General features: G+C 37.7%; 3 pseudogenes; 1 reads left to right on the top strand and 2 right to left on the bottom strand.

Annotated features, from left to right (window-relative positions):
- Window positions 1-73,491: 73,491 nt before the first annotated feature.
- Window positions 73,492-118,738, bottom strand: LOC149142867 (glycosyl hydrolase 5 family protein pseudogene; annotated as a pseudogene).
- LOC149142869 (uncharacterized) lies at window positions 84,002-91,267 on the bottom strand (annotated as a pseudogene).
- On the top strand, window positions 91,619-92,840 carry LOC149142868 (protein IQ-DOMAIN 2-like; annotated as a pseudogene).
- Window positions 118,739-144,179: the final 25,441 nt, after the last annotated feature.

The following is a 144,179-nucleotide window of genomic DNA, read 5'->3' as shown; positions in this document are numbered from 1 at the left end:
GCCCTACAACCTCGTATTTCATGCAGGCCAGAAATCCATAAATGCCACCATGCGGGGAATTCCCTACCCAAGGGAAGGGAAGGTCCATGGGCTAGAAAAACCTCAATGTAGTTATCACCCAATCTCAGGAGTGGTAACGTCGTGAGAAGATTTAGATTAACCTTGGTAGAGTGGTGAAACCCTTAAGAGTATGTGGAGGTCTACTTGGCCTTATAGACATGGCCATGATCGAGGATACCAGTTCGAGAAAGCCTGCATGGTGGTAGAACTTATCCTTGGGAAGATTGTAGAAATCCCCATCGAAGGAATTGTAGGGGGAGTAACCAAACGTCATTAACCAAGCCATGGAATAATAAGCAAGGAAGAATGATAGAAAAGCTCTATAATTGTTTCAAGAGCTCGAAGGACACCTGAACCAGAGTCTTGGTTGAAGAAGTTGGATCCAAACGAATAGTGAGAAGAAGGGATGTATCGAGAAGATTCAAGCACCTTAGAAGAAGGAAGAAGGGCACTCCTTACCTTATAAATATTGATTGCCCCAAACTTATCCAGAATGGGAGATAAACCATATATGCATTAACCCTATATTCACGGTTGGGATCACATGGGCCGATACACAAGATCTAAGGACCTTAGAAGAAGCACCTTAGAAGAAGGAAGAAGGGCACTCCTTACCTTATAAATATTGATTGCCCCAAACTTATCCAGAATGGGAGATGAACCCTATATGCATTAACCCTATATTCACGGTTGGGATCACATGGGCCGATACACAAGATCTAAGGACCATTTAAGCCTAGAATGTAACAGAGTTGGGTCATCATAAGGAAGTAAGAACTATGCTCGAGAATGGGAAACCCCAACTAGTTGGAGGTCAGGCGACATATTGACAGAAAGAGGAACGAACTAAGGAACGATGTACCAACCTGACTAGGTTGTAAGTTAGCGGTCGAGAAGGAGGTATGCCCTGTGCTCAAAATATGTCAACCCCAACTCAGTCAGAGGTCGGGGGTCATGACTTCGGTAGTGTTGGTGAGTGTAGGAGCGTACATGCCCCGACTTTTCCTCTTAACCGACTATTGGCAGGCCCATGGAAGACTACCTCATGGTAGTGGGGAATAGGTAGCCATTGGTTTTGCGAGATGAGGCAATTGTGATATAAATAATTATATAAAAAAAAGTAGGGAACAAGAAGGGGAGGAAAGAGCACAAGTGGTAAAATACTTGCTCTTGTCACCGAGTGATGTGTATTTTCTTTGCTAGTATCATGTGCATGTTTTTCAATAACATGTAACATAAAGGATCGTAGGTATGTAGAATGATAGTATTACACACGCACACACACAAGGCTGGAATTTGATAGGAAAATTTCCCATCACGGGTCATTTTCCCATCAAGTACACTTAAAAAATTTATAATACCATTTTTCGTGATGTGTATTGATCTTTACCAAACCATTTTTTTTGACAATTTATTTTCTTTCAAAACATCATTAATACCTCATACATAGCCATCGATTCATCAATATTTTCTGGAAAATACCTTGCTCATGCTGAGGCTTCGACCCTCCAACTTAGAAACACTCCATTGCTCCAACTTTCCCCACTCCTACACTCCAATTTAGTTAATGACATATGATGATCCCTGGTATTGCATCAAGTATTTTTCACTTTCAACGCTCTCAACATAAATTATCAACTCGAGGTTCATACAAACTTAGAGGTGATAGTGATATATGCACAACATGTTAAGTTCTACTCATGTCACCCTCAGCCATTAGATAAAATCAAGGTATTAAGAGATCACTCCTTCAACTAACTACAAAGAGAATTTCTCATGAAATCAGATCATGATTATAAGGAAATGAACATGATTCTAACTACAAAAGTGAAAATTTCATTCATTAAATGTAAACTCTAATTATAATTGCATGAAAGGAATATACTAGTCTATTTGCAGAAGTAAACCATGCCACCCTACTTGCATGCTAATCAAATCAATAATCTACTTTCATGAGTCATTTATCTAATTGCAACTTTCTTGAAAAGGAGGAATTCAATCTTCAACACAACTGTGGAATTCAAAAATACCAAGTCTAATTCTACTTGTTCTCTTGTGTTTGTAGTGAGGAAAATATGGGGTTAGAGTGGTCTTGGAATCTTCCTTAATCATGAAATCAAATCATGGGGGGGAAATATTCAAATTCAAAATGAAAAATTCAAGGTTTAGAGAAAATTTGGTGGGTTTTAAGCAGTGTTACAATACTACTACAGGAAGTGCTACAGGAGGCCTTGTTTTACTACAGGAGTGGGTCCGAAGATTTTTTAGGGCAAGGATGGTGTCTTGAAGGTGGAGGAATGTGGATGAAGGTGAATGAAGGGTGTGGGAGCCCTTTTTCCAAGCCTAGTACCCCTAAGAGACCTATCTTGCACACAAGTTCATGCCCACGGTGTCCTTCATTATTGTCCATTTAAGGGTGATCTCGGTGGTAAACTTTGAGAGAAGTATGATGTGTCCAAGAGGAAGGTGGAATTTCCTAAGTTGATGGGGATGAGTGTTCCAACCCCTACAATTCAACAACAATCCCTGAAGACTAATCAAGTACATGCATTAATTGATCAATATTGTAGCAAAATGAATCAAAGTGGAAATAATGAGTTGAATTTTATTTCTTTAAGATCTACTCTAACATATACCTACTCTAATTTCCAAATCAATGCTACTAACTTCTAAGTTTTAGACACCAAGCATATAGAAGAGTTTCAATCCAAAGCTTAAAAACTTTCCAAAAAATCATAAACACATGTTATTGGCTTATTGTTGTATATCTTCTAGCCACACTTCCCACAAGAGAGGTAGTGGTCAAACCTGCAACTACAGTTTTTGTAATATAATTCCTACTTAAACAAGGAAACAAATGCAATGAATTGAACAATAACAAGGAAGGATATAGGAGAGGGACTAAAGCCTCTAGGTTGGGCCCAAACCAAAGGGTTTTATGCCTCCAAAGTTAACTCAGATGTCGACCAACAGTAAACTTTTCATTGACACTACATCATATGAAAAATGAAAATAACAGTATCAAGCACTAGGCTCTCAATAGATACTCCTATCTCCAACACAAGTTTGAATCCTAATGATCCTTTACGCTCTTTCATTTATGGAAAAAATAGTTGAGGGTTGCTCCTTTAAAAGGAGATCGCTTCCCCCCCAAAATCTCGAAATTGGTGGATTTGTGTTAGGTCCCTATAATACTAGTGATCCCCCCATTACTATTGTCATTGTAGCCCCTTATTGTTATTGTTGTGCCCCAGTTGTCTCCACATTGTTATTATTGTGCCCCATATAAGCCCATTGTTGTTATTGTTGTGCCCTTATATTATTATTATTGTTATGTCATCTTGGATTATATTGTGACCCCTTAGAATCCTATATATAGAAAGAAGGTTCTTCGTTTGAATTATCCAAGAATTGTTAATTTGTGTAATGGAAAGGATTTTTCCCCCTCGAATAGGCTTATTTTGAAGTTGTTTATCTATCTGTTTCTTCTATTTTGTGAGCTGGTTGCATAACATTTGGTATAAGAGCTTTGGATTCTAGGGTTTCACTGCTCCAAATAGGTCATCATGGAATTTTACCTCTAAATTATTTTATACGATGTTTCAGAATCTGAAAAAACACCCATTTGAGCCGAAATATTGATGACCCTTGGGCATAAATGTTAGAGCTCGTATCGCTATATTTTCGGAGATATGATCCAAGGAAGTTAGAGCTTTTACCAGATCCCAAATTAGATCCCGAACAGGTGACCTTGGGAAAATATTCATAACTTTATTGCTGAGTATCAGATTGAAATTTCATTAGACGTTGTAGAAAGAGGATGGCCTGTAGTTTTTTGTGCTTCATTTTTAGGTTCAAAGGTCAAAAAAGTTACACGTGGCACTTCATACAAGTTCTCTCTACTGAAAAAGTGTATAATCCGGTCATCTTGAGAGATTGGGCATAACTATTTCTTAGAGAATCCAATTTCGATTAGAGAATCCAATTTCGATGATTCTAGTGGTGTTGGAAAGAGGACTTAGAGGGCTACCACAGTTCACAATTTTAGACCTTGGAGATCCGAAATTTCAGAGATACATCAGATTCAATATCAAGTTCCTACCAAAAAAAAAGTGTGTAGTAATTTTAAAAATTTACATAAGTTTTGTTTGAAAACTTAGTTTGAAGTGATTAAAAGGGAATAGTGAAGAAAATTATCATTAGTTGATGCCCCGTATAAATAAAATTGCAACACCTAGTAAGAAACCTGAAAGCTCTACTATGACACATGAAGAGGAGGAAGAAATGCAGCATGATGTAGCAAAATTACAAGACCAAGTGCAACAAATTTCTCTCTCACGAAAAGTAACAAAAGCTAATATGGATGGTTTGAAAGACAACATTGAAGATTGGAAGAAAGACATGGAAGGTTGGAAGGAAGGTTTGACAAAGTTGCTACAAGAAAGGCTTCCTAATGGCAAAAAGGTAGTAGAGAAAACTCATAATGAGAACAAAAGAAATGTTAATCATGATTCGAAGAAGGACAACATTGAAGATTTGAAGAAAGACGTGGAAGGTTTGACAAAGTTGCTACAAGAAAGGCTTCCTAATGGTGAAAAGGTAGTAGAGGAAACTCATGATGAGAACAAAAGAAATTTTAATCATGATTTCATAGACTCTAATTTTGGAATAAAGATCCACCACTTTCCAAAGATCGATATGAGGAAATTTGATGGAAAGGATCTCGTAACATGGATACTATAGATGGAACAATATTTCGATATCCATAATGCGCAAGACACACAAAAGGTATGCATTTCAACTTTTTATTTGAAACCCAATCAGTTTGTATGGTATCGATGGCTTTGCTCTCATAAACAAATTGTCACTTGGTCAATTTTTACCGACTAAATGATAACACATTATAGGATACAAAGAGAAACAACTTCTTTAGCCAATTGATAAATCTCAAACAAAAGGGTTCAATGGTGGATCACATTGACGACTTCTAAAAATTGAATATGAGGGTACATGATATTCCATACGAGCATAGGATTGATGTGTTCCTAGGGAATTTAAAGTAAAAAATCCAACATGAGTTTCGCCTTTGGGAACTTTATTCATTAGAGAAGGCATTCAGGTTGGCAAGAAAAATTGAAAGCAAAATTATGGCAACAAGGAAGCCTACCACTCACAACTATAAAGATGGAAGTGTTGCTACCCCTAGCCTTCCACAACCTACAAGGTTGACACCACAACAATTGGAAGAAAAGAGAGCAAAGGGGCTTTGTTACAGTTGTGATAGAAAATACACTAAAGGTCATAAGTGTGCTGAGAAGAAATTATTTTACATAGATTGTGAAGAGGAGGAAGAAAAGGAACAAGAAATGTCAAAAGAAGAGGATATACATCAGGAATCAACCCTAGAGAAAGAAGAAATGAATCCAACCATATATTTTAATGCATTGGCAGGAATTACTACTCTTAAAACTCTCAATATAGAAGGACATATCAAGAAGAAAAAGGTAATAGTGTTGATTGATTTAGGTAGCACCCATAATTTTATTCATTGTAAGATAGCCAAGGAATCGAATTGCTTCCTATATCCAACACCAGAGTGATGGTTGCAAATGGAGGAACCATAAATTTATCTAGAAAGTGCATAATAGCAAGTTATACATGGGAGAATATGTATTGAATAGTCCTATGATTTCTATTCCAATGGGTGGTGTTGATGTTGTACTAGGAGTCCAATGGCTACAATCTTTGGGTACAATAGCTTTTAATTTTCAAGAACTTTTCATGAAATTTTGTTGGGAAGGAAAGGAATTTGAATGAAGGGGTATCGCATGGAAACTGAGAAAGATAATCATCTCTAACGGCATGACAAAGCTTCTAAAGAAAGAAAAATGGGGCGTAATTGCACAATTATGTTCACTAGAAGTTCCCTCATTGAAATAATCTATTTCTCCAGATCTTAAAAAATTCTTGGAAGATCATTCCAAAGCGTTTAAGACTCCCAAAGGAATCCCACCTATTTGTGATCATGATCATTCTATTCATTTGATTCCAGGAATTTTCCAAAAAAAAATCAGGCATTACAGATATCCCTATGCCCAAAAGAATGAAATTGAACATATGGTTGCAGAAATGCTAGAGGCTAGTATAAGTCAACCTAGTCAAAGTTCTTTCTCTACTCTAGTAGTGTTGGTGCACAAGAAGGATGGATCATGGCTCATGTGTCTGAATTATAGGGTGCTCAACAAGCTCACTATTAAAGATAAAGTTTCCATTCTTGTCATTGACGAATTATTGGATGAATTACATGGACCAATTTACTTCACCAAGTTGGATCTTTATTTAGGATATCATGAAATCAGAATGAAGACTGAAGACATTCAGAAAACACCATTTAGAACTCATGAGGGTCATTATGAATTTTTGGTCATGCCTTTTGGCCTTACCAATGCACCTTCTACATTTCAAGGTTTGATGAATTCCATTTTCAAACCCTTCCTTAGAAAATTTGTGTTAGTATTTTTTGATGATATACTAATCTACAAGAAGTCTTGGAAGGATCATGTTCAACATGTTGACAGGGTGCTCAAACTATTGGAGGAGAAACAATTATATGCAAAAACCTCCAAATGTTTCTTTGGATTACAGGAGGTGGAATATCTGGGTCATATTGTATCTCAAGAAGGTGTTAAGGTAGACCCTAGAAAAAATAAATCCATTAAGGAATGGAAAATCCCCAAAAGCATCTACGAGGATTTCTCGGGTTGACAGGTTATTATCACAAGTTTGTTAATAATTATGGGAAAATAACAGCACCTATAACAACATTAATGAAGAAAGATCCATTTTCATGGACTCCAGAAGCAACAAAGGCCTTTGAATATCTTAAAGAGGAAATGTGCCAAGCATTGGTCTTAGCCATGCCAGACTTCGAAAAAACCTTTATTATGGAATGTGATGCCTCGGGAAATGGAATTGGCGATTTTTTAATGCAAGACGAACGATCCATTGCTTTCAAAAGTTGTCCAATCAAAGGAAAGTATCTACATAAAGCTATTTATGAGAAGGAAATGCTGGAAATACTACATGCACTTAAGAAATGGCAACCTTACCTAATGGGAAGACACTTCAAGGTACAAATAGATCATGATAGTCTTAAATACTTTTTAGAAAAAATATTATCCTCAAAAGAGAAGTAAAAATGGGTCACAATGATGTTGGGTTATGACTTTGAAATCATCTACAAAAAGGGAAGAAAAATGTTGTTGTAGATGCACTCTGAAGAAAGGATGAGGATGTTAAAGCATTTATTTGTGCCATCTCTATCATCCAACTAGTTTGGATAAACGAAGCAAGGGATGAATGGAAGAATGACGAATAAGTGTGGGTACCCATTCAAAAGTTGCAGCAAGATCCCAGCACATCTAATAAATTTAGCTGGAAATATGATTCGTTATGATACAAATATCGCTTATACCTCTGTAGGAATTCTCAACTCAAACAAAAGATTCTTCTAGAATTGCACACCTCTCCCTTAGGAGGGCACTCAAAGTTTTTAAAAACTTACCATAGGGTTAAGAAGGATTTTTTTGTGATGGCCTTAAATCTGATATTCAAATTTTTGTGGCGGAATGTTTGGTTTGCCAACAAAATAAAGTTGAGACAATTAAGATCTCGAGTCTGTTAAAACCTTTATCCATCCCAAGTCAATGTTGGGAGGAGGCTACAATGTCACAGGTTTACCCAAGTCTGAAAGAAAGAGTGTCATCATGGTGGTAGTTGATAAACTTACCACGTATGCACACTTTTATGCATTATCTCATCCATTTAAAGCCCATAGAGTTGCTACCACATTTATGGAAACAATTAAAAATCTACATGGAAACCCAAAGATTATTGTAAGCGATAGACATCCCATTTTCATTGGAAATGTTTGGACTGACTTATTTTCTTGTCTGGGTACTCAGTTAGCTCATATTTCATCTTATCATCCTCAATCTGATGGGAAAACCGAGATAGTGAACAAATGTTTGGAAGGACATCTTCGTTTCTTTATATCTCATAAACAAACACAATGGGTCAAGTGGTTGCCTCTGGATGAATGGTGGTATAACACTTCCTTCCATAATACAACAAAAATGACCCCATTTATGGCACTTTATGGATATCATCCACCATCCATCACAACATCTTTAAGAGAAAATTCTAAGGTTCAAGCAGTGGAACATCACATCGAACATCAACAACAAGTCCTCCAACTCTTAAAGGATAACCTCGTGTTGGCACAAAATAGAATGAAACAACAGGCAGATCAACATCGCAGCGAAAGAAGTTTTGATGTAGGTGATTGGGTATTTCTATGACTACACATACAAACAAATGTCCCTCAAAGAAGGATAATAAATTATCACCAAAGTATTATGGTCCGTACAAGGTGTTGCAAAAAAATGGTACTATGGAATACAAATTGGAGCTTCCTGCATCTTCTCAAGTGCACCTAGTTTTCCATGTTTCATGCTTAAATAAGGTTATAAGTGACGAGCTCCCAGTGCAAACAATAAATTATCACCAAAGTATTATGGTCTGTACAAGGTGTTGCAAAAAATTGGTACTATGGCATACAAATTGGAGCTTCCTGCATCTTCCTAAGTACACCCAATTTTCCATGTTTCATGTTTAAAGAAGGTTATATGTGACAAGCTCCCAGTGCAAACAATATTGCTAGAACTTGACAAGGAAGGAAAAATCATTTTGCAACCTGAAGCAGTCACAGAAACAAGAACTCAACAACCACGAAGTTGATCAATTTCAAAGTATCTCATCAAGTGGAAGAACTTACCCACTGAGGATTCCACATGGGAGGATGAGAATTTTATGAAAAAACATCCATAACTACTCAAGTGTTGAGAACAATAGTTTTTTTAAGGAGAGGGGCATGTTAGGTACCTATAATACTAGTGATTCCCCCATTACTATTGTCATTGTAGCTCCTTATTATTATTTTTGTGCCCCAGTTGTCTCCACATTGTTATTATTGTGCCCCATAGAAGCCCACTATTGTTATTGTTATGACCTTATATTATTATTGTTATGTTGGCTTGGATTATATTGTGACCCCTTAGACTCCTATATATAGAAAGGAGGTTTTGTCATTTGAATCATCCAAGAATTTTTCATTTGTGTAATGTAAAGGAGGTTTCCCCCTCAAAGAGGCTTATTTTGAAGTCGTTTATCTATCTTTTCTTCTATTTTGTGAGTTTGTTGCATAACAGTTTGGTTCCCTTGGATCTTCACATGCACTTAAGTTCCTTCGTTGTTAGTGAATTAGAGTTGTTGGTGATGAATATTTGATCTCAAGCCAAGTTGGAGAGTTAATGTAGTGGACAAGCCCCTCTATACCCTCTCTAGATGTCTCCAATAAGACCCTCCATAGTAAATATCTCCAAAAGTGCTTCTTTTACCTGCATTTTGATCACACTAGGCCATGAAATATGAAAAGCACCCTTTAGTCTTCCTACTAAGAATATTATGGTTAAAATGAAAACTAATGTGAGAAAGGGAGAGTTTTAAGGGCTGGAGGATAGCACAATGGACCTCAATATACACCTATTGGTGGGACCCATAAACATCCACCAATATTCATTCAATCCCACCACCTTATGGTCGAGGAGTTCAAATTCAACAATCATGTGCATAAATTTTTGGAAATGAAATGAAAATGGTGGAGTGCCTACTAATCACTATTTCGATTGAAACCAAAAAACACAAGGGGTCGTGAGTGTGATTCTAACACTAGCTACAACACCTTTCAATTATTTGGGAACTATATGTTCTTCAAGTGGTATGACATAAAATTTAAATCTACATTTCAATTGAATATATTGGTTATCTGTAGCCTTTATTTCATGGTCATTATGTCTTTTTTCAACAATGGTTCTCACATATGTTGATTTGGTAATATTTGTCAGCATTAGTGCCTACTTTTCTATATGAAATAATAATGAGAAAATTCATTGCAAATGTTCCGAGTCTAATTTTGAGAGCTCGACGAGAAGTGATTCAATGTAGATGATGCATATTCCCTTTCCATGCATTCTTCTACTACAAAGTCAAAGGTTCCACCTAGAAATTAGAGCATACCTGAAGCTAAATATGGGTGAATATGCATTTGAATATTCTAATGTCATCTTCAATTTACTAGAAAATTACCCAAAATAATATCCCTGACTAAAAGCCAATTCTGATAAGATCAGTTTAATGTAATCATTCAGGTTTTCAATAACATCTTTCTTTCCATGTTTTATGAATTTGTAGAGCGTATTTTGATTTAAGTTTTAATATCTCAAGGAGTGTCTTAACATTTACAAGGAGATCATGTCGTTCTGTTATTTTGAAACAAAATAATTCAGTCTGAAAATAAAGCTTCAAATTCGTGACCAATTTTAAAGAAAACAACAATATTACATGGTATAATTGCACCAAAGTTTTTCAATTCCAAGGTTACCTCATTAGGCTTTGAGGTAGAATTGAGTTATAATTAAAACTTGTAGAACTCCCATTCCTAGTTTCAAGTTTAATTATGTACAAACCTGTAATGTAGGATGGAAATTGAAAATGTAATTTAATCAATTTTGCCTCATACCAACATTTTTTGGGCTGATTTCACTAGACTAGTTTTTGCTACAAGTTAATGATGTACTAGTCATTTATATTTGTGGTTGAACATCAGGAATGCATGTTCTATGAAATATTTTATACCCATCACATATTATATAATAATATTTTATTCCTATCACCACTTTGTTTAGGTCAAATTTTCATAACATATCTATGTTAACAATTTCATCAATAACTATTTCAAGAGATGTGTAATGGGGTGAAATATTATTTTCAAAAGATGTTTCTTGCTTTAGCTAATTGGGGTCCTTACCTATTGTACACCATTGTGTTCAGCCCTCGACACAATTGGAATTTGAAAAATTTTAATCATATTTTGAAATATATTATAAATATATCTACAAGTGGTGAAAACTACATTAACTATTGTAGATCACTCTAGAAATTAGGTATTTATAATTACTAAAAATATAATGTAAACTCATTGTTTACATAACAAAATCCAATACAAATAGACTCAATTAATGGGTAAAGTAATTTGTCTTATGCATTCTCTTATCTTTTAGTCATATTTTAAAAGTTATTATAAATATATCTACTCCCAATGAAAGCATATCAACCATTGTAGACTTGTCAAGTAATTACCTCTTTAGAAAATTGATTATATGTACTGTTTTGAATGAATCCAATATAAGTAGTCTTAGTTAATGGACCGAGTTAACAATTATGGACCTTCAAATTTTTATGGATGGAAAAACCTTTTTGGAATTTGATAAAAAGTTTGAATTTGTCGATAATGGTAATTTTTATAATTATATCGAGAAGCATATTTATCTGGGAATAGGGCTTGCAAATTTTTTCTCTCAAGTAATAATGTTTTTTTCTTTTTTGCGCTTCATGTTAAAATTAATGGTAAAAATTTATTTTTTAGTGGATTAGTTGTTTTGAGTGAGGTTTAATTTTCAATATGTCTCAAGTTTGAACACAATTGGGAGGGGTAAGGATGGGTTGAGGATGAAAGGAAATTTTGGGGAAATTAAACTATCCCAAGGGGTATTCTAAGCTCCAATGGGATTTGTAAAATCCTTGTGATATCATCCCATAAGTGCATAATTTTCTCTTCCATCCAATAGACTAAGTGACCCCAACCTAGATTTAGCCTAATTACGAAAAAAAGGAAAAAAAATGTTTATGTTTTTATTTCTCTAAGCTACCTCCTCATATGCAAAAGTAATAATGATAATACAATTATGTGTTCCTCATATGCAAAAGTAATAATCAAAATACAATGATTTGTTTGCTCTTATGCCATGTTTAGGTAATCTATATCATATTATCCTATCTTTTGGTGAAGACAATATTTTCCATTTTTCTAAAGACATCAACAACATTTGATCTACAATAAATCATTATATAATGTAAAGATTATGTGCCTTTACTCTAGTTTATGGCATATTTTAGTCTAAAATCAACCAGTATCATTCTTTACCTAAGCCAACCCACAACAAATCATTCTATGATGTATAGTTGCTTTACTTCTCCTCTACTCTACCTCAAAGTAGTTTTTAATTTAAAATCAACTAGTCATTCTTCTGTTTTGTTTCAAGTTTAAAAGTATAACAATATTTCCCTGATAAGCCCCATTGCAAAGTCTTCTTGGAATATTGATTCATATAGAATTCTGCAACTGACAATGCTGTTGAATTTGACAGTTGGTTTTCCAGTAGGGAATATTACCATTTTAATTGCTTTCAAAGATTCAACTATCAATGCATCCTCATATGAGAAGGAAAAGTCACTATAAAGTTGAAATATAACTGTATCCCAACTAACCGTCTATCTCTTCATTCTTGATTTTAAATAGAAGGCTTGCAGAGATGTGCCTAATGTATGAATAAATCGATGCACCCATAATTCCATAGGAAATCTGGCTTTGTCCAAATAGTGCTGCAAAATTGGACATGCTTTTGAGGACTAGTATAACCTTCATATATAGGGATTACATCCAAGCTATTTTTAGGGACAGTGAACCAACATAACATAGTATACTTGACCGAGCCCCAGCTCTGGAATTAGTTGAGATGAGCTCCCCACCTCTCATAGGAGTTTCTTATAAAACAATATCCATCAAAGGAATTATTTTTCTTTCTTCAATATGCAAGTCAAATTCTTTAATAAAATAAACAATTGAACCAATATCATTAAAATTAGGGAAGTTCCTTAAACCTCTGTGCTAATCCATCTAGCATAGAGAATATTTTTGCAACATCTAGAATGCAACTCATGATATCCATATTGCTAGTAATCCAACGCAACATATGAACTAGCTTCTATATGTTGAAAACTCCTCTAGATGAGAGAAAATATGTTGTAGGATTGATATAATATTCCCTCTTCCCTACAGGTAACTAATACAACTGATCCATAATATTGGGCTCTTCTATGTCATCAACGGGGACCTTGATACGGATCCAATGGTTGGATAACTCTGACTTTGTCTACTTCAAAGGTCATGGTTTCACACTTAAGGTTGGTAATGGCATAATTTTCAAATGCCCGTCTACTCCCAACAAATCTGGATAAGGATCTTTGTCGCCTATAATATCAATTACCTCAAAATCTTCATATGTATTTACTCACAATATCAAATTTGACATCCTCCAACCAACCAATGGGGAGAATGCAATATTGGTTGGCCATATGACGTTGAATAGGAGAAAACACTAACTTAGGCTTTCTTAATTCTTCCCAAGTTTTTTGAGGTATGATGTTCACACCAGAACCGAGTTCCAACATAACGTCTTTGATATGGTATTCGACGATTTTGGAATCAATACAAAACTACCTTCCTATTCTTCACTTTTTGTTGCAGACACCTTTTGAATGTCACTCAGGAAGATAGTAGAAATGGGTCATTTTGAGAATTATTCATCCTTTAACACACTTCTCAATTTCTTGCGCAACTATCTTGATAGTTTCTTATTACTCATAATATTTAGAGATAGATTGAATCACTGCATAATTGGTTGATATGACTCTTGTCGAGGTCAATGACTCTTTATTTGTCCCTTTTATTGTTGTTCTACACGAGGACTAGAAGAAGAAATCAACTACTTGAATATCTCAACAACATCCTTATAATACTCCTTCTGTTGAATAGGGTCATACAACTTCTTTGGAGATGCACACTTTATTACAACAAGTTGTTTAGGCACGTCCCTGTCAACTCTAGTGCACTTACATCCTTTGGTAAAAATGTTAATATTGGGTTGCATAGATTATTTAGGCTCTCTTCGTTCTACATTATTCAGATTAGCACCCCTTTGTCTACTGCATTCTTCCCATGAGGCAATTAGTTCTGGACAATCCTTAGTAGCATAAGTGTTTACTCGAAAATGAGAACACCAAGGCCTCCTAGGAAATGGACAATCACGACTGACATGACCTTTCTGGTCACAATTGTAGCACTAAACTACACCTCTCCCTCTAATTCATTCTCCCCTTAATTCACCTCCTCCATGTCCCTAAGGAGCTTCTTTAACTCAGAATGTAGTGTAGTTTATACGATCAGTTAGAAAATCCAAAGCTTTGTACTGGTTGGTATGGTGAGTCACAGACCCACAGAACTCACAAAAAATATTATTTGGAACATTGAACTATTTCGGGAACAAAGGAAAAAGTCAATGGTCATGGCCATAAGTGTGACAAATTTCATAATATTCTTTAGTAGACATACCTTGCTGATTAGGAAAAGCATGATATTGGGTATCCCCTTGGTAAGGAACATCGATTGAAACTTGCACAACCACTCCATAAGCTCCTAACTGTGAAGGTGGTGGTCCCATTGGTACAATAGAAGGTCCTTCACCTCATGACCTTGGGCATTCCATAGCATGATGGCCTTTAACATGACATATGGTACACCAAACTTGTGGACAATATGGCTCTGTAGTGATCATGTCCTTCAATCTCTTAGTTATATTAGCAATATGATGTTGTAACCTAATGATAGCAGGGTCACTAGAGGAAGAGCCTATCTTGTAATCATAAGGGTATCCCACCATTGACTTAATATTCATAGTCTTCTCCAAAGCATCTTGTAGAGTGTCAATCTTCTATTATGTTAGGGGAATCTTGGTCAACAATAATAAAGCTTTGATGAACCAATATTTTTGATGATGTGAATAAATAGGATAAGTCAACTTACCAAATGCATCCTTCAACCACTGCATGCACTCCCATGCAGTTTCTTCCTCCTATTTTTTACTATCCCATAACTTGGCTAAACCTTGTTGGTCTGTTTGAGGAGCTTATGCTCCTTAATAAATTCATGCTTACCTAAATCTAAGGGTGGATTCTGATTTAGCGTTGACCACTTAATGAACCATCAAAATTCCCTATCCCACAAATTTGTTTGAAACTCAATAATCTTTGAGGCATATGGGGTTTGTTTAGCCCTCCATATGGCTTCACACCAATGCCAATGTTGTTTTGCATCTTCGTCTCCTCAGCCCACAAACACAGGGTACCGATTAAATAATTCCACTGCATTACTGACCATTAAGGGTTGACCAAGAAGAACTAATATGAAACCTCGTGGACCAACCTGCGAAAAAGATGTAGGATGCATCTGAAAACTAGCACCAGAACTACTAGAACTACCAGCTACATATACTTTATGAACCTTTTGAAATTTTAAGGTTTTGAGTAAGTTCAAAATAAAATAATAGGATTATAATAAAGTACTAAGGAGAGGCTAGGGAGAGAGATACCAATGTTTTTGCATTATGAATTGATACATGTGGGGAAGGAATCATCTTCATGAAATAACCTTTGCATGAAGAAATGCATCTCTTTATCATAGGAGTATTCTAATTGATCACTGTGACTAACTATTTTGGTGTTTATGGTGTCAAGATTCCTTCTAATTCCTAGTGGGCTCCATCATCTCCATTTTTTTCTCCTATCCCATCACCTCTAGCTCCTCCTATTTAGCTAGAATATAATGCCCCGACCTATTTCAATATTTCACAACTTCGAGCTTCTCATTCCTTCTATCTGAAACCTCGAACTACTCAACACTTCGCCTAATTGTTGTAGTTCTCTTCATCGCCTCTGAATCTCTCGCAAATTCATTTCCCACTACTCATCATCTATCTGTGCTCTCCAAAGTTCCCTAAAATCCTGTGCTGTTTTGGGAATATTTAGTGTTCTTGGACAAATGCCTAACCCTCTAGACTTAGTAGCAGGTCTAGAAACAACAGACAAAGTAATCTCTACCTTTTCTATAATCAATAGATAAAACAAGAGAGAAGAGAAACCTACTTGTAGTTTTCGCTAGCTCCTTGTCTCCCTTGACCGATCTTGCCACTCCTTTCCATACTTAAGCCGCTTGAAAAGTACCTGCACAAACATAGAGACAAAAACCCATCAAAGAAAATGATAATGATCTATTGCTTATAAATAACATGGAATCGAGAACATGATATACATATGAAAGCGTCAACATATAACACAAGCATAAGGAAAAAGTTTTGAAGACTTTATTGATAAGAGGAAGAATTACAACCCATATGTGCTCGATCTAGTGACACTCTTCCAATTCAATCCCTCTTCACCTCATGACAAGCAAGACACTTCAACACTATACAACACTTTGTAGTCAACTCTGGTCTCATTACAACATCTCCCTATAACTCAATATTTTCCAGCCCCTGATCTCTTATATGAGTGATCTTTTTATAGGTGAATGAAGGAGGTTATGCCATCAATGGTGATAATGAATGCCTTTATAAATTTAGAAATTAGTTCCATAGAAGAAGGGATAGGGGATTGATGTTCCTTAACTCCCTTCCTCATCCAAATGTGAACTCAAAGGAGTAGGTGGCATTGAGAAACTTCTAGAGGCTTCCAATGGATAAGAAATCTTCAAACCCTCATGGAAGTTCACTCAAATTCACCCAACACAGGCCAAAGAGGGACCAAGTGCACTGCATAACACCCTGTCAGTGTATGGTTTGCATTGCAGTGCACCCTAATGAAGGCCTACCTGCGCTAATTTTCTTAGAGGTAGTTTTTGGATATTTTCAGTGATGGAACTTCTTGGGAAGTGAGGCATTCTTATGACTAACTTTTTTAGGGCATGTAACAACTGCATTAGGGGTTGATGGGTCCTAATAGTATCAATCTGTAAGTTGGGGTTGATGTGCCCAAATGGATCTGTAACAATTTCCCCCTAAAGCATGAAGTCGTAAATATATATGTCGGGTGAAATGATTTATCACGAGGAGAGGAGGTTTCGAAACAGAAGGTGACCCGCATCAATTACAATACATATATCATGATAATTTGATTTTTCTCATGAAATAGCTGAGGGAAGGCATACCCATGCTCAGCTTATAAACTTTCATTACATGTACAAATATAGTCGTCTACAGATATAGACCCATGAATGGTTGACCATGAATGTAAGGCCATTATACATTTGATTTAGTACTCCTGAAAATATCGCAGCCTGGATGGATGAAACTAGATCCGGGGTCTTCAATCTCATTCAATCTTTTTCTCAAGTACAAGTCTAACCATGTGAATAGATGTTTTGAAGTTGAACATGGAAAGACATCATCTAATTACCAGCCAATGATGTAAGCTGTTAACAGACGCGAGAGGAATCACTGATAATGATAATGACCCTCAAGGTACTACAGTACATTTCACATGGTGTGAATAAATGATTTGATGTCGAACACCATACAAAGTCTTTCGGTCGAAGGCCATTGATGTCAACCTATCGCCGGAAGCGAGAAACCTGCCATTGATGTATGCAAGCTTCAAGGTACTAAAGGGGTGTTTCTAAGTCAACATCTACGACACGAAACAAGATAAATGATTTTGGAGATGAAAAATCGACTAACGACACAAAGTTCAGGAATGGCGGTCATGAAAATGAAGGTTAATAGTATTGCAAAGGATGAAGTTTGAACTGAATGACTTCTCTTGAGCATGTCGGCGACACTAAGATGAATTGGTAGCATTGACCCAAAATAAAGTAATGGATGGTATGATAGAAAAATGGTGTGATAACCATCAAGCTTAATGACCCAACTCACATAGTCACGATGATGAGGTGAAAGTGTCATGTTCAAGAGCGACTTGCTACCATAAAGTTTTCTCGGCTTTTTCCTTTTTCCCCAGTCATTGCTGACCAGTACCTCTTTATTTTTATCAAGCTTGAGGAGGATAACATATGCTTGTTGTATAATTTCACCCTTCGGGCGAATCCATCACTATTTGATGCTTTAACGAGTCTAGCGAAGGTGAAACTCGACCTTGTCTAGATGGACAAGCTTGTCGCTATTTGATGTTTTTAATGAGTTTAACGACAAAGACAACTCGGTCCTTTTCATGTTTAGAGAGTTTGAAAAGGGATGAAAAAGAAACTCCATAAGTTATTTTTCATAAAATAATCTCTCAAGTTCGAAAAAGCGTAAAATAATACAAGAGAGATATTGTTTCCAATCCTTTAACGAGCTGGAATAGACAAGCGCTCGACAATCTTTTCATATTTAGAGAGTCTGAATTTTTTTTAAAGAGGACTCTAAGGGGGTTTCTTTTCACTTTTAACAAAGCTCGAAAAAAGAAACAAAAGTTTGCTTTGTGGTCAAAGATGTTCATTTTACACTTGAGCATGTCAAATTCTGCTTTCCGCTGTTGAACTTGCTTAAAACTCCATCAAAGTGGATTAAAAATACATGTTCATGGAAAAAATGAATAAAAACTAATGTTTACTCAATTAATGTGCAAAAATAAACATAAAAACAAGTTTTATCATTCATTTTTACCCTTTGACTTTGGTGCTCTGGAGTAGTTTTTACCTTGAAGTTCACTAGTTGATTGCGGAGGATTCAATGGACCGTTTCTTGTGCCGTCCGGACCACGTAGGAGCTATCCTTGTTCCCTTTCATTTTATTCCATTTATTTTTAGTTTTAAGAAAAAAAATTTGGTTTTTGAGGCTCCTGGGGTTTCATTTTTCGCACTCCGGATCAACGCACCCTTTCAATATCGAAAGGTGCACTGCATTGCACACACCTAGAAAGATGTACGAATTGCAACGCACTATCTCTAATGGAGGGGCGCGATGGGTGCAAAAACCAAATTTTGACAGCTGTTTTCTCCCAAATTTTCAACTGTTTTTTGCAAAACATGGATCCTAATTTGTTTAATGGTTGCATTGTAGACATTCATCGGATCAAAATGGTGATTATATGGAGAGAACAAGAGCATGAAGAACAAGATATGATTTCCCTAAATAATCAGGGAACAGTTGATGCCCTAAGGAATTGTGGGTTACTCAAGTATTTTCGATTATCTAGCATGCGACAACAAATTGAGCTTTTACAGTACCTTGTTCATTCTTGGGATCCTACTGATCAAGTCTTTCACATTAGGGGCAAAGTGATCCCCTTTACCATCAATGATATTTACTTTCTGACTAGACTATCGAGGCGGGGTGCCCCCATCTCATTATCAGGATTTACCAGAGGAGGTGAATCAGTGAGAGATTATATACGACAGTTCTGCCAGGAAGGAGCTCAACCTAGCAGAGACAGAAAGATCAACATCAGGGATGTTAGTGATTTATCGTTGAGAACAATCCTTTTTACCCTTGCCAAACTGGCTAGCAGCACAACTTTACACTTGGCAAATAGGTCATATATGCAGTATGCTTTAGAGTGTTTGGAGCCAAAAGTGTTCAACTGGTGTGAGGCAGTTCTTTCATCCATGAAAGAACAACTGACCAAGGTAAAGAATGGAAAGACAATTTTTTTTGGCTATGGGTCTATCTTGATTTCTTTTTCCTTGGAGAGAATTCCACTCATGCAGCCACAACACATCTCATTGGGAGTACCTGGACCTAGAGACCCACGGATGCAGAGGTGGGTAGATCTTATGGCTAGGCATGCTGGCCAGTCATTGATCTCGTTTACCCCTACTTTCTTTGAGTGGATTGACCATCAGGACATGGCATTCACAGAATATCGATATTCGGGAATGGATTTCCGTGGTGATTCAGATCTGATGTTACTAATTGGAGCGCAGTGGAGTGCTATTGGTAAATTGTTTGACCAAAGTGTTTTCCTTTTTAAAGTTTTCTTCTTTTTTGTGTTTTTTATTATTATTGCCAAGACTAAACAAATATTTTATATATATATGTAGATGTTGGATCTGTTCGACCTGTGGGACACCAACGAGAGGCAGGTGCGCCAGTACAGAGAGCTATTGGGAGAGCAGTTCTTCGAGACTTGGATTTAGCAGAGACATTGGCCGAGCTATAGGATCACATAGAGGGTTTGACCCTAGGTATTTCGGATGTCCGGATCGAGGAGTTACCTATGTGATTGCAGCGCCATACCATTGGCGTGCCGAGTCGTTGGATGAGACTCCTACGCATGATAGCACAGGCTGTGACCTGTTATCATGAGCAGCACTAGTCTACTTGGATATTTTTTGCATACATTTTTGAGTTTTTTGGGTTAGATGACCAATTTTTGTCTTGGACACAAACTATTTGTAAAAACTTATATACAGCTATCTATTTGACTTTCAAAGTTTTATTATGGTTAAGTGATGCAATCCTATTCAAATGATGATGTGAATTGAAAATGTTTACTTTACATATGTCGCAAATGTCTATTTAACACATAATTCGCTAGAGAGCCAGTTAATGTGTTTAGATTTATGTTGATATTGAATAAACTCAAAATACCTTTCCAAAATACGAACTCTAAGGAACATGCAATGAATTGTTGTGTTACGGACGGTATAGACGCTAATAAGATGTAGTACAACAAGTTGTGAGTCTAGCCTAATGATGATTCGGTGTATGCCAAGTGAAATGGCATCAGAGAGGAGTTCAATCAATGCGCTATACTCAGTGATATTGTTTGTCGATCATCCAATACATATCCCTCTAAAACTCACTAACTCGCCGCTTGGAGTGAAAATGGCCCATGCTGTAGAAGATAAATTCTGCGTACTACGACTAGCTCCATTGGCATAACCAACAAATGGTTCCAAAAAGTTTGACATCTGCAACAAATGCGAAGTGGATTACCTAACCAAATAAAAAATCTAAAAGAAACACACACACAAATGCAATCAAAGCATATATATAGTGAGTTTTACTACACTCAACTAAGCATAGTAACGTTTAAGGTACAACTCGTTTCGGGGTTGCGACAATGGAATCCCATCATAGTCCACTAACTCGTAGGCACCTTTCATCAAAACACGTTCAAATTTTCGTAGGACTCATCCTTAGTGGTTCAAATTTTCCTGCTCCAAGTTTATCAAAATCATGATCGTAAAGCAAGACCAGGTCACCTTTTGAGAAGACACGAGGCTTAACATTTTTATCATATTGCGCCTTGATGCATTTTTTATGCACCTCGTTAGCCACTGTGACATCACAATGGATTTCATCCAAATGGATTAACACCAATAAACGCGCTTCTTCTTCAGAAGTGTCAAGTAGCAGGTCAATCGCGAGTTTGAGAGACGAGATTTCACATTGAATTGGTAAGACTGCTTCCAAACCATACACCAACTAAAAAGGCGTAAATCTGGTTGCATTCCTCACCGAGGTTCGATATGCCTGCAAAGCTGAGTACATGATTAAATGCCAATTCCTTTTATGAACTCCAATCATTTCTTGCAACATGCACTTAAAGACTTTGTTGATAGCCTCAACTTGTCCATTAGCTTGCGGATAATATGGAGTAGAACTATCATGTGAAAGTCCTAATTTGGCAGTTAGTTCGACCATCATGTGATTGCGAAAATGCGACCCATGATCTATAACTATAGCTTGTGGTACACCAAACCTGGCAACCACATGGTTAAAAAAAAAATAGAGCAGTTGTTTCGCCACTGTTGTTCAATGTTGGCATCGCCTCGGCCCATTTGGTAAAATAGTCAATGACGACTATAATATACCCATGTCCCTCGGTCGAGGTGGGGTTACATGTCATAAAGTCAATGCCCCATTTTGCGAATGGGCCAACAACAATGACTGGATGCATTGGTGTAGGTGGTAATCTTGTTTTATGATCAAATATCTAGCAAGCACGACAACTTCTGACAGCAAGAATGCAATCTTTGAATATGGTTGGCTAGAAGTAACCAGCACATAGAATTTTTTGTGCAGTTGCGTAACCAAATAAATGCCCCCCACAAGCACTCAAATGACACTCATTCAAAGATTTTTCGACCTCCTCATGCGTAAGGCACCTACGTAAGATCGTGTCGACACCACGACGATAAAGGGTATCACCAATTATTAGATAATTTTTGGCTTGGTATCGAGTACGTCACTCTTCAGAGCGAGAGGTATTAGGCTGAAAAGCTTGGGTCTGGAGATAGACTAGTATATCTCCATACCATGAATCACTTGACGAGATAAGAAACAAAGACTCATCCAAGATTGATGCTTCTGATGTTAAATCATTGGAGGATGAGGGAAGATTGCAAAGTAACTCAGCAAAGACGAGATTTCTTTGATATAGATTTGATGAATTCCAAATCATACTCCTACAAGATAACTATCCATTTAGAATAAATGCCCCCCAGCAATTGACGTGACAAAATGTATGTCATAGGGTTGCAATCTGATAGAATGGTAGTTTTGCAGACGAGGATGTAATGACGAAATCTCTGCACAGCTTGAACGGCTACCAAGGCTTACTTTTCAACATGTGAATACTTACTTTCTATATCGTTCAGGTTACGAATCAAATAATAAATAGGATGTCCAGTTCCACTTTCTTCTTGAACTAAAACCATATCGATGGTTGTATCTACAGCGGCGAGATACAGGTAAAAGTCTTTTTGATAGTTTGGGGCATACATTAATGATGCTCTAATCAGGGAATCTTTGGGAGCATCAAAAGAAGTTTGCACAACTTGGTCCCAATGGAAGGGTACCCCTTGCTTCAATAGAGGTGTATAACCTTTAGCTAATTCAGCATAGTTTGGAATGAACCTCCTTAGAAAGTTTGGCTTCCCTTGAAGTCTCTGTATCTGTAACAAGTTTGAAGGTGGAGGCAAGTCAAGGATTGCCCGAACCTTAATGGGATCAAGTTGAATTCCATCTTTTGAAACTACAAATCCAAGTAATCAACCAAAGCCAACACAAAACACACATTTATGTGGATTGAGTCTTATCTTGTAGTGTTGATATCGTAATAATATTGCTCTCAAATGTTGCGGGTGATCAGTCCATTTTCATGAATGAGCAGACAAATCATCATGATAAGGTTGAACAATGTGATTTATTTCATGGAAAGCATAATTCATCTCCCTCTGAAATGTAGCCCCTACATTCTTCAAATCAAAAGGTAACTTTCGATAAGCGAATGTGCCCCACGGACAAATAAAAGCAGTTTTCGATTGGTCCTATGGGCGGATATTGACTTGATTGTAGCTAGAGAATCCATCCATAAACGAAAAGATTTCACATCCGACACATTCGTCAATAATCTGGTCGATAAAAGGTGTAGGATAATTATCTTTTGGACATGCTTGGTTTACATCCCTATAATCGACACATACTCGAATTGTCCCTTGTTCTTTCATCACTGGAACAATATTAGATACCCAATCAGGAAGAGGTACAGGGAAAATGAAGCTAGCACGCAAAAGTTTTTCAACCTCTGCTTTAATGGCAGCGAATTTCTTAGGATGAACAGGTCGAAGCCGTTGTCGTACTGGTTTGACATCAGGGTACATTTTAATCTCATGCTCAACAATACTTGAGTCGATGCCCAACATCTCCTCATAATACCATGCAAAAACATCTCGAAATTCATGAAACAGAGCACAATAATTATCAAGTTCCAGTGGAGAACAAGATTTGCCAACATGAATGTTTTCTACAATGTTAGGCTTGGTCAAAATGTTTATAGAAATTGTTTCATCTATGTTGGACAAATTACGTTCAGAATCTATAGTATTTACAGAATTTGACAAGAAATCAACAATCGATGGGTGTTTTAGTTCATTTGAATAATCTTCAATGTCATCTAGAAGGTGGGAGCGATGATGAAAATCCTCCCATGGTGCCTCTCCTATCATCATTGATTTGACGATTCCTTCATCCGTAGAATGTATACGTGAAAAAGGATCTGAATAGGTACCATATTCTAACGATCTATCTACCCATACAATTGTTGAGTGTGGATTAGGGTTTGCCGCACAAGCCTGGAAAATTGATTGCTATGATGATTCAAAGGGGCTTAGTGACAACGCCTCACTATGACCACCAGTTTCAAAGTAGCTGGAAATCTTCGTAAAATTAGATGATGTAGAAGAAATCATGTTGCAAGTCTCTACTCTTGCCACTTCCTCCAAACCAGATGGTGATGGGAGGGTAAAAGTGCCCATCAAGGAAGGATCTTTGAGGAGACCCACTCCAACACTTTGAAGTGATAGTGGGTTTCCATGTAACAACGAAATTCTTCCCGTAGCTTGTGAACTATTAGAAAAGAAGGCTAGCTGATCAATGACTGTGATTCCACCCTTGAAAGGGAATGCAATTGTATGAAAGTATGTGGAAACAACAACAACCATAGCATATACCCAAGGCCTTCCTAGTAAAATTTTGTAATCGAGGAGTCTGTCAACTACCTCAACGTTAACAGTAACTGTCTTGCCCCCTAGTTCAATTTGCAGGTTACTCAAAATCCCATATGGAGTATATGTTCTTCCATCAAATGCTTTAACGTAGTTGGTGATCGTGACAATGGCGGTGAACCAAGTGTTTTCCAATAGCTCATGGACATAATGCAAGTAGATGCCCCCTCATCAATAATAGTTCGGTGAACATTCTTATTGAGAGCTTTTACTTGTATTAGGAAAGCTAATTGCGCCGGTAACTGTGGTGAATATCCTGCATGGTTAAAAACCACAAGATTTGAATCCATAGGATCTATTCCACCTATTGTTGACAATAAAGCTTGTTTCTGGGAGGGACAGTTTTGCAACATCTTGAGTGTCAACATAGTGAAAGGTGATTGAGCTAGATCTTCCACTATATTATAGTTTTGAGTTGCTTGAGCATGAGGATTGAAAGATGATTTGTGCACAACTCCCTTTGGTGGTTTTATCGTCAATTCAGGTACAACTATCAGAACAACTTATGATGAAGTGGACGTCGAAGTACTAGGTTGACTAGTGGCCTGGTTATTCGACGACAACAGATTTCCATAACCTTTGTTTTTTGTTGACACCAAAACATCGTTTTGTGGATTTGTGATGGATAACATGAGTACTTGGGATGTAGAAGCATGGTCAGTTGCAACCAAATGTGTCTCCGGGGTTGGAAATGGATCTGTCAACACTGCTGATGTGGTTGAAGTCTTTAAAAGTTTAGAGACCTTAGAGTGATGTGGACAATCTCTTGTATAATGCTCGTCATTACATATCAGACATGGATAATGAGGTTTCCTGGCCGCAGTAGGGGAATCAGATGATTTCTCTGGAGTGGAATTTTCTTGTTTCTTTTTGTTATTCTTCCCCTTTTTCTTACCTCCTGGTTGCTTTGGATTTTTGCCTTTGTCAGATGACACGACATTAATCTCTGAGGCATGAGTGTTTTCTGATGCATTTGTAGCTTGATTGGAAATAGCAAGAGTTTGACTAGATGGTCTTCCTATTGCCTGTGTGCTTGAAGAACTGATCACACCGTCGCCGGCATGAGAGTCCTTACTCAATTGTGGGGGTGGTGGAACAGTGTAAGCTGGTCTAGGTGCATTAGGGATTTTATCATAGAGTGTGCCGGATTGTGTGTAAATCAAATCCAAGTATTGGGCACGAGCGATAACTTGCTCTTTTGTGACAACTCCACCTTTTGCCACATCCTCGGTGATTGATGGCAACAAGGACTTTATGAACCACTCAGCTAAAAGCTGATCGGGAATGTATGTCTTAACCATTCAACAACGATGCTGCCACTCATGAATATGATCTGATATATGGGTGGCAGTAGTCTGTTTAAAGTTGGTCAAGAGTTCTGTTCCAGTCTCGTATCTGATAGGTAACTGGAAGTGGGTCAAAAAGGTAGTGGCTAAAGTGGTGAAGTTACCGAAAGAAGCTCTTGGTAATTCAATGTACCATTTAGCAGCTGGACCAGTAAGTGTTCTTTGGAAAAGATGAAGTCTGATCGAATCATCATTCAAAGTGTTGGATGAACACCATAAATGAAAGGTCATAACATGATTCGATGGGTCTTCTCCAGGATTTCCATTAAACTTCGGAATATCAGATGGTAACTTGTGCAGAATTACTGGCCACCAAGGTACATATGCGATTGGATCATTGGTGAGCCGGTTTAAATATGGTAATTCTAAAGTTGCTATGAATGGCAACTGTCGATTCAAGTCAGGTTGAGCATACCCAGGATATGATGGAATTGCTTGTGCAATAGGTCTTTGTAGACCATTGTAGGGCATCTTCATTTGGTAACCTTGGTATGGTTGTTGAACAAAACCAGTATAAGGTGGTTGTTGATAATGTGGTTGTCCATAACCTACAAAGCCTTGTTGCCTAGGACCTTGGTAAGCTTGATATTGACCAAAACCAGGTTGAGCTTGTGAACCAAGTCCAAATTGAGGTTGGAACTATTGGAACTGGGGTTTTTGGAATTGCGGTAGCCACGGTTGTTGAGCCAACTGTTGTTGCCTAGCAATGAAAGGTTGACTAGGCTATGAATCAACTATACCACTGTAAGTCTGGGTCAGTCCAAATAAAGGTATACTAACCTGAGGTTGTTGCTGAGCTCCAGAAACAAGTGGCTGTTATATAAAAACTTGATAAACTTGAACCTCTTGACTTGAAACTTGTGATTGCAAGGGAGAAGGATCAATTTGTACTGGTTGAGATACAACAGTTTGAGCTTGTGACTGTGGCACAATAGTAACAACAGGTGTAGTAGGAATAGTTGACACAGTTTGCATTGGTTGTGTTGGATACACAAGCCTTGGTTGAGTTGGCATTGCTGGTTGCCATTGACAAACTCTAATTCCAGGTTGACTTGAATATTGTGGGAAATTACCATATGGTTGTCCTCCGGAATAAGGAGGATACGATGAATAAGCATATTGCTCTCCATATGGTGGCAATCCAGTATTTAATGGATACATAGGTCTTTGTTGACCAAATTGCCCAGCATGATACTGATGTGCAAGATCAAACTGTTGAGTTCCCATTAGAGAAGAACCAAGTAGAATTCTGGTTGAGGAAATGGGTGATGACCATGGTGCAGAAGAAACCCCTGAGTGGGTTCTTGAATATGATTGGTAACCAATCAGGACGGACGATTCACCATACAGGTGTGACTTAGGTGTGGTAGAAAACATCAAAAGAGTTACAACAGAAGATTCTGCTACAGCTGCATCAAATGATACAGTCTGGGATGTTAACGTTGTTCAGCCATAGTTAACTGGCCCAAAAGTTGTCCTAAAGATTCGACGGGTACTTGAAAGGAAGCAGGATCAGATGAAGCAAAGTAATCAGGAGTAGTAGGGTAAAGATTAAGCCCAGTTCCAAAGTGAAACGGGGTTCCAGGTGTGGAATCTTCTACTAATTCCTCCTCTATGGCAATCAAATTTGGTGGAAGAACTTGACCGTTAGGTCCGTAAAAGATTTCTGGTGTTGATGAAAGTGTAGTTTCAATAGTAACTGATGTTTGAGGCGTAACAACTTCTGAATGTCGAAATTTGAAGTCCATATGTTCAAGCAAATGAACAAAAGTTTCAAAGGGAGGTTCCTGAACAATTTCAGGTTCAGATGTAACTTCTATTTGAACTAGGATAGATTCTAGACTAACTTCTGGTTGAACTGTTTCAAGTTTAGAAGCACTTTCTTGTTGAACAATTTCGAGTTGAGTATCAACTTGTTGTTGGACAAACTCGGTTACTGTTTCACTAGGATTAGTGCTAATGTCCTCAGGTAATTGTGAAACTTCTTCTTTAGGAATGAATGTACCAAAAATAGTCGGAGTAACTGGAGTCTCTGTAGCTACTAAAACAAATGTTTCATGTAATCCAGATGAAGAACTAGGAGTTCTTGATGTACTAGACTCAGTTAAATGAGACCGCTTTGTTTGAATTGGTGTCGCTTCGGGAGGAAAAGGCGGTTGGCTTGCTATTCTCCGCGAATGATGGGGTTTGGGTTGATGTTCCTCCATGATTGTTGATTAATTTTATTATCAAAAAGAAATATAAAAAAATGGATAGCTAGGCAAAAGGTTTACCAGGCAACTGTGAACTGCAGAATACCTCCTGGCAAACCAAGAAGTACGGGCATGAAATCTCCCCGAATGTTGTGTTTGGTGTATCACATTTGCAAGGCAGCCAACTCGGTTACTTAAGGATAGATAGAAACCTAGTGTTTTCCTCCCATATATACCCGAAGGTACATGGAGGCCTAGTTCATATAAGCGTTGTCTAATGCAAAACTGCACAGTGAGAGCATTCCCATATACTTTACGTACTGTAACACCACCCTATATACCCAAAGGTATGTGGATGAGCTACGATATACTCACATACATGGAATGAGGTATCATGCTCGGGATGTATTGCAAACAAGTTAGCGATAGCTGCTTGGTTTAACGATGCTAGAACACGTCTCTAGCCTAGAACCACTAAATGTTTTCGTTAATGACAATGCTCCATTAGGTAAATTGATGTTTATTTTAAGTTGATCTTGCTTAGGAATTTGTCTTTCAAGTTCTCTGCATAATGTGTTCTGAAATTCCTAGGAATGCAACTATCATGATAAGCACTCTTTCCATTCAGTTTTAACAATGAAAATCCTAGCTACTTAGGGATAGAGCAATCAGATTTCTTTTGATCAAAGAGCAAAGAGCACAATCTAAATGCAAATTCCCTACACTATTCCATTTAGCACACAAAAACTATTTTCAATGCAAGATGCATGTATTTCTTTTCAATTTCCCTTAATGTGAATGATTCAAAAAGGAAAACTAATGCACAAACAATCAACAAACTCTTTTCATAAAAATGACAATTTTGCGACAATTTCTTTTCAAGGAAAGGAAGACTCTACGACACTTTCGTTTTCAAAGAAATGAGGAATTACGACACTTTCAATGAAAAGACTAATCATATGCACATATCAACCAATTGATCTTTCATGAATGAAGATTTGACAACAATTCAACTTTCAAAGGAAAAAACGATTTTACGACACTTTCTTTTGCTAAAGATCAATCGATTAAAACTAACTTTCGACTATAGATTGAAAATGATAAAGTAAATACATAAGAAACATTTATCAATCCTAGTCTAAGTAGGGCCAAATTAAGGAGATGAAAAACTAATTTCAAAGACAAAACATCATTGACATTCAACAACTCATTCAAACAAGAGAAAATTGGCAAAAACTTTCAGTTCCTAGATGGGAAATTGACCCTCAAGGGATCAGTGCAGGCAGCAGTTAGAGACAGTGCGATGAATCGCACTGAATCTATGCAGGAAGTGAACTGCAGCGCACTGTGTCCTTCATTAGACTGCACTGATGACAATAAGAAATTCTGAAGGCAGTTTTGTCACAGTTGTGACTCAATTTTCAATGAAAGAGGACCGAAATCAATAAACGACCATAAGTACAGTATGTAGAAATGTCTTAAGAGGATGATAAGCTACTAAGATGGATAATCGATTCCCCAGCGGAGTCGCCAATTTGTTTCGGGAATATTTAGTGTTCTTGGACAAACACCTAACCCTCTAGACTTAGTAGCAGGTCTAGAAATAACTGACAAAGAAATCTCTAACTTTTCTATAATCAATAGATAAAACAAGAGAGAAGAGAAACCTACTTGTAGTTTTCGCTAGCTCCTTGTCTCCCTTGACCGATCTTGCCACTCCTTTCCATACTTAAGCCACTTGAAAAGTACCTGCACAAACATAGAGACAAAAACTCATCAAAGCAAACGATAATGATCTATTGCTTATAAATAACATGGAATCGAGAACATGATATACATATGAAAGCGTCAACATATAACACAAGCATAAGGAAAAAGTTTGAAGACTTTATTGATAAGAGGAAGAATTACAACCCATATGTGCTCGATCCAGTGATACTCTTCCAATTCAATACCTCTTCACCTCATGACAAGCAAGACACTTCAACACTATACAACACTTTGTAGTCAACTTTGGGCACATTACAACAACATCTCCCTATAACTCAATATTTTCCAGCCCCTGATCTCTTAGATGAGTGATATTTTTATAGGTGAATGAAGGAGGTTATGCCATCAATGGTGATAATGAATGCCTTTCTAAATTTAGAAATCAGTTCCATAGAAGAAGGGTTAGGGGATTGATGTTCCTTAACTCCCTTCCTCATCCAATTGTGAACTCAAAGGAGTAGGTGGCATTAAGAAACTTCTAGAGGCTTCCAATGGATAAGGAATCTTCAAACCCTCATGGAAGTTCACTCAAATTCACCCAGTGCAAGCCAAAGAGGGACCAAGTGCGCTACATAGCACCCTGTCAGTGTATGGTTTGCATTGTAGCATACCCTAATGAAGGCCTACCTGTGCTGATCTTCTTAGAGGTAGTTGTCTAGTCAATTTAGTGTCCTAAATTGCTCTACATAAATTATCAAACCGGGTATCGTAAGCTGATGAAGTGTGTTGCACCATATGTGCTTAGTTAACCTTTCTCTTACTTCGTTGTTTTATAGTTTATGTTGTTTTTGGGGGTTTTGTTTTTTATGCTTAAGGAAATTAATCTAAGAAAGAAAAGATATGCTTCTAGGTGAAAATCTCTAAATGTTAATGGTCAACTAAATCTAATGACTCTTAATGTTAAAATCTAATTTCTAAAGAAAGGAGAAAAGGAAATGAACATTAGATAAAAACAAATCAAAACTTTGAACAGTTAGACTAATCTAAGCCGACAAAATATCTATGAAATGAAAGCAAAAATGATAATGTTAGTTTAAAACATTACAAAAACAACTATGATCTACTGTAGGCTCAAATACCATTGGGAACATTCAATATAGGAAGATGTCGAAATCATCTTCTTGAAATGACTTAAGCAATTGAGTATACAATAGATGTGATCTTAAGAAAGCATGGGAAATGAATCTATCACTGTTGCGTGAACAAACACCCAAATTCAGTCCAATTTGGAAAATGGTAGAGCCACCTTCTTGAGATGATTTAGCGAGCATAGGAAACACAGTCAGTTATGCTAATTTGAAATGGAAAGAAAATACAAAACATGTAAAGGAAAACTAATCTACTGTGTGCTCTAATGCTCCAAGCACCAATTGGAAAATAGGAGGACTACTTTATTGGACTATTTTTCTAAGCATAGATTACACAGTTAGATGAATCTACAATCAACCGGTTGAACACACTTGCATGAATGGAAATTCTAAACTATTAAACTTGAAAACAATCAAATGACATATTTGAATGAAATCAAAGAAAAACTACAAAATAAAATCTACTTTACCTTACATTCTAATATGCTCCATGATATCTACTTCACATCTCTTTCTATGTTGAGAACATCAAAGCTTTATTCAATTTCTTCACAATTACAAAGTACAACAAAGCTCTCCAAAGCTTTCCAAAGCTACCAAGAAACTACTAAATGAAGAAGAGAGATCTCCTATGTATACAAAAATATGAGAAGTCATCTCATTAATGAGAGTCCATGAATCTCTCCCTATACCTCTAGAGTCCTAATCAAAATAAGAAATGATAAGACACATGTCTTCTGAGAGTTTCAATACAATTAGGTAATGTGACACATATCCTCATGATCCCATGATCCTCTCCACTCAAATTCGAATTTGGCCTTAGGATGCCACATAAAGGTCTTCTAGAAGCCTCATTTTGACCTACACATGTCAACAATCTCATCCCACTTGTTAGGTATAAGCATATGCACATTATTTTCTAATTTTTAACCACAAATTCACTAAAAACAGCTAAGAATTAATAAAGTTTGGAAAAACATAAATGTGACCCAATGATAATGAAAGTGAGATGAATGTAGTGACATGGTAGTGAAATGAAGGTGAAATGGAGGTGATATAATGGACATAATAGTGAAAGTGTAATGGAAATGAATGACAATTTCAAGACCCAACATACCCCCCAACTGAAGCTATTGCATGTCCTCATGCAATATATATTACATTAATTCTTTTGATCCTTGAGCTTTGGCTTAACTTTGCATGATATCATTTGATAACTTCATACTTCTGCAAAGTGTTTTACTTGAATTGCAACATGGTTGGTTCTTGTGTTACAACCATATTTTGTTGTTGCATTCTATTTTGATCTTTGAACTTTGCATAATGATATTTTTATTATTGTTGCAAAGTATATCTTTATTGGATTGCATGATGGTTGGTTCTTGTGTGACAACCATGATTGTGTTTGTATCCAATTATCCTTTAAGCACTATTGAAAAGCTATTGTGTGCTCATAATAATAATGTAATAGTTAATATATTTTGGAAGTATGTGGGCTTCTAAATATGATATGAACCTGGCAAGATATGAATATGAATGTATCCCCCCCCCACAACTGATGGTATTGGCAATTTTATGAAATGAGGAAGAGAAATGTTTTTCCAACAATTATCATTCTAGATTTTTATGGAATTCTATGGTCAAAAGTTAGAAAATGACGTACCTTAACTTACCCTTTGAAATGGATGAGTTGTATGTGTGGTGGCTACAAAATTCTGATCATATTATTCTTCAAGTGGCTAGACAAAAAGAGTCATGGATAAAAGAGTCAAGATGAATTTTTATTGCTTCTACTAGAACTTGTTGAATCTACTACTGAATAATGTTGATCTGTTTTATATCTGCTCCAAAAATGCTAAAAATAATAGTCTTCGTGTCTTCAAAACTCATTCGCACAGTTCCTACTATGTGAAGAGATGTTTTGATGTCGAACATAGCAGGAAAATGTTGACTTAGTGGCCATTAATGAATGCCACTAGTCAACACAAAAACTCTCACCATTGATGACAATGAGAGTCAAGATGCCCAAACACATCTTGCTAGGTACGAATGAATTTGCCGATGTCGAGTCACCAAGAAGATCCGATGAACAAGGGACATTAATGTATTCCCATTGTTCATCGACATGAGGACTTTCCATTAAGGCATGCAAGCCTCAAGGTGTTTTTGTAAGGAACTTAGACTCAAAGGACTATGGACTCAATAATTTTCATTGAAGCAGGGCTTATTTGCGAAATGAAAATGATAGGAAAGGGAATATGAAAAATGGAATATGGAAATGGAAAGTAAAAATGGCAATGGGCAATAAGCATGTGACTGAGCCTCTTGCTTTTATTTGTGGGTTAAGAGTGGACAAAAGTAATGGAAAGTGTATGTGAATGTAAAATGGAAAATATGAAGGGAAATGAGGTGAATGGTTTATTATGAAGTATGGATGTAATAGAGACAATAGTATTTGAAGTTTTTTCAAGTGTTTGGATTTGATTTTTCATTAGCATGTTTCTTCTTTGTTGCTGATCATCCTGTTATGAAACAAATTGATCTCTTAAGAGAGACACTATTCACTTGTAGTCATTTGTCCTTCCTCTTGGAACCTGCAAAAAAACTAATACTTCTTCTGCAATGGAATGTAATATTATCAAAGGAGAAAGGTGATCAATCTCTCTATTATGATATTTACACACAAAACTAAGAATTTGTATTAATGAAACAAGTTCACAAAGGAAAACCAAAAGAATTTATACCTGCTTCAGAATTAGTGCCTCAAGTTAACTGTTGTATCTTTTCAACAATTTATTTCATTATTTACTATTTCAAACACTAATGATGGATTTCTCATTGTGTAGATCTTGTCGAGATCTTTCCAACGACACTTGAATCATTAAAATCTGATTTCGTATGAGAAAGTTAGGCTGATTTGAACAGTGAGGTTTTTTCGCTGCGGAATTAGAACAACTGTGAAATTGGAAAACAGTTGTGGAATTTAACACAATTAAAAATCTTAAATAGAAAGTTAGCTATTCATGTTTCATCATCAGTCCAAAATTAATCAACGCCTTCAGAAAAGTGAGTAAATAACCTACTCATTTCATTGATTCAAATTTTTTTTTGTTTTTTTTTTCAAAACAAGGCTGGAAAATCATAAGCATTTTAAAAAGAGTTCTTTGCAAGTGTTTTGTTTTTTTGTTTTTTACAGAAATATGTATTGAATTACTGCAGCAATTGAGCTGGAAATTACCCAGTGAGATGAAAAATGTAACAATGAAAGCAACAAATAATCGTGGACATCAGACATGGGCACAAGAAAAGATAATAAATCAGTTCGTAATCATCATCAAATGGCAGAGGAACTTTCAGGCATCCTCCACTTTCGTCAACAAAGTCTGAATGCCAAATATAACAAAAAGAATTCCACCAGAAATTGCAACCATTCTTTGAGATATTCGAGCTGCCAAAGACTTCCCTCCAAACACAGCAACAGTCGTACAAAGAGTGTGCCCTATAATGCCCCTGAGAACTACACCAATTGGACTTTTGTCTGCCATCAGTCCTATTGTAGCAAGCTGGCTCTTATCACCCCACTCTCCAAAAATGTCAGTGAAAATTCCTCTAGGAGAATTGGTGAAAAATACTTCGTAAGGAAAGGTCTCTCTTGTTTGTTTGTTTGTTTGTTTTTTTTTTTTTTTTTTTTTTTTATCATCGTCCACCTTAGATTTTACAGTTGCCTTAGTTGAAATTCCATTTTCTTTATGATCAACAGACAACTTAGCTTCCACCTTAGCCAACTCTTCTGATTCTCCATCCTCTGCGATTCCTTCCCATAATGACCACAAACCAAATGCAAAGAACAACACTGTTGTAATAAGATGAGTCCATTTCCGAGATAAAATATCTGGTGCAGCCCAGCCGGAAAATACAGAGATCATAGTCATAATATATAGAGCTGCAAGAGATTCAACCAAATAGACCACGACATCAACCTTGGGATAACGAAGTACGAGTTAAAAACGGAAGACATTAAGTCGTGAGGCATGGTGGGAGTCGTGGTGGAGTGGCATAATGAAGTATTAAGTCGGGAGACGAGGTGGAGTAAGGTTAAATGCCAGCACATAATTGATTCCAAATCGGAATACCCCTCTCCAAGCAACCGAATTAAATCAATCAACCTATTCATTAATTCAAATTCCGTTTTTCTCTCTCGTGGCATGCAAAAATGGGCTTCAGAGAACTGAGAAATTCTCCCAAACCGCTATAAATTTCTTAAAACTAATTTTGGGTTATCTAATTGACCCCGTTCCCGAAAAAACTCATGTTTTATTTTTTCCTAATTCATCTTTGTTTTTCCAGACCGTGCAGTCTAAGTTTGACATTTTTTTATTGTTTTGCGTTTTCCTGAATTGCTGCATTCGGCTGTAAAATTTCGAATCAGAGGTAGGACAATACACCTTTGTTTGCTAGTGGTAGTGTGCACAATGTTGATCCTTATTGGAGATCCATGTGGGAGACAAGAAATTTCCAATCCCAACCACAGGAAAGGCACCATTACATCACTAATGAAGAGCGCACTATTTGAAGAGTCACGAAGCCATTGCATAAAGAAGAGTGGGGAATCGCTGAACAAAGCCACGACCGAGAGACTATGCATGGGGTTCGTAATGTTGAATTGAAATAGTTGGATTGGGAGCAGTTGATATGTTGAAGCCATGGTAATCATGTTGCAAGGTCATGTGGCCATTTGCAGCGATGCATTGGGTTGACTTATTGGCAGCATGAGGGATCCATACAAAGTGGACGTGAAACTGTTGTGGAGTGTATTACAGGGTAAATATATCATCAATAAAGACCACAGGATTCATGACATTGAGTTTCTTCTTTTTTTCTCTGAAATTGTAAAATTTATAAAAATGATTAATGGTTTTTAATTTCGGGCAACAAAGACTTCAAGGTAGATATGCGAAAAACAACACTTTGACTGATGTCTTAAGCTTGTTTTTTATCGACCTGGGCTGGGTGACTAGGATAAGATCCATGTCGGGACGATTCCGGAGATGCCCATGTGGTCGGTTTCTTCATTGGATGCCTATAACCTGCTAAACCTTGGAAATAGTTGTGGAATTCACAGTTAGCTATGGAATAGGGTTGCATTCTGTAGCTAATTTGAAAAATCTTATTTAAACATGATTCAGTGTTTTGAGGGTCACTACAAACCATAACCAGTCAATCTTGAACATCTGAACCTTTCAAAGCAGTTGGATTATTATTATTATTATTATTATTTGAATCAAATGAAATGATGAATTTTATTTTGTCCCTTTTTTCTTTCTCTTTTTTAAACATAAAAATTCTTTTTCTGATCCTCCAGATCACACAAAGTGCAGAAGGAGAGCATACTTGAGAAATTATTATTTTTTTAGATGTAAAAAATAAGGTATCCTAATTACACTTCCCCGGCAACGACGCCAAAATGTCTAGTCAATTTAGTGTCCTAAATTGCTCTACATAAATTATCAATCCGGGTATTGTAAACTGATGAAGTGTGGTGCACCATATGTGTTTAGTTAACCTTTCTCTTCGTTGTTTTATAGTTTATGTTGTTTTTGGGGGGTTTTGTTTCTTATGCTTAAAGAAATTAATCTAAGAAAGAAAAGCTATGCTTCTAGGTGAAAACCTCTAAATGTTAATGGTCAACTAAATCTAATGACTCTTAATGTTAAAATCTAATTTCTAAAGAAAGGAGAAAAGGAAATGAACATTAGATAAAAACAAATCAAAACTTTGAACAATTAGACTAATCTAAGCTGGCAAAATATCTATGAAATGAAAGAAAAAATGATAATGCTAGTTTAAAACAATACAAAAACAACTATGATCTACTGCAGGCTCAAATACCATTGGGAACATTCAATATAGGAAGATGTCGAAATCATCTTCTTGAAATGACTTAAGCAATTGAGTATACAATAGATGTGATCTTAAGAAAGCATGGGAAATGAATCTATCATTGTTGCGTGAACAAACACCCAAATTCAGTCCAATTTGGAAAATGGTAGAGCCACCTTCTTGAGACGATTTAGCGAGCATAGGAAACACAGTCAGTTATGCTAATTTGAAATGGAAAGCAAATACAAAACATGTAAAGGAAAACTAATCTACTGTGTGCTCTAATGCTCCAAGCACCAATTGGAAAATAGGAGGACTACTTTCTTGGACTATTTTGCTAAGCATAGATTACATAGTTAGATAAATCTACAATCAACCGGTTGAACACACTTGCATGAATGGAAAATCTAAACTATTAAACTTGAAAAAAATCAAATGACATACTTGAATGAAATCAAAGCAAAACTACAAAATAAAATCTATTTTACCTTACATTCTAATATGCTTCATGACATCTACTTCACATCTCCTTCCATGTTGAGAACATCAAAGCTTTATTCAAATTCTTCAAAATTACAAAGTACAACAAAGCTCTCCAAAGCTTTCCAAAGCTACCAAAAAACTACTAAATGAAGGAGAGAGATTTCCTATTTATACAAAAAGATGAGAAGTCATCTCATTAATGAGAGTCCATGAATCTCTCCCTATACCTCTAGAGTCCTAATCAAAATAGGAAATGATAAGACACATGTTTTCTGAGAGTTTCAATACAATTATGAAATGTGACACATATCCTCATGATCCCATGTTCCTCTCCATTCAAATTCGAATTTGGCCTTAGGATGCCACATTAAGGTCTTCTAGAAGCCTCCTTTTGACCTACACATGTCAACAATCTCATCCCACTTGTTAGGTATAAGCATATGCACATTATTTTCTAATTTTTAACCAAAAATTCACTAAAAAAGGCTAAGAATTAATAAAGTTTGGAAAAACATAAATGTAACCCAATGATAATTAAAGTGAGATGAATGTAGTGACATGGTAGTGAAATGAAGGTAAAATGGAGGTGATATAATGGACATTATAGTGAAAGTGTAATGGAAATGAATGACAATTTCAAGACCCAATAGTAGTTTTTGGATATTTTCAGTGATGGAACTTCTTGGGAAGTGAGGCATTCTAATGACTAACTTCTTTAGGGCATGTAACAACTACATTAGGGGTTGATGGGCGCTAATAGTATCGATCTGTAAGTTGGGGTTGATGTGCCCAAATGGATTTGTAACATGTGCCTTCCACAACTCTTCTGTATCCATCACAATTTCTCCTCATCTACTACAACTAACTAGCATCTCTCCCATAAATGCTACCCCTAGTACCAGGGGTTTATGATGCCATACTGGTTTCTTAGAATGATAGTAACCTCTCTTCCACCACAAGAACCTTAATCCATAAGGGAATTTCTGTTAGAAAACTACCTCACAACTTGTATTTAAATACTGCCTCAACTTTAGAGAATGATTGGTGATTCCCCACAACAAACTCGATAATGTAGCCTTTGAAAATGGCTTGCACCCATAAATCAACGACCCTAGTTATTTCGTTATCCAATCAATGTAAGGAAGCCAAATCAGTTGTGGTCTAGGTACTGAATATTTGGTAGAGTCTCCTCGTTCCTGATTTATGTTGCAATCTACTCAACCAATGATATAATTTGTCAAGTAATTTACACCAGAGAATTTCATATTGATCACATGCAAGTTCTGCAAATATGAAATTTTCCCTAACCCAATCTATGTTCTTTTGTCTCAACTAACTCTGTTGAAGAACAAATGAATCAAGTTTCTCTTCCCACCATTATCGAATGCTACCCTTGAGAATCATAGTCACCATTATCTCTAACTCCACTTAATATGTGAGGTCTCGACAATGGAACCATTTGTTGGTGTGGGAAAGTTTTAGTGTTGACCCAGGGTTCGACTGGAGGGTGCCACCAAAAGAGTTTTTCATAGTCTATCGCAATGTTGGCATTTTCATTCCTCCGCAATGGAGAAAAGTTTCAACCGAGGTGTGCTAATACTTTCAAGTGATATGTGGGTAATTATACAATGACATGATTCATTTCATTTAGTAAATTATACATCAATCCCATAATATTTCATGGATCCTCAACTAATCTTCACGTAAAAATAAATAGACACATAACAGAAAATTAATGGAGAACTTCAGAAAATTTTAGAAGGATATGTGACACATTATCAATCAATCATGAACACATACAGATAGAACCTCATAACACTCTTCTTTATATTATATCTCAGAGGACCAAGCCATTAAAATATAGATTTGTGGAAACTATGCAAGATCTATTCAGAACTCCTTCAGGTCTAATTAAACAAGATGAGACTACAAGAAAATATATAAAGAGACTTTGGTTTCCATTCCAGCAATTAGCCTATTTCTCCATCCCCTCTCTCTTTGTAGCATGATCTCTGCAAGTATATATATATTTTATCCTTTGATCTTGTCCACACTTGCTTGATTTGGTCCAACTTAACCCCTTTGAAAAAATCTAACTGCTTAGTCCACTTTTCACTTAATCCTTTCAAATTCAACTTCTCAATCCTTCTTTTATGACATTGGCGAGTCCTATTGTAATTTCCCTTTTTATCACTTTCCACTTTCTTCTTTCTATTTCCTCTTTCCAATTTATTTGACCATTTACTTTTATTCTTACGTTGCTTGTCCCTACAACTCTTTTCTAGCAAAATTGATAAAATCCTTCACAAAAATGAAGGACACAACAGTGCTACAAGGAATCATTAGGTAGAGGCATCATGTGTCAGCTTTAGAGGCATCGTGGACATACATGGATGTTGATTTTTCAAGGTCAATAGATACAAGCACAAATTTATCAAATATTAATAATTACTTTGAATGATATATATCCTATTTTAACAATTCAATATTATCATTAAGAAATTACACTTCAGAAATTCAACCATAAAACTATAAGGACTGTAGAGATCATAATGCACAAAGAGAACACAAGATTTACCCTGGAGAAACTCACTTGGGGGAAAAATCGAACAACCTTTTCCTTAGAGAAATTCTTTAGTTCAATAAGAAATACATCTAATGAAACTAGTCAACTATGAAATTCGATAAGCTATGGTCAAACCTAGTCAAGCAACGCTCTAGTTAAGTTAAGTCAAGTCAAACTTTTTTCCTTCAAACTTTGACCTATTGGGAATATGCTGCCCAGAAACTATTGAGAAACACATGTGTGATTTAGAGAGAGATAAGTGAGTTAGAAAGATGATCTTTGTCCTTCTTGTCCTTTGCTTGGATGCCCAAAATGTGTCTTTCTTATGTGAGGTCAAATGGTACCTTTGTGGAGGAGGTAAAATGCCTTTATACAATGTTTTGTCTTCACGAATGGGTGTGTCTCTTCACTCGATATGACTTTAATTGAGTGAGGGCCAACTTGACAAGTTTGGAGCCAAACTTTGAAAATTTCTCTTTTAAATCTAACATGAAGAACATGTCTTACAATAATTCTTTCAAGGACTAAATAATCAAAATGACCTGATGAACATGTCTTACAAATTCTTTATTCATTACAAGGGCTAAAAAATAAATTATGAAGACTGACCATAGCTACAAAATTCAATAGGGGATTCATAAGAATCTGTGATAAGTATAACACTGCATCTTTAGTTTGCAACACATATTATGACCCAAAGTTTTGATGAACTATTGCTTGGTGGTATTCCCTACGAGTAGAAGAACACCATAGGATTCAAGTTAGTTGAATTAGGTGTCACAACATAATTTCCAATTAATCACACAATAGATGGAACTAATGCCACATCCATGAATGGAGAGTCATCAATCCGTTGGGTTCTCTCAACACATAAAACAAGGATAAAATTGTTCACGAGGATACTCCCATTGCTATAGATGATGGTTCTCTCTATGATTCCTTGAGCCAAGATGATTCAGTGGTTTTATCCAACTAGGTGTGTGAATGTTTTAATGTTCAAGTCTCGGGTTGCGACAATCAGTAAAAGAAACACACACATTTTGCTTTTGTGATTTTCAAGGTTCTTTTAATTTTGTAGTTTAAGTTTGCTTCAATAAGTTTGCATGTCATATTTATTTTATGTATAAAATTATATGATAAATAACCAATTATTGAACAAAGTAACCGCTACTAAAGCCATCGGTTGCGGCTACTAAGTAGCCCATCGGTTGCGGCTACTAAAGCCACAATCCAAGCCTGGATGATCTTGACAATCAAACAAACAAAAAATCTTCTTCTTCTTCTTCTTTTTCGTTTTGTTTGCTAGGTAATGTGATTTCTGGAATGATTAACACACCTAACCTATGGCCCAGGCCACACTGGCCCTAGCATGGTTGGATTTCCCCCCATGGAGTTTTGAAATAGTGACCTTTTCACCATAGAGTTCCTTATCAGAACACCGTATCACTGTCTGCTCTACGCCCCATGGGCTATCAAAGTATATAATTTTTATTTGTTTTAGGTATGATAATTGGTTTTATGAGTTTATATCTATAAACTAGGTGTTGATTAGATTTAATTGGTTCAAGAGATATTTGCTTAACAAGATACTTCTTAAAGTGGCGTTTCATTGAAAAAATTGCTTTAAATAATTAATTGTGTGACCAACCTAATTTCTTTATCGTGAAATAATATGCATGTCTTCATGTATGTGACATGTATGCAAAATAATCTATTTTTACTCTCCCATCTTAACAACATTATATTTATTTTGTTGATATTGCATTCATATTAATTTAAAATTTGGATTTTAATGGGTTTTTTTTTGTCTTTATTTATCTTAATAAATTTTATTTTTTAAATTAAATTAAATTATTTTATGGATATATATCTTGAGTCAATTTTCCCAAAAAATAATAAGAATTTCTTATATTTATAAGTTTAAGTTCACTCTTAGTGTCCTAATGATTTTTGAAAATGTTGATTCTATTTATACATTAAAAAAAACACATTTTAAATAATAAAAAATCACAAGTTAAAATTATAATCATAAATTTCCACTCACTAAAAAAATATCAAATAATTAAAATACATCCATACTCATCTCCAAATTCTCACCCGCACCCACCTCCTTGAAAAAAATAAAACCATTAAATAATTAAACTACATCCTTACTTTTAATTATTCATACCCAGAAATTTCATTTAAAAAGTTAATTGTGAAAGTGATTTATGAAATATTTTTATTTTTGTTGACAAGACAAAGTGTTGGCTTATTGGGGCTTGAACCAAGTTTAGAAGTGTTTTAGCTAAGCAAATCCCGCACTACCGGCCTTTTCGGCAATAATCCGTGGAGCACGGACTGAAGTCTCAACTGAGGTAGTATGGGAGGGTGTTGGAACCAGCACCCTGGGGATGTCTTGATGAGGTCTAGATGGGTCGTGAACCGATCTGCGCACTCGTGTTGTTCTGCACAGCTGTTTGGCCTTCGCGTAGCTCTACGATAGGCACTTCCTAGATTACTTATTATTATTGCAATTATTATAGATCTGATCTAATTCTTGGGGTCTTAATCAAGCATTCAATAGTTATAACCAGTGCGCACAACCATAAATCTTAAAGCTATGCATAAAACCATAACATAAGAACAAACATACAGATTTGTGACCAGATGCACGATAATTCAGAAACTCTTATCTTATTTTAATCTTCTGTTTCCTTACAATCCAAATCGGCCACACAGCTACAGACTCTACTAGGCCTCTGCGCACACAACTGTAGAGCCTACTTTAACTACTACCACCCACGACTCAGACTTACAGACTCAGAGTGATCTTGTATTCATAAACCCATAACCCTCAAGATCAGAATCAAAAGATCCCTTCTACCCTTAGAGCCTCGCTCTATTTATACATTCCCATGGTCCGCAGACCATGGGTAGGTCGACTCGCTTTCTATTATATTACATTTTTTCAGGCGGACAACCCTTTGACTTGACCCATTACAATTTGTGCTCCGCGCACTTCGCGAAACTTTTACAATATCAATACCCAAAATTGTGGGTTTTAAGCCACAAAACCGTTACACAGGGGATCCGCTTCCCAACAGGCCCCCAACACAATCATCATGATTCATCTCGAGTCACTGGGCTGGTGCATTGATCTTTGTGCGAAGGTCATCCAACAACTTCTGCGCTTCACTTACGTCTGCAACACATTCTTCCGCCATCTGTTGTACCCGTTGTGCGCGAGCCTCCGATGCGTCATTATTAGTTTCACTTGCTTGTCTGAGTTCGTATATTGCCTACATGTGTGCTAGATTTCCCTCGATGTTGGTGGTGACCACGAATGCCTCATCAAGCCAAGGCTGGATGCGTTCTTTAAGCACTGCTTCTTTCTATCAAGCGGTATCGACTTGTGCCTTGAGAGCCTGGGCCTCCCTCATCTTGGCCAATCGTTGAGTAATGGCAACCATCTGCGTGGTCCCCCGAACATTATCATAGGCCTGCTGTAACTCCCGTGCTTCTATTTCTAACCATTGTAATGTTGGGTCTTCCTGTAATGAAGTGACTGTGATAAGTGACTAATCTAACAAGCCGGTGCACTCCAACATTGCACGTGCTATTGCTTCCCGCCCGGATTGAATGGCACGTTGCCGCTGCTCTCTAACCTCGGGTGGTGTAGAGGGTTGCGCCTTTAGTCTTAGCTCCGCGATTTGAAAATCCTTGTGGCTTCCTCCTTCTCTTTGTGAAATCCACTAGCCAATTTGTGGATACGTATACCTGTTGGTAAGTCTGCTGTAATCTCGAGTTCTTGGACACGACAACATGCTTCCTCGATGATCTGCTCCAACTGTTGAGTTTGAGCTATCGCTTTGCCACATTGGAGGCTCAACTGCTCGATATTGATTCGCTTTTCATTGAGCATCTGTACTGCACGTCCTTCCCTAGTGCAGAGTTCTGTTGTGGCTCCATCCTGCAGCTGGTAAATATCTCGCACGGAAGGGCGGCCAAGTTTAGACCAAGGCCCTTGAGCCGGCCTACTGTGGCTCTATCCTCTGCGTTATCTGATGTCAGTGTTAACGGGAAAAGTGTCTACTCAGAACGCCCCTATCCCACTAAGGTGTGACAGTACCTTAGAAACAAATAGAGAAAACTATTTTCGTATTCTTCTTTATGAACTATAAACGAAGAGGAATAGGATGAACCAACCTGTGTCTTGCTCTAGTCCTTTGATCCAATCTCTCTCCTCTTTGACAGCTTCCAGCTACCTGCTCCCTTACTTGCCCAGCTTCACCAAGTTCCTGCAAGATCACAGAAGAGGAAAACTACACAAAGACATGGATTTATATTCATAAATAGCTTAGGATCAGATTTAAGCTAAACATGCAAATATAACAAAACATCATTGATACACAAGCATGTAGGAGAAACTCAAATAGTTTTATTGATATAACAAGAAGGTCCAGGAGGAGTTACAACCGATGATTCCTGATCCAGCATCAACCCCCCAGCAAAGGAATCCCCTCTTCACCTCCAACAAAGCATAAATCACCCAATACACTGATCTCTATCTCAAAACCAACAACAATTCTCTGCAATGTACAAAATTCCAGCCTCTGGATCTCTGGGATGAGGGATCCATATATAGATGTATGCAAAGAGGATGAGTCAGCTTATGATTTGACTAGTGGCTTCTCTCTGTCAGTTCTTGCTTCCACTTGGAGACTGAGAGCCTCTTACTCATCCTTGGTCGAACTCAGTGAGGCAAGTGTCATTGGGGAAGATTCTGGAAGCTTCCATTGTCTGTCCACCTCGCGGAATGACACTACCATTTGTCATTTCCCGCTCAGCGCACCCTGGTAGTGCATTTAGGTGCGTTGCAACGCACCTAGCTAGTGTACTTGGGTGCTATGCAACGCAACTAGCTAGTGGAGCAGCTGAAATGATCCTGATTTGACTGATTCTGAGCAGTTTCTGGTGGAGAACTTCTGGGAGAAGCTGTAATTGGTTGACCTTGTTCCTCTAGGGGTAGGAACAACACTTTTAGGGACTTAGGATCCCTTGGTTTATGGACATTTCATGCTTAGAGCTGTAAGGCACAAAAATGTCTATCACAGTTGCCCCCTAAAGTATGAGGCCGTTTATCGGATGAAATGCTTTATTAGGAGGATCCGAAGTTCTTTCAATGTTGGGAGGAGACATGTAATAAGATACAATACAATACATTATCTTCATACTGTTTTCATGATCTAGCTGAGGCGGGCATTCCCATGCTCAGCTTTATAAACTCATTTTTATGTACACAGGACAGACAATCGTCTGATGGTAGACTGATGATTCTGATGAAGTCATCATCCTTTTGGTAGGATGATTATCTGTGCTGAAATGCTGTACATTTCAATGTCTTTATTTTTCCTGAATATATATCGCAGCCCGGATGGATGAAACTAGATCCGGGGTCTTAAATCTCGTCCGATCTTCACTCGAAGTACAAGTCGATCCATGTGAGAAATGTTTTGAAGTCGAACATGGAAAGACATTGCTTGATTACCAGTCGATGATGTAAACTGTTAACAAGCGCGAGAGGAATCACCGATAATGATGATGACCCTCAAGGTACTGCAGTACAATTCACGTGGTGTGAATAAAGGACTTGGCGTCGAACACCACGCAAAATCTTTCGGTCGAAGGTCATTGATGTATACCTGTCGCCGGAAGTGAGAAACTTGCCATTGAGGCATGCAAGCTTCAAAGTACTGAATGGTGTGTTCCTAGATCAACTTCTTGGATAATGAGTTGATGTCGACAAGAAGTGATCCGTCAAAGGAGGGCCTTGATGAATCCCACATCAATGACACGGAACGGAGCAAATGATTTTGATGGAGGTGAAAACGATCTGATGATATATGGTTCAGGATGGCGGTCATGAAAGAATGAAGTGTAATGTATGGTAGTGGATGGGACACAGATGACTTCTCTGGATGACTTCTCTTGAACATGTCGGCGACACTTATGTGATGGATTGGTAGCATTTACCCCAAATGTGGATGGTATGGCGTGACCATGGCGATGTGACCGGTGAATGAAACAACCCAACCCGACTTAGGCATGGAGTGGAAGTGTCATGTTCAAGAGCGACTTGCTACAAATAAAGATTCTTTGAGTTTCTTCCCAATTTTTCCCTAGTCATTGCTGACTAGTACCTCTTTATTTTTGTCAAGCTTGAGGAGGATAACATATGCTTGTTCTATAATTTGCCCTTTGGGCAAACCCATCGCTATGTTTTAATGAGCCTAGCGATAGTGAAACTCGTTCTTGTCTAAAGACAAGTTTGTCGCTATTAATCTTTTTAACGAGTTTAATGACAAAGATAACTCGGTCCTTTTCATTTTTAGAGAGTCTGAAAAGGTACGTAAAGGTAACTCCAAAATTCCTTTTTCGTCATCTAATCCCTTAAGTCCGAAAAAGTATAAAATAATACAGAAGGGATGAATTTTCGATAGTTTTAACGAGCCGAACAAAACAAGCGCTCGATCTTTTTGTGCAATAATCCCTCAGGTCCGAAAAGATTAAAATCTAGAGGAGGGATAGCACTTCCGGTCGCTTTAACGAGCTGGAAGGCCAAAACTCGGCAATCTTTTCATATTTTACGAGTCAGTTGAAAAGAGCTTAAAGAAGACTCGTCTTTCGAGGAACGAGTGATAAAATGGGTAGCAGCTGATTCCAGGTAAGGGTTGGAATTTTCCAATCACGGCAGTGTCACAAGGATGGCTAGTGAAATCACTCTTCGCAGCTGTTCCTCAAAATGGGTAAACAATCAAATGGAGGTGAATGATCGGCCAATAGAAAAATGGAGGTGACGGTGCAAACACGACCAAGGCTTTAATGGCTGAAATGCTTCATTCACGGTGGTTATTTATCGGGGAATAGTTCATTTTTTAATGAGCTTAAACGTGGGTGGAAACACTTGCTCATGTCTTATGTTTATTTTTTAACAAGCTTGAACTATGCACTAAAACTGCTCAATTAATCCAGTCATATGATAAGAATGTCTCATATAAAACATCAACTTTTAGATTTTCCACATCCCTTCTTTATGCAAGTTAGGTGACGAATAATCCTATGAGTTTAAAGGGTTAGAGGTCCTAAAAATTTTAAAAAATAAATAGCCGCCCCTCGCTTGCACTCCAAAAGGTTTGCATGCCCCCAGGTATAAAGTATGGTTTCAAGGTTACCCCTTCTTCAGTCCAATAAAACAGTTGTTTTACCGGGAGAGGCCTACCTCTTACAGGTTACCCAAAGATTGCTCGATTCGCGGTGCAAACAAAACACTTCTTCGGCGATGTCTACCGAGATAAACAAAGGCAAGTGACTCTGCTCTGTCAACTCACATAACTTTGACAAGAGAATCTTGTTCTAGAATAACCCCTCTTCCAATCACGGACGGGGTACAGACTAGTCATATTCTCTCGCGGAAATCTACCCTATACCCGAAGTTTTCCTGCCGAAGCAGACCAGGACGCATGCCCCCTGGGTTTCAGTGATATCCCTCCGAATTACTCGCGCTCATCGGGAGGACGGACTGGGGATTGAGACATTTCTTGCGTGAAGAGACCATTTAGGGATGGTATATGACTATTTGCTATGCGTGATCTGGGAAATGAAAGCTGGTCCACGAGCTTGACCACTCTTCCTTCGTGCGGAAAACACATTACTCTAAAGAGTGAGGAGGTGATGGCTCCCATGCAATAAATATAGTCTCGTCCAAGGAGTAGGTTATAATCCAAGGGTCCTTGAACTACCATTACGTTCATTTGAACTGTCTTCCCTCTCAATGTTATGGGCACATTGGGAAGGATCCCTAAAGGTCGACTGGTTCCTTTATCAAAGCCTGTCAGATTTCTCATCTCAGGCAACAGCAATGGCGAACCAAGCGCTTTCCAAGCAATAGAGGAAAGGATACTCACAGAAGCCCCCTCATCTATGATGGTACCAGCCATGACCATTCTATATATTTGAACGATAATTCGGAATGGTATGCTTGCTGGTAAACGGGGTCTGCCTAGTTGATTCTAATCGAAGGAGACAACTAGGTTGCTTGGAGGTGGGACCGAGTAGACGGCCGGGTATGGCTCTGACGAACTTCCCTCCTGCGGTAAGGGAATGGGTAGATTGCCCCCATGTTCGTCGGAGTCTGTGTTGATGAAGAGAATTTGGACGGTGTCATCCTTGTTCTCTTCAGTGACTGTATCATCCGAAGATAAAACCTCTGAAGGCAAGACCGGGTCAACTGCCGCCTCGACCTTTTGACTTTCGTCTGGTATGGATTCAGATGGTTTATCTTCGATGATAGGCGCTTCAGCCGACCACTTGAGCGGGCCGGCTGGATTCTCAACTAGCGACGGACTCGGCAAGAGTTTTTTATATCCAGGAGGAAGTCGTAACGGTGAAACCAGACGATCATCCAAAACTCTTTTTGCTTCGTCTAAGAAGGGACAGCGGTGGACGGCATGATTGCCTTCGCACAGTTTACAGGGAAATCTAGCTTTCCCTTTTTGTCCTGGGGCTTCACTTTCGCTAGTTGACGGTGTGCTTTCAACATGATCATCAGAGGTTGATGACACCGGATTGTGCAAATGAGGAGACCAGTCCCTTAGTATCCGAGGGATGCAAGGACAATCTCTGTGAAAGTGGTCTCCTTTGCAAATGACACATGGTGATTTAGGCCTGGTCGGTGTAGTGTGTGGATTTTCATTAGACGACACTCGTTTTCCCCCATTCACCTTTGGCTCCTTCTTCTTCTTCTCTTTCTTCTTATTCTCCTTCTTCTCCTTAGGAACTTGAATTTTGGCTTTGCCAACCCCATCAAGCGAAGAGGAAGGAGGAGAGGAAGAATTAGAGGAAGTAGAAGGTTGGTGGGCAACTCTGGACTCGTCTAATTGCTGATTCGATTGTTCAGGAATAGTGGTGCTCTGAACGACATTGGTTGAGAAGAGCGAGACTGGCAAGCCAATTGTCAGTCCTGGAAGCGACAATGTGGCCATATGGGGTGCACCAACATTTCCCCAAGAGGAGAAGGGACTAGGATTTCCACCAAGGGGAATTCCTTGGTTAGTAGACTCCATTTTCTCAACCTAAGATCAACGTAAGAAAAAGGGGTGAATATTCCGTTTAAAATAAATTTTAAGACGCTTCGACACAACTTGTTTTTTCAATTTTAAAGAGTCGAGAAAAAACAAAAGATGACTCTAGTCTCCTTCGATTTTTAATGAGCCTGAAGTGACAAGTGCTCAGATGGACCTTTTCCGTTAAGGAGTCTGAAAAGGAACGAAAGGGACTGCTCTGGAGATCTAGGTAGAGGGAGTACCAAACCAATCGCAAAACTGTAGAATACTTTTTACGGTACGGCAGTCAATCTTCCCGAATGCTGTGTTCGGTGCATTGCGATTAGTAGGGCGGCCGACACGGCTTCCTATGGATTAAAGGTTTTAAGCCTATAGGGGTCTCCCAATATATACTCGACGGTACATGGGAGCACAAGTCCGTACTGGCACTTATCGCCTCAAAGTGGAGGAATCACCCAACCATTAGTGAGGACAACAGTTACCAGGTTTTACGACGCCGGAATACGTCTCTAGCCTAGACCTCTAAATGTTGTACGTTAAGTTCCAAAGCGTTGTTAGATTCATTCAATTTATTTTAAGTTGATCTTTCTTAGAAGTTGCCTTTTGGGATAACCACGAGATGTAGATGTAATTCCTAAAATGCAATCTAAAGATGATAAGCAAGATTTTATCTCTTTTCAGCAATGAAAATCCTAGCTACAAGGGGAAAAGCAAGACACAATCTTTTCTCAAAGAGCAAAGAGCACACTGTAAATGCACTTTTCCTAAATCAAGCCAAACAGACTATCAATATGCAAATGCACATATGCATGTATTTGTTTTCACTTTCTTAATATTGATGCCTAAAAAGAAAGTTGATGTACAAATCTGAATTTGCTTTCAAGTGACAAACACAAACAAGCTTCTTTTCGAAATCAAAATGTAGAGAAGATTACGACACTTTATGATTTTGAAATAAACACTCGTTTCGACACTAGAAAGTGAAAATTTCAAACCAAAGGCAAAAGTAAAAGCATAATCAATTGTCAACAGCAAACAAACTTTCTCCTAAGATCAAAATCGACACTTACGACAGATCTAAATCCAAGGACGGCAGTATGACTATTATACTTTTTCAATGGAAAACTGTAAATGATGTAACAAACACACAAAGAACATCTACAGTTTTTTTGTACAAAGGAGGTGGAATTAAGGTAAAGAAAAGGGGTTTTTAAACAGACACACACTGATCACAGGCTGCAAAATCAGAGACAAAACTGAAAAAATGAAGCAAAGAACCTCAGCTGCACAGGGCTAGGCTGATCAGCGCACCTGTTACATAGAGAAACTGGATTGCAGCGCAGGTAGCCCTCTTGGGAACTGCGTTGAAATGCAGAATCTCTTCACAAAGCCTGCGCTGGGGCAGAAACGAGAATTCTATCCGGGTTCTGGGTCACGGTTTGCAGTTTAATCTATGGATTTTGGCTGAGTAAAAGCAATCAGTAATGCACAATCAGAGGGTGGATTTAAAGGAGTTCTAAGAGCTATCACAAAGGGTAATCAGATCATTTGTGAATCAGCTGTTCAAATCATAAACAAATCCAGTGAATGGATTGAAGTAGCAGGTGTCTACTTTGCATTTGATAATGGCAAATGCAGTTCGATTGCTACTTCTGTGTTTATGAAACAAACAACAAGAGAAACACAAACGAACTAACTAGACACGATCCCCAGCGGAGTCGCCATTTTGTTAACGGGAAAAGTGTCTACTCAGAACGCCCCTATCCCACTAAGGTGTGACAGTACCTTAGAAACAAACATAGAAAACTATTTTCGTATTCTTCTTTATTAACTATAAACGAAGAGGAATAGGATGAACCAACCTGTGTCTTGCGCTAGTCCTTTGATCCAATCTCTCTCCTCTTTGACAGCTTCCAGCTACCTGCTCCCTTACTTGCCCAGCTTCACCAAGTTCCTGCAAGATCACAGAAGAGGAAAACTGCACAAAGACATGGATTTATATTCATAAATAGCTTAGGATCAAATTTAAGCTAAACATGCAAATATAACAAAACATCATTGATACACAAGCATGTAGGAGAAACTCAAATAGTTTTATTGATATAACAAGAAGGTCCAGGAGGAGTTACAACCGATGATTCTTGATCCAGCATCAACCCCCCAGCAAAGGAATCCCCTCTTCACCTCCAACAAAGCATAAATTACCCAATACACTGATCTCTATCTCAAAACCAACAGCAATTCTCTGCAATGTACAAAATTCCAGCCTCTGGATCTCTGGGATGATGGATCCATATATAGATGTATGCAAAGAGGATGAGTCAGCTTATGATTTGACTAGTGGCTTCTCTCCGTCATTTCTTGCTTCCACTTGGAGACTGAGAGCCTCTTACTCATCCTTGGTCGAACTCAGTGAGGCAAGTGTCATTGGGGAAGATTCTAGAAGCTTCCATTGTCTGTCCACCTCGCAGAATGACACTGCCATTTGTCATTTCCCGCTCAGCGCACCCTGGTAGTGCATTTAGGTGTGTTGCAACGCACCTAGCTAGTGTATTTGGGTGCTATGCAACGCAGCTAGCTAGTGGAGCAGCTGAAATGATCCTGATTTGACTGATTCTGAGCAGTTTCTGGTGGAGAACTTCTGGGAGAAGCTGTAATTGGTTGACCTTGTTCCTCTAGGGGTAGGAACAACACTTTTAGGGACTTAGGATCCCTTGGTTTATGGAAATTTCATGCTTAGAGCTGTAAGGCACAAAAATGTCTATAACAGTCAGCGCCCCCTCCGACAGCACGATGGTATTAGCCATTTTGGCTTGTAGCAATTGCTCGGTTGCTGATGTACCCGTGATCCCGTGGACGACGATTCCCTGCTGTGGGGCCCACACCTGAAGATCCTGGATTTGCATCCTGAGCACCCCCAACACATTCTGTTGCTCCGTCATTGCTTCTTGGATCACTTCCCTGGTGGCTTCGCAAACTATGTCGCCGATGTCATATAGGTCACCCTCGGTCAGTGTAATAGGCTCCCCCTCCAGCTTGGAAGCCTTGGTCTTCTTCCGCGGCCCAGTGCGTTCTGGCACGCGCGGGCATTTCAATTGTGCTGAGGTGGTGCTTGGGTCTGTGCCTTCTGTTGTCGCATCTGTCCCCTGCTCTGTTGTTATGTCCGGGCATCTTTCCTCCTGCATCGTAGTGGCCCCTCCTGCTGCAGTCTTTTCCGTGGCAACCTTCGCTGCCTCCCGGGACGCCCGTACTTCCGCAGCTAGTTGTTCGTTCTGCTTCTGTTGGGCTAGCCGCTTGGCAGTAACCTTTTGTTTCTGAATCTCTGCTTCGTCGTGCACTACCACATCTGGTGTGCGCCATTCCGATGGCCATGTATCGACCACCATGAAGACAATGTCATCTATGGCGATGAAGGGGAGTGTGGTCCACTTCTGCTCTAGATCCCTTCTGTCCTGATATATACGTTATGCATATCTGCTTTAAAATCTGCAAAGTTTTTGAGACTATCGTATACTTCGGCCGATAAGCGTGGTCGTTTGTTGATCCATAGTCGTACGCTTACCTCCATTAGCACCCAGAAGATCTTGGTTTCTCTGATTCGTGTAGCGTCCTTCATTACCCATAGCCACAAGTATTTTTCTGGCTTTGGCCAATCCTGGTCAAGGGAAGGAAACTGACTATCCTCACGTAATTCACCGGTAACCAACAGGATGGATAAGAGCAACCACGCATAGTGGAAGCTCTTACCCTGTTCTTGGGCCTCCCTGCAGTTTGTCAGAAACTCATCGCAGAGGAATTACACCCAGTTGAACTGTACCCCTTCTGCGCATTGCTCGGCCAGTGCGATGACTATGGCTGGTACCTCGTTGCCCCTGCATTTTCTCATCACCTTTCCTGCCAATAGCTGGGTGGCTACGCGCACCCCTTTTTTCTGAATATAAGTAATAACATACCCCCTCTGCTTCTTTTCCAGCTTATATTTATTTTTCATAGCCTCCGCAAACGTCAAGTCCCCACTAGTGCTGGCAATTTCCGTGGGGTCCCTTCCCGAACAGGGAAGTCGAGAAATCCTATGAATGAGCTCTGCCGTGATGGGAATGGGCTCCTCCAGCCACAAGTACCCATCATGCACCAGGAAAAGCAGTTGTCTGATAACAAATATCATAATTGGGGGCCGATGGAAGTGGGGAATTGATAGGAGGTGGAGTAGCTCGGCCTCCTCCACCCCATGCAGCCATGCCCGTGGCTGCAGAGTGGTAACCGCCCCTTCTGTGCTTTGTTCCATCAGCTCACTAGTTTCTAAATGCAGGAACTTCTCAGTATCTGCGAGGTCCTAGTCTTAAAACTAGATAGTGGTCACGCAACCTACAGCCGTACCTTCAAATAGAACCCCTTTGGGGAGGAACAGGGTGTTGAGTGTGCTCGTCACAACGTCCAAATCTTTAGGGACCTTTACCCTCCCTTTCTGTGGAGGGATGTACTTGGGTAGCTTTGTTGTGGCGCGTACTGGCTGGATGTCTTCTTCTCTCTCTTCCTCTGGTTCCATTTCTTCGACAGAGGTTGGAGGGTCCTCTTCCTCATCATCGCTCTTAATATTAACCATTTTACCTTTCTCTTCCATCGACAGTTTGCCGAACTGGGGATTTCATGGAGACATGCAGATTGGTCCTGCTGCTTGTGGGTCCTTTTTGGGCCTCGGCGTCTGGGGTGATTTAGGGATTTCTGGTGTATCACCTACCAGCGGTGTAGAACTCTGGGCAGCTCCCCTGGTTGTTGTCATTATTCTGATCAGGGACTCCTATGTATCCTTTGGCAATGCTTCAAACCACGAACTTGCTTTTATAGTTTCCAAGTTCATCAGGTTCCTGCTCGTTTGATAACGCCACAATTTAAACATGCCAAGGGTTGTTTGGTGATGGGCCACCTGTGCTTTATAGGCCTCTTTGAATTCAAATTCGACCGTTCCCCCCTTTCGTGGCTCATTAATGCGATTTTGGCGGTAGATCCTTTCAACCCTAGTTCTGACCCTGTGTCTTAATTGCCCGTCGTCCGCTCCTCGGTGTCTTAAATTGGACATCTTGTCATGAATAGTATTTGCAACGATCACTTTCCAACCTCCCCACGCGGTAGCGCAGTCTCTTGTACGCGGATGCGTTCTGTGCTTCATACTGATTTTGCGCGCTGCGTCTGGGCTGCACAACTCCCCTACAAACTCCTTTATAGTCTCGCGCCCTCTTCCAACTGCTCGGAGCACTGAGACTGGGCTTCCTACGAATAGTCAGGTGGTTGCACCCCTGGTGCGGGGTTTCAATTTTCCTGCTAGCCTGGGCTGTGGGCACCTTTCGAGTACCTCTGTATCCAGTGGCGCATAGTGCTCCTCTGTGTATGGTACGCTCCATTGTTTAGTAAGGTGCGGTTGCAGCCATGATAGTAGGGTCGCAGCTCGTTCCAACGTAGTAGTAGGGCCAGCCAAGCCCCGTCCCCTTATTCTTGGATTCACGCAGTCTGCTTTTGCGACTCCGATTTTCATTTTTCTGATTTCTTCGTCCAATATCATGCTTTTCCTCCTCAACCGTGTCCATTCTTCATTAAGTTCGTGAAGTTTCAAGCTCACGTGTCGAATGGCTTCCTACAACTGCCGAATTCTTTTATCCAGGTTCTCGCATCCCATTTGAACTGTTGGGGCTATGGCCAGGGGAGTTCTCTCCATCTTCCTGGTTTTATCTTGTCTGGTCACTGATAGGGTCATCTTTGCATACCTTTTTTTGCTTATGGTTCTATAGGCCCATCAAACCTTGGTACGTGTAGATTCCAATTAGTTTGTTTTGTCTGGATAACTCTGTTCAGGATCCCGCATGTTTTCTCAAACACTTTGTCGCAAACTGCTGACAGAGTGTGGCGCCTTCCCTGTTGCCACGTTGGGTTCTGGTCTTTTATTCTTAGTTTGGGAGGTGGGTGCACAACATAGCTTTGCATCCCTCGTTGTAGATGGATGCTCAACCCACTTCATCCTTGCTTCCCATATCTTGTTCGATGTTGGGGACCTCCACACTCTACACGCAGCCACCTTCTATCTTCGCACCAGTTCCACCTAGTCTTCTGAGGTGTACTCCACCCTCGTGCAGTTGTCGCATGCAATGCCCCTTTTCGCGCATCGTGCTGCTTCTGCTATGTTATTGTAGTTCCACAGTGGTCTATGAATTCCTTCCCGTTTGTTGCACCATCATCTGCTGGCAGTTTCCTTGCGTCGGTCATCAAGTGTTGCAGTGACCTAATCATCATATTACAATTCATGCAATCGGTTCTGCGATCGCTCTATTTCTTCATCTGAATCTAATGTGCAGGAACTGTCGTGATCCCATGAGATTCTCCCATCCTTAGTCAGATTCACCCGATCTTTGTCTTGTGCCGTTATCTGGTAGATGCAGTCCAGTTCATCGTCACTATCCTCATCACACACAGGTTCAGTGTAGCGCGCTCCTTCGGTTGGGTCCAATGGAACTATTACACAAAGCAACTTTTTCTCGAATATCATCTTCCATCTTTTTAAGTTGATGACCCCATTCATGTCCGTGGCCCAATCTATTGCTAACAACGTGGGGTATAGATTATTGTCATCAACAATTTATATTACCTCAAAGTCAGTCTGCGTACTTAAGCCTTCAATGTCCACTGTCACCCCTTGCAACCTTCCCATGGGTAAGATCTTTTGTTGGTTTTCCATCCGTAATTGAATAGGAGACCACTACAGTGCAGGCCTGCCCATGCATTCCCACGTCTATTTTGGTAAAACATTCGCATATGAACCCAAGTCCATGATGCCCTGATCCATCTCATACTCACCAATTTACGCTGTCAATCGCATTTCCTGCCTAGTGCGCAAAGCATGCTTTCCAAGTTCCCGGACCACCCATGGCTCACCTGACCCTGCGCACCTAGTGATCAGCTCTTGTAATCCCTTAACTGCCTTATTGTCACATAGTAGCTTCATACATGTCTCTAAAAAGGTAGTAAGCATAGAAGGATCCATTCCCAGCTCAGGTTGATCCTTACTACCTGAAGTAGAGGCCTCCGTGAAGCTCTTCTTAGCTTCCTTAAACATTTCCTTCACACATTCCAACTTAGACTCAGGTTCCTTTGTAGGAGCCTCGCGAACCCACGAATCTTCTTCGGGCTGCTTCCTCTTATCTTCCCTTGTAGTCGCGTCGCTTCTAAGTACCATGTTTACGTTGGGGTCTTCTTCACAAGGTTCAGCCCTCATCATTAGATATTCTAGGTCGGAGTAGGTTGTAGTACCCCTTTCTCACGCATCTGAGCGATCAGCATAAGACAGTCTACCATCTCGTGATCAAATTGTTCACAGTACGGACAAGATATTCTGGTCGGATTTGTACAGTCACGCGCGTAGTGCCCAAGTCTTCCACAATTGTAGCAGATTAACTGTCCACACCCTCGTCCAAGTCCCATTCCTCCTCGTCCTCGTCCGCGTCCCTGGAATCCACCGCACGCTATTGCTACGGCTAGATCTTGACCTTGCGCCTCAATTTGCATCCTGTAGGTAGGTGTTCGATCCATCAATAGTTCATAACTCCGACAGTTTCGTTCGTCATGGCCCACCGACCTAAAAGAATTGCAAAACAGCTATTGGGGGGTTTGTGTAAACTTCTGCAACAGATGACAATTGTCCATCGTGTGCTTTCCTCCCACCTAACAGATCGCGCACAAGAGCATAGGCGCCGTACTTGGCCCTGCCTGTGCCTTTGGTCTTAACGGAATTGGTCTCCCTCCTGCCAAATATTTAGTGAATACCGGACAATGATCCTTATCATGGCCCTGGCCTTTACATTTTATGCACCACACTTCTTCGCGCGCTTCTAGCTGGGGCGCCCTATCCTGTTTCAAAATCTGCATCTCCAAGCATAGGTTTTGTCGTTGCGTGTTGATCCGTTGGACTCACAACCCAGGATCCTATATTGGAGTTTCATGCAACCTCATCGCTATTTCCAATGCTTCTGCCTGGGTTGAAAGCTTCTGCTGTGATAGCGTCGTCCTCAGGTGTGGTGTCAAAGACACCACAAACCACGCGCGATGTTGCGCATCCGTTAGCATCATGTTAGCCTCACGGATTGTGCTCTTTAGTCTTTGATCCAGATCCCATGGGGTTTCACTTGGAAGCTTCGCGATCTCCTTGAATCCAATGATCGACTGCGTCTTTGATTTTGGCCTGCTAAATTCTCTATTTAATGCAATCTGGATTTCCGCTATTCTGACATTCGGATGATCATTCGAGTACTTGATATTCCAAGTCAACATGTGATCCTGCAACTCATTTACCAAGGTGGCCTTCTTAATGTTATCATCCGTAATTCCGTGGGCTTCCCACACTGCTCTTACTACGAATCAAAACTGATATGGATCTTCGTTCCCTACTCCTCTGAATATAGACAACTTGATCACACTCATCATGGTGAACGGTGGGTTGGGTAGAGGTGGGGTGGCTGAATATGGAGGAGACGAAAGTGAAGTGGGTGATGGCGTAAGTGGAAGTGAAAATGGTGGAATGCACTACCTTATCAAACTAATCGCACTCCTCGGAGAAGCCCAATCACGCTCTTCCTTGCCTGCTCGCGGAGGTGAAATTAAAGGACTATTTCCTAAGCCTTCAATACCCTTGAAGACCTTTCTGCTCCGCGTCATTCCACTCATTAATGTATTCACATCACCTGTTTTTCACATAACAACATCTTAAACCAGGTATTCAAAGATTTGATGTACCTACCTCGTGGTCCCTTGATAAAATTCCGCTCAGCTTCGCTGTAGATTACGGTGGTGTCTATCATGAACTCACTGATAAACCCTCCTATTATCTGATCCAGCCAATGATATACGATCTGCACGATCTTATCTTCAGATGCCTCTAGCCTGCACACGAACTCTGGAGTCCACACTATTGGTTGATTGAGTTTGCACCTTCCCTGGCTGTCAGCTAGCCTCGCGATCCAACCATACATTTTTGACGAGAAGGTCGTGAAGAAGATCTCGTGGATCTTCGTATATATGTAGCGGTCCAACCACCTCCTCTCGATATCTACGGATTTTTATTTTCCTATACCACGAACTCGTGAAGCTTCTGATCTAGCCACTCTTCAATTTCTTTCTTAGTAGGGTTCCAGTGTTCCGACATCAGACATCCCTTAGGGACAACCTGGTCTCAGCAACGGAACCATTTGTTGGCTTATTGGGGCTTGACCTAGGTTCAAAAGTGTTTTAGCCAAGCAAATTCCGCACTACTGGCCCTTTCGGCAACAATCCGCGGAGTGCAGACTAAAGTCTCACCCGAGGTAGTATGGGAGGGTGCTAGAACCAGGTTTCCACACCCTGGGGATGCCCTGATGAGGTCTGGATGGGTCGCGAACCGATCTGTGCACTTGCGTCGTTCTACACAGCTATCTGGCCTTCGCGTAGCTCTATGACGGGCACTTCCTAGATTCCTTATTATTATTGCAGTTATTATATATCTGATCTAATTCTTGGGGTCTTAGTCAAGCATTCAATAGTTATAACCAGCGTGCGCAACCATAAATCTTAAAGCTATGCATAAAACCATAACATAAGAACAAACATACAGATTTGCGACTAGATGCACGATAATTTAGAAACTCTTATCTTATTTTAATCTTCTGTTTCCTTACGATCCAAATCCACCCTGTGCACCTCGCTGCAGGGGTCCCCGCACATAACTACAGACTCTACCAGGCCTCTGCGCACATAGCTGCAAAGCCTACTCTAACTACTACCACCCACAACTCAGACTTACAGACTCAGAATGATCTTGTATTCATAAACCCATAACCCTCAAGATCAGAATCAAAAGATCCCTTCTACCCTTAGAGCCTCGCTCTATTTATATATTCCCATGGTCCGGCAGGCCGACTCGCTTTCTATTATCTTACATTATTTTCAGGCGAACAACCCTTTGACTTGACCCATTACAATTTGCGCTCCGCGCACTTCGCGGAACTTTTACAATATCAATACCCAAAATTGTGGGCTTTAAGCCCCAAAACCATTACGCGAGGGATCCACTGCCCAATGTAAAGATTCGTCATCTTACACACCCTAAGACATATCAATGGAAATAATTATTATTTAGCAAACTTAGAAATAATTTAATTTATGGACACAATTATTATTTAATAGATTTAAAATAATTTAATTTATGGCAATAATTATTATTTAATAGATTTAAAATAATTTAATTAAAAGTTGTAATGGAGCTGAATGTGAAATTTATTTATAAAATTATTATTTAATAAATTTAAAACAATTTAATTTGAATTTATAATATAGTTAAATGTGAAAATGATTTATAATAATAACTTTTTTTTAACACGATCGGATATTGATTATATTGTAAAATAAGGAGAGATGAGAAAACTCCTATTACATTCGGTGAGATTTGCATTCAAGTAGAAAGATGAAAATGGGAGCGCAGTCTCCATTTCTAAGCTTGAAATCCAATGATCTATGAATTCCTTCGACTAACTTGGCATATTGCCTTACAAACTGTCCTAGAAGAAAAATATACTTGCGATGCATTAAATTATTATTCGATTTCTCAATATTTGTTGACTCACTGCTCCTACTGAGAGTGTTGCTTCTTGCTTTGTTGAACAAAATTCTCCCCTTCCTGGCTCTGAGTGATTGTCTTGACATACGCTATGGCTTCCTCTAAATGTTTACATTTGTTTTTGAGTTCTAGAATTTTGGCTTTCTGATTATCTATATCTCTCTGTTTATAAATATTCTCCCTTCTCATTTCTGACCTGAGTTCCTGGAGTGCATCATTGAACCTGCTTATCATGAACTTATTTGCCCTACATGTTGGGCATCCATCATTTTTTGCAACTCTTTCCATAGGATTGCACTCCATTTTGATCCACTGACTTGCTAAATTTTTTTGCAGATTTTCTATTCCTCTTGTGTGTGCTCTTGCTATTCTTGTTGTCGTATTGAGTATGCCTTCTACTGATATTTTTTTGTTCTGCTTCGTTGTTTTTGTCGATTGTCCTTCCTTTAAAGAAATGTTTGACCTGGAGTGGCCTATTACTGCCCAAGAGAGAAATAGACACAACAGTGCCCAATCTGGAATAGAAGAGATACTCTGAGCCCGATTTGAAGGGATGCTCTGTAGCCTATTTGATGAGATGTCTGCCTGAATCTTTGGGATGTCTGAGAGGGTAATGTAGAAAATGCAATGGGAAGACAAATAAATTTGCGAGGGGTGATGGAGATTTCGAAAAGAGAAAGTCTCACTAATAGATTGACACAGGGAAATGAAGGAACTGAACAGAGAGCTGTGGCAATTCGGGGAGAAATACATAGAGCGATGTTGAGAACTGTATTCTTGTTAATGATCACGCAATTGCGATTTCTGTTACCATGATCGGGGGTGGTTGAGAGTGCGATGGAGAAATCGTAGAGGGAAGACTGACTCTGTGGGAGGAGTTGAAGACTTCGGGGAGAGGGAGATTCACTGATAGATTGACACAGGGAATTGAAAGTGCTTGACTGAGAGCTTTTGCGATTCAGGGGAGGAATACATAGACTGGTGTAGAGAACACTATACCTGTTGATGCTCATGAGGATATAATTTATGGACTCACATTGAGATTGAGATTTGACATTGATATGACATATAGCAACTCGATTCATGCAGAGGATATCTCCATCCTCCTTGGCCTGCGGGATAGGGATGGAGGCAGATTTGTTTTGGATTTTCTGATTATACACCTGTGGATACCCATTGAGTACATCTGCTAACAAATCTACCTTATGATCTTCTGTTGTACTCTCCCAGTTGTTTTGATTTTCCTCATACTTTTTTCCATTGTTTTGCTCTTTCCTCATGAAGAATGAAATAGTTTATGGGATGGAACTGCAATATATTTCTTTATTTTCTTTGATGCTTCCTACTTCTCTTTCTGTTGCTTTATTTGCGAGGTTATCAGCCTTTTTATTATGTTCTCTCAGAACATGTTTAAAGCTGACCATTCCTGAGCCTTTTAAATTCAATCTTATCCTCTTGTAGATTCTACTCATAGTTGAATTATTGGGATTTTTACTTTTGATCATTGCTTCAATAACAATTGTTGAATCTCCTATTATTATAGGATCTCGAATTGCCTTTTTTTTAATATCCTTGAGCCTAATAGAATACTGTAGGCTTCAACTTTGTTATTTGTGGTTTCTCCCAAGCCCCATTCGTAAGTGACAATCTCTTTCCCATCTGGATCACTTATCACTCCTCCTGCTCCTGCTTTCCCTGGGTTGTTTTTCGATGCCCCATCGAAAAAAAGACTGAATCTATTTTGTTTTTTTCTCCACTCTTCGAGTTCTTTTTCACTCATCCTTAGTTTCCAATTTCTTGCTGTGGGAGCTTTCTTTGTTCCTGCTTTCCCTGTGTGTTCCAATATTGCTTTCCCAATCCAATCTCTCTCCTCTTGCTGAAGATTGTTGTGGTCCACTGCTGACATCCCTTTAGTGTTTATAATTTCTAAGACTAAACCCCAAGTTTTTGATAATATTTTACCTGTTCTTGGCTTTTGATCTTTGAAGATGCTTTTATTTCTAGTTAGCCAAATCCGCCAACACAGAGTTGTTGGAAGGCATTTCCAAATTCTGATTATTGTAGCCTTGTTCTTTGTAGAGTAAGGGTAATTCTTCTCCCATGCCCTATAAAACTCAGAGAAAGTGTTTGTGAAGTTTAAATTAATTTCCAACAGGCTTGAAATCTGCTTCCAACATTCTCTGGCTATCCTACACTCCAGAAAGAGATGTTGTATGGACTCTTCTTCTTTCAGGCACATGGAGCACCTAGAGGGATCCTAAATTCCTTTTTTTTTTTTTTTTTAAGTTTTCAGTAATTAGAATTTTTCCTTTGAGAAGAGTCCATATAAATGTTTTTATTTTAGGGAGGCATTCAGTCTTCCAAGCCAATTTCTAGAGGTTCCATTCCTGATGGTTTTGGCAATGTTGAAGTGCTTTGCACCCTATTTTAACCGTATATCCTCCTCCACTTGGATCCCAAACTGATCCGGATTTAAACAGGAACGCAACAAATTACAGAGATAACCATATACACAAAGATGCAGCGGAAATAATACTTCATTTCATTAATGGAAAATACTGAAATATGCTTACAACCAGAAATGGAAATAAACCAGCTAGGGCGATGGTAGCTTATCTCTGAGAAGAGATGTGATGGCTACATGCCTCTGAACTGTTCCGAACTGAGTTACAATGAGGCTCAAAGGCCTATTTATTGTTGAGAAACAATGGAAAACCCTTCACACTCCAAAACCTAACCATAGGAGATGAAACGCCAAACTGTGGGCCCCGTTTGGGGGTAAATTGGTACATCAACTTCCCGGGGTCGTAACTTTGGCATATGATCTCCGTTTGACGCGTACAATAGCTCGTTAGAAAGATCTATCCGAGTACTACCACTTTGGGAGGCAACATCGGTCCATGGACCCATGTTGCCCCAGATTCCCAAAAAAACGTCGTTTAGGGCCTCAAAACGGCTCCGGAAGTTTAGGACCCAAAAAACTGCTAAAAATAGTAAACTGTGCTACAATTTAGGAAACTAAAAAGACTGAAAGAGACAGTTGTGGGGGTCCAAATGGGTTGGTGGGTGGCCACCAACATCCACCTGGATCATTCCTCCCCCCTTAGGAAGCAATGGTCCCCATTGCGTTGAGTTCCTCCCTGAGATGAGGAAGCTTCTGCTGAGTTGGTTCTCTGGTGAGCTATTTTGCAATCTCTGATGTGTCCAGAAATGGTGGAAAGCATGGTCGACGATGGTCCACATTGAATACTCGGTGCAAGCAAACGAATGGAGGAATGTTGTGCTTCAAAGCATTGTTGCCCATAGCCTTGGTACTGCTGTGAGGACCATGTCGGAGTGGTCGGAGCTTCTGATGGGCTCTTGTAGGGCGTTCTTTCTGTAGATGTAACCAAACTTTGTTGCCCACCTGAAACTTATGTGGTACCCCTGTGGGTGAGGAGAAGTTGTTCCTGTGTTTTGTCATGACCATATCCCTTTGTTGCTGTTGCTGCGTGGAGGAACCCTTTGCAGGGGTCATGGATGTAGCAACGATCTTCCCCTTATTTTGGGAGTGAACCAGACTGATGAATTTCCTGGTCTGTGATATGAGCTTGCTGCCTTTCTTGGTAGTGATCAAGGATGTGGCAGTAGGTGGGGCTACCTCTGGTATCCTGTATAATGAATTATTCAAAGAAATAATGACAGCACGAGGCCTTGACTCATACACAGCATGTCGCCTCCACAAGTATGGCTGGCCTAATAGTACATCACAAACATCCAGAGGTGTAACATCACACAATACCTCGTCTGTGAAGGGTTTGATGCTGTAGGGAAGGCGGCACTGCTGGCGAACTTTCAGATCTCATCCTTCGTGAAGCCACCCGATATTGTACGGCTGCGGATGCGGTGTAGTCGGTAGGCCCAACCGCTTCACGACCTCTGCCGAAACAAGGTTCTTTTGGCTGCCACTGTCGACAATGAATTGTAGCGGCGAACCCTTCACCCACATCTGTGAGTGGAAAAGACGCTCCCCTTCCTCTGGATTTTCGGGCTCATCTTTCTGGATCTTGGCGGTGGCAACAGTGGCGCTGGGATCCGCATCAATGATCTGCTTCCCTTTGCCATTCCCCTTGTCAGGTTCTGGCTCAGGGTCGGAACATGCATCTGATTCGGAAGCCTTCAACTCGGCCACCAGCGACTGCTTGGTCCGACACTCACTTGTGTTATGAGTGGGACTCTTGTGGAACTCACACCACTTTCCTGTGTCCTTCTTCAGCTTCGTGGTGTTGTTCTTTTCTTGCGGCTTCGACGGGTTGTCTTGGGTCACCCCGCCTTGGCTTTGTCCTTTGGGCTTCGGATTTGCAGATCCAAAGTCTCGCTTCTTCTGTTTGAACTTTTGCTCGATTTTGACAGCGTATCGGTATGCTGTGCCGAGTGAGGGGATGTTCAAGAACCCCATCTCTTCCTGGATGTATTTGTGTAGGCAGCCGCGGTATTTGAGTACCAGATGCAGCTCAGAATCTTTGATACCCAACTGTGTGCGAAGGGTATGAAAAATGTTTGTGAACTCTGGCACATCTTAGTCTCGTCCCTGCCGCAGTGTGGTCCATTTGATGTATTTGTCCTCATAGCTTCCAACAGGGTAGTACTGCTCCTTGATGGCATCCCGGAAGTCATTCCAAGTGGGTGCGGCTGAAAATAGTGAGCCTGTACTTTCATCCTTCTGCTCGCAGTAGGTTTCCCACCAGTCCTTGACGTGGGGGGCTGCTTTAAGAAGAGCAAAAACAATCTTTTACCGACTTGAAAATTCATGAACAGAAAAATACCCATCTAGCAGATTTAACCATTTATCTACGACATCTGCGTCTATTTGACCCTCGAAAATGGGGATTTCAAAATTAACTTGTACCTTGAAGGGTGTGGCATTTCCAGAGTCGCTGTTGGAAGCCGATGCATCGCCTCTGGGTAGCCGCTGAAGGATCTGCGCAAAGCTATCCATCATCGCGTTCCTTTGCCGCTCGAGCGCTTCTTCAAGCAAGATTTTGATAGGATCTCCTGCCCCCTCGTCTTTCTTCTCATCCGCCATGGGAGGCCGTCGGGATTTGCGAGGCTGGTCTTGCAAAGGTTCGACCAGTTCAAGCCCTAACTCCTTATATCCCGACCTCGTTGGGGACATGCAAAGAAAAACAGAGAAAAAGCAGACCGCTCTGATACCACTGATCTGGATTTAAACAGGAACGCAACAAATTACAGAGATAACCATATACACAAAGATGCAGCGGAAATAATACTTCATTTCATTAATGGAAAATACTGAAATATGCTCACAACCAGAAATGGAAATAAACCAGCTAGGGCGATGGTAGCTTATCTCTGAGAAGAGATGTGATGGCTACATGCCTCTGAACTGTTCCGAACTGAGTTACAATGAGGCTCAAAGGCCTATTTATTGTTGAGAAACAATGGAAAACCCTTCACACTCCAAAACCTAACCCTAGGAGATGAAACGCCAAACTGTGGGCCCCGTTTGGGGGTAAATTGGTACATCAACTTCCCGGGGTCGTAACTTTGGCATATGATCTCCGTTTGACGCGTACAATAGCTCGTTAGAAAGATCTATCCAAGTACTACCACTTTGGGAGGCAACATGGGTCCATGGACCCATGTTGCCCCAGATTCCCAAAAAAACGTCGTTTAGGGCCTCAAAACGGCTCCGGAAGTTCAGGACCCGAAAAAACTGCTAAAAATAGTAAACTGTGCTACAATTTAGGAAACTAAAAAGACTGAAAGAGACAGTTGTGGGGGTCCAAATGGGTTGGTGGGTGGCCACCAACATCCACCTGGATCACAAACAAAGTCGTCATCTTCCTTAATACTTATGGGTGCTGCCTCTTTGAGATGATGCTTTAATTTCTCCCATTGTCCCTTCAAGTTTAAAGGGATTGTTGTGATTTTCCACTCATGCCAAGTTTGTTGATCCCAAGCTGAAATTGAATGAAGAGTATTCAGCCCTCTTTCTGTCATCCATATTTGTATGCCTAGGAGGTCCATTTGGAGGTTTAGAGGCTCTTTTCCCATGATTCTATCGTCCTAGATTGACATCGTTTTCCCATTTCCCAGGGTTTTAGATATATGATTCTTGATTGAGGGCATTAACTTCTTTACAAGTTTCCAAACTTGCGTACAAGGCCTCATAGGGATGTTGTCAGTCAATAAATTTGTTTTGTTTTGATTCAAGTATTTTGTGGCAAGGACTTTTTTCCACCAACTTTCCTTTCCGGTTATCATTCTCCATATTATTTTCATTCCTAGGGCAGTGTTCATTAATCCTGGTAAACAAATGGATAGTCATCCCTATTCATAAGGTAGTGTGACTTGATCCCACTTGACCAAGTTGAACTTTTTGTTCTCTTGCTTCCCTCCCTGCCATAGAAATCTTCTTATGATTAATTCCATTTGCTTGTGTGTGCTTGCCATAGCTAGAATAATTGCATTTTGATATATTGGGAAAGCTAAGAGTAGTGCCTTTATCATTATCACCCTGCCAGCCATATTGAGATACATCATACCCCATTTTTGTATTTTGTCTTTCATTTTTTCAACTTGTTTGCTCCACACTTCAGCTTTTACATTCTCTTTAGCTATTGGCAGTCTTAAATAGATGAAGTGCTTCCATCTTGTTTGTGTAGGAATCTCTAGAATTTCCGAGATACTCTACATTATTCTTGGTGGGGTGTTCCAACTATATATTCTATATTTCGAGTTGTTTAAAAGCCCTCCAAATACCTGAAGAAGGTCATCCAAAACTCTTTAAAATCTTCTCGCTATTATAATTGATGCCCCTCCCAATAAAAGGGTGTCATCAGCAAAAAGGGAATGATTGATATTTTTGACTCCTCTAGCAATTTTGATACCTGTAATATTTTTTCCTTCTTTGTTTTTCTAATGCAGCGCTTAGCGTTTCAGCCATTATAATATATAGGAATGGTGAGAGTGGAAATCCTTGTCTCAACCCTCTTGAGATCTAAAAGAAGTTTTTGGGTCTTCCATTTATTAGAGGCACTATCCAAGGGGTCGAGATGTAGACCCGTATGGTCTCTATTATGTATTGAGATAACCCAAATTTTTTAATAACTATTTTTAGATATGTGTGGCTGACTCTATCAAAATAATTTTCCATGTCTAGCTTTATGATGATTTCTTTCTCTTTCCTTTGAATGCTAGTGTGAATAGCTTCCTGGACAATAATCACATTATCAATTATTTGCTTGTTAGGGACAAAGCCACCCTGATTTTCAGAGATTACTTCAGGGAGAACTCTCTTGATTCTATTGGCTATTATTTTTGTGATAATTTTGTACGAAGAGTTGCATAGAGATATAGGCATGTATCTGTTGAAGGTTTTTGAATTGGATTCCTTTGGTATTAGTGCCAGATAAGATGATTTGGTATTTCCTCCCAATTTTTTTTTTTTGAATACATTTTTAATCATTCTCAGAAAATCTTTTTTTATGACATTCCAGTGTTGCATGTAGAAGGTGATTGTGAAGCCATTTGACCTCGGGCCTTGTTTGGATGAAGACTTCATATTGTTGCCAGCACTTCTTCAACGATTTCTTTGTTTATTTCTGAATTTTGATCGTCACTTTTTTTTTGAATGTTTTGTAGGAAGTCCTCATGATCTGCTGGTTGTTCATTTGTTGTTAATAAATCTTTGAAGTGGTTACAGGCTGCTTTTTTTAATTTCTCCACTCCTTTTATTTCTTTCCCATCCACTTCAATTTGGTCTATTTGATTTTTGGCTCTTCTCATTTTTATTGTGTTGTGAAAGAAGGCACTATTTTTGTCCCCAACTATCAGCCATAGACATCTGGATTTCAATCTAATCTCTTCTTCTTCTTTTTTGTTTTCTCTGTATATTTCCCAAAATAATTCCTTTTCTTTCAAGTAATCATGCTTATCCTCCTCTTTGTTTTTCTTTTCTTCTTGCATACCATCCATTTTTTTTTGCAGCTCTATTTTTTTTTTTTTTTTGAGTTCATTCTCTCTTGCCCATATTTTTAACTTTAATCTCAGATTTTTTAATTTTGTTTCCCATACAAAATGTGGCGATCCTATAATGTTTTGTGCCCATCCCTCTTTGATTTGAGTTCTGAAATTTTCATTGCTGTCACAGATTGAGTTGTATCTAAAAGGAAGAGGGCCTTGGTTGTCCATTTTGCCCAGCATGATTGTTACTGGTTATGATCCGATGTTGTTGTGTATATAATTCTGGACTTGACAGAGGTGTATTCAGCTACTAGGTTTTCTTGAACTAAAATTATGTCCAACCTCTCCTTTATATTACTCTTTCCCACTCTATTGTTACTCAAAGTGTATTTCCCATTACTTGGCGGGATGCCAATTAAATTGTGCTCCTCCATTATTTCTTCCAAAGCTTCTCTTGACGTATCCGCATGATTAATCTCTCCAATTTTTTCTGCTATGTTTCTAACCAAGTTTAGATCACTTCCAAAAATTATTTTCCCATTTTGACTTTCTGTTAGAGTTTCTTTTATTGAGTTCAAACATTGTTCTTTTCCTTTATAATGGTTTGGAGCATATATGTTGATGAGGCTATATTTTTCCTTTGTGTCAATTTCCTTTAAATAAGTTTTGATCCAATGCTTATCAATTTTTTGATTGGTCATTTCCATTTCCTTATTTTCTAAATGGTGCAAATTTCTCCTAAGACTCTTGTTGCCTCTAGCGCTAGTCTGTCATAATTTTTTAATTTTTGTATCATTTTTCCATTTTCTTGACTGTTTGTTTTGGTCTCCTGGATCATGAAAATGTCCGGCACTTCTTTCATTAGAATGTCTCTTGCTGCATTTACTTTATAAGTTGTACCCAGACCACGACAGTTCCAAGAGACCACTATCATTATTTGTTGGTTTGATGGTGAACAATACCCTTCCCTCTCTGTTGATTTTTCTCATTGTTTCCTGAGCTTTTCCCAAGGAAGGAGTCCATTGGTTGCTAAGTGCCTAGAGCCATCTCTTTGGCTACTGCTTCATCCCTTATTTCCTTGTTAGATTTTCTGCCTTTGTTTTATGTTCATTGATTTTTAGAGTTTCTTTGCATTGGTTTCTGGTTAAAATACGGTCCACTGATGGCGGGGGGAGGGGAGAGCGAGGGTTTAAAGGTAGGGACGACAAGATGAGGGGGCTGTGGGAATGTGAGGGTTATCGGGGTGAGGGTGGCTCAAGAGAGTTTTCCAAGGGCCCAAAGGGGTACGAATTTGTGAGGGGTTGAGGGAAGATAGCGGAAGGGGATGGAAGAGAGGGTTCATTTGAGACCTGAGGCTGCAATGATGTGGGAGGAGGTTGCTTGTTGGTGGATTTCTTCCTTTTTACTTGTTCCCATTTATTTTCTACGTCCTTAGCATTTTAATTTTCTTTTTTTAGAACATCTATTTGCAAAATGGCCATATTCGTGACATACCTTGCATTTGAATGGGATTTGTTCGTAGTCTAGCTATTGTATATGCGTCCATTGATCTACCCTGATCTTTATCACTTCTCAGAGTTCTTTTCCTAAATCCACTTCCATGCATATTCTGGGACATGCGTGCATGTTGTTCTTCGGTTCACATCTGTCTATATATTTCCCTACTGCATTTCCTATGGCCTTTACTGACTCATCTCCCCAGCAGTGTAGAGGAAGATGGGGTAACCTGACCCACACTGGCACTGCACTTGGTACATCCATTTCAGGATCGAAGTCTGGAGTCCATCAATTTAAGTATAGTCCTCTAGTATCCATGAAATATGGACCATTTCTGAATATTAGATCTTTGTCTTCTTTTGTTTCAAAATGAAAGGTGTAGTATCCTCTTTTACAGAACCTTATTGAGATTTTCCCATTGATGGTTGAGCTCCAATTTTTCTCAACCCATTTTTGAACTGATTTGGGTGATGACCATAGCCCAGTGAACTATCCAACTAAACCATGTTGAGCAAGAGACAATGCTGCTCTGCGAGGGAGAGCAGGTGGAAGAGAAACTTCTGGGATATCATCGAGCTTTTTGACAAACTTGTTTATTGTTGGCCTGATTCTTGGAGGTCTTGTTGCAGCTATAAGAGAGGCAAACACATTGGTTGCATCTTCATTTCCTTGGAGTCGATCTGGAGGTGGATCGGCCTTCTCTGGGGGATCCATTGGCTCTGAGATCTCAGCAGCAGGAGGCTGCTGAGTGGCGGCTGCGTGCAGGGTGAGAACCACCTAGGTCACGTAGGGCAGCAGCAGGGGCACGCACGCTATGATTTATAATAATTACTTAATAGCTTTAAAATAATTTAATTTAAATTTGTAATGAAGTTAAATGTAAATTATATTGAAGTTAATTGTAAAAATTATTCATAATATTTTTATTTATTTTATATTATTTGCAATTTTATAAACAATTTTTTAATTAAAATTTAATTATAACTAATGTAATTATATCAGTCAAATGATTGATAAAAATCAATAAGTATCAAAAAAAATTATCTCACAATACACTTCAGATCATTCAATATTTGAAAAAATCATAAATATGATTTCAATTAAGCAAAGTCTTTAGGTAGAAATCACATAAGAGAATTTTTTGGCGGACGCGTTTTGAACCAACAAGCAAGTGTGTTCCACATTTGTTGGTTCTAAACACGTCGACCAAAAATTTCTCTTATATGATTTCTACCTAAAGACTTTGCTTAATTCATTATGGATCACAGAAGCTTAAATGCATAAATGATTTAAATTATAATTTTATTTTAAATAATAATAATAATAATAAAATGAATTAATACATGAATGAAATATATATACATTTTAAAAAAATATTTAACAAGATTTTCAAGTATCAATATATTCATAACCATTTTCTTATATAGATCGTTAAATTGTAAATAGAGATTTTTAAGTTGTAAATATACTTTTTATTGGTTTACAATATCATATACTAAAAAAACCATAATTTATATTTATATAATATTTTTTTAATTAATTAAAAATAAAAATAAAACTATTTTTGAGATAACTCTCCATCTTTTATCTATAATTAATACTAAAAATATTCTAAAATATTATATAAAAACTAAATCCATCTACTTAATAATTATTAACAATCAAATTAAAACTCTAAAATCATATTCTAAAATAAACCTACTAATTAAAAATGATATATATATATATATATATAACAAACATTACACTTACAACTACTAAATTTTTTTTTTTTTTTGAAGTATCTAGTTTCCCTTAGAACCACTAAAGTTAAATTTAATTGACTTTTTATATAAACTTATGATAGTTTATCTTGCAAGCTATAGCACCCTATCACCACAAAAAAGTTCACACTCTAAAGATTTTATATATATATATATATATATATATATATATATATATAAAACAAACATTACACTTTTTTTTTTCTGTATAAAGACTAATTCTATTAAGAGAGAAAAAATATAGTACAAACAGGCTTGCGAGCAAGCGAAGCAAAAAGCGAGGGAGCCAATGGAGATAGGCTCTCTACCTCGCTCCTTAGAAACAGACAAGGGAAGGCTAAGGCCAAAGAGAACACGGAGAAGCAAAAGAAAGAACTGAGCAGAGAAAACTACCCTGAGGGGTCAGTTCCTACCACCCGACATTTTTTTCCTTTTTTCTTGCTTACTTTGACCCACCCAGAGGAGTTTGGCTGAGCCATTACAAGTTGTAGACTATTCTGCACTAGCGGCGGAATATCCTTATCAGAGTCTGAGGACGAAGAAGAATGAGTACGTTTCTGAGAAATCTGAGGGTCAGATGGGACTGCCGGGTCGACCGAGGGAGCGTCCATCGGAGTCTCATCATTTTGCCCGTCTGCTATGGTTTCCTCCTCATCCGAGCTGGAGAAGTCTAAATCGTTCATACGACGGGGTGGCTCACAAGGATTCCAGCGCTTGGATTTGGGCTTGCGTTTCAGATTCTTCTTTTTGTCGAGGAACTGGGTGCAGGTACTCTGGAGGTGTCCCGCTTGATAACAATGTCGGCAACGGAAGGCTGTATTCTCGTAATCCAATGGTTGAGTCCAGTGGAAATCTCCCATCTTGAGATTGATCTGATCCGGCAGTCCTTTGCTGATATCTATTTCTGCGCACAGTCTGCCATAAGTGTAGAGACCATTATCCTTTCTGGAAATATCTGTAGCTAGGTAGCGTCCCAAAGTGTCTCCAATGGCTAGGAAGACAGAGAAATGCCAAAGATGTGCCGGAAGATTCGGGAGCCTGACCCAAATGGGAATCTTGGTGATGATGGCTGTAGAAGGGTCAAATTCTGGAAACCAAGGGGTGAGAAAAAGCCCAGCTGAGCCCCAGAACCAAGGGCCTCCCGTTAAGACCTTTTGGTAGTCTTCATTTGAGTAAAAAACCACAATGAAGAATCCTTTTGAACATAGGTAGATCTTGCTTTTATTGGTCCAAGAGTCATGGATCCATTGATATAGCTCTGCTGTGCGAGGCCAAAGCCCATTAAATCTGCATATAAGTGCAGATCATGCAAATGTTTGGTAGCGATTTTCAAGCTCAGGATGAGAGCAGATTATAGAAGGAATTTCCTCTGATTTGTCTACCAGAAACTGTTTTGGAGCCCCATTTGGTTGGGCTGCTTTCGAAGAGGTTTGAGGTTGGGCATCATTTTTGCAAGCTGCATCTTTATAAGAAAAAGAAGGGGCAGAGGAAGTCTGCCCAAAGGACCCTCCTCTTAACCGAAAGGAAACCCCAATAGAAGCGTCCTTATGAATGCTGTAGAAGGAAAGAGGAAGGGTATTCATAAGTTGCTTACCCTGATATAGCAGCCTGAGATAAGATGAGGGGATCCTCAGCCGGCGTTCGAGTTTTTGCAGGAGATCTTGCACAAGATCTGTTGCGTGAACCCATTGCATCATCGTCTTGCTCATAAGTTTGATTTGGATTTGAAATGCCTGTGTCTCTTCAGATCGGTCTGGCTGGTTCAATGGATGAATCTGCTTCCAGCAAATCAGATTCACCGGTCTTGGAGCGATGGCTGAAGCTGGACTCGGAGCACAGAGGATGTGTGCTGCTAACCTTAAAACTTCTGCGCGCATGCCCAGCAAAAACAAGAAGCAGAAGCGTTGCTTGCTTACAGCAGATCTGAGATCTGGAGCATGCCATCCGCAGAAAAGGGATGAGGTGGATATAGATATCCTTATCTGAATCTTTGGCTCTTTGCTTCGGAGAATGAGATCGACCCTGATTGTTGCAGGAGAAAAGGGGCGGAGCGGTTCACGGGCCTCGCACGTTGTTCCTTTAGCTGCCCTTTTCTTCCATTTGATATCGCTCAATAGAACCGGCGTTTCCACGCATTTCTGGAAGTAGCAGTCCCTGGCTTGATCTGCAGTGAGCAAGAGCGCTTCAATATCGTTGAATAATCCTAGGTTTTGAAACTCCCGATCTCCAAAATCGAAGTGCTTTGCAGGTGTGGTCGTGAGAAGGGGCAAAGAGCAGACCAGAGCCCCATGCAAAGAAACCTCCCGGCTTGGACTGCGCTTCCTGTCGACATGATGAATGAAACCTAGGGTTGCAGAGGCGGCCAGGGGCGCGACATCCATTCCAGTCATTGCTCGCTCGAGGTTTCAAATCAATTATTTAAATGACACAAACAAACATTACACTTACAACTACTAAATTTTTTTATTTTTTTTTGAAGTATCTGGTTTCCCTTAGAACCACTAAAGTTAAATTTAATTGACTTTTTATATAAACTTATGATAGTTTATCTTGCAAGCTATAGCACCCTATCATCACAAAAAATTTCACACTCTAAAGATTTTATAATCACATTTTTAATATTCTTGTGCTGAAAGTGAAGAATCAAAATGAATATAACTTCAAAATTAAATACAATTTTTTTCAAATTTGCCTTCACAAACTAAGATTGAAATTTACGGTTGTAGATTTCAGTTACTTGAAATTTACAATTAACTTTTCCAAATAGATTCAAAGTGAACATACAAAAACGAAAAACAAAATAAAACCATATTAAGCTAAAATTAAGAAAACATAATAAATCAAATTTGGGATGGCTTCTGCAAGGACCGAAGCTCGGAAAGAGATGCGGGATCCCTGAGATCATCCCAGCCTGCATTAAAGATCCCGTAAGTCTCTTTGAAGTCTCTGTCATTCCCATTACGAAGATAGTACCCCCTGCAGAGTTCAGAGCGCCCAGTCGTAGTCACGGGCGGCAGCAAAGCCAAAGAAGCAGTTAATGTAATTGTTATCGCCCACATTCGTTCCTCGCTCATCAATTCCAAACTCGCTAATGAACAGTGGCGGCGGGGGAGATAAGGTTTCGGTAACAAATGCAAGATGGTCGTTTACCCGGACCATCACACTTTCGCAGAGCGTGTCCACCGGCATTTTCTCCCACGCATTCCCGTTTGTGAATGGATACCAATGCATCTCATACACAATTTTGTTGGTAAACTTGAGACTCACCGGCTTCGACGCCAAAAATTTAAGATCGGCGTTGTAATTGAGCTCCAACACGATGACCAGCAAGTCAGGATTGGCATCGTGGACGGCCTGGGCTCCCTGCTACATGTATTTGTACCAGTCCGCCAGATTCGATCTCTTGCCTCTCAGTTCGTTGCGCAAACTCATTCCCACGACCGCTGCTATAATGACCTGTGGTTGCGTGCATGGGCGCGCGCCCCTCCCCTCGCGAAAAATGACTAAGTCATGGAGTGCGAGCGCTCAAACAGCGAAGGCGCAGTCATAACGTGCGCATGGATATGGGAGAGCGTTCACACGTTTATAGGGCGAGTTGGCAACTCGCCCCACACATGAAGCCGACCAAAGGATTGATTAAGCGTTGGGCGAGCCGACGCTTGGAGACATGATGGTTGGGCATTGGTATTGCAGTTTGGAGGGTCGGTGGTGGAGATGGTCACCACACAAACAAGCGTATAAACATATGAATGAAGCGCTCATTTGCATCATCAACTTCGCATAGCTCTTCGCACAAGATATAGGTGCGCACAAGAGGTGCGAGGTTAACACTTAGCCGCAGTTTGGAGTATGTTGGGATGCGCCCGCCGAGTCGGGCAAGACGACACGAACTTGTGCTGCGCGGGTTGTAGTGTGGGTGGAGGGTGCGCTAGGGCGCCCGCCCGCCGGTTGTTGGCACGGAGCTTGGTTGTAACGGGCGCGGGTGTGCACGGGTGCGCCCGCCCGTCGGCAAAGAGTTGGGTGTGTAGTGTGGGTCGTGCACGGACGCACCCACTTGGTTATAACTTGTATTGTGTACTCGGTTAAGGTTGAGGCAAGACCGCCGTGCGCTCTTGCACGGGTATGCACCCGCCTTGTTTATAAACACCGGTGGAGCGTTCGCTCCTGGTCATTGTAATCTTTCGCATATATAATAAAAAGATTACTTCTCTTATATTATTGGGTTATTATTCTTGATCTTGTATTATTGATGGATTCCACACATTAATAATGCTAATTCATGATTATTATGAATTTTTGAAGGCGTAGTTCTTAAAGTTAATTAACGATGGATAAAGTTATTAACTTAGGCGGTGCCGCACCCGGCCAATTTAAGGAAAAAAGAATTGGGGGCATGACAGTGGGTATTGGAGCAGGTTCACGACAAGTGAAGCCGGTGTATGATGAAGATGATACACACCTGCACTTCGTGACAGGTGGTATCAGAGCTGATTCAGGGTTGATGAAGCTTGATAGAGCAGGGTTGCTCATGACAGGTGAAGCTGATTCAGGGTTGAAGAAGCTTGATGAACAAGGAAAAGTTATGGAGAAATCATGGATGAACAGTCTGGGTTTCGTGGACTTGATGGTTCATGGCAAGACCATTCAAGCTCTGGTGGACACGGGGGCCACTCATAACTTCATGACGACACGGTTGGCAAAAGAGGTTGGACTGATGATCTTCCCATCGAATGTGGAAGTCAAGGCAGTGAACTCTAGAGCTAAAGTGGCGGGTTTGGTACACGAAGTACCTGTGCAGATAAAATACTGGAAGGGTCAGTTGGACTTCACAGTGATGGAGATGAACGACTTCGATATGATACTCGGACAGGATTTCTTGAAGGGCAACAAGGCTATTGTTGTCCCCTTCTGTGATGAGGTGGTGCTGGTTGGACAGACACAAACTTGGACTTTGCCCACTCATAGGCAAAGGAGGGAAGTCAAGGTGCAGCATGTTTCGGCACTGAGTTTGGAGAAGGCTATGAAGGAGTCAGATATGGAGACATATGCGGTGATGTTCAAGGATGTCGAAGGTGATGGAGTGGGGACGCTTGTTCCAACCGAGATTTCCGAGGTGCTGACCAAATATGCAGATTTGATGCCTAATGAGCTTCCGAAGAAACTTCCACCAAGGTGTGCAGTGGACCATAGCATTGAGCTTGAGCCAGGAAAGCAACCCCCGGCTAAAGCACCTTATCGATTGTTAGGGCCTGAGTTGGAGGAATTGAAACGACAGTTAAAGGAGTTAACTGATGCAGGTTTCATCAGACCTTCAAGGTCCCCTTATGGAGCTCCGGTATTATTCCAGGTGAAGAAGGATTCGAATGAGCTACGAATGTGTTGTGATTACTGTGCATTGAACAAGCAGACGGTAAGGAACAAGTATCCTTTGCCATTGGCTGCTGATTGCTTTGACAAGCTTGCGAAAGCCTGAGTGTTTTCCAAGCTGGACTTGAGGCATGGGTATTATCAAGTGCGGATAGCTGAAGGAGACGAGAAGAAGACCGCAATAGTAACAAGGTATGGTAGCTTTGAGTTCCTTGTTATGCCATTCGGGTTGTGTAACGCTCCTGCTACGTTTTTCACTTTGATGAATGATGTCCTACAACCATACTTGGATTCGTTCGTAGTAGTGTACTTGGACGATATAGTGGTGTTCAGTGACAACATGGAGGATCATAAGAAGCACTTGGCGATGGTGTTCAAGGCACTGAGGGCAAATCAGTTGTTCTTGAAGAAGTCTAAGTGTGTGCTCGCTCAGACCGAGATTCCGTTCCTTGGGCATATTGTTGGTGAAGGGTACATACGGATGGAGCCAAGTAGAGTGAAGGTGATCGAGGACTGGGTTGAACCGAAGAATGTCCATGAGATGAGGGTGTTCTTGGGCATGACTAACTACCAATGGAAGTTTGTAGAGGGGTACTCCAAGGTGACATCGGCACTAATAGACTTATTGAAGAAAGACAAGAGGTGGAGTTGGACGAGCAAATGTCAAGAGGCATTTGATGACTTGAAGAAGAGGATGGTTACAGCACCAATACTAAAGTTGCTTGACTTCGAGAGACCGTTTGAGGTACACACAGATGCTTCAGATTTTGCCATAGGAGGGGTTCTTATGCAGGATGGGCATCCGGTGGCGTATGAGAGTCGGAAGTTGTAGGATAGAGAACGAAGGTATCCGTTTCATGAGAAGGAGATGACTGCCATCATCCACTGTCTTCATGTGTGGAGGCATTACCTGATTGGGAAGCCGTTTGTTGTCAAGACTGAAAATGTTGCAGCAAGTTATTTTTCATCACAACCGAAGCTTTCTGCAAAGCAAGCTCGTTGGCAGGACTTCTTGGCAAAATTCGACATGACTATCGAGTATAGACCGGGAAGGCACAATGCGGTAGCAGATGCCCTTAGCAGGAAGGGACAACTTGCAGCATTGGAAGGAGAAGACTAGGCAGCAAGGAGTAGGATTCGAGTTCAGATGTCAGAAGAGATGCAGAATAAGATTAAGGAAAGTGTTGAAACCGATACTTTGGCACAGAATATAGTGAAACAGATAAAGGAGGGGAAGACACGAAAGTTCTTTCTATGAGACGGGTTCTTGTTCTTTGGAAACCGACTCTATGTTCCAAAGTCATCTGGACTAAGGAGGCACCTTTTGAAGGAGTGCCACGACTCTCCATGGGTTGGCCACCCAGGGATGCATCGTTCTTTGGCATTGTTGGAGAGAGGATTCTTTTGGGAGAAGATGTGGGAGGATGTAGAGGAGTATGTACATACGTGCATCATTTGTCAGCAGGACAAATCGGATACTCAGAGGCAAGGAGGACTGTTGCAGCCTTTACCGATTCCAGAGAGGCCATGGATGAGTGTCTCGATGGACTTCATCACTTAGTTGCCACAGGTTCAGGGGTATAATGGGATTATGGTCGTGGTTAATGGTTTTCCAAGTATGTTGTCTTTGTTCCTACAAAGATACCTTGTGGAGCCGAGCGGACTGCGGAGTTGTTCTTTAAGAACATAGTGAAGTATTGGGGGATGCCATTAAGCATTGTGTCGGATAGAGATCCGCGTTTTACAGGCAGATTTTGGACCACATTGTTCAAGTTAGTCAGGACAGAGTTGTTGATGAGTTCGAGTTACCATCCGCAGACATATGGGCAGACCGAGAGGATCAACGCATTGCTGGAGGACTACTTGCGACATTATGTGACGGCTGATCAGAAGAATTGGCCTAAACTCTTGGATATTGCTCAGTTTAGCTACAATATTCAAAAGAGTTCTGCGACGGGGTATAGTCCATTTGAGTTGGTGAATGGACAGATGCCGGTTGCACCACATACCGTAGTGACGGGAGGCTTCTTGAGGATTCCTCATGCGAAGAAGTTCATGAAGGCTTGGGATGAGACCTTGGAGTTCGCACGGTTGCGCTTGCATGAAGCTGCAAGGAGGATGAAAAAGTATGCTGATCGTGGGAGGCGAGAGGCACACTTCAGTGTGGGAGATATGGTGTTTCTCAGGATTACCGGGGAGCAGTTTCAACCAGCCAAGGGGACTATGAGCAAACTAACATGGAAGTATGAGGGACCATTCCGAGTGAAGAAGAGAGTGGGGGAAGTTGCTTACAAGCTGGAGCTTCCACGCCATATGCACATGAAGCATCCAATTTTTCATGTGAGTCAGTTGAAGAGATGTAGACTTGATTCAGACCATCCAGAGAGAGCTGAACCACCGAGAGGACCAGCTGGGATTGTGGACAAGCCAGGACTGGAGTTGGAGAAGATTTTGAGACTCAGAACTACAGGGGTTGGTTGCCACATGAGAAGGGAATTTCTTGTCAGATGGAAGAATGCACCGGAGGAAGAGAGTTGGGAATCGGAGGACTCACTTTGGAGATGGAAGGACAAGATCGAGAAGTACAACAGGAAGTTGATGAGACGAGCAGGATTGTCGAGGGTGACAATGATTTCCAGTGGGGGAGGATGTAACGCCCTGCGGTTGCGTGCACGGGCGCGTGCTCCTCCCATCGCGAAAAATGACTAAGTCATGGAGTGCGAGCGCTCAAACAGCGAAGGCGCAGTCATAACGTGCGCGCGGATATGGGAGAGCGTTCACACATTTATAGGGCGAGATGGCAACTCAACCCACACATGAAGCCGACCAAAGGATGGATTAAGCGTTGGGCGAGCCGACGCTTGGAGACATGATGGTTGGGCATTGGTATTGTAGTTTGGAGGGTCGGTCGTGGAGATGGTCGCCACACAAACAAGCGTATAAACATATGAATGAAGCGCTCATTTGCAACATCAACTTCGCATAGCTCTTCGCACAAGATATAGGTGCGCACAAGAGGTGCGAGGTTAACACTTAGCCGCAGTTTGGAGTATGTTGGGATGCGCCCGCCGAGTCGAGCAAGACGACACGAACTTGTGCTGCGCGGGTTGTAGTGCGGGTAAAGGGTGCGCTAGGGCGCCCGCCCGCCGGTTGTTGGCATGTAGCTTGGTTGTAACGAGCGCGGGTGTGCATGGGTGCGCCCGCCCGTAGGCAAAGAATTGGGTGTGTAGTGTGGGTCGTGCACGGGCACGCCCACCCGGTTATAACTCGTATTGTGTATTCGGTTAAGGTTGAGGCAAGACCGCCGTGCGCTCTTGCATGGGCGGGCGCCCGCCTTGTTTATAAACCCGGTGGAGCGTTCGCTCCCGGTCATTGTAATCTTTCGCATATATAATAAAAAGATTACTTCTCTTATATTATTGGGTTATTATTATTGATCTTGTATTATTGATGGATTCCGCACATTAATAATGTTAATTCATGATTATTATGAATTGTTGAAGGCGTAGTTCGTAAAGTTAATTAACGATGGATAAAGTTATTAACTTAGGCGGTGCCGCACCCGGCCAATTTAAGGAAAAAAGAATTGGGGGCGTGACAGCTGTCGTTCCGACTTCTAACCTTACACATCTACCCTCTACTAGGTTGCAGAGCACCTCACTGTGCAAAGATTGCTCAAAACTGTTTATTTTCTAGCAAATTGCCATTTTTGGAATCCAAATTTTAATTGACTGTATCTTGAGTTTATTCAAAGAAATTTGGGAAAATTGCAAATCTTATTCCACCGAGAAGGATATCAAAGTGATTGCATGACCATATTTGATCATTACACAATCCAAAAATATAGCAGAAGTAACATCTTTGAATTTGCAACAAAAAGTAGTTTTCTAGATTTGTTTTGGAAAATTTCCATTGCCCTAAAGCATCTTGCTATTGCAAATTCGTTTTATTTTATCCATTTTTTCAGAGAATATCTCCAAAGAGAAGCAATGAGAATCAGGGAAAATTTTAAGGACAAAATTTTATCTTAAAGTTTAGAAATTTTGGCGAATCTTACTAGTCCTTAATATGAAAATTGTAAAATTTGCAGTGATATTTCTATAGAAATATTTAGATTTCTAATGATTTTATATTAGTCGATATAATATTTTGGAAATTTTTAAGGTAAAATAATGGTGTAATATAAAATTGAGGTGAATCATTCTAAAAAAAGGAAATTGGTGAATATTTTCTTTTAAAAAAGCATGGAGAAATAACCCACTTGTGAATATTACTAAAATTTTCCGTGATGAGAATCTATAATTTTATTCTATTAAATTATCAAATGGGATTGGAATTCATTAATTTGTTTGTCCCAATTTTAGAAAGCTGAGTTTTTCTCTTGAATTTTGATTGGTTTTTATTTTTATGTTCGTAATTTCGTATAAGATTTGCTAGAGAGAAAGAACCTGAGGAGTTTGGAATCAATGGAATTGCACCAATAAAAATAAAAAGATGAACTTTGCAGCGCTAAGATCATGGATCTGTACTGCGTTCAACAACTCTCATTTTTTATTTTTCTTTTTGTAAATTATAAATAACAATTTGGAGAATGTAGAATGGGTTCCAATTCTTTGCAAAAGAGGGTTTTTTGCACTATTGTAGAGGACTGAATTTTGTAGAAGATTGGTTATATTTGGACTAGATCTTAAGAGGTGTGTTTTTCCTGCAAAACACTTCATGTTGTCATGATTTTTTTTAGAAATCATGTACTCAAAGGCTATGATTAGATCCACAACTTTTGTACATTAATGTCAATATTAAATCCTGATTGATGGCCTTCTTTTCAATTCAATTTTGATTGAATTATTGATCAAGATAAGTATTAGTGTTAGAGAATGCAATAGGGAATTTATTAATTCAATTTATCCTTAACCTTAATAATTGTTTGTGAACTTTATTTATCTTCTTTTGTTTATTTATTAGATATTTTTCCTCAAACAATTATCAAGTGAAAACATAATAAAGACAATGGACACAAAAATTAGGCTCTAAGCTAGGGAAAAACCCCTATAAGGGGAACCCAAAAAATCTCTTCTCTTCTTATAGAATTTGCTTCAAATGAAAAAACCAAGACCCAAAACTCAAGACGAAAGCCTCCTCTAGTACCAAGTCAACCCTCCAAGAAGCCCTTCCAGTGAGGTCAAATTAAAAGCCAAGTCAACAAAAGTAAGACCCTTTCAGAACTACACCAAACTCAGAATTTCGGCCCCCAACTTCAATATTTTGGACTTGTAGTAGGTTTGCAACTTCAACCCCTACAACAACTTCAAATATTTGCATGTGTGAGAGAAAAATAGGGCAAACTTTGACCAAAAACTTGATTTCCCTTCCCTCTTGCTTCAATGTAGTCTCTCCTTTCCTTTCTGCATAGAAAAAATTTGGGGCGAATGTTAACCCATGGGTGAAATTTAAGGGATTCTATATTTTGGAAGGGAATTTTTTTTATATTACACCCCTTTTCTATAGTCAGTCCAAAAACTATTTAAAAAATAAATAATTATTATATATTTTAGCTGTGAAAAATATAAGCCTGTTGAACATTCCAAGTCATAATTAGCCTATTCATAGCTCAGATTTTCTAACAATAACCCTTGATTTCTTGGAATGGCACTAGTTAGGAGCTCTTTCACCCTCTACCATTCCTGGAAATCCAGGCTAGGGTTGAATTCACCATTGATTTAAGGGGTTTGTAGTTTGAGTATTCTATATAAATTTGTATATACAATCCTCTTCATTGTTGAGTTCCCAATAAATAGGGGTCTCGCTAGGCAATGAACAAATTGTACTCAGAGAGTGTTTTAGAAGGATGAGATCATCTATCTGTTGCAGTTGCAGTTTTGGCATCCTCATTGTTTTATCCCTATGTCGAGTTCCAGTTTCGGAAGTTGTGCTCATATTGCTTTGAAGACTATGTTTTATGCATTGATTTTGTTTCGAGATTGGTCCTCCTGTGACTTGTTCCCTGATTGTTGTGATCTACAGAATCTGTGTGAAATATCCACATGGTTTTAATGGGCAATGAATAAGGTGATAGCTATAGGAATTGATTTTAATTTAGAGAAGCACAATACCCTATTCAGAACACTCTACACTACAACAAAACCAACAATTTGTGCCAAATTTAGTGCTAGATTTTAGTGATTTTTTTTACAATTGGGATGAGCAACTTGGCGCTAAATATGACTCTTTTGTATAATTTTTAAAGCTTCCTTTTTGGCTCTTGATTTTACATCATTTTTCACGCCATATTTTGCATCCTTTTTTACACTAGATTATGTATCATTGTTTTTATCAAATTTTGAACCAAGATTTGCATCTGATTTTATGACAGGTTTTGCTTCTACTTTTGTGCCATTTTTTGCATCTATTTTTCATCGTTTTTTGCTTCCTATTTTTTGTCATTCTTTGCTTCCATTTTTGCACCATCTTTTGCATCCAATTTAGCATTTTTTTTGGCATCCATTTTGTGCCAAGTTTTGCATCTAGTCTTATGCCAGGTTTTGCATCTAGTCTTACACTAGTTTTTGCTTCTAATTTTGTACCTAATTTTGCACCAGCTTTGGTGCCTATCTTTGCACCATGTGTTGAATTTGATTTACCACCAAATTTTGCAAGCATTTTTGTGTCCATTTTTGCATCTCTTTTTGGACCATTTTTTACATCCACTTTTATGTTTGATTTGTCTCCCTTTTTCACATCCCATTTTGCACCATATTTTGCATCATTTGCTGCATCCAATTTTTCATTGTTTTTAACACCATTTCTTGCATCCAATTTTATATCATTTTGAGCATCCAAATTTGCATCTATATTTTCATCCTATGTTAAGCCATGTGTTGTGTCCAACTTTTCATCCCATTTTGTGTCTACTATTACATTCAATTTTGAGCCATTTTTTACGTCCACTTTTTCATTTGTTTTTGCACCAAGTTTTGCATCACTTTTTGCATCCAATTTTGAGCTAGTTTTATGCCCATTTTTGCACTGTTTTTTGTGTCTACTTATGTGTCCAATGTTCCACCATTATTTATGTCCACTTTTTCATCCAATTTTACATCCTTTTTGGTGTCTAATTTTACATCATTTTCGCCATCCAAATTTGCATCATTTTTTTGCCTCATTTTGTGGCCACATTTAAATATCATTTTGTGTCTAAGTTTGATTCTGAATTTTCATTTGATTATGCATCATTTGTAGCATCCAATATGGCGTCCTTAGTTTCACCATTTTTTAGCCCCATTGTGCATCTTGTTTTATGTATTTTCTTACATCTATTTTTTTCTTTTTTTTTTGCCCAAGTTTGCATCCCAAATTTACAACAATAATTTATGATGATGGACCTTTCATGACCCTCATTATTGATGCACATATATGGCGACGTTCATTAATCATCACCATTTCATATATAAAAAAAATGACTTTTGATGATGGCCATTTAATGACCCTCATTATTGATACATATATATGGATGGATAGTGATCATCATCATTACCCATGAATATTAGGGCACGATGGAATCGAACCACCAACTATATACTTGTAAAGCAGGTGCTCTTCCATTGAGCTAGCACCCTTCAAAGAATTAGACTTTGAAACTTTATAAATTCTAAATTTTAAAACTTTAATTGAATTATAAAATAATAAAATCACAAGGGAAACTTTAGATACTAAACAACAATTATAAATTTATATGCAATGCAAATTCCAATAGAATCCAATTAAAGTATTTATGTTAGCACCCCATACTCCATGAATATAGCACTGGGATCTCATAAATTTTCAATAGAAAACTTATTATCTATGTAAATCAATTGATGTACCAACTGAATGCAATATGAGAGTTGCAACCAACATCCTAACCGCCCTTCCCAACCTCCCTCCGTCCCACGTCCCCCCCAACCATTGTAGTCATAATTAAGCTTCTAATATAAGTTCACATTATTATTCTTCTTCAACTTTCTCCAACAATTTCACAAAAGGATCTAGTGAGTTCACAAAGGTGTTCCTGAAATGCCCAAATTCACATCAGATTTTATTTTCACCCTGACAAAACTCAAACTATAAGAACAATATTAGCTTTATGAAATCTCAAAAGTTTCTTAATCAAGCATTTTAATTATCATTTTAATAGAGTTTAAAACTCTCTAAATCATACAATTAGATTTTTCTAAACCTAAATTAATTGCATTTCCTCATAACAAAAAGGTAAAAAAAACAAAGAATAAAAAAATGTTACGATGCTAATACCCACCCTTTGGGTCACTACCTTTGCAAAACCACAACATAATAGTATCTTCACCAAGAACTTCCTTTTCATAGAGATACCTCACAATTTCAGGAAACAATTTCATGAGTATAACATCTTCATAACATTGAATTTGAATCTTGTACATTATCTCCAACTGTAGTTTTGAAATTGTACATAAATTGTTAAGGTGTTTTGCCCATCTCTTAACCTGATAATTCAATAAAGCAGAGAATAATTTTAGTAATATATGTAAGCTTCATATATTTTCCATAAAGACCACTTCTGATAATTGAACTATTAAGACTCGAAATAAAATAACTAGAAAACTAATGAATTCCAAATGCCAACCAAAAAACAAAAGATGTTGTCATTTTACATGCAAAAAGAAAATATCCATGTTAGATGGATAACCATCATTAGAAATATTGCACACAAAAGTTGATAAGTACATTATGGTAACCCAGTGGGTTATCTCAATTGGTTTGAATTCGACCATCTTTAAGGCAAAGAGGTCATGTGTTCTAGTCCTGCAAAGTCCCTCTTGGTTAGGAGTACAACATATACACCAGCAACATTTACCATGGTTTCCATTCACATGAATGTGAAGAATCCCCTCAAGGATTTCCCCAAGGAAATTTTCCTAGAAATTTTCCATAGCAAAAAAAGAACATGCTCGATGGAAAGTCATGGATAAAAACATTGCATGCATAACTAAACCCCACATACTACATATAAACAATGCAATTGCAAGATAATAATTCCCCCAAACCAAAGGAGATAACTCTTGCCATTAAATGCATGCTCTGAGTGTTAAGTTTGATCCTTGTAGCACCTTTGATAGAAAAGGGAATTAACATCCAATCTAGCACAAACATGAACAAATTATTGACTTATGAATTCCAAGTGAGATAAAATGAAAACACATTAACTAAGACTTTAAAAAATGTATCTGTGTTAGAAAATCCAGTGTAACTATATTTATGGCCAAGAAAAGACACGCACACTCTTTACATTGAATGGAACCTTCATGGAAACACATGTTGAAGGATTCAACACTGCATATGTATACATTTTGTAATTAATTTCCAAAAAAACATCTACTGAATTGACAGTTTAATAAAAATATTTATATATACATCAATAAAACAAAACAAACATGTGCAAGAAGCAAAACATGATATCCAGAGCAAGAAACAAAGTATCCACAATTGCATTAGATTTTAACAAATGTTGTCTATGAAAATGAAACATTCTATTTTCTCATGCACATCAATAAAAGGATCAAAGTGTGTAACGAAACATGACTCTTAAAAATAGGAAAATTCAAGTCGCGGGGATGACCCTTAAAAAGTTATCCATGCACCCATTTTCCCATTAGACTCTAATATTGACTAAATGTTGTAAACATATTAAACACTTAACAAGAAAAAAATACGTTTCAAAATTCTATAAAAATCCATAAGAAAAGATTAAATACTAACTTGATGCAATGCCAAATTTAAATTTTGTTGTTGGTTTTTGCCAAACCACTACAACATCCATAATAACATTCCATAAGATACACACTACTTCAATATCAGGTAACTTTGACTCTTTATGGCGTTGCTTTACAGTTTCAATGACTTCTGAAATATCAACATTCTCTGCAATCAAAGTTGTTAATGCACTCTTCATGTCCTTCAATTTCACATCAAACATTTTCTTTTCATTATATTTGACAAGAGCATCCAAACCCTCCTTACTGCCACACAAAAAGTCAAAAAGACATATGTTAGTAACAATCGACAACAAAAACATGTGACTTTAAGTAGACAGTTTGGTTCCAACAAAAAAGTCTTCCCACCTGAAGTGTTCTGCAAAAGCTTCAGTGGTGTGTTTATATATTGAGAACAAATCAAGAAGATTATCTTCTATCTTCCCTCACTTCAACAATGCTATGAGATCATCAAGATTGTTTTCAACCAGATACTCCTTGAAAAAATTTGTGATGAATGAAAGCACAATCCCCTTCGAAACAAGGTTGTCTTTGAGAAATGGTTGAAAAACGGTTTCTGGTGAAAGCCCAGATAATTTCTGAGAGAGTGAGTGCAGTAAAAATTTCAAGTTTTTTCCTTTCATTGTCCTCAAAAAGCTCAAGGGACTGCAAAAACCTTTGCATAAAATTTTCAAGATTCTTGATGAGGAAAGGTCTCCTGTGAAGTATCTTTTGTATATTCAGAACAGATGGAAACATATTCTTCTTTGCATGTTCACAATTCAAAACAACATAAGGATGTTGATCCCCTTCTTTAGGTTTTATGGTACCTGATTGTGTGCAACCTCCAATGAAGACCACCTATCAATGAACATCAACATTAATAACTTATTATGATTTTACAAAAAATAACTTTATCGAACAACTAATAGCTAAATTGATGATCAATTATAGTCTAAGACCAAATCACATAGATTTAGTGTGGGACATTTATATTTCAAATATAAGCATATAATTCAAGACTGAGGTAAAAATGTATCAACCTGCCTCTTTTGAGAAAGCAGGGCCAAGGAAGAGGGAAAGCATGGCATGCCACAAATTAAAGCCCAAGGAAGAGGGAAAGCATGACATGCCACAAATCAAAGCCTCTACTTGTCATTAACCAACCAACCGTTCCCATCAAACCTATGTTGTAAATGCTCTAAACCCTAGTTTAAGGGCCACATTTCCAACACTCACCAATTCAACTCTAGATATGAACATACAAAGGAAACTCATACTCTTCTTGGAATAACAAAATAATGACTCCAGGGCACAAAACATATTCCTTCCATCATTAGAAACAATAGAACCCTTGGTTTCCCTTGCTTCAATCATTGGTTTGGGTAAAGTTGATACCTTCAAGTTTCATGCACATAATAGTAGAAGCACAAAGTAGCATTAAAATTTTAAACAAGACGTAAACAGAATATTATGTTTAGCATTTTGGAAAGCAATAACACACCTACAACTTCTTAAAAGAATAGGGAAAAATAAACATGCTTAACAATGATTCCATCCTTAAAATAAAAGGTAACAAAGTTAATCATTATTCACTCTACCCTACAAGACGATAGGAAAATATCAACACAACATTTATCATTATAATTGGAGTAGAAGAGAACTAGAGTGCATGCAAATATGAGGATGTACCTTGACGGCAAAGGTTTTTGAATTCTACCAAAGTAGAGTTGTTTCTTTTCTTTTCTTCCTAGAGTTCAGTTTCTAGGTCCCTACATTACCTCTCAAGAACACGTTCCTGGCTTTGAATTATTAATACCAACCTCTTACATGCAACAACTTTCACTACTTCAACTCTTTCAAACTTGTTTCATATTCCCAAATGTAAATGTCTTTTGTCCAAATTACATCACAAAAAATTGATAAGCTTGCCAACACACACACAAGAAGCTCATAACAATTACAATTACAACAAAATCTATTATTCCTATTCTCTTGAAATCTGATAACTTAGAACTATTTAAATCACCTCCATGTTGCATGAGTAATAAAGCTAAGTTGCATGGAAACATATACCCATGAAGATACTGATACACCAGATTTCTTAAAATTCAAGATTTGGATAAAGGGAAACTTTATCCACAACAAACAAACAAACAAACAAACAAAAAAATTAAGTTAAGATATGGATACATAAAAACGGTATTAGAAACATGTGTCCACACTTATTAAAAAGATAGAATATTCACATTTTCAAATGTGTTTCGCTACAAATATCTAATACAAAATTTAGAAATGTTGACTGATATGAAAGGCTCGGATTTATCTGTTTTAGGATGAGGGAAGGGTTGTTTTATAAGGAAAAATTAGGATTTTAGGTCCCCATACTTGGCCTTTTTTAAATTTTATTTTAAATTTTATGTTATATTTTGAAATAAAAAATTAAGGATCTGACCACTAGACATTTTTGGCTAAAAACATATCCTTAGTGGATCTCCAACACTTCCAAACTTGAAACATATCTTGAGTGGATTTGAACATGCAGAAACGCAAATCCCATAACTATGGTCAAAAGCTTATCAAATTCTAAGGATTAAATAAGCAAAATATATCCTTCCTCATATTTTTTGTTAATGGTCATTATGTTAAAACTTTGAAGGCATTTCCTCCTCAATAGGTTCTGTGTATTCTTACTGTTGTCTTAAAAAACGCAACAAAATACCTTGGTTTGTAAAGATATTAAATTCATCTTTGAGATTAAAAGGGTGATTGAATAGGAAATTTGTTAAAACATTTAATACGTAATCCAAGTCACAACTATCTGATTGTTTTCACAACGTTTGAGGTTGGGATGATGGAAAATTTAATGACTCCTAAAAACCCGTGCACAATATGTAAAATCTTAGATGACCCCAAAAACAAGAATAAGATCAAAACCCAAAAGGACCAATAAGATCAAAACCCAAAAGGACCAGCCCTTTGAAATGTTGCATTTCCTGGTTTTTTGACATGTAGGCTTTTCTTGTTGTAATGTTGTCACTGAAAAGAGAATAATTAAATCACCAGAACCCAAAATTGAATCCCATCATACAAAACCAATGTTTTGGGATGCAACTTATATAGAAAATTTAGATTCAGTGTAATACAAAAAAAATGGTGAAAATGTTCATATTATCCAATCGTCAATGTTGATTGTCAAAAATAAAGATACATGCTCGGAATATTCCTAGATCTACCTAGAACATCTCTGAAATATGCCAAGAACATCCCAAAATCTATCCAAAACATCCCTGTAATTTGTCTCGAACATAATGGAGATGGCCAGTAAGTCCCTGATAAAGTCCCTAGTTGTTCAAGGACATTTCCTAGGATTCTCCATGTCCCCAAAGTGTCGAAACATTAGGTATGGGATTGTGTTTCAATGGGACAGGTCCCTACACATCCTAGTCAAAATTAATGTAACCACAATAACTTACAAACTACATTCTTACATAAAACTCAAAAGGAGTAACATCCCTATTTTGTAGCACGACATCACCAATTTGTGGAAAGAAAAAGACCAATCAACCTTATGCAATTCCAATTACTTATTCCCAATCAGATCCTAGAACCACCTTTAGGAAAAAAAATTAACTTTCACAGTGAAGGGGAGCGAAAAGAGAGCATTGAATTCAACAATAACCTATTCCTATTGAAGGGGAGAGAAAAGATAGCATTGAAGTCAACAATAACCCATTCCCATAAGACTAATTCAGTCAGGGTTTAGAATTTTTGGAGGATAGAAATTCTTTGAGAAACACATCTCGTGGAGCCACCTTGGCAATCTATATTTTATCCAAAAATGGCAATCTTTCCCAAATCAAATGGTTTTAGTGTACCATCCCATTATGTGGCACAACCTTGATATTTCAGCAAGTATTAGAAACTAATCATGTTTACAACATTCTAGATACCTTCTCCCAAACTTTCAAACCATCCTACAATCCCCTAGAGTGACCCTTTCCTAATGAATGTGATAAAAAAAGCGTATTGAACTCAATAATGACCCAAATATAGAAGATTCTAGTAGGATAACAGTTGAGATTTTTCTTTTTTGGTTGGAAGTTCTTAAAAACACACCCCCAAGGAGCTGCATTGTATATTTCCATATCCCAAGGAGTTGCACTGTATATTTCCTTTAGCTTAAGGCAGAAAAATCTAATCCAAAAGCTGCAATATCACCCAAACCAAATGGAGAAAAATTTCCATAAATGGCACGATATTACCTTTTCCACAGAAAATAAATCCTAGTCAATCTTATGCCATTCCAAATAATCATCCCTGATGTTAACATGGTTTGGTTTGATGGTAATGTGGGCATATTTCATATCCTTTATTGAGGTTCAAATCCTTTAGAGAGATGTTCACTAAAATGGGAATAGATTCTGAGGCACAACTAAATTAGCTAAAAATATCTTCCTCAAATATTATAAGAAAACTACACTATATTGTAATATTCTCAAGTGGATTATTTCAAGTGAATGTACAAGTCTTAGGTGACTTTGGTGAAATAGATACCTTGCCCTTGGTGACTTCACCAAAATGGATACCAAGGCATACAAATTTTTAGCTAAATAGATTTAAAAAATTAATGTGTAAATGTTATACTTGATCCTAATAGCACACTAAACATTCTTGATGAGAAACAGATTGAGCATTTGGACTTTTTGAGCACTTCTTCATCAGGGCCAATGCACAAGGTGGAACCCTACCATGGTATACTCACAAATGTTGGAGTAGATTTTGTTTTAGGTATCAAACTATAAATGGATTATTTCCATATGGACCTACTCCACCAACCACAATGAGAAATTGATCTAAAAACCAAGATGATCATGAAGTCACTCTCAAAGGGCTCGACAGACTCAAAACATGTCCAAACCTTTGAAGAAGGGCCACATTGGTTCCACAACTTACTTGTACTATATGAAGGCAACTCCTTGTCAACAAACTTATACTTTAGGGCTCTCCAACTTATAACACAATCTATCAGGATATGTGTGCAAAACATCCAACAGACAAGGGCATGGAACCATACAACCAAAAAGGTAAGGATGTCTAACTAAAAATTAAAACCCAACCTCAAAGACAGTACTCAGACATCATCACAGATGTCAGATCCATTGCAATTACCCAAGAAGCTAGTAATAAGTCCAATATAAAATCATATTAAACAAAAAGAACAAATCATGACCTCAAAAAAGCTACCACTGTATCTTGAGAAGTCAATATTTTATGATTCTATACTCTTGGAAACAAGTTCTTGCAAAAAATAAATTCCTTTTAGTTGGGGCTACAATTTTCTTAGTTTTAGTTTCATTGATCATGATAATAATGTGTACCATTTCCAATTAACAAATATTTTTTTATTTGATTACAATGGGCAACTAACTTCCCCATTTGTTGAAGGTGAGACATAAAGCATTACAAATATGTAAAGTTTCATTTAAACAACATGATGTTGCGTACAGGTGACTTGTAAAAGGATCAGAATTCTGCCCTTCACCAATAGAATTATCCAAGGACAAAGACAAGCAGAGAATTTCCTAAACATATACCTTAACATCTATACTCTGAGGTGTCAGTTGTTAGAACTATATTTTCTTATAAATTCTTCTATGTTTTGTTGAGTAGAGGTTGTTTTGACCTTTGATATATTTTTTCCAATGTTGGGTGATTATATTATAGCATATTTATAAACTCTCAAATTATTTTTACATAGGAATGGCCATTCTTGGCTGGAGAAATAGATTTAATGTCAAAGCCTTTATACAATGAGTATGAAATTTTGTAGTTTATGGTGATCTATACCTACTTTATTGTATGTTATGGCAAACAAGTTATGTTGCAGCTTCAGTATTTCATATATTCTTTCTTTCTATTATTGAAAGCATTAATTGTTTCAGTCCAACAAAAGAAGCAAGTTTTGTGTATCTGTAGTTCTTTTCTTAAGGAAATTCAATTGGTTTCAATGAAAATAATGCATGTTTCTTTGTTGTCGCCTTGTTGTCCAATCATCATTTGCACTTGTCAAAGACTAAAATCTTGTTGTTTCTAAATAGTTTGAAGTTGATCATCAACAAGATTGGGACAATAACATGCTAACCAAGGAAGAAATTGAGGCTAGAAGGAAAAAAAAATAGAGGTTGTTATTAAGCGAGAGAGGGAATTGACCTATGCATTTTCTCATCATGTATGTGCTTAACTGCTGCTTGAAAATGCTAATATGCCAAATTCAACAATTTGTTTGACACATTTTGGTAAATCTTGCATGTTTACAACTATGGAAGAATCCTCCAAAATCAGTCCAAACCAAGTTGATGGAGATTGATCCCGAGAAGCCTCACTGGAGATGGAGCTATTTAGATCACTAGATGGAAACCAGACCATGGGACAGCCACAGGATGACCATGAAGGAAAATTCTAACATGAATCTTCAAACTATAGGTGATATTGGACAAAAAAATTCACATATAGAGTTAAAGCAGCATAATGCAGAATTGGCCAACATTGGTCACATAATATCTAATCCATTTACTCCCCTTTCAAAATCCTCCATACCGAACAAGATGTCATTGATGAGCACAAAAACAAAGAGTGATGACAATGTTTTGAGGTCAGAAAAACCAAGATACAACTCTCATAACGATGTAGTAGGTACATCTTCTATGAGAGACGATGATAGCCTTATGAGCTCTCCTATAATTCCCAACTACATGGCATCTACAAAGTTTGTCAAAGCAAAGGTCAAATCACCAAGTTCTCCAAAATAGAGGCCTCGGACTCCTGACACAAATCCTATTTCATATAGAAGGAAAAGGTTATCTTTTCCTTTGTCAGAGGCCAATTCAGGCCCATACAATTCCACTAAAGGCTCCATGCTTCCTCATACAAGTCTCAATTTGAAAGGGATTTCAGGACCATCGAAATAAAATAAGTTCGTTAGTTCTTTGAAAGATATTAGTATTGAATCAGATAATTCCTCTTTGACATGGGGTCAATGAAAACCTTTCAGATAAGTATTTATGTAGGTACATGTCACAACTACTATAATCTGGATTGACGTAGCTGGCATGGTAAAGGAGATATATTTTTTTCAGATTTACAAAAGGTTTCTCTAGTGGGATGAGCTTGGAAGTTGGGAGTAGTAGCCTCTTATGGATTCCAGTGATATCTATTTCTATTTGATATTTCAGCTAAAGTGATCTGCTTGCAATAAGAGATTTATAGACACCTGGTAAAATCTCATTTCATTGAGACTGCATGTTGGGGAATTGTCAAGATTTGGGATGGCTGGAAAGCTATAGAAGGATATCTTACCAGCTTCCAAGTATGTTATAAAAGGTTTTCCAAGGGTTCAGAGTGGATTCACAAAGAGATGCAATTAACATTGTTAGTAATTTATACTTAGAAGAGTGTATTAAGGATTGTTGCAAATTCAGGAGAAATAGTTAATTTAAAGGGATTCAATCATTACATGAGATGAGATGCCAAAATTGTCAAGCCATTTCGTCTTGTCATTGACTAAAATCCGTCCAGGAGATTTAACTTTGTGTTGGATTTTAACATCAACGGTCAATCACATTGTGCACCTTTTGAAACTTCCTTTACTGTCAGAACGAAAATACACTTGTAAGATTGTTACACGATTGTTATGGAAGTTGGACCTTTCATAGCAGGTTATAATTTTTTCTTAACTTTGAGTAGATCTTTTTTATTAGCTTCGAAGTGATATTAATAATTTTTTCTATGAGTATAGACATTTCAAAATGCAATCCCTTCATTATTCATGGGATTTGATCTAGGGGGAATGGGCTTTTGGCTTGTTGCATTAGCATTTATTTCCGTATCTGGACTTTTGACTTCTTTGAAAATTTTAAATAGAGAACTACAAGAATTGTACATGTATTGTCAAATGATATGATACAAAATATGAAATGCAAAAATGAACTGATTTTCACTCTTGGTCTTGGGCAATGTTTTTCAAGAACTGATTTTCACTCTTGGTCTTGAGCAATGTTTTTCGAGGAGTGTGGAACTCATGGTTTTCTTAAACTATATATTTTGATATTATCTAGAAATTTTTTCCTGATGGGAAGTGTTCTGCTACTCATAGAACGTTGCCTACTAAAAGATATCAAATTTTGTACTTTCTAACTTTAAGTTTTTAGGGGACAATAACACATTTGTTCAGGTGGAAAATTGAACCAAATCAGCTACTGCCTATGAGAGATGTATATTTTCACCCACTGGTCATTAGGTAACGTGACCAAATCGTAATCTCGTTGAAGTAACTTTTGGGGTTTTCAATAGAATGTCCAGTTTTCTAATGTATCCATGATATGCTTGCTGGAACAATATATGTTAGTTATTGTGCTATGTATGGAATGAAGATTAACCCCCAATAATATATGCATATCAAAAGGTTTCAAAGGAATCACATCAAGAGCTAACTTGAGATAGACAACTGCATAATTTGTCTGGTTAAAATGTAATATGTGATTTCTAATTGGTAAGTATTGCTTAATAAAAACATTAAGAAATTAAAAATGATATATAATACCCTTAATGTTGGTTGTGTGTTTGAATTTATGTATACAAGTAGCTTCTTTACTAGAATTTATCTACACACGCTTCAAGTTGATAATCATGTTTGCAATTGTCTAGTTTTTTGAAAATATATGGACAAGTAACCCTCAGGGGCTTGGAATTACTTATTCCATCTTCTCATTTTTACATATTCATGAAGTATTTCCCATGCAAGAAGATATGTTATATGATGCTCTTCAAGTAGAGCAAAATTTCAGCTCTATTTCAACTTATTTCTTTCTATTCACTGGAATGAACTATCTCTTCCTAGTAAAGAGTATATATCTCTACTTAATGAAGGAATAAAAGAATTTATTTAACTCAAAACATCTTAATAAAATGGGTTCAACCTATGAATGCATTGCAGTTTTAGTTTTGAAGTAAAACGCATGAGGCTGAGGATGTATATGTTACGTATTGCAGCATGAAAATTCTCGACCAACTCAAGCTCTTAATGGAAGAATTGTATACAAGGAGAAATGAGCATAATTCCTTCCAGAGTTCTGGAGGAAGAACATAGGATTATATTTGAAATGTTTTTTTCCACATTTTACACATTACTCCTACTTACAAGGAGGTCACCACCCTCCTACTCTAGGGTCAATCAGCCTAACTATGGAGATGTATGTTGAATAACCTCCCCAAAATAACCTAGATATGATGTATTCAATCTTGTTTTGTAGTCCAATAGTAGATGTAATAAAAGATATGCATTGTCTAATTGGTATATTTCTTTTACTCCTGTCGTAAAAGGACTTCTATAACATAACTTTGTAGTTCAACATCATTCTCTATAATAGTAGAGACCCAAGGAACCTTCTATATTTTATATTATGTAGCTCCTAACAATCATTTCATAGTAGAGGTAACAAATTTTTCAATTTAATTTTTTATAAAAATAACCTAGGACTATGCATGTAATTGTGTGGCTCATCAGATCAATTTAGTATCTCACTCTATCTTTTCCTTTGGTTATAAAAAATTATGAGTATGTGAATTCACGATAAGTCCCTGTTTTGGTTACTCTTGTCACTTTTCTTAAGTTTCCTGGAATTAAATATGTACATATTCATAAACCATGGGTTGGATGCATGATGTCTATTTTGAGCCATCCTTTTTAATTTACACTACAATGTAGGGCCATCAAATTCTCTCAAATCTTATAAGAGAACTTATTTTCAGTTCTTGCATATATTACCTAATTGGAGGACATGCTTCTATTATTTTGGAAATGTACCCTTGTATACTATCCCAAAGCCACTTGAACCCACCTTCTTTGCAGTTCAACATCATTTTCTATAATAGTAGAGACCCAAGGAACCTTTTGTATTTTATATTATGTAGCTCCTATTAAACCTTTCATAGTAGAGGTAACAAACTTAGTTTTCAATTTAATTTTTGATAACAATAACCTAGGACTATGAATGTAATTGTGTGGCTCATCAGATCAATTTAGTATCTCACTCTATCTTTTCCTTTGGTTATAAAAAATTATGAGTATGTGACTTCACGATAAGCCCCTGTTTTGGTTACTCTTTTCACTTTGCTTTCCTGGAATTAAGATATGTACATGTTCATAAACTATGGGTTGGATGCATGATTCCTATTTTGAGACATCCTTTTTAATTTACACTATAATGTAGGCCCATCAGATTCTCTCAAATCTGATAAGAGAACTTATTTTCAATTCTTGCATAGATTACCTAATTGGAGGACATGCTTTTGTTATTTTAGAAATGTACCATTGTATATTGTCCTAAAGCCACCTGAACCCGCCTTCTCTTTAAAATTCCTCATTGATTGTTAAAGTTATTTGTAATAAAATTGAACTGGAGCTCCAGAAGCATACTCTAAAAGTGTGTATTGAACTGAAAATACTCCAAAGCTAGGATTGTTTCTACAGAAATACCACCAAAATCTTGTCTCAATGATTACAAGGGAAAGCATAACCATAACAACTAGTGCACTTCAAATAACAGATATTGATTGTATTTGAAGATGTGGTTGTCGGCATCACTGGAGGCAAAGTTAAAAAGTGTTTCTCACCACATAAATTAATATAATATGTTCTTGGAGTTGCTATGGACTAGTACGCACTAGAAAAATATGTTGTCTAAACGCAGCACATTCCTGAACCATCATTTAAGACTGCCTGTAATGAAACTCTCACTCTTGAGACAGTTTTGTTGGTAATCTGAAACCCCTACAGAGAATTCATCAGAATCTGGAGGATAAGAAAAATATGCTCCAACTCCACCATCATTTGGTTGTTTCTACACTCCCCGATGTCAATGTCTTGCTCTCTTTTTCATCCTTGAATTGGATCTCTCAGATCCACAACAACAAAATTTGTAGATTGGCACGTGAAAAAAGGTCTCGTGTTGTCGTAAGCTTACAACCCAAAGTTCCCACACCATGCATACATAAGGAATTGGTCTTCTACTGCACTCCATCTAACATGCCATGATGTAGAGCCCTCATGATAGCCATACAACCTCAAGTTCCTATTAAGTTTTAGCTTGATTCTTCTGAGAGTAATAAAGTTATCAATGTAATCACTGCTCCAAAGACCCCAAATTTGAGCACCTAAACTTAACACTTCCTATTCTAAACCAATTGCTTACATAACCAGCTCATAATGAGAGCCCAATTGTAATTCTAATTTTCTTGCCTAGTGATATAATGTCATCCTAAATCTTAATATTTTTCCATTTTCATTAATTGTACAAACAGAAGTACATGTATAATAGTAACATACAAATTATCCCAAACTCATCATAAATCGGGACTAATATGCACCTCAAGATTGCATATATTAAGTTTGATATATGCATCCTATAGCTTGTGCATGTAAGATTAAGATTTAGATGGGTTAGGCTAGTCCCTATTCAATGCACTATTACACAAAGAGTTGATGAACCACCCCCACGTTCACCTAGGTAGCAGAATGCACTGTGCTTCCCTCAGTGCAAAAGTATAGAAGAAAAAATCAAGCATACAAATATTTTTTCTGGGCAGTGATCATATTTCCATCATACTTAAGCCTATTTCATATTCTCTCCAATAATGACAAAATAAATATGAGATTATACGCTGAGAGTAATAATCAATTATGGAGGATGAAGGCTTAGCATTACTCTTAAATTCAGGGTATTGTTGGCCCATATCTAAAGTTTTAGGCAAGTATTTCAAACACTATTCGAGGTTGCAACATATAATCTTAGTTTGGATCAACAAAGGAAGTGTAGAGGATGGGTATATGCCTCCAAAGAAGCAAACTGAATCCACTACCACTTTCATGTCAAGTAGCCAAACAAGCCAAGTTTCCTCTTGGAAAATTTGAAGCTACAAGAGGAAGGATGATTCTAATTTATACGTTTGATGTGCTCATGTTTGAATCTTGGTTGAATCCTGCCATGAAAGAAAAAGAAATGGATTGAAAGCACAAAGTTTAGGGTATGCCACATCTTCATATGTTAATGCTTCTTGTTGCAATAGATAGCATCCATTTATATTTCTAGTGTAAGATTGTTGGGGAGTTTGCTATCAAACAACATCATCTTTGTGGTAAAAGGTGTGTTTTTAGGGATTGCACCATAAAAATATAACAACCAACAAGGACCCTAAGGTGCACAAATATGAATAATTAAGAGGATCGTTGTTTATGAGTGTTGATATGGAGGTCTGGGACAGAATTATACAAGCATCAGACCTTTTTGTTTTGTAGATAAAGAACTAAAAAGGAAAATATGTGATTATATATACATGTGTGATAGTATTTGGAGCAAGGCCAACCTAACCCACAATTTTGTTGACAATTTGCTGAAGTTGACCTATAATTGTTCGTGACATTATTGAACAAGTAAAGCGGGACTGGATTTTCAATAAAAATATAAACGGATAGGAACATTACCGACTTGTGAAAGTGTAAAAATTGGTATGCTTTGAAGGGAAATATCCCTTTGAAAGTCTTAAATGTGGCAATGAAAACTGAGCAACTCATTCTAGAACCCCTTTAGGCATCCATCTTAGGAACTGTTGTAGGATGCAATACTTTAGAATAATTTTTGTAGCACTAATGTGAACACTAGTATGGTGACATGGGGTTGGAGTTAGCCTATCAAAGACAATTAATCTACTTTGAGATTTCTTACTGCCTTTTTTGAAGGAAGGGACAACCCTTTAAGTGTCCATTTTGGAGCTTCTCTCAGGTGATGCCTTGGATTCTTTGGAGTACATTGCCCACTTTAGAGGATAGGATTTGATGTTTATTTTTAACTGAAGAGCCTTTAGAGGTTGGATGGTGCACTAAAACCCCTTGTTCCGAACTGGGCAACACTTTCCTCTCCACCCCTTCAATCACTTATGGGGGTTTAAACTAGAGGCACTTTGGAACACTCCACTAGCTCAATTCTGCCAAGGAAAACCATGCCAATGCAACAAGTGATTGTAATCTTGATCGATCAAGATGGATGAAAAGAGACATTCATAAAATAGTGGAACAATGGAGTGATTTATAATTAGACACCTTTCAAAATTGGAAATGGATCCAAGATCAAAATTGGATTAGACGCCATCATGGGGATGGCAAGAAATCATTCATTATCCTTTTAGTTGCTGCAAATCCTTCACAGAAATGACATTATCTGCTTGCAACAAATACATCTGACAGGGACTCAAAACATTGATCGGAAGAGTTGGAGAAAGGTCAAAGATCTTGGCATACCAAAGACATATCATGAGGAAAGGGGGCCATACGTAGCACAGCTTCGATCTGCTTGCATCACTCTTGGTAATAAGCAGGACTATATGATATGCGGGGGGGTAAAATTAAAAGAAAAATCTGATGGTATAGGACATCTAATTTAAGTTTCCAAGGATCGAGAGGATCAATGACTGTAACAAGAGTCTACAGGATATATGGAGATGGAATCCCCCGAACAAATTAAAATATTTTTTCTAGCTGGAAACACATGATCGTATATTGACATGGAATAACTTAAAAAAGTGTGGGTTCGTTGGTCTTGGAATATGCCCCTTATGCATGGGGGGTGGGGAAGGTACAGATCATTTGTTATGGAGGAAATGAAGCTTCCTTTCGTTGGCACTAATCAACCCTTGTTCAGATGTCTTCTCCCATGGTTCACTTCACATAGGTAGTATAAGTCTCTCCCATTATATATCATATGGATTATATGACGAAGTAGGAACGCTAGCATTTTTTATAAGAAAACTGTGATTGTTAGAGAAGACATTATCAAGACAGTTGATTTTTTCAATGAGATTGGGCCGGTGATCAACTCTAACGGAAACAAGAAATGCAAATTCATTAATATTTGGAAAGAATATACAGTTGGGTATTTTTACGGAGCCAACAATAAAAGGATATGTAGATGTGGAGCAGTCATATTTACTAGCCTGGTAATTTATTCCACTTTTGTTGGGAGGGCGGAATGGGATAAAACAACAAAGCAGAGATTACAACATTATGGGGAATCCTTATCACGACAAAATGGCTAAGGTTAGACAAAATTTAGGTATATGGAGACGTAAAAAGAATCATTGACTAGGTAAACAAGCATACTAATTTCAATCCCCCATACTTGCAAATTGGATGATGAGGATTCAGAACTTGGTAAGGAGTTTTAGTCATATACATTTCATCATATATACAGAGAAAAAAATTAAACAGTTGACCTCCTATATAAAAGAGGTATTTCAAAGGAAACATGTAAATGTTTTTTCTCAGCCTTCAAGCAGAGTATCATGGTAAACGCAAGCAACATCAACTAATCTTAGGATACATTTTAACACAGACCTGATTTTTATGGAAGTTTTCTATCTTTAGAGAATGGAAGTGTTCATTTATGAAAATGTAATAGTTATATGCTACAATTTTATGTTAAGAAATACACTTTTTTATTGAACATGAAAATAGAAATATATGGTCATAAGAATGATAGGAGAAGTATGAAAGGATAATAAAATGAATGAAATATGACTTATGTATTATCCTTATATTTTAATACAAAGATAGTGTTTTTTCTTTCTTGAAAAAAAGTTGCGTTCAAAATAAATGAAACAGTAAAAAAACACATATTAAAACACAATCGATGGAGACCTTGGAAATCACTCCAACTATGTTACTCCCTATCCACGTTCAGCGAAAGTGCCTCCATCGCTTCTCTCATAAATCACACCTTTGTTTTCAGCCTCCATCACCCTAAATCCCATCATTTGTTGTCAGCCGTCATTGCTCCATTTCCTGAAGAACCCACAATAGCGTAAAGACAAACTCCTAATCCTTTACCTTTACCTTTTTTACTAGCGCCTCGTATTGAAAATTTTACAACAAAAGATCTTTTTTGTCTTAAAAAATTGTCTTAAAATCGCTCTTCGTGTAGTAGTGTCGAATGCAACAACAAACAAGTTGTCTCTATTCGTATCAATAGAGATTGAAGGGACAAAATAGGAATTGATGTCCAAGAAATATTTTCAGGAAAAGTTGTCGCATTCTTCAGAGTCGACTACCCCCACAAAACGAAGAGCCCAACAAATCATTGTCTTTATATAAGATAACGTGAATGGTAAGTGAAATAGAAACATCGATATATGCGTGGGACAGTAGTAATCTACAAACTGGAAGACTTAGGGCGCACTCTCAAAGTCAATTTTGCAGTTGTTAGATAATATTGTCTTAAATTGATATGTTTTTGTCTTAATTTTTAATTGTATTAAATGGGTTTCGTCTTAAGTGGTCATTGTCTTAAATATAAAGTTTTGTCTTAAAATATTTTTGTGTCAAACTATTTTTGACTTAAATATAAAGTTGTCTTAAAATAATTTTGCCTTTAAATGTTTTTGTCTTAAATATAAAGTTGTCTTAAATTTTTTTGTCTCAAATTGTTTTTGTCTTAAATATAAAGTTGTCTTTAAATATTTTTTTCTTAAACTATTTTTTGTCTTAAATATAAAGTTTTGTCTTAAATTACTTTTGTCTCAAACTATTTTTGTCTTAAATTTAAAATTTTGTCTATTTGTCTTAAATTGTTTTTGTCTTAAATATAAAATTTCGTCTTAAAATATATTTGTCTCAAAGTATTTTTGTCTTAATTTTTATATTTAAGACAATTCAATTGATATTAAATTTTAATGTAAAATAACTGAAATAAAAGTGATTGTTTTAGACAAAAGATTGTTTTTGTCTTAAAAAAAGGTCTTAAAAATTCCCTAGTGATTCGATCTCTTGCCTCGTCGTTCATTGCGCAGACTCATTCCTCTAACCACTGTTGTGGCCTTGAAAGTGGTGGCCATGGCAGAAAACCCCTGGATCCACACTCTTGCCACAAAATCCGCGTCTTCGGAAAATCCATTCCCATCATCATAGTCACAACACCAATGGGGTCTATTGATGTGGTTATCGAGTATCACCATCAACACCGCCTCTCCTATCCCTGCGACGACTCGATTATAGGCATCCATAAGTGTCAGCCCTGTGACCACTCGCTTGTAGGAGTCCATAAGCATTAGGTCTAGAAACTCCAAGTTGTTAATAGACATTGTGACCACTGCATCACTCAGATTCACTGAATTCGGGGAAGCTTAAACTACCAAGTTTTGATTCACAGGGTTAGTGACCATGAACGTTGCCCACATGAGGCACACGCAGTTGAATCCCTAGGATCTAATGGTCTCATTATGTATTTCAATTGATTCCTATTGAGCCCCTCTGTGACTATGGGCTCCAAATGTGATAGGAATCCTTATCTTGATGGTTGATTCGCCGAATATTCGGCAATTACATACATCTATCCACTACAAGCTTAATGAAATCATCAAACAATCCACTTGATCATATACACGAAATACAAAAGTTAATGTTGACTACCCAAAGAGTAATATGGAACTACATGCATAACATTGTAGAGGTTGAGTAGTATTTGAGTACATTTCCTTTTGTCATATACAGATAGTTTTAATTACAAAGTACACCATTTATCTAAAGAAGTTGTTAGCCTAGATGAAGGGGTATTATATGTGCATGAACATAGGGCTTTAATTGTTTTTGGATTGGAAATTCTAATTTTATTTTGAATATTTTTCTTGAAAGCTATATGATTGTAAGGATGAATATAATGCATTGATATAAGGTAATTTTCATGTTGTGGGTGGTAGATAGTTATGGTTTTTTGAACTAGTGGAAATGTGTTTCTATTTCTCTTATGAAATATCAAATATAAGGATTTTCACATGCTCTAAGTCTTAATTCTACTTAACAACACATGCAATAATATAAGCCTCATGGTGTTCATTTCATCTATAGGCGCAAATGTGTAGTAGTCATATATAATCCTTGTTTTTGTGAATACCCTTTGCAACCATTATAGTTTAAATTTGTTTCTTTTACTACCAAAATTGAACTTAGACTTAAAACAATAGTTCTGAGCTAATAAGAACTTTTCTTGTAGAGTAAATTTGTATTGCCTTCAAAACATGAGATTACATAGTGAGGTAGTATTTTTAAATTGGCCTATCACTAAGAATACTAGACCATATCCAAAGGTGCACCCTTATAAGAGAGATTGAAGAAAAAAAGTTTTCAAAGAGTTTAAAATCAAACATGAATATACTAACGTTTGGCCTTTCGAGGCCATGATACCAAATGAAAGTATTAGAAAACTAGAAAACTAGAGACATAATAAAAAGGGGAATTAGGAGGTAGGATATGAGTCTATAGCTACGACCTGGATTGGCTCCTAATTGCTACATAGAGAGCGAATTGTAGTGGGGGGAATGCTAATGTTTCTCTATTCGTTCCAAAAGAAAGTCATATTGAGAGGTTCATTTCCTTTTGATCTTGTGCTAGCTCCACCTGAAGGGGGCCCAATATCAAATCTCGAAAGCATGTAGTTGTTTCAACCAATTTTTGGTGGGTTTTAAAACTTCCTTAACTAGCCCACTCATGGTACTAAGCAACACTCCATCAAACTCATGCTCGTTAATGGGTCATAACGGTGTCATAATGGAGGAGATCGAGTCAAAAGATATAAGGAAATATGTGAAGAACAAAACAAGAAAGGGAAAAGGAGAGATTGTGAGGAACAAGATAAGGCCATGTTGGAGAGATGCACCAAGATTCTAAGTCAACCTCTACCTCGAGAGGCATGAAGGAGGGAAACGTGAGAGACTTCCAACGAGCGATGATATCACATGAAACAAAAATCTAGCAAGAAGAGTGAAAATCCTTTATGGGAGGTAATCAAAGAACGTGCAGGTGGAGAGGAAAATGTCAAAGCCACAAAAGAGAACCATACCTTGTTAACAAATTTTGAGTGAAGCGAACAAAATTTAATCCAGATGAAGAAGAGTTTTGTTTGACGAAGAGTACCATCATTCATAACGAAGTTGCACAATAATTATGACAAGACGACGGCATGCAATGGTTTACAATTGACCAAGAATCTTTATTTAGACAATGTCAAGATACCAACTACTAGTAAGAATAGAAAAAATCCATAACTATGGATTGGAACTTTCTAGCCGGGAAACTATCCTTTCTATATCTAATCCATAGGAATTTAAAGGTAGTATTGAGATTTGGGTTTGGAAAAAATAGGGGCACCAAGAGGGAGAAATTCAACCTTGGCTTGTCATTTCTTGTGATGAAAAGTAGTGCCCAGGCCTCATTTCTTGTGATGAAAAGTAGTGCCCAGGCCTCTGAGAGTTGTTTGATAGACTCCGTAGGAGATGCAAAAGACTAGAGGTTGAGGTGATTAGCCAAGAAGTTGTATTGAATTTCCATTATATGGGTGGTAAATGTCATTTCTTTGGCATGTGTCAACTTAGATATCATAAGAGTTAGGAGTGGGATAATTCCTCGAGTGGTTTCAGACTAAGCAAGATGGATTAGACAAGCGTGACGCTAGCAGGGCCACATTTGGTAATACATGGCAAAGGGAGTGGGTGTTTCAAGATTCAATGAGGGTTGTATGACAACTAGGGGGATGGGATGCCATGTTTCTTGGTTGAATGCCATGTGGGACAATGGAATTCTACACCCCACCACCTCGTTTTCCTAACATCACATTCAAAATTATAGGAAATTTATTTTTAGGCAATTTAGTTAGTTCCAATATCATTTTTTACAATAAAATTATATTATTTTTCATAATAAACTCATATTCTTCTTGAATAGTAAAAATCAATTTCTTACCATCCTCAACATTTTTAAAATTTTTAAAATAACTTTTATACTTGATTGGTGTGGATTTTTTTTAATCTTTCTGGTGCCTTAATCATTGTGAGCATTAAATATAACAAAAAATATAAAAAATTAACGAACCAAATAAAAAAATTATCAAACTATCAATTGCCACTAAAGTTGCAAAGATGCACTGAAGGAATGGAAGATTTGGGAACAATTGCGTTGTTAATAAGACTAATTAAATATATTAATTAAAGAGTTTTTTTTCACTAGGGCGACCTTTAGATTCTAGGGTATTATACAATTGACATAAAGAATGAAAGAACATAAAGAAAGAAAGAAGGGTGTTTGTTTTATAATTTTATCCATTTTGTTTTAAAAAAAAATTAAAATAATTCGGAGCCATTTTTCTGTCCATCCATTAATCATTTACAAAATCTACGTAATACCCTTTTGATTGTTTTATAGCAATTATAACATCTTTTTTCCTTCATGATTTTAATGTAACCTAATAATTCTCTGAAATGTGTGAGGGATTTTTGGTAGATAAGTGGCAACAAAGAATTAATGGATGGTGGTCTCTCTTGAGTGAGAATACCCTTGGGACCCATATTAGAACTTGTTGTCACCCCTATGGCCTGAAAATGTCATGCGTCTTTCCACCGAGCCGAACTTTCTTTTGTAACCTGTGATCCTACATTTCATTGCAAGGGAAAATAATTGTCACAAAAGCACAGGAAACCATAGGAATGATTTGAGCGCAAGCTAGGGTTATTCGCAAATGAAAATGTTAGTTTCAACAATGAAACAAGTTTTAATGCAACAATGGAATGTATCTAATGTAATGCAAATGGACTAACAGGAAATAATGCAGAGCAAAAGGGAGCATGCAAACAATAATTTTGGTTCCTATATGGAAAAAGCAACTCAAAATGAAGGTCTCTTTTGAAAAGGACAAAAGAATTAAGCATTGAAATGAACATTATTTTATTTAGTTGAAAAAATATCAAATTAAGAACTAAAATTAAAATATATTATTATTTAATTTAATTTATATGATATATATTTAATTTTATAAAATCCTTACATCAAACATGCCCAAGTGCACATAAGAAGCTTCCTCTAATTTGAAATTAAATATCACTTCCACCCCTTTTTTATTCACTATACAGAATTGCCTCGATAATGGTTAAATTATAACCAAGCATCCTTATGATGGAAACAGGTTCCTGAAAAGAAAGATGGAGACAAAAACTACCATAGCTCCCTTTGCATTCCTTAATACTCGCAAAGAAATCAGACCAACCATTTACAAAGCTCTCCATATCATGAATAAGAATATTCCTTAAAACTATTCCATCCATCCATGCTCAAAGCACTAATCCTGTGATGTCTAACCGTGCGAAATAGCAAGATCTTAAAATTAATAGAGCTAGCCAATGCCTTATAAATACAATAATCAAAATTCACTCTTTTATAAATATCTATATATATTATGGATAATCTGCAACATATTGTTACATTTCTAAGGACTACATGGAATGCTAGCAATTAATGCAAGGTAAAAAGGCACTTCAAAATGATATCTACAATTCAGTGCCATGTCCCTATGTTTAAATTTTCTACCAATTAACATTTTAATTTCATTTGTGTGCATTAAATGTGTACTAAATAATTCCCATACATAGTAACTAATTATAAACTACTTAGACCAAAAACTTTACCAATCCAATCCAATGCTAGGTTTCAGATGAGAGTCACTAATTATTATCTACAAACTTTTTTTAAAATATTTTGGAAACTTATTTCAATTGAAATGAAAACATCAAAGTGGCCATAAGCACAAAATGACCACTTGAAACTCTTATATTTTGACGAATGCTCAATCACATTGAAGCAATGAAATTATTAACACGTCTAACATATCAAACAACGAAATTCTTAACACATGTCTAACATATCAAACTGGACAGACCATAGACATGTCAAACTGCACAGGACCCTGACAACTGAATAGTATATATTAGGATACCAATGATAATTATCCATATCGAACTGAAAACCAACAATTGTACTGCATTACTAACTTGGTTTTTATATAAAACATTGTTCCAAATCCATTGCTTTCACTTTTATGGTGTATCGTTTATGGTTGACCCTGTGGTTAAGAATGTCATCGTTATGTTTAACGTCACGGGTTTGATTAACGACATGAGGATGATGATGCCGAAAGAATTGAAAAGCGGTACTCTACAATACCTGTTTAAAAAAAAACTTTCATTTCCATGGTGCGCATCTCGCCCTCGGCCTGATTTGGTACAAACATCAATGTGACTACCATACAAAGGGTTAATCCCTTCTTCTTTCAGTCTATCAAAGAGCTGCAATGCACCTTGGACTCTCCCCCATCATGCAAGCAACTTGAATCATTATATCATATGTAATTGCATTATAGGAGCAAATGAGAATGTTCCATCAGAATCACTGCAACATTCGACGAATCTACTAAAAGAACGGCAAGAAATCCATTAAGACCAAGAATGGCCACTGTGCAGTGTGCCTTCACAGCTGCTTGATAGTTGTTCCCTCGAACTAACAACGCGCAACGTGCCTTGACAACTGCTTGCTCAAACGAATGGTGGCAACTAAAAGTAGTGACAAGTGTTTGCTCGAACGAACTGTGGAAAACAAAAAGGTAGACGATGGTCGGCAGTTAACGGATTCAAAAGAAACACCTTCGGTGTAAAAATATGACTAAATACTCAATGATATACAAGGATCACTTATAAAAACCTTAATTTAATATAATGATATTTGGCTTATGGTGAATAGTTGTCTATATTTAAGACATGGAATTTATTGAAACAATCAATACTTTTTTAATTTTGGAAAATAATATGTTATATCAAAATGATTAATAAAAATAATATTTTGATTATTAAATATTTATAAAAATAACATGCATAAAAATATTAATATAATATAAAATTGATTTAAAATTAATATAATTTAATATAAATTTACTATAATAAAAATAATTTAACATAAAATTATTATTTTTATTTCAAAATCAAACCAATAAAAAAATATATTTAAATTACAAAATTATAATTTTAAATTATAACTATCTAAATATAACACTATAATTTTAAATTATAATATAGGCTATTATAAGATTATAAAAGTAATATACAATATTTTTTTTTTAATATTTTAATATATATTATATCTAAATTTAAAAACAAATATTATAATGATATATTTATTTTAAAATAATTTCCTTATTTTAAATTATTTATCAATAATTATTAAATTAATATAAATAGAATATCCACATATTATTGGGAGATCAATGATATAAACAACATAACTGATCACTGCTCTATATTATAGTTATTAAATTTGGCTTAATCAGGTTTAAAAATTCAAAAATTTGCTAATTCTGTTCAATTTAGCCATTAATACGCTAAAATTAGATTTATTGCACATCACAGTCTCTCTCTCCAAAAAAAAATTGCTAGAATTTTCTGTAATGTGAACTTTTCATAAATGTCATCTTCCATTGTTCTCCCATCATTTTCGTGCATGTGTCATCTTTCATTGTTCAGGCATCAGTTTTGTCTGGTATGTGATTTCAAAACTATAAGATGACCGATGAAATTTGCTTGTTAACCCTTACATTACAAGAAAATGGAAATTGCGATAACAACCGACCATAGTTGTGGCCCTTAATTATTCTATTTATGTGAAGGATATTCAATGGTTGCATTTAATTATTATGTTTATGTAAAGGATATTCAATGGTAGAAACAAAATCTTCAGTCCTAGAGGATGTGTCCACTTAGAGGGTGCCAAAGAAATACTCAGAATGTAAGATCCCAAACGTTAAAATTTTTAACAAATCTAACATACTTTAGTGTTCTAGTTAAAAATGTTTGTAGTCAAAACACTGAACACAACGGGATCTAGAAATGCAACATTTTATTTATATTATTAACTGAAGAAAATAGTACATGCCCATACAATAATACCTGAGCCCTTGCAATGGCATGCACAGTTGTTCATCAAAAGATAAAACAAAAAAAACATTGAAGCACAATCGTGGATCCTGAATGGATCCATTAGAGAGATTACATCCATGAGGTTTTCATCTGTGGGATCAAACTAGAACTGGCACATACTCCTATGAGCTCCTCAATTTTCATGTTCTCCTGTAAGACAGTGTCTCGAACTGTTTGAATCCTTTTCTTCAACATCATAAGATCTATCTTGAAAGGTTGAATATTTTCTCAAAAGTCTTCACTTGGAAATTATGGTGCCATGTTGAATGTCTCTGCCTCAGTCTGCTCCAAATGCCTAAGTATCACAACTTCAACTTGAGCCTTTGACCAACTCTCTCGAAATGGCTCATCTTGCATACTATGTTTGTCATGTTGCCTCTTATGATCATGCTCTTCATGTCAAATCACTAATACTGACTCCTCACTTGAGTTCCCTTGAATGTCTTCTCCCTGACCTTCTCCACCGGTGGGGACAATATTTTGTTCGTCCTCTTTGGTTTTCAAACATGGATCCACTGGTGGAGTGTTATCTACACTTGATCAGTGATATTCTTTGTGGATGTCCTCCTGGAGATCTATAGACTCAGTTGTACAAGACTTTGCCACGTCATTAGGAAGAATTTCCTCCTTCCTTTCCCAATGTACTTCTAAGTGCTTATCACGTTGGCCGATTATCATCGTCTTGTCCTATAAGTCTCTTTGAATAGCATTGTGTTGCTGCTCACCATGTGTACTTAACTACCTGAATCCTTCATGGGTGCTCTCTTGGAAACTAATGAACCCAACTATAGATGAATCCCCATGATCTGAAGGAACCTCCTCCTTTTTTGTCTTTGTTGCCTCCTTCCTATCACTTGAGCATGAATGGTTAGGTGCCTACGAACCCTTGTAGATAAAACATAGTCCTCTTCTTCTTAGTTCTTTCTTTATACAAGTTTTATTTCCTTTATTTTTGTTTACTCCGTCAACCCTCTTCAACTCCTTCTTAGTCAGCACTGTTCTAAGCAATTTTATGTTTTGCATGACCAACTTTTCAACTAGATCATGAGAAATTGGTGATACAACTAGTTCCTTTCTCCAAATCGTCAACAATTTGGATATTATGATCTTGCAAATGTCAACATCTCCTTCTAATAACAAGCACACAATCCTTTGCGTGCTTGTTCTGACACAGTTGGGATGAGATGATGTAATGCTAGTGAAAAATGTCTAGAGCAACTGAAAGATTAAGTCATCACATTCTGAATTTAGCATAAAGGTGCCAAAGTTGAACTTTGCCATGAATTCTAAAATTTTATGTTGCTTCTTAAAGGTAGGAAGCCTCATTTTTCAACCCTTAAAGGCCTTCTACTATCAACTACAATATCTCTCTCATGATATCATTATTGTAAGGAAATAGCGGCGATGTTAAAGTTATGATCCTACTAAGACAAGAAGTAACTGTGAGCTTGACCTCTTCACAAGGATGCTGCTAAAGTTTGGGTTGTATCAACGCATACATGGATAGCTTGAGATCCCAAATGAGTTTCTTCCATTTTGGTTGCCCCACCCTAGATAGAGACATGTCTAATTCCTTCAACTTATGAAGGTCTATGATTGACTTTGTTTGTTGCACCTAAATCCAAATGTGAAAAGACACCTGCTTTTTGCATCTTCCTTCTCGATATCCTTTCACTGGTGAAGAATAATATGGACCTTCTGAGAGAAAGGCCTGTTGTTATTCTCTTGATGTTGATCTATGAGTTGTTGCCATTTTTTATCCACAAAAAGTATTATAGCCCATAGAATCCACTAACGTTAGAGAACTTTTGAGGTCTAAAATGAGTCTCCTAAGAAAAATGTACAACCAAAATAAATTTTATAAGAACCAATAGGATTCAAGATGATGATGTCAACCATGGGGGATGCTTCACCATTTTTGAGGTAAAAAAGTAAAAAAAAATAAAACTACTTTTTCACTTGTATTTTCAATTTATCTCCCTATGGTTTTCCTCAAATTCTCAGGGAGAGTACTCGTTGCATGCAAAATTTAATTCCTCATCCAAAGAGTACCCATGTTGCATACTTTTGATAGACCCATTTACACGAAAATGAGAAATACATGAAAAAGTGTGATTGCAATCACATTTTTCAAGTATTTCTCATTTTTCATGTAGCTGAGTCCATCGAAAGTATGTGATATGGGTACTCCTTGGATGAGGAATCAAATTTTTCATACAACAAGTGTTCCCGCTTGAAATTTGAGTAAACATATAGGAAGATAAGTTGAGAAAGTAGCTTTTCCTTTTTTCCCTCTAAAATTTAATGATGTAATCTAATCTTATTTTATTATTTCCACTATTATTTTATAATTTCCTTAGAAGAGCTATTTTAGACCTCAAAATCCCCCTAATGTGTATTACTGTGTTGATTCCTATGGCGATTCCAAAAGTAAAATGATGACATTATGGTTTGGCATCAGTGGATCTCAACACTTGGTCTTCTTTCTCTCTCCTTGGATTTCTTTAATAAAATTGATTTACCTCCTTTGAGAAATTAATCTGTGTTGAACTTGAATTTTCAAATAAGAACATAGATAATAAACCCTTGTATAAATAAGAACAAATTGTTCTCCTCCAAATAATCAATTATGGCAATAAACTTCTGCAATAGCAATATTCTTCTATAATAATAACCTTGATCTAGATCTCCTATGCGGGAATACCACTCAAATATAATAGGAACAACTGGCAAATCTTTTAAATAAATGAGTGTTACAATATTGAAATGACTTCTCCGAGAGATGTCACCACCCTTTATTGTTACTTTACAATTATAGGGAGGCACCCTAAGGCTTGAATCTCCTCTGTGGTGGTGTCTCTGTGCTCACAACCTCCCAATTTCTGCACGAGTGTATGGTCCTAGACTCTGTCCCTTTTATTTTTGTTATACCATTAGCACATGTGATGGATCGATGACCCACAAGCACTGGTGCGTTGACTGGATGGCATAGGTTTTCGATGATCTTGCATGATTGGCCTCTTAGTCTGCGCAAGATTGTATGGTCCTTTTCCATCGTCTTTGTGTTTTGTGTGATCTGTATGTGGCTTCCACGCATGAGATTATGGACTGTCTGTGTATGAATGGCCCTCACCCTACTTTCTACTCCGATAGTTTATGGACTTTGGGCCAACTCATGTGTTATGGACGAATGCGATATTGGTGGCTTCATGATTTTCTACTAGGGAATGCATCGACTACAGACAAAGATTGCCCCAACTCATGTACTATCAACGAATGGGCTCTCGGCTTTGTGTAAATTGTGTGGCTTCCCGGTTCCCTGCCTAGAGAATATATGGACCTATGGACGAATGGGCTCTCGGCTTGTTTAAATTGCGTGGCTACACGGTTTTCTGCCTAGGGAATATATGGACCGCACACAAAGCTCACTATATAGATCAATGTCATGTGGAGTTCTTGTATGATGATTCACTAATTCAATTTCTCATCATTCATAGCAAAGCTGACGAGAGAATAATCTACATGGGCGTCATCTTCCCCACTCGAATGCCACTGCAACACCTAATTTCCAGCTGGCATTGTGTAATGGGCACTTCACTCCACCCACAAGATTCTTCTAAAAACACCACTTTGTACATGGCATTAACAGAGAAAAGCTTGCAATCGATAGCACCTCAGACCTCCAACTAGCAAATCATTAACAATTTCGCAGCCTGTTCAAGTTTGGAATCATGTCTAGATGGCCAATACCAATAGTGTTGACCATCTCCCCAAAAAATGTATAAGTGCCTTGGCAATGGCCCATGAATTTGCAACGTTCTCGACTTGAATCAACAATCCAGTAGCGACCTTCTAAGAATCGCTCCTTCTCCTGGTGCGGTGCCTCTCGGCACTTTCAAAATGGTGGACCGGACCCCTGTGACCTAGAGTTGGCTCTTCATGGCCCAACAGTGACGGAAGACAAGCGTATAGCGAATGATTTAGTGTTTCTTGTTGTGATCTACGCTTTCCTAGCACAAGAGATACATGATTAGAGGAGCGTGCTTAACTCTTCACTCCTGGAAGGATACAATGAGCCAATACTTGATCAGTATACAATGAGCCAATACTTGATCCGTAGTGAACGACGACTCATCCTTTATTGGTTGATATTGTATGTAGATCTTAGATCTTGCTTCCACCTCTGCTGTAGAGACCGATCTGATGTTTCAATTAACTCCTTTAATGACTGGCCCCAATATGAAAATTGCCCAGTATCGACCTACAATAATAATTCCATCAATTGTAATCGATCTCTGGAATAAGTCTTGGCCTCTAAAGCAACTTGAATTCTTTAGCAAATCCTGAGGTATATGGTCTCCCGTAAATATCAAATCAATCACTTGGATGACTTGGATATGATAATAATCCTTTCATAGATCAATGCATTCAACCTTAACACCGAATAACTCTTTCCTCGAGGGAATATGGCGAGTCAACGCCTTGTTTGCAAAGGACGTCGGCTCTACCATAAAGCGTGATAATTACATGGCCTTTCATTAAGCCGTAGAATCTTGACCCTCACCGCTGATAAGTATGGCCTATCAGCCTTTCAACTTTCAATACGAAAGCCCTTTCCCGATCCATGGTGCTTATGCAATCGGTCTTCAAACCCTTGTGCAATGTATGGTCGTGACAATTTCCTGCAAGAAATGTGTGTACGGCCTTAAACAATGCAACAACAGATGGCTTCCAAACTGGCCAGCAACCTCATTACTGTATATAACAGCAGAGATTTAACACGTGGCCCCTCACAACCTTCATAATCAACTAAATCATCCCCAAAAATAATTAGCTGGGAAATCATAGACCAACTAGGGTGATATCTAGTATCACCAAAGATAGAAAATGTGGATTAAGGTAAAAAGAAACCCACCAAAATTACCACAATAGTTTTTAATCCTGTAAAAAATGGGATCTGTTAACAGAATTTGCAAGCTGGTAATATGCACTGTAACATCCCAAATGTTAAAAAATTTAACAGATCTAGCACACTTCAGTGTTCTAGTTAAAAATGCTTCCAACCAAAACAGTGAACACAATGGGATCTGGAAATGCGATGTTTTATTTATATTATTAACTAAAGAAAATAGTACATGTCCATACAATAACACTGAAGCCCCATGCAATGGCATGCACAACTCTTCATCAAAAAATTAAACAAAACAAAAAAACACTGAAACACAATCATGAACCCTAGATGGATCCACTAGAAAGATTACACCCACATCAAACTAGATGCGGCTGTTCATTAAAAGGTAAAACAAAAACAAAAAACACTGAAGCACAATAGTTGACTCTAGATGGATCCACGTGAGAGATTACACCCACATCAAACTAGAGGGGTTGTTCATCAAAAGGTAAAATAAATACAAAAAACACTGAAGCACAATCATGGACCCTAGATGGATCCACCATAGATTACACCCACAAGGATCCCTGTTGTGGAGGTAAATCCCCTCTGCGGACAGAGGCGATCCCTACTAGCCCAGACTGGGTCTAGCAACAATCAAACAATTCTATCACGCAAGTTCCTAATTGAAAATTAAAGGTGGATGATGAGAACCTACTTGGATTCCAACGCTAGTATTCATAGAAGAGACGTCGCTCTCATTCCTTTGCTTTGGTCGGTCACGATCCCCACGATCTTCGTGATTGGACACCTGCACATGCAAAGAACGACACAAATACAAGCATAAAATCCAATAGATGCAATTATATATCAGTCAGAAAAGATATAACTCAACATTAATCATTACAAAGGACAATGAGAGTGGAACCATAATGATAGTCATCTATTATTGATAAACAACAAAGAAGAATACAACCATAGTTCTGACGTCAAATCCTCCTTTGGCTGGGTGATCAGCTACACAAGTCTTGCAAAGCTTGTTGGGATGGGAAACAAGCCTCTCTCTCCTTGGTGACAAGAATCTCCTCACTTAGATTTGGCCTTATGGATGCAAAGAAGGCTCTTGCAACTTCAATCTCTTGAACTCCTGGAATTCTCACTATCACTAGCACTCTGCTGGAACTAGCTTGCTCAAGGCATAGAGACAAGCTTTTATAGATAGAGGGGAAGGAGATAAGATCAATCACAATTTCCATGGGATTGGCTTTATCACTTAGAAGCTTCCATGAAAGGTGGCAAACCACTTCCCTTCTATGGAGATTCGAAGCCAAACCATCCTAACTCAACACGGATTCAGTTGGTGAATGGGTTAAGGAGAACCTTCAGAAGTTTGTTTGTTAAAAAAATTACCCAACTAGAGTGGCGCGAGTGCGACCTGAGATAGAACGCCACTGGCATGCCCTCTTTAGAGGATTTCCCCCATTGGCGCGATCAGTACACTGTGGAACCGCGCCAATGCACAAAGAGGTCTTTTTATGGGTATTCTGCAAGAGATGTCTTCAGGGCATATGAAGCTCATACTTAGAGGAATATAATGCAAGTGGTTTCAGGTCATGTCACTTCTCACAGGTCCCAGAATGAGTCCTCCAGTGTGCGGGAGAGGGGTAACAGGGACGGTGACAAACGGTGACAAATTACTGTGTAACAGATGCCCCCTAAAGCATGAGGCCCGAGGGAGAGAGAGGGGTGAAATGCTTTTACAAGAACATGCGTAACCGAAAACACTGCCGTCGGAGAACCTGCGTAAAGAAGTACAACTGATATCTCAAGTACATGATATATGTGGTATGGGCACAGCCATCCATAACAGAGTACACAATAATCTAGATCCAAGGTATGGACGCAGCCATCCAGTGAGGATCGATAAATAGACTTAGGCATGGTCGCAGCCATCCAGTGAATGAGTCATGTAATAAACATAATAAGCCACAAATCGCAGCCTGGATTCCAACAAACAAAATCCAGGGTCTTGCGCTCCATCTCGACCCGAAACAAAGTACAAGTTCAAGCATGTGAATATGAGGGTTGAAGTCGAACATGCAAGAACATCGTCTGATTACCAGTCAATGATGAAAACTGTTAACAGATGCGAGAGGTACCACCAATAATGACAATGGCCCTCAAGGTACTATAGGTACAATCTACGGCGTGCGAATGAGTGAGCTGGCGTCGAACACCCGTAGAATCATTCGATCGGAGGCCAATGATGAAAACCTCTCATCAAACACGAAGAACCTACCATTGAGGCATGCAGGCTCCAAGGCACCGGAAGGGAGTCTCTAGATCAGATTCCTGGATAATGAGCTGAAGTCGACAGGAAGTGACCTTGATCAAAGGTGGGCCATAGTGTTTCCCACATCATTGACACGAGACAGAGGAAGAATGTTGTGGTGAATCAGAATTATGTGAGGTATCAAAGGGAGGTTGTAATTCTGCAGAGGTCAACTTCTCTTGAACATATCGGCGGCATGACAGTGGACTTGGCAGTATTTGACATCAACAGATCAAAGGTCATGGTGACGAGGCAACAAGCAGATGAGAGGTCAAACAGGATCACCCAAAACCACGGAGGCTAGTGTAAAACAAGATGAGAGGTTCCCACCCAGACACGAATGCAGACAAGTGCCATGTTCAAGAGTGACATACTGCCGACACAATAATGATTATGGTTCCATTTTCCCCACCATTTCTGGCGAGTACCCCGATTATTTTTTGATGACAAGCTTGACGGGGATAGCATATGCTTGTAAGGCGTCATTCCGACGGGATCCGATGTCATCAAGTTTTAACGAGCCTGACAAAGGAAGAACTCGGCGTCTTTTCCTGTTTAGAGAGTCTGAAAAGACAACAGAAAAGTGAACTCCAGGGGGGTCCTTTTTCGTAAAGTTGTGTCTCACGAGCCCGAAAAAGTATAATACAATGCTCGAAAGAACCGCCTGACCATTACGATCAAGGAGTGCTTTTCATGATTAGTGACTTTGACCTGAAAAAGTAAAAAAGTGACCAAAATCACGTCGTTTCGTAACCGTTAACGAGCCTGAAACGACAAGGGCCCGACAATCTTTTCGTCTTTACACGGTCGGAAAAGAGTTTAAAGATGACCGCCTCTTATTTACGTTTAACGAGTCAAGAGGAATAACTCGACAATCTTTTCATATTTAGACGGTTGGAAAAGAGCTGAAAGCAGACCTCCATTTTATTCTCTTTAACGAGTCAAAAAGGGAAAAATACTCGGTAATCTTTTCATCTTTTACGAGTCAGAAAAGAGCTTAAAGGAGACTCGTCCTAGAGGAACAAGTGGTATAAAGGGTAGCAACTGGTTCCGTTAATGGTGGAACTGCTCAAAACATGTAATGGTCAAGAGGCTGGCTTAATAAAACCACTCATCGCTGCGGTTCCTCAGGAAATGAAAAACAACCAAGTGAAAGCATATGATCGGCCAAAGAGATGGCGGCGATGGAATGAAAACAACCAAGGCTCATCTAGCAGAATTTAGCAGATAAAGACAGTAATCACGAGATGTAAAATGGTTATGGGTTCATTTTTACACAAGCTTGAACCATGGAGAACTTTGCTTGGATTCAGTTTCATGTTTACACAAGCTTGAAACGAAAAACTATGCTTGTTATAAGTTCGCATGCCCCCAGTGCAATGGCGCAGGATGAGGTACATGCCCCCCAAGCTTCATTGCATTCAACAAAGTGGATGGAATGAAGCTTTACGAGATCTTAATCAAAGACTCGATTTGGAAAAGGAGGAGTTGTTTCATTTTTTAATGAGGTTGACATAGGAAAAGAACTATCCTCATAACCCTTATTTCATTTTTTAACGAGGTCGACAGAAGATCAAAACTATCCTCGTAACCCTTGTTTCATTTTTTAACGAGCTTGACACAAGACAAGGAACTGTGCTCCGACCCCTAGTTTCATTATTTAAGGAGCTTGACACAGGGAAACGAACTATGCTCCAACACACGTTGTTTCGTTTTTTAACGAGGTCGCTACAAGATCGAAACTATTCTCAGACACATTTTTTAAGGAGCTTGGTATTCTGCAGGAGATGTCTTCAGGGCATATGAAGCTCATACTTAGAGGAATATAATGCAAGTGGTTTCAGGTCATGCCACTTCTAACAGGTCCCAGAATGAGTCCTCCAGTGTGCGGGAGAGGGATAACAGGGACGGTGACAAATTACTGTATAACAATCCCCCAGAGAGATTACACCCACGGGGTTTTCGTCCCTAGGATCAAACTAGAATTACACCCACGGGGATCCACTAGAGAGATTAAACCCACGACGTTTTTGTTCCTGGGATCAAACTAGAAGTGGCCTCACCAAGTTCTCAACAAAGATGGATCCACCAGAGAGATTACACCCACGAGGTTTTCGTCCCTGGGATCAAACTAGAAGTGGCCTGGCCAAGTTCTCAACAAAGACAAAATAGATAGTCAACTCAGAATTATGGGAATGCCTAGCTCCTATCCCCTTTTATAGACCTAATGGACTCTCTAGAAACCTTATTTTATTGTTTTCCCTCAAAAAACTAAGGAATATTTTATTGGTTTCCTTCAAAAAAAACTTAAGGAGAATACCATGGGCAAATACCACGATAACTACATGATAATTCCATTCAAGTCCACTATTGGTGATTAAAAATTTAATAATTCTTAATTTTATAAAAAATGTCGTTATAAAATTTGAAATAAATTGCTGCTATCTTACGCTCTAATGGTGTATCACACATGTGAATGGTGGTCCCTTCTCTCTATTCCATTTCATTCACTTTTATTGAAGAGTTATTTTTACTAATTTTAATCTCTGATTTTATCTATACTTATAATATGATTGAAAATAATTGAGGTTAAATATTTAAATTGTTAAATTAGATTATTCAAAAAATAATATAATAATAATAATAAATGTATTTTTAAAAGGTTCACTTCGAACAGTACGTATTTTCCTTCGACATATCATGGACTAAAAGTAACAAGCTCATCATCGCGTTGTTTTCTGAAGGAGCTACGCAGCCCTAGCCAGCGAACGCAACAAGAAGCATGCAGCAGCTCGCAGCTGCCCCTCAGCGGCCTCCTGCTGCTGGGGACTGAGCACCATGGACGCATCAGAGGACAGAGAGCCTCTCTCAGATCAACAACATGAAAATGAAGGAATAGCAAAAGCTTTCACCTCTCTCATTTCTGCAATGGGCTCGACAAAGAACAGACCATCAGTCACTAAGTTTGTTAAAAGATTGGAAGACATTCCTGAAATCTCACTCCCTCCTGCCCTTCCCCATAGAGCAGCACTTTCTCTGGCGAAGCGTGGATTAGTGGGGCAGTTTATTGGGTTATGGACATCGCCCAAAACTGTGCAAAAATGGATAGAAAGGAACTGGACTGCGTCAATAGATGGGAAAATCTCAATTAGGTTTTGTGGAAGAGGTTACTACACCTTTCACTTTGAAACCAAGGAGGATCGAGATTTGATATTTAGGAATGGACCTTATTTTATGGATACAAGGGGTTTGTATCTAAACAGATGGACGCTGGATTTCGACCCAGAAATGGATGTACCCAATGTCGTCCCTGTCTGGGTCAGATTGCCACACCTTCCCCTTCATTGTTGGGGGGATGATTCAGTCAAAGCCATAGGAAATGCAGTTGGGAAATATATAGACAGGTGCGAGCCAAAGGAAAATATGCATCCATGCACCAGAATCTGTGTAGAAGTAGATCTTAGGAAAGGGCTACCATAAGCTATCAAGATCAAAGTGGACCAGTGGACGCACATACAACCGCTGGATTATGAACAAATCCTCTTAAAATGCAAGGTATGTCACAAATACGGTCATTTTGTGAATAGATGTACAAAAAAAGAAAAGAAAATGAAAATGAAAAGAGTGAAGATCCGAAAAACAAATGGGAACGGAGTAAAATAAAGAACATAGTCCACAAACAACCAAATCTATCTTCCTCACATCCCTCACATCCTCTGATCTCCATCCCCCATCACCAAAAGAAGACAATAATCCTCTTGCTATCCTTAATCCTTTTGAGACTCTGGATCCTTCAGCTCCCCCATTCCTCTGATCTTCATCACCCATCACCAAAAGAAGACAATAATCCTCTTGCTAGCGTTAATCCTTTTGAGCCTCTGGATCCTTCAGCTCCCCCATTCCTTGGACCGAGATGCAGATCCAGATCCCCACAACATACCCCCAACCCCCATTCATCCCCTCTGGTATCAAACTCTCATACCCCTCCCTCCCCCTTAGTAGACAGAATCCTAACCAGAAAACAGTTAGAGGAAGCACCCCCAAATGTAGAATATAAAAAAAAAAGAAGGAAGAAAGACAAAGAAAGAACTCATGGATGAAGCAGTAGCAAAGAAAATGGCATTAGGAACACAGCAACCTATGGAAACCTTCTTAGGAAGGAGTACATGAAACAACGAAAAAAGCCAGAAAAGAGGGAAAGGAGCCATGCACCACCCAACAAGTAAATAATGAGAGTGGTCTCCTGGAATTACAGAGGAATGACATCATCCGTCAAAGAAAATGCCACAAGATACATTCTGGCAAAAGAAAACCTAGACATCCTTATGATTCAGGAGACAAAAACAAACAACGAAGAATCTGAAAATATCAACAAAAAAAATCAGAATATATGAAGGGGAAGTAATACAGGCAATAGGAGCGTCTAGAGGTATTTGCACAATATGGAAAAAAGGAACCTGGGAAATAATAAAAATACAAAAAATATTAGCACTGGATCCAAACGAATCTAATGCAAATCAGTACAAAAGAGAGGTATAGTGTTATAAATATATACGCCCCAAAACACTACAAAGAAAAAGAGCAATGCTGGGCCACCATAAAAGAAGCACTAAAAGAAATGCAAGCTGGGAAAATAATGCTAGGAGGAGATTTAAATTTGGTAAGAAGTATAGAAGAAAATTTTGGAAGAACATACCACACAGACCCATCCAGAGATATTCTAGAAGAAATAATGGAACAACATAATTTAATAGACATCCTGCCAAGCAACGGAAAGTACACTTGTAGCAATAAAAGAGTGGGAAAAAGCAACATAAAAGAAGGCTGGATAGAATTCTGATACAAGAAAACATAGCAGGAGTGCACAACTCCATAAAATCAAAAATTTTACACACCACAGCATCTGACCATAAACCGGTGACAATAGTCATGGGCAAAATGGAAAACCTAGGACCCCTCCCATTAGATACAATTCAATTTGGGACAGCAACACAGAAATCAGCGAACTAGTCAAGGAAGCATAGGAGCAAGAGTAACAGGATCACCACAGTATATTTGGGAAACAAAATTAAAAACTACAAGAACTAGATTGAAGGAATGGGCAAGAGAAAAAAATAAATAAATAAATAAATAATATATATATATATATATATATATATATAGATATAGATATAGATATAGATATAGATATAGATATAGATATAGATATATATATATATATATATATATATATATATATATATACAGCTGAAAATGGATAGCATGCAAATTGAAAAAGAAAATAGAGAAGAAGGCAAGCAAGATTATCTAAGAGAGAAGAAAATCTTTTGGGAAAACATGAAATAAGAATAAGAGGCAATATTGAAATCCAGAAGTTTGTGGCTCAAGGCAGGGGACAAAAACACATTATTTTTCCACAACACAATGAAGATAAGAAGAGCAAGAAACCAAATAGAAAAAAATTCAAGTCGAAAGCCAAGAGGTCAAAGGTGTGGAGGAACTAAAAAAGCAGCCTATCAGCACTTTAAAAACTTATTCTCAGCCAACGAAGAAATCGCTGAGAGTGAAGATTTCTTAAAGCACCCAAAAAAAAATTTAAAAAGACCAAAATGTTGCAATGTGCAAGGATCCCACAGAAGAAGAGGTAGTGGTGGCCAAGGATCACAATAGCATTCTACAGATCTCATTGGTATATTATCAGAAAGGGTTTCTTAAGAATGGTAAAAAATGTCTTAAAAAAAAAATAGGAGGCAACATAAAATCCACTTATCTTGCTCTAATCCCAAAGGAAGCAAACCCCTCAACTTTCAACAGATTTCACCCTATCTCTCTTTGCAATCCATCTTAAAAGATAAGAACAAAAATAATTACAAATAGAATCAAAGAAGTACTTCCAATAATCATATCTGAAAACCAAGGAGGATTCGTGCCCAACAAGGAAATCATAAATAATATAATTATTGTACAGGAAGTTGTACACTCTAGTATGCTAAGGCAAGAAAAAGGCCTCATAATCAAGCTAGATATGGCAAATGTATTTGACAGAGTTAGCCATCCATATCTAATGGTTGTCCTCCAGAAACTTGGTTTCTCAAGAGAAATAAGGGAGATCATACATGCATGCATTTCTACTCTTTGGATTGCCCCCCTCATAAATGGAAGGCCCAGTGACTTCTTTCAAAGCACAAGAGGCCTTAGGCAAGGTTGTCATCTCTCTCCCTTCCTATATATTATAATGGCGGAAACATTAAGCAGAGCTTTGGAAAAACAAAGAAAGGAAAGAAATATCACAGGGATCAGAATAGCAAAAGGAGTAAAAACAATAAAGCACTCACTCTTTGCTCATGACACATTGCTGCTGGGAGGGGCATCAACAATAATAGCAAGGAGGTTAAAAAAAGTTCTGGATGATTTTTTACAAGTTTCAGGTGGGCTTTTAAACAATACAAAATATAGGATATATGGATGGAATACCCCCTCTACCCCCACCCCCCCAGAACTATGCAAAGGATCTCACAAATCTTAGACATCGTTGTACAGGAGAAATGGACACATTTATTCTATCTGGGACTTCCAATCTCAAAAGAGAACATGAAGACAAAAATATGGACTAAACAAATTGAAAAAATGAAAAACAAAATACAAAACTGGGGTATGATGTAGTTGAATATGGCAGGAATGGTAATACTAATCAAAGCACTCCTTGCAGCACTACCTATCTACCAATATGCAATAAGCATGGCCTTAGCAAGTGCCCACAAACAAATGGAGTTAATCTTAAGAAGCTTTTTATGGTGGGGGGGAGCAAGAAAACAAAAAAATTAGCCTGGTCAGGTGGGAGCAAGTAGTACTACCTTACGAACAAGGAGGACTATCAATACGGATACCTGGGCTCATGAATGTAGCATTGGGAATGAAAAGTATGGAGACTAATTACAAGAAAAGAGAGCTTGTGGAAAAAGAATAGTATATCAAAATATATGGATGGCCAGGAAAATATTGCTTAATGGAAATATCCCAATAAGACAATGTACCCAAGTTTGGAAGCTGGTTAAAAAAACAATTCCATTAATGAGTAGATACATTTCTAAAATCCCAGGCAATGGAAAAACAATTTCAATATGGGAGGACAGAATCATGGGAAAAGAACCACTACAAACTCATCCAGAAATTGAAGACATAGAAGAGTGAATGAAAGGTAAAGGTTTCAATACTGTACATTCAATCTCTCTATGGAACCAAAAGTAGTGGCAAGACTGGAAAATCTCTGCAATTCTGCAAAATATGGAAGGGAAATGGAGCAAAATCAGACAGCTCTTAAAAGGGGCAGTGCCAATCCACCATGATGAGGAATATGAATATCTCTAGGACCCAAGCGGTGGACATTACATAGTTAGGACTGGATATAAAATCCTTCAAGAACAACCAAATCAACAACATTGGGATTCTTGGCAAATAGCATGGAAATTAGAAAGTCTGTCTAAGATAAAAATGTTCATCTGGACTCTTTTATAAGGGAGAATATTGACCAGTGAAAACTTAAAAAAAAAAAAGGCTTTCGAGGTCTAACACGATGCCCATTATGCATGCAGGCTGAAGAAAATATACAACATCTTTTTTAGAATGCACTTTTGCCAAAGAATGTTGGCAGCAGTTGATAAGTCCTTTGGAAAGGAGAATAAATTTTGAAAATCCCTTGCTGGATTTTCTTCAGACCTTTAAGAAGGCCTACCCATACACAAAAAAGAAAAAAGCCACAATTCAGAGAATATGGATATGCATTACAGTGGTTCTATGTTGGCAAATTTGGTTGACACGAAACAAGTGCATTTTCAAAAATCAAATCCCAAGGATAGGGAAGACCCTCTTAGAAACACGGGGATTAACTTCTGAAGTACTCAATGTCAAAGGAATAGCTCTAACAGATTATAACACTCTTCAACAGGAAGAGCGATATTGGCTCAACAAATCCATCATAAATAATAATGGACAAAAAAGACAGAGGAAGACAAACTCAGGAAATATATAGAAAATAAGAATGAGTGAAGAGGAACTGACAAACTGGAGGAAAAATCACAATAGATACTGTCTATACTTTGATGGGGCCTCAAAGCATAATCCGGGAAAGGCAGGGGCAGGGGGAATAATCCTCGATCCTAATTGGAAAGAAAATGTCACATATGAATGGGGATTGGGACAAATCTCAAATAATAAGGCAAAAGCATACGACTTGTTGATGGGAACAAGAATAATAATAGAAAGAGAAATTCAAAATCCTATCATAATAGGAGACTCAGCCATAATAATAGAGGCAATGGCAAGAAACAAAAATCCAAGCAATGAGTTCATGAACAAAATTTTTAGAAGAATTGGGAAGAACTTGGAAGGCTCTTAATCAAGAAACATACAAAGGGTTAACGGATTCAAAAGAAACACTTTCGGTGTAAAAATATGACTAAATACTTAATGATATACAAGGATCACTTATAAAAACCTTAATTTAATATAATTATTTGGCTTATGGTGAATAGTTGTTTATATTTAAGACATTGAATTTATTGAAACAGTCAATATTTTTTTAATTTTGAAAAATAATATATTATATCAAAATGATTAATAAAAATAATATTTTGATTATTAAATATTTATAAAAATAATATACATAAAAATATTAATATAATATAAAATTGATTTAGAATAATATAATTTAATATAAATTTACTATAATAAAAATAATTTAACATAAAATTATTATTTTTATTTCAAAATCAAACCAATGAAAAAATATATTTAAATTATAAAATTATAATTGTAAATTATAACTATCTAAATGTAACACTATAATTTTAAATTATAATATAGGCTAACACTATAATTTTAAATTATAATAAGATTACAAAAGTAATCTTATAGTAAGATTATAAAAGTAATATACAATATTTTTTTTAATATTTTAATATATATTATATCTAAATTTAAAAACAGATATATTTATTTTAAAATAATTTCCTTATTTTAAATTATTTATCAATAATTATTAAATAAATAATAAATTAATATAAATAGAATATCCACATATTATTGGGAGATCAATGATATAAACAACATAAGTGATCACTGCTCTATATTATAGTTATTAAATTTGGCTTAATCAGGTTTAAAAATTCAAAAATTTGCTAATTCTGTTCAATTTAGCCATTAATATGCTAAAATTAGATTTAGTACACATCACAGTTTCTCTCTCCAAAAAAAATTGTTAGAATTTTCTGTAATGTGAACTTTTCCTAAATGTCATCTTCCATTGTTCTCCCATCATTTTCATCTGGCATGTGTCATCTTTCATTGTTCAGGCATCAGTTTTGTCTGGTATGTGATTTCAAAACTATAAGATGACAGATGAAATTTGCCTGTTAACCCTTACATTACAAGAAAATGGAAACTGTGATAACAACCGACCATAGTTGTGGCCCTTAATTATTCTATTTATGTGAAGGATATTCAATGGTTGCATTTAATTATTATGTTTATGTAAAGGATATTCAATGGTAGAAACAAAATTTTCAGTCCTAGAGGATGTTTCCACTTAGAGAGTGCCAAAGAAATACCCAGAATGTAAGATCCCAAATGTTAAAATTTTTAACAAATCTAGCATACTTTAGTGTTCTAGTTAAAAATGTTTGTAATCAAAACATTGAACACAACGGGATCTAGAAATGCAACGTTTTATTTATATTATTAACTGAAGAAAATAGTACATGCCCATACAATAATATCTTAGCCCTTGCAATGGCATGCACAGTGGTTCATCAAAAGATAAAACAAAAAAAACATTGAAGCACAATCGTGGACCCTGAATGGATCCACTAGAGAGATTACATCCATGAGGTTTTCATCCCTGGGATCAAACTAGAACTGGCCTTGCTAAGTTCTCAACAAAGACAAAATAGATAGACAACTCAAGATGATCCCAATGCCTAGCTCCTATCCCCTTTTATAGGCCTGATGGACTCTCTAGAAACCTTATTTTATTGTTTTCCCTTGAAAAATGAAGGAAAATACCATGAGCATATACTGTGGGCAAATACCACAGTAAATACCATGGGTAGATTCCGTCCATTTTGACCATATTGAAAAAAGGGAATATTACAAATCCTCTCGCTCGAAGATTGTTTGCCCTCAAATAATCATCTTCTATCCATTGTAGAAGCATCTGTACATTGATACTAGGATCCCATACAAACCAATGTGTTATCCCATGTATCCATGCTAAAGGATCTTGAATGGATCCTTCGATACCTGAATCCTAAACAATCCTTTGCCCAATTCTTCCCTCAATATATCCACATGGATCCCAATACCACCTAAGTCCTGGGACCTATGGGTTATGGTACCATCTCGACCCTCCATCATTATCCATGCTTAAAGGCCCAAGTTGCGATATTACCTTGGGTAAGAGTATCCTCCTATGAATCATCCCGTTAATAGAGTTCCAACTCATAATTTCCCGCCAATCCATCCCATGGGAAGGTATTTATTGCATGAATTCCTACACATGGGATAAGTCTACTATGTTGATGTTGCCTGATGCTCAGTTCATGTTCCTCCACCCAGTCACCCACTATGATCCATTTAGAGAATTCTGCCCTGCTCTTCTTAATTTATAAAGGTAGGTTGGTAGTGTTGCAAGCCCTATCTATGTACTCTTATAGAGGGTTTCTCTGAAACTCCCAATTGTATTCCTCTTGCTGCCTTGTGAAGGACTTGAGATGTTCCTCTACACTAAACAACTTAGTCACTGAGTTGGCAGATACTCTTATGAGCTCCTCAATTTTCATGTTCTCCTGTAAGACAATGTCTCGAACTGTTTGAATCATTTTCTTCAACATCATAAGATCTATCTTGAAAGGTTGAATATTTTCTCAAAAGTCTTCACTTGGAAATTATGGTGCCATGTTGAATGTCTCTGCCTCAGTCTGCTCCAAATGCCTAAGTATCACAACTTCAACTTGAGCCTTTGACCAACTCTCTCGAAATGGCTCATCTTGCATACTATGTTTGTCATGTTGCCTCTTATGATCATTCTCTTCATGTCAAATCACTAATACTGACTCCTCACTTGAGTTCCCTTGAATGTCTTCTCCCTGACCTTCTCCACCAGTGGGGACAATCTTTTGTTCATCCTCTTTGGTTTTCAAACATGGATCCATTGGTGGAGTGTTATTTACACTTGATTAGTCATATTCTTCGTGGATGTCCTCCTGGAGATCTATAGACTCAGTTGTACAAGACTTTGCCACGTCATTAGGAAGAATTTCCTCCTTCCTTTCCCAATGTACTTCTAAGTGCTTATCACATTGGCCGACTATCATCGTCTTGTCCTATAAGTCTCTCTGAATAACATTGTGTTGCTGCTCACCATGTGTACTTGACTGCCTAAATCCTTCATGGATGCTCTCTTGGAAACTAATGAATCCCCATGATCTGAAGGAACCTCCTCCTTTTTTGTCTTTGTTTCCTCCTTCCTATCACTTGAGCATGAATGGTTAGGTGCCTACGACCCCTTGCAGATAAAACATAGTCCTCTTCTTCTTAGTTCTTTCTTTATACAAGTTTTATTTCCTTTATTTTTTCTTACTCTGTCAACCCTCTTCAACTCCTTCTTAGTCAGCATTGTTCTGAGCAATTTTATGTTTTGCATGACCAACTTTTCAACTAGATCATGAGAAATTGGTGATACAACTAGTTCCTTTCTCCAAATCGTCAACAATTTGGATATTATGATCTTGCAAATGTCAACATCTCCTTATAATAACAAGCACACAATCCTTTGCGTGCTTGTTCTGACACAGTTGGGATGAGATGATGTAATGCTAGTGAAAAATGTCTAGAGCAACTAAAAGATTAAGTCATCACATTCTGAATTCAGCATAAAGGTGCCAAAGTTGAACTTTTCCATGAATTCTAAAATTTTATGTTGCTTCTTAAAGGTAGGAAGCCTCATTTTTCAACCCTTAAAGGCCTTCTACTATCAACTACAATATCTCTCTCATGATATCATTATTGTAAGGAAATAGCGACGATGTTAAAGCTATGATCCTGCTAAGACAAGAAGTAACTGTGAGATTGACCTCTTCACAAGGATGCTGCTAAAGTTTGGGTTGTATCAACGCATACATGGATAGTTTGAGATCCCAAATGAGTTTCTTCCATTTTGGTTGCCCCACCCTAGATAGAGACATGTCTAATTCCTTCAACTTATGAAGGTCTATGATTGACTTTGTTTGTTGCAATTCAAATCCAAATGTGAAAAGACACCTACTTTTTGCATCTTCCTTCTCGATATCCTTTGACTGGTGAAGAATAATATGGACCTTCTGAGAGAAAGGCCTATTGTTATTCTCTTGATGTTGATCTATGAGTTGTTGCCATTTTTTATCCACAAAAGTATTATAGCCCATAGAATCCACTAACGTTAGAGAACTTTTGAGGTTGAAAATGAATCTCCTAAGAAAAATGTACAACCGAAATAAATTTTATAAGAACCAATAGGATTCAAGATGATGATGTCAACCATGGGGGATGATTCACCATTTTTGAGGTAAAAAAGTAAAAAAAATAATAAATAATAAAACTAAATTTTCACTTGTATTTTCAACCTATTTCCCTAAGGTTTTACTCAAATTCTCAGGGAGAATACTCGTTGGATGCAAAATTTAATTCCTCATCCAAAGAGTACCCATGTTGCATGCTTTTGATAGACCCATTTACACGAAACTGAGAAATACATGAAAAAGTGTGATTGCAATCACATTTTTCAAGTATTTCTCATTTTTCATGTAGCCGAGTCCATTGAAAGTATGTGATATGGGTACTCCTTGGATGAGGAATCGAATTTTGCATATAACAAGGATTCCTGCTCGAAATTTGAGTAAACATATAGGAAGATAAGTTGAGAAAGTAGTTTTTTCTTTTTTCCCTCTAAAATTTGATGATGTAACCTAATCTTATTTTATTATTTCTACTATTATTTTATAATTTCCTTAGAAGGCCTATTTTAGACCTCAAAATTCCCCTAATGTGTATTACTATGTTGATTCCTATGGCGATTCCAAAAGTAAAATGATGACATTATGGTTTGGCATCAGTGGATCTCAACACTTGGTTTTCCTTCTCTCTCCTTGGATTTCTTTAATAAAATTGATTTACCTCCTTTGAAAAATTGATCTGTGTTGAACTTGAATTTTCAAATAACGACATAGATAATAAACCCTTGTATAAATAAGAACAAATTGTTATCCTCCAAATAATCAATTATGACAATAAACTTATGTAATAGCAATATTCTTTTACAATAATAACCTTGATCTGGATCTCCTATGGGGGAATACCACTCAAATATAATAGGAACAATTGGCAAATCTTTTAAATAAATGAGTGTTACAATATTGAAATGACTTCTACAAGAGATGTCACTACCCTTTATTTTTCCTTTACAATTATAAGGTGGCACCTTAAGGCTTGAATCTCCTCTGAGGTGGTGTCTTTGGCCTCATGACCTCCCAATTTCTGCACAACGAGTGTATGGTCCTCGACTTTGCTTTTTATTTTTGCTATACCATTAGCACCTGTGATGGATCGATGGCCCACAAGCACTGGTGCGTTGACTGGATGGCACAGGTTTTCAATGATCTTGCATGATTGGCCTCTTAGTCTGCGCAAAATTGTATGATCCTTTGCTCTCGACTTTGTGTTTTGTGTGATGTATATGTGGCTTCCACGCATGAGATTATGGACTGTCCATGTATGAATGGCCCTCACCCTACCTTCTACTACGATAGTTTATGGACTTTGGGCCCAACTCATGTGTTATGGACGAATGCGATATCGGTGGCTTCATGATTTTCTACTAGGGAATGCATCGACTGCAGACAAAGATTGCCCGAACTCGTGCACTATCGACGAATGGGCTCTCGGTTTTGTGTAAATTGCGTGGCTTCCCAGTTTTCTGCCTAGGGAATATATGGACCTATGGACGAATGGGCTCTCGGCTTGTGTAAATTGCGTGGCTACACGGTTTTCTGCCTAGGGAATATATGGACCGCACACAAAGCTCACTATATAAATCAATGTCGTGTGGAGCTATTGTATGATGATTAACTAATTCAATTTCTCATCATTCATAGCAAATCTGACGAGAGAATAATCTACATCGTCGTCATCTTCCCCACTCGAATGCCACTGCAACACCTGATTTCCAGTTGGCATTGTGTAATGGGCACTTCACTCCACCCACAAGATTCTTCTAAAAACACCACTTTGTACACGGCATTAACAGAGAAAAGCTTGCAATCGATAGCACCTCAGACCTCCAACCAGCAAATCATTAACAATTTCGCAGCCTGTTCAAGTTTGGAATCATGTCTAGATGGCCAATACCAATAGTGTTGACCATCTCCCCAAAAAATGTTTAAGTGCCTTGGCAATGGCCCACGAATTTGCAACGTTCTCGACTTGAATCAACAATGCAGTGGCGACCTTCTAAGGATTGCTCCTTCTCCTGGTGCGGTGCCTCTCGGCACTTTCAAAATGGTGGACCGGACCCCTGTTACTTGGAGTTGGCTCTTCATGGCCCAACAGTGACAGAAGACAAGCGTATAGCCAATGATTTAGTGTTTCTTGTTGTGGTCTACGCTTTCATAGCACAAGAGATATGTGATTAGAGGAGCGTGCTTAACTCTTCACTCCTGGAAGGATACAATGAGCCAATACTTGATCAGTATACAATGAGCCAATAATTGGCTCATCCTTTATTGGTTGATATTGTATGTAGATCTTAGATCTTGCTTCCACCTCTGCTGTAGAGATCGATCTGACGTTTCAATCAAATCCTTTAATGATTGTGGCCCCAATATGAAAATTGCCCAGTATCGACCTACAATAATAATTCCATCAATTGCAATCGATCTCCGGAATAAGTCTTGGCCTTTGAAGCAACTTGAATTCTTCAGCAAATCCTGAGCTATGTGGTCTCCTGAAAATATCAAAACAATCGCTTGGATGACTTGGATCTGATAATAATCCTTTCATAGATCAATGTATTCGGCCTTAACACCAAATAACTCTTTCCTCAAGGGAATATGGCGAGTCAACGCCTTGTTTGCAAAGGACGTCGGCTCTACCATAAAGCGTGATAATTATATGGCCTTTCATTATGCCGTAGAATCTTTACCCTCACCGCTGATAAGTATGGCCTATCGGCCTTTCAACTTTCAATACGAAGGCCCTTTCCCGATCCACGGTGCTTATGCAGTCGGTCTTCAAACCCTTGTGCAATGTATGGTCGTGACAATTTCCTGCCAGAAATGTGTGTACGGCCTTAAACAATGCAACAATGAATGGCTTCCAAACTGGCCAGCAACTTCATTATTGTATATAACAGCAGAGATTTAACACGTGGCCCCTCACAACCTTCATAATCAGCTAAATCATCCCCAAAAATAATTAACTTGAAACCTTTCACCTCAGCTAAATCATCTCCAAAAATAATTAGCTGGGAAATAATAGACCAACTAGGGTGATATCTAGTGTCACCAAAGATAAAAAATGTGGATTAAGGTAAAAAGAAACCCACCAAAATTACCACAAGAGTTTTTAATCCTGTAAAAAATGGGATCTGTTAACAAAATTTGCAGGCTGGTAATATGCATTGTAACATCCAAATGTTAAAAAATTTAAGAGATCTAGCACACTTTAGTGTTCTAGTTAAAAATGATTCCAACCAAAATAGTGAACACAATGAGATCTGGAAATGCGATGTTTTATTTATATTATTAACTGAAGAAAATAGTACATGTCCATACAATAATACTGAAGCCCATGCAATGGCATGCACAACTCTTCATTAAAAGATAAAACAAAACAAAAAAACACTGAAACACAATCATGGACCCTAGATGGATCCACTAGAAAGATTACACCCACATCAAACTAGAGTCAGTTGTTCATCAAAAGGTAAAACAAAAACAAAAAACACTGAAGCACAATAGTTGACTCTAGATGGATCCGTGTGAGATATTACACCCACATCAAACTAGAGGGGTTGTTCATCAAAAGGTAAAATAAAAACAAAAAACATTGAAGCACAATCATGGACCCTAGATGGATCCACCAGAGATTACACCCAAAGGGATCTACCAGAGAGATTACACCCATGGGGTTTTTGTCGCTGGGATCAAACTAGATTTACACCCACGGGGATCCACTAGATAGATTAAACCCGCGGGGTTTTTGTCCCTGGGATCAAACTAGAAGTGGCCTCACCAAGTTCTCAACAAAGATGAATCCACCAGAGAGATTACACCCACGGGGTTTTCGTTCCTGGGATCAAACTAGAAGTGGCCTGGCCAAATTCTCAACAAAGACAAAATACATAGTCAACTCAAAATTATGGGAATGCCTAGCTCCTATCCCCTTTTATAGATCTAATGGACTCTCTAGAAACTTTATTTTATTGTTTTCCTTCAAAAAACTAAGGAATATTTTATTGGTTTCCTTCAAAAAAAACTTAAGGAGAATACCATGGGCAAATACCACGGTAACTACATGATAATTCCATTCAAGTCCACTATTAGTGATTAAAAATTTAATAATTCTTAATTTTATAAAAAATGTTGTTATAAAATTTGAAATAAATCGCTGCTATCATACGCTCTAATGGTGTATCACACATGTAAATGCTGATCCCTTCTCTCTATTCCATTTCATTCACTTTTATTGAAGAGTTATTTTTACTAATTTTAATCTCTGATTTTCTCTATACTTATAATATGATTGAAAATAATTGAGGTTAAATATTTAAATTGTTAAATTAGGTTATTCAAAAAAAATATAATAATAATAATAAATGTATTTTTAAAAGGTTCACTTCGAACAGTACATATTTTCCTTCGACGTATCATGGACTAAAAGTAACAAGCTCATCATCGCGTTGTTTGCTGAAGGAGCTACGCAGCCCTAGCTAGCGAACGCAGCAAGAAGTATGCAGCAGCTCGCAGCTGCCCCTCAGCGGCCTCCTGCTGCTGGGGACTAAGCACCATGGACGCATCAGAGGACGGAGAGCCTCTCTCAGATCAACATCATGAAAATAAAGGAACAGCAAAAGCTTTCACCTCTCTCATTTCTGCAATGGGCTCGACAAAGAACACACCATTAGTCACTAAGTTTGTTAAAAGATTGGAAGACATTCCTGAAATCTCATTCCCTCCTGCCCTACCCCATAGAGTAGCACTTTCTCTAGCAAAGCGTGGATTAGTGGGGCAGTTTATTGGGTTATGGCCATCGCCCAAAACTGTGCAAAAATGGGTAGAAAGGAACTAGACTGCGTCAATAGATAGGAAAATCTCAATCAGGTTTTGTGGAAGAGGTTACTACACCTTTCACTTTGAAACCAAGGAGGATCGAGATTTGATATTTAGGAATGGACCTTATTTTATGGATACAAGGGGTTTGTATCTAAACAGATGGATGTCAGATTTCGACCCAGAAATGGATGTACCCAATGCCGTCCCCGTCTGGGTCAGATTGCCACACCTTCCCCTTCATTGTTGGGGGGATGATTCAGTCAAAGCCATAGGAAATGCAGTTGGGAAATATATAGACAGGTGCGAGCCAAAGGAAAATATGCATGCATGCACCAGAATCTGTGTAGAAGTGGATCTTAGGAAAGGGCTACCAGAAGCTATCAAAATCAAAGTGGACCAGTGGACGCACATACAACAGCTAGATTATGAACAAATCCCCTTCACATGCAAGGGATGTCACGAATACGGTCATTTTGCAAATAGATGTACAAAAAAAAGAAAATGAAAATGAAAAAAGTGAATATCCGGAAAACAAATGGGAACAAGGTAAAAGAAAGAACATAGTCCACAAACAACCAAATCTATCTTCCTCGCATTCCTCACTTCCTCTGATCTCCATCCCCCATCACCAAAAGAAGACAATAATCCACTTGCTAGCCTTAATCCTTTTGAGACTCTCGATCCTTCAGCTCCCCCATTCCTCTGATCTCCATCCCCCATCACCAAAAGAAAACAATAATCCTCTTGCTAGCGTTAATCCTTTTGAGCCTCTGGATCCTTCAGCTCCCCCATGCCCTAGACTAAGATGCAGATGCAGATCCAGATCCCCACAACATACCCCCAACCCCCATTCATCCCCTCTGGTATCAAACTCTCATACCCTTCCCTCCCCCTTAGTAGACATAATCCTAACCAGAAAACAGTCAAGGGAAGCACCCCCAAATGTAGAATATAAAAAAAAGGAAGAAAGACAAAGAAAGAATTCAGGGATGAAGCAGTAATAAAGAAAATGGCACTAGGAACGCAGCAACCTATGGAAACCTTCTTTTGAAGCAGTACAGGAAACAACGAAAAAAGCCAGCAAAGAAGGAAAGGAGCCATGCACCACCCAACAAGTAAATAATGATAGTGGTCTCCTGGAATTGTAGAGGAATGGGATCATCTGTCAAAGAAAATACCACAAGATACATTCTGGCAAAATAAAACCTAAACATCCTTATGATTCAGGAGACAAAAACAAACAGCGAAGAAACTGAAAATATCAAAAAAAAAAAAATAGAAATTATGAAGGGTAAGCAATACAGGCAATAGGAGCGTCTGGAGATATTTACACAATATGGAAAAAAGGAACCTGGGAATTAATAAAATACAAAAAATATTAGCACTAGATCCAAACAAATCTAATGCAAATCAGTACAAAAGAGAAGTATAGTGTTATAAATATATACGCCCCAAATCACTACAAGGAAAAAGAGCAATGTTGGGCCACCATAAAAGAAGCACTAAAAGAAATGCAAACTGGGAAAATAATGCTAGGAGGAGTTTTAAATTTGGTAAGAAGAATAGAAGAAAATTTTGGAAGAACATACCACATAGACCCATCCAGAGATATTCTAGAAGAAATAATGTAACAACACAATTTAATAGACATCCCGCCAAGGAATGGGAAGTACACTTGGAGCAATAAAAGAGTGGGCAAAAGTAACATAAAAGAAAGGCTGGATAGAATTCTGATACAAGAAAACATAGCAGCAGTGCACAACTCCATAAAATCAAAAATTTTACACACCACAGCATCTGACCATAAACCGGTGACAATAGTCATGGGCAAAATGGAAAACCTGGGACCCCTCCCATTTAGATACAACTCAATTTGGGATAGTAACACAGAAATCAGCGAACTAGTCAAGGAAGCATGGGAGCAAGAGTAACAGGATCACCACAGTATATTTGGGAAACAAAATTAAAAACTACAAGAACTAGATTAAAGGAATGGGCAAGAGCAAAAAAAAAAAAAAAAATTTATAGCTGAAAATGGACAGCATGCAAATTGAAAAAGAAAACAGAGAAGAAGGCAAGCAAGATTATCTAAGAGAGAAGAAAATCTTTTGGGAAATATATAGGGAAAACTTGAAATAAGAAGAAGAGGCAAGATTGAAATCCAGAAGTTTGTGGCTCAAGGCAAGGGACAAAAACACATTATTTTTCCACAACACAATGAAGATAGGAAGAGCAAGAAACCAAATAGAAAAAATTCAAGTAGAAAGCCAAGAGGTCAAAGGTGTGGAGGAACTTAAAAAAGCAGCCTATCAGCACTTTAAAAACTTATTCTCAGCCAACGAAGAAATGGCTGTGAGTGAAGATTTCTTAAAGCACCAAAAAATAAAAATAAAAAAGACCAAAATGTTGCAATGTGCAAGGATCCCACAGAAGAAGAAGTAGTGGCGGCCATATGGAGCTTACATTCGCACAAAACCTGAGGGTCAGATGGTTTCACAATAGCATTCTACAGATCTCATTGATATACTATTAGAAAGGATTTCTTAAGAATGGTAAAGAATGTCTTCAAAAAAAAATAGGAGGCAACATAAAATCCACTTATCTTGCTCTAATCCAAAAGGAAGCACACCCCTCAACTTTCAACAAATTTTGCCCTATCTCTCCTTGCAATCCATATTATAAGATAAGAACAAAAATAATTGCAAATAAAATCAAAGAAATACTTCCAATAATCATATCTAAAAACCAAGGAGGATTCGTGCCCAACAGGGAAATCATAGATAATGTAATTATTGTACAGAAAGTTGTACACTCAAGTATGCTTAGGCAAGAAAAAGGCCTCATAATCAAGCTAGATATGGCAAATGCATTTGACAGGGTCAGCCATCCATGTCTAATGGCTATCCTCCAGAAACTTGGTTTCTCAAGAGAAATAATGGAAGTCATACATGCATGCATTTCTACTCCTTGGATTGCCCCCCTCATAAATGGAAGGCCCAGTGACTTCTTTCAAAGCACAAGAGGCCTTAGGCAAGGTTGTCCTCTCTCCCCCTTCCTATATATTATAATGGCGGAAACATTAAGTAGAGCTTTGGAAAAACAAAGAAAGGAAAGAAATATCACAGGGATCAAAATAACAAAAGGAGTAAAAACAATAAACCACTCACTCTTTGCTCATGACACATTGCTGCTGGGAGGGGCATCAACAATAATAGCAAGGAGGTTCAAAAAAGTTCTGGATGATTTTTTACAAGTTTCAGGTGGGCTTTTAAACAATACAAAATATAGGATATATGGATGGAATACCCCCTCCTCCCCCTTTGCCCCCACCCCGCCAGAACTATGCAAAGGATCTCACAAATCTTAGACATCCCTGTACAGGAAAAATGGACACATTTCTTCTATCTGGGACTTCCAATCTCAAAAGAGAACATCAAGACAGAAATATGGACTAAACAAATTGAAAAAATGAAAAACAAAATACAAAACTAGGGTATGATGTAGCTGAATATGGTAGGAATGGTAATACTAATCAAAGCACTCCTTGCAGCACTACCTATCTACCAATATGCAGTAATCATGGCCTTAGCAAGTGCCCACAAACAAATGGAGTTAATCTTAAGAAGCCTTTTATGGCAGGGGGGGAGCAAGAAAACAAAAAAATTAGCCTGGTCAAGTGGGAGCAAGTAGTACTACCTTATGAACAAGGAGGACCATCAATACGGATACCTGGGCTCATGAATGCAGCACTGGGAATGAAAAGTATGGAGACTACTTACAGGAAAAGAGAGCTAGTGGAAAAAGACTCTTATATCAAAATATATGGATGGCACAAGGAAAATATTGCTTAATGGAAATATCCCAATAAGACAATGTACCCAAGTTTGGAAGCTGGTTAAAAAAGCAATTCCATTAATGAGTAGATACATTTCTAAAATCTCAGGCAATGGAAAAACAATTTCGATATGGGAGAACAGAATCATGGGAAAAGAACCACTACAAACTCATCGAGAAATTGAAGACATACAAGAGTGGATGAAAGGTAAGGGTTTCAATACTGTACATTCAATCTCTCTATGGAACCAAAAGGAGTGGCAAGACTGGAAAAGCTCAGCAATTCTGGCAAATCTGGGAGGGCAATGGAGCAAAATTAGACAACGCTTAAAAGGGGCAGCGCCAATCCACCATGATGAGGAAGATGAATATCTCTAGGACCCAAGCGGTGGACATTACATAGTTAGGACTGGATATAAAATCCTTCAAGAACCACCAAGTCAACAACATTGGGATTCTTGGAAAATAGCATGGAAATTAGAAATTTTGTCTAAGATAAAAATGTTCATTTGGACTCTTTTAAAAGGGAGAATATTGACTAGTGAAAACTTAAAAAAAAAAAGGCTTTCGAGGTCCAACACGATGCCCATTATGCATGCAAGCTGAAGAAAATATACAACATCTTTTTTAGAATGCACTTTTGCCAAAGAATGTTGGCAGCAGCTGATAAGTCCTTTGGAAAGAAGAATAAATTTCGAAAATCCCTTGCCGGATTTTCTTCAGACCTTTAAGAAGGCCTACCCATACAAAAAAAAGAAAAAAGCCATAATTCAGAAAATATGGAAATGCATTCCAATGGTTCTATGTTGGAAAATTTGGTTGACACGAAACAAGTGCATTTTCAAAAATCAAATCCCAAGGATAGGGAAGACCCTCTAAAAAACATGGGGATTAACCTCTGAAGTACTCAATGTCAAAGGAACAGCTCCAACAGACTATAACACTCTTCAACAGGAAGAGCGATATTGGCTCAGCAAAGCCATCATAAATAATAATGGACAAAAAATACAGAGGAAGACAAACTCAGGACATATATGGAAAATAAGAATGAGTGAAGAGGAACTGACAAACTGGAGGAAAAATCACAATAGATACTGTCTATACTTTGATGGGGCCTCAAAGCATAATCTATGAAAGGCAGGGGCAGGGAGAATAATCCTCGATCCTGATCGGAAAGAAAATGTCACATATGAATGGGGATTGGGACAAATCTCAAATAATAAGGCAAAAGCATACAACTTGTTGATGGGAACAAGAATAATAATAAAAAGAGAAATTCAAAATCATATCATAATAGGAGACTCAGCCATAATAATAGAGGCAATGGCAAGAAACAAAAATCCAAGCAATGAGTTCATGAACAGAATTTTTAGAAGAATCGGGAAGAACTTGGAAGGCTCTTGCGATATAATCTACAAACATGTCTTGAGAATTCACAATCAACAGGTAGATTATTTTGCAAACCAAGCAGTGAAAAAAAATGAAGGGCTTGTTCATGAAAATCAGGAGGAATATCACAACTTTGTTATTTAATAATCAGCAAAAATCACAAGTATAAAGCTAACCAATTCCAAGGGAAAAATCACAATGATAAAAGCAATAAATCAATAAACAACAGCCAAAAACAACAAAGGACACAACACTGCAACAACAGTTAGTAAATCACGAGAATGCAAAGGAAAAACCATGAAACTTCATACTCTCATATGAGCAACAACATGAATGAAGATTGTAATCCTGGTCACAAGAACCACGTTGAAATTTATCTCATTGAAGGCAGGTTTCGGGCTGAGATAAAGCACTATAAGAATAGAGAGTGCATTCACAAAAATCGTAGTAGCAATCTCAACGAGGAAATATTCACTTCCCATGTTATTATAGTGTTACTTTGGTTTCAAAGCCCCTCCCTGTCTTCAATAATAGCCCACAGTGTTTCCTCTGTTCAGCGTGCAGACTTCATCTTAAGCCCCCACCCTTCTTCTTACCCAGCTTGCTCACTCCGTATCTCTTCACTCCCTTCACTCCCTCCTCTCAGCGAGCGCAAATCCCTTCTGAGCATCCACGCCCTCCATCTGCCCCTCCCATTATCTTAGCCCTCCTCCCTGACTGTTATAACCAGATTTTGGCCCTCCTTCAATTCTGTCGTTCGCAGGGACTTCAGCTCTATCGGTATACATGGGAAAAACCCGTCCGAGCGCTTAAACCAGACTTCAAAAAATCATTCATTCGCATCTATAATTATCGTCGGGCCCACACTCCCAAGCCTTTTCCACAACACTACTCCCTCCTTTCTCCGATCTTCGATCAAATCAGGACCATTGATCTGGCGCTTGATCCAACGGTCGTCGATTAGCCTGTTCAATCAAACTTGCGCGACTCTCCTCCACCGTCGATCTGTACTCAATGGATCGGATGACTCCCACCGATTTTGGGCAGACAACAAGCACGGAGATTACCCGCCCGAAAAGCGGTTTTCTCTCTCTCCTCCGATGCTACGTGTCGCTCGGTCAGTGGAATCGGGCAACTTCTCCCTTTTACCACTTATGGTTTCTACCCCGCCCGAAATACCATCTCCGCGTATAATCCCGCCTTTCTTCTCGGTTAACGTCCAGACTTGTTCGCGCCTGATGACCGTAGATCTCAACCATCGACGGCTGCGACGGCTCCTCTAGTTTCCTCTTCCACCAGCGCCTCTGGTTAATCTCCACCATTCATCCCCTGATCCCAATCTATGCGACTTAATCTTGGCCGCTATTCTTCTGACAACCTCGTCCGTTGATCTCCGATATCCAACGATTCCCGTTTACGCCAAAAGGAAAGTGGTCAACAGCAGTAGAAGAAGAAGCACCTCAGGCAACACAAAATCAAAGAAGCACAACAAAATATGGAGCAGTAAGCAGAGACAAAGGAAGAACAAGCAAACAAATCAAATGGAATTCAACCCACTGAAGAAGAAGCAGTGGCATATTACAAAAACAACTCTTCGAGCAACGAAGGAGAGAACTCGGTCAATTATGACAAGAAGAACTAGTCAACTCAAGAGCAATCAATGTACAAGCCTTGAAAAATTGTCAAAAAGCCTATGACATGTAAATTTCTCTTTCTAGTAGGTCAGTTTGTTAGGCAGTACACTAGAATACACATAAAAATACATGAAGTCTTGAACACAAGCCTAAGAGAAGAGACTGCGTTCCTATCTCATGGCTTAGATGTTTTTCATGGTACAATCGTTTGTAATAGGAACTTGTTCCATCAAAGATTTTGGTAATATATCAACTACCCCACCTTGTTAAAAAAAAATGTATTTTAAATTTTTTTTATATATTAAATTTTAAATAATCAATTTTTCATATCAAATCAAATCTAATTCTATTAATATTAATATTAATATTAATATTAATATTCATATTCATATGTGAACTTAATAACTATGCTCTATATAAAACATCTTTCAACTATTCATATAAAACATCTTCCAATAATAGTTGATGTTAAAGATCGAGGTAGCCCCCACAAAATTGTTTTCATTGGATTGAAGTTAAATATTATCGTGATTGTAGATATAAAATAAAATAAATAGTTGAAACTGATCCTTTCAAGTTTTATGAACCTCCAAAATTTGAAAAGACCGTCGAATCTATATCTCAATCGCATGTACTTGGCCAATATTGCCGTGCTTTCGAGTGGAATTCAGTTCACTCAGTTCTAATGATGCGTCTTTCCAAAAAAAATCTCATAAAACCAGTATTGCTATCTGTATTATTATTTTATATGATATCCTTCATGCTGCATGTTATTGAAAAACAATACAAATCATTGTATAAAGCAAGGTCATTGGACATATTTAGTCCTATCTCTCTTTCCTGTATCGTAAGGCAGATATTTTGTATATATTGATTCAAAGTGTCTATCCTCGGTTGGTAAATAGTGAAATGGTGGAGTAAAGTCAGTATTCAATATCTAATCAGAGTATGTACTTAAGTTACTCTAAGAATTCATTTGTTATATCTAGAATGTAATCTATTGTAAATTTTTATATATTACAGAAATTTAATGGATATAAACTAAGTCAAGTCAATTGTTAGAACTTTCATTTTTATCACATATTAAGAATCTATAATCTAATTATATCTCACCCTAAGATAGCACAAACATGAACTGGACCATAAAAGCATATTCTATTCTTGACATTATACATCGATTATTGTTTCTTTTACAACTGCAAAATTTTGTATTTTAATGCAAGGAATTTACTTATTTGAAATACTTTACCATATAGCCTGATTAAGATTACAAACAAGACATAAGAATAACACTGTGATATTGTTTCCATCAAAGTCACTAATTACATATATTATAAAAAAATTAATGGGTTAAACTCTATTTAGATTAATGATTTGATGAAGCCGAAACTCCATATCTATCAATTAATATACAATCGGTGACATGTTAAAATTGTTATCTCCGATCTTTAAAAATTACAAAACTACACCACAATTATGCAGCTCTAATTGAAAATTGAAACAATAACACAGAAGAAAAGCAACAAGGGCCCAATGTAAGCAAGCAGGTGACATGTTAAAATTGTTATCTCCGACCTTCACAAATTACAAAACTACACCACAATTATGTAGCTATTGAAAATTAAAACAGTAACACAGAAGAAAAGCAACAAGGGCCCAAGCAGAATGATTATGTCAAAACTTTGTCGAAAAAACTTGGAAAGTTTTTATACCAGTATAGATTCATTTTAAATATAGATTTAAGATAAGTCTAGAGATCTAATTTCTTTACTTGAATTTTTTATATAAACAGAAATTATTTAAATGTTTTATATAATTATTTAATTTTTAAATTTTTTTAAATTTGATTTTGTTAAATAAGAATAAAATTTCAATTTTAATGACAAACAAAATTACACATCAAACTTTCTAATGAACCTCTCATTCTTCACAATCCTTAGCCTCGTAACTGGTATTATTGATAACGAAATATTATTCTCAAAAATGTATGAAGTATTAAATGTTTATATCAACCTAGATTCCTTAGTGAGAAGGATTAAACTTTTAAGCTCTTGAGAAAACGCATGAGAATTATCCTTTATCTTTTCTTATAAAACTCATAAAGCAATATACAACAAAATGCCTATTCATTAGGGATCAAATAAACATTGCGATGGATGATAGACTAAATCAATGGGCATTATTTTTCTAGTTTGCTCATTTTTTTTGCTCATTTTTTTCATAATTTAATTATGAAATAAAAAATAATGGTGAAAAAATATTTTTTATTTTTATTTTTTATATTATTAATATTTAAATTTAAATATTTATGAATTAGTTTTTTAAATATATATAAGATTTTTTTTTTAATATAATAAAATATAATATAATATGGTTGTATTGTAATTTTGGAATAAGATTTAAAATTGTTTTTAATTGGTTAAAAATTTTATTTTTTAGAAATTGTTTTTGATGGACTATTTTCTTGTTATTCTATCTGTAATTATCTCTCTATACTAATTTGCCAACTCCATTATAATAGTAAGTTTTCTAGTTGTTTTAAAATAATGACTATATTTTAAGAAACATGTTTATTTCGAAAAAGAGCAATCTAATTACTTCAAATTTTGAACTCTGGAATTTAGTAATACAATTATTGGCAAGATTATACTTTTTTGTTATTTAAATTTCATTTTTGAATGTATAAATGGATTATGTTTCCTAAATAATTTTTAGTACATTAGAATTAAAGAGACTAAAAAACTCAAATTTACAATTCCAATAAATTCCTATTAAATTTCAGATAAAATTAGTTGTTGTCCCAAAAGGTGCAAAGTACATCGAGGGAATAGAAGATTTGGGAAGATCATCTTGAAAAACTAAATCACTAAATATAGGATTGCTTATTTCTATGAGAATAAATGTTATATAAAAATCAAGGTCAATCTCTTGTCGATGTCCTAGAACTCAACGACTCATTCCCTATGACTCATTCCCTAGGCCGCACAATGGGTCCTTCTGCTAGATTCCACTAGTCTAGTCAACACTACTTCGAGAATGAGGACAATGGGTCCTTCTGCTAGATTCCACTAGTCTAGTCAACACTACTTCGAGAATGAGGCTAATGTTCTTAGTACAAGAAGAGCACAAAAATTGATGGATTATGAAGAGCAACCTTCTACTTCAGTGAAATTACTTGTTGATAGAAATTTGTAGTAGCAACATACTGATGTAGCTCAAACAGTTTGGAACTAATTTAACTGGACTTAACTCAATAAACTGAGTTAACTAATTACAACTCAAATATAACTCAATATTATCTCCTTAATTTAAGGGATAACTCTTGCATGACTTCAAAAAGACTTCGAACTTGAATTTCTCCAACTAATTAATTTACAATAAATTAATTAATTATTTCCAAGTAGCTATTAAGACTAAATTCGATTCTAATTCACAATTTAATTCAAGGACAAATTAAATTGGAATATTTTTGTTGCCATATTTCAACAGTAGTGACTATATTATACACTTTGGAAACTCTTGGTTATTCTCTTGCTTTCAGTTAGTTGGCATATAAGTGAACCATGATAACTTTTTGTACAATGTCTTTCCAAAATAGTGAAACATTTAAGTAGAGACTTTCCATTAAACAATTTCTCTGTTGCTTTGAAAACAAAAATATTTGTTATTTGTTAAAAATGTTTTGACTAAACTCTCAAGTTCAACTGGACAAATTTGGGTACCAAACTTGCCAATACAAACTTCTATTGCCCATTTTATGCTCACAATTCCCTAGGTTTGAAACTTACATTAGATGTCTCATCCATCCATAAGAGTTTAAATTTATAAATAACTAGCGAAGTCACTAAAACTGAATGTTATATAAATGTTGGCCCAAAATGTACTTAACTAGACTCATCCCTACGCCTACTTTACTCTTCAAGCTATAACAAATTAAGAATGAAGGTAGATCTTACTAAGCTCTATTGTAAACATTTGTGCATAATAAATATCATGAACAATGGTATCCTTGTCATAGTGATCCCTCACAACTCTTGACTTGCTAAGAATATCTCGCATGCTCT

This window comes from Pinus tabuliformis, chromosome X (genome assembly GCF_031772625.1).
Source record: "Pinus tabuliformis cultivar Carrire ecotype Pingquan chromosome X, CPIR1, whole genome shotgun sequence".
Lineage (NCBI taxonomy): Eukaryota > Viridiplantae > Streptophyta > Pinopsida > Pinales > Pinaceae > Pinus > Pinus tabuliformis.
This window is presented reverse-complemented; position numbering and strand designations above follow the sequence as displayed.